The sequence below is a fragment of the Cheilinus undulatus genome, linkage group 6, assembly GCF_018320785.1.
Source record: "Cheilinus undulatus linkage group 6, ASM1832078v1, whole genome shotgun sequence".
In the NCBI taxonomy this organism is placed as follows: Eukaryota; Metazoa; Chordata; class Actinopteri; order Labriformes; family Labridae; genus Cheilinus; species Cheilinus undulatus.
In genome coordinates, this window is record NC_054870.1 from 12,567,857 (window position 1) to 12,712,035 (window position 144,179).

At 39.0% G+C, this 144,179-nt stretch overlaps 2 protein-coding genes across 4 annotated transcripts; one reads left to right on the top strand and one right to left on the bottom strand.

Annotated features, from left to right (window-relative positions):
- Positions 1–21,567: 21,567 nt before the first annotated feature.
- On the top strand, positions 21,568–105,562 carry LOC121511320 (regulator of microtubule dynamics protein 2). 3 transcript variants are annotated; one of them, XM_041789955.1, is made up of 11 exons: positions 21,568–21,704; positions 29,565–30,019; positions 54,084–54,267; positions 55,655–55,757; positions 57,358–57,418; positions 89,703–89,778; positions 90,354–90,431; positions 95,475–95,573; positions 100,695–100,748; positions 100,844–100,924; positions 101,961–105,562. In XM_041789955.1, exons 2-11 carry the CDS (start codon positions 29,574–29,576, stop codon positions 102,012–102,014), a joined length of 1,236 nt encoding a protein of 411 aa, XP_041645889.1. In that variant the 5' UTR covers positions 21,568–21,704; positions 29,565–29,573; the 3' UTR covers positions 102,015–105,562. The 3 variants fall into 3 exon arrangements, with proteins under 3 accessions (XP_041645889.1, XP_041645887.1, XP_041645888.1); XM_041789953.1 differs by lacking the exon at positions 21,568–21,704 and adding an exon at positions 26,726–26,770; XM_041789954.1 differs by lacking the exon at positions 21,568–21,704 and adding an exon at positions 26,729–26,775.
- Positions 105,563–126,239: 20,677 nt separating this feature from the next.
- LOC121510615 (cytochrome P450 1B1) lies at positions 126,240–138,113 on the bottom strand. Its single transcript, XM_041788745.1, has 2 exons — positions 136,834–138,113; positions 126,240–130,213 (listed from the first exon to the last, which is right to left on the bottom strand). Exons 1-2 carry the CDS (start codon positions 137,826–137,828, stop codon positions 129,634–129,636), a joined length of 1,575 nt encoding a protein of 524 aa, XP_041644679.1. The 5' UTR covers positions 137,829–138,113; the 3' UTR covers positions 126,240–129,633.
- Between the last annotated feature and the right edge of the window lie 6,066 nt (positions 138,114–144,179).

Consider the following 144,179-nt stretch of genomic DNA (forward strand, 5'->3'; position numbering starts at 1 on the left):
TGTCAGCGTACTTGGGACAGTTGGTCCTCTCACGCCAAAACTGCACATGATAAGGCTTTGGTTCTTGGTTCCACAGTAGCGGGACAAGATTTCCTCCGTTTTTATATATTTTTCATGTGTGTGGTGTTAGATTTGTGGCCGTAGTCACTAGTTGTTCGCAAAAGTCTCAGTTGATGTGTTGGCTCTCTCAGCCTCTGGGGTGATGACATCACCCACTCTAGCAGGGTGATTTTTCATGATTTTCACTCAACACACAGACTTGCCTATTGAAAACCGTAAACCCCATCATCATAACAAAGACATTCCTGAAGACAGGACAAAAATACCTGCGTTTTAAAGTTTGAATGATCTCTGTATGTGAAAGTATGGCGAAGCAGTAGGGGTGGTAAAAAGCCCTATTTTTGTGGTTTCATCATCCCTCTCTCCATTCATTTCAAATGGGACTTTTTTCGCAGTTTTTTGGAATAACTTTGTGAAAAATTGGCGAATCTCTTAGAAAAGTCGTAGCACACCAATCGGGAACAAACCACACGTTTTGATGTATAATTTGCAGGGGTTTTCTCAAAGCCCTAGGAGGAGTAGCACGGCGAAATTTTGTCCGCAAGATGAAGAAAAAGAAGAAACGCACTGAAGAACAATAGTGGCTCGTGTCGTTGCCCCGAGCCCCTAATAAATATAAAGAATTTTGGCGTCGAATAACAATAGTTATGAATGCCTTCAGCATTCACAGCAAATATGGGCCAAACTTCCGGTGCTAAGGCGGAACTACATAATTACATGTATTTTAATACAGCAGCTATCGATAGATGCTAACTACGAACGACAGTTGTTTGATATGAATTCACCGCGAATTTGTAAATTTTGATATATTTTTGTAATCACATGTTCACATTGTTTGTTTTGTAAGCTGTAAGTAAGTAAATAAGGAGGATACTACATTATTCCTGGGGGGTCTACTGCTATAAATGTGGTTGGAACTTTCAATACAGTGGCAATAATAGAAAAACAAGATTCTTCTAAGGGCTCACTAAAGTGATTTAGTGCCATCAGTGGTTGTTCTGAAGTAAGTGAATATTTGCTGCAATAAACACTGCTTAAATTTTGTTAACTCAATAAAGTTAAATGAGCTGAATGTTTAAATCATATTTTCTGTAATGCTCAGTACCTGGTGCTTCGGTCATGGTACTAATTACGTGACAAAGGTAAATATATGTGTCTTTAACAACAGTGTTTTAAACATGCTGTTCACTGTTGAAATGCATTTGGGTTGTTCAATATTAATTCATCATTAATTTAAAACTTGAGATTTACCAGACTGAAGAGCTGACAACTTCAGTCATGGATAATTTTATTTAATATAATTCCTACTTTTAAGAGGGATTAGTTGGTGAAATAAGGATTTCAGCAACCCCACAAACTAGAAGTGTTATCTAAAGGTGGTGTCCAAACTCATTTAACAGAACGTGATCGTCTATTACTTTACTGATACGAAGCTAATAAAGTTAGCTAAATATGCTTGTCTAGGCTATCCAAGGTAAAATCGTCACTTTGTACTCTTTAGTAGAGGGCAGAGAAATAATAATATTCCGTTTGAGGTGAAGCAGTCGAAAGTTACATATTTCAATGTCCAAATTGCTCTAAAAATCACGTTTCACATCTTGTATTCAATGCAAAGTCCCATTTAGATAGAAGGGACCGGAAGTTGCGCCCATCTTTCATGCAAAGAATCATGGGGACTAGGAATAAGAATGATACTTTAAGTAGTTTTGAAACCAATACTTTCACACTTTTACTTGAGTAAAAAGCTTGAGTTGATATTTCAACTTTTACAGCAGTCTTTTTTAACCCTAGTACCTATACTTCTACCTGAGTAATGAATGTGAATAGTTTTGACCCCTCTGACCTTTCCCCCCTGTTCTACGGCCATGAGCACTATCAAAGATATTAGTGACAGAACAAGCACTGATGTGAGTGCATGTAAGTCTGGCTGTTACAGAAAATATCATTTATTTCTTTCAGCTTATAATAACATCAAGCTGGGTGCCTGACTTTAAAAAAAGGGCAGAAATGACAAAACTGAGAATTTATTTCTGTAAAAATAAGCGCAGTCGTCTGAGTCACTGTTGTAAATCAATGGAAGAAACATGTTTTTGCTTTTAGCATTACTGTACCGGAAGTTCATCCACATTCATACCAACAGTCGACCCCAGCAATAAGGTGAACATTTTAATTTCTTGTTTTAACTTCATGCTATGTCTTTTAATGGTCTTTATATTTTAAATGCCTTGTTTTTACTCTCTAAAAAAACTTTGAATCGCTGTATGAATAAATTAGGCTCTATAATCCTGATGCTATAACCAACAACAAACATACATACAGGCACAAAACATTATATTATCCAGAATGGAGCTGAAATGACCGCTGAACAACAAAGTAGCAGTAACTCTGTTTAAAATGCCTTTAACCTGTAACAACAAAAACCAGAGACCGTAACAAATGGACCACATTTACCTCAGAAACACCTGGATTCACCAGTCACCTCAGGCGCCATGCTAGCGGGATAGCTCCCGCTAGCTAGCCGTGGTAGCTAACGTTAGCTAGAGAGCTACATAGCAAACAACAGGATAAGCTCATTTCAGCTCAGTGTTTTACTTACAGCATCAATAAACCACCACCAGACAGTCTTCTTCACCCTCTTCCTCCTCCTGGAATCCACCATGTCGGGGTAACAAAGTCCTTTAGCATGTTAGCATTTAGCATCTTCGGCTATTATTAGCAGCCCATAAACTCCCGTTCTCTCTCGTTTTGTCACCATTATAAAGTTAAACGCTGCTAGTTAGCTTTGATAAACTAAGATAAATCAATAAGGTGTGTTTTACTCCATTGACTCGTCTCTTGTATGTAAGAAAAAAGTTCTCTTGGCAGCTTGTAGTCGTTTCTATACTCTCCTGATGTGAAATGTTTAATGTCAGAGCTTTGACTGTAGAGGAGGATTTTCACCATGTGGGACAAACACTTCAAGATTTTAACTCAAACCTGGTTTTAATGTTGTCAACAGTATTTAACTTGTTATGTTAGAAATAAAAATCTAGACACAGTGAAGCCTGTTCGATGACTGAAAGCATTCAGAACAGTTTCAGGTGGAGGAGTTAAACACGTGGAGGAACAATACAGAACAAGAGAAGGACCAGAGATATTAAAATAGAATTCAAACAGGTATTATCAGTACTAAAGATTTCTTTATGCTTTATTTTTTAGCATAATTCTCATTATTCATCATGGACATCAGTGCTGGCATCATGAGGATGGAGGCTCGCTCAGCTGCAGGAGGTGTTGGCTGGTGTCTGCAGCTTCATCTCTCTCTGGTTCTCCTCTCCTACTCCTGCAGGACGCCTGCTCGTCTCTGATGAAGAAATCAGTCTTCATTTGGTGAAATCTCCAAAGTTTTCGGATTTTTTTCTATAGGGATGTTTCTACTGATTGTAATGTTGTTTTAAGTTGTTTTAACTGAACCACATAGGTTTGTTCTTTTAAGTGCCTTTATCTATTTAAAGGCTTTGAAAGTGAGGAAACCTATTATGAAGTCACCAACAGAACCTGCTGCATCAAAATCCTGCTAACATTTGATTCAGTTATGTTGAAATGTTGAAAAGAACACATTTTAATTCAAATCCTTACTAGTAGGACGTCTAAATGTTTTCTGATCATACTCTCCTGATGTAAAGTGTTTAATGTCAGAGCTTTGACTTGTAGTCGATGGTTTTTACCATATGGAACAAACACTTGAACTCATCTTAAAGATTTTAATTCAAACCTGGATTTAATGCTGCTAACAGCATCTGATTGGTCATATTCTCTAATCTATTTCCCTTATTCCTCTTTTTTCTCCTTTATGTGAGGAATAAAAATCTAGACACAGTGAAGCCTGTTTGGTGACTGTGAGCATCCAGAACAGCTTCAGGCAGACGAGTTAAACATGTGGAGGAACAATACAGGTGCTGGATGTGTGTCTGCACGTTCAGCTCTCTCTGGTCCTCCTCCTGCAGGGCGTCTGCCCCTCTCTGATGAAGACCTCGATCTTTCTCGTGGTTAAATCTCCAACATTTTTCAGGATTTTTCTTCCAGGGATGTTTTCACTGTTGTTTGTGATCTGGAGTTCTCTCTCCAGCTTATGAATGGCCGCTTTCTTGTTATAGTCACCATAAAAATCACAGCTAGTTCACATGTGGACCTGCTGGCGGTCCTCAATATTTTCTGTGATCTGCTGCTGATCAGTTCTTTAAACCCCAGTTCTTAGTGAAATAACAGAGTATCAGCCCACTTTAAACTGGAGCAGATTTTAGTGGAAGTGATCACTGAGACTTTCAGAGAGCCAGATTACAGACAGTAGCATTTTAGCACCTTTCTGGTGTTTTACACTCCCACTTCAGGTGACATGACTATGTCCTGATTTCTTGCACATGTGCTCCAGATCTGCAGGACTCCGACCTCCATGCTAGAGGGAATGAAGCTGCTGTGGTGAGAGTTTTTGAGACCGAGTCTGTGGAGTTTGAGGAGCTGTGGAGACGCAAGTTTTTTTCAGTTAAGGAGCCCGAGGATGTTGGTTACGAGGACTTTAGTTTCAGGTTTGGTAGGTTTCACAGGTGGGACTTTGTGTGTGTTTAAACAGCAGCAGTGCATCCCCAACACCTGTAGGAGCCGGATAGAAGGACTGTAGCTTCTTAAGTTGTATAGTCAGAGCGATGAACAATTGCCCAGCTGAACAGGTGAGCTTAAAGTGCAAACAGGAAGACGATGAAGGTTTGGTTAGGGGGTAAAGAGGAAGTGAGCTAAAGCAGGGAGCTTTAAGGAGGCTGTAACATGTTTGAATGAACTATCAGGGAACTCTTCATCGAAGAGGAGGCACACCAAGACATTGTAAGAGGAGGACTAATATTTGCTTGGTTGCAAACAGAGTTGAATGAAGAGATTGTTGTTTAACAGGAGGCCAAGATGGAGAATCTTATCTGAAGCTGTTGAGGTGAGGAGAGGAGATCGATGGAGTCTTACTGAGCTGATCAGTAGAGCTTCAATGCAAACAGGAGGATGATGAAGGTTTGGTTAGAGGATAAAGAAGAGGTGACCTGAAGCAGTGAGCTCTAAGGAGGTTATATCATTTTTGAATGAACTATCAGAACTATCAAAGAGGAGGCACACCAAGACATGTTTCAAGAGGAGGAATGGCACTTTTGGTTGTAAACATTCCTGGATGGTTTTCAAACAGTAGGTCAGGATGGAGAATCTGGGCATGAGCTGTTCCGGTGAGAAGAGGAGAGCAATGAAGTCTTACTGAGCTGATCAGGAGAGCTTTGCATTCAAACAGGAGAAAGATGATAGTTTGGTTAGAGGATAAAGAGGAGGTGACCTGAAACAGGGAGCTCCAAGGAGGTTGTAACATGTTTTCATGAACTATCAGGTGACTAATGAAGGAGATGCAGGGCTTTTTTCCCAGGTTTTCACCCAAGATGAGGCACACCAAGACATTTTAAGAGGAGGAATGACACTTGTTTGGTTGCAAAAGTTTGTCTTAACTCAACCTGAGTTTGCTTTAGTCAGAGAGAGAGAGACTAGCAGGTCCAATCACCAGCTTCTGCAGCCACCCAGTTTTGACCAGAACAGTTTGACCGTTCTTCTTCTGCTTCATCACGACCGTTACCAAACCTACTCATGGTTTTATCGTCTTTTTAACTTCTGACCCAAACTTTCACCCATAAGTTGGAGGACTTCTCTTAAATGCTATTTCTCGGAGTGGGTGAAGAAACTCAGAATTTAAGTGTTTTGTTTATTTATTCATTAATTTATTTGTTTGTTTGTTTATTTATGTATTTATTTTGTTTGTTTGTTTGTTTATTTATTTATTTATTTGTTTGTTCATTTATCTATTTATTTATCTATTCATTAATTTATTTATTTATTTATCTATTCATTCATTCATTTGTTTATTCATTTATTCATTCATTTATTTATTTATCCATTCATTCATTCATTTATTTATTTGTTTATTTATTTATTCATTTATTTATTTATTGAATGATTGATTCATTCATTTGTTTATTGATTGATTGATTGATTTGTTTGTTTATTTATTCATTTATTTTTCATTTATTTACTTATTTGTTCATTTATTTATTTATTTATTTATTTATTTATTTAATCGTTCATTTATTCATTCATTCATTCATTAATTTATTTATCTATTCATTCATTTATTTATTTGTTTATTTATTTATTTGTTTGTTCATTAATGTATTTATTTACTCATGCATTCGTTCATTTATTTATTTATTCAATTATTTATCTTTTTTAATTTATCTATTCATTAATTCATTTATTTATTTGTTGTTTATTTATTTATTTATTTATTTATTTATTGAATGATTGATTCATTCATTTGTTTATTGATTGATTGATTGATTTGTTTGTTTATTTATTCATTTATTTATTCATTTATTTACTTATTTGTTCATTTATTTATTTATTTAATCGTTCATTTATTAATTAATTAATTAATTAATTAATTAATTTATTCATTCATTTATTTATTTGTTTATTTATTTATTTGTTTGTTCATTAATGTATTTATTTGCTCATGCATTCGTTCATTTATTTATTTATTCAATTATTTATCTTTTTTAATTTATCTATTCATTAATTCATTTATTTATTTGTTGTTTATTTATTTATTTATTTATTTATTTGTTAATTCATTCATTCATTCATTCATTCATTCATTATTTATGTATTTGTTTATTTATTGATACATTCATTTATTTATTTATCAAATGATTGATTGATTGATTTGTTTGTTTATTTATTCATTTATTTATTCATTTATTTGTTTATGTGCTTGTTCATTTATTTATCCATTCATTCATTTATATGTTTATTTATGTATTCATTCATTTGTTTATTTATTTTTTTATTGATTGATTTGTTTGTTTATTTATTCATTTATTTATTCATTTATTTACTTATGTGTTTGTTCATTTATTTATTTATTTATCCATTCATTCGTTCATTTATTTATATGTTTATTTATTCACACATTTGTTTATTTATTTATTTATTTATTTATTGATTGTTTGTTTATTTATTCATTTATTTATTCATTTATTTACTTATGTGTTTGTTCATTTATTTATTAATTTATTTATTCATTCTTTCATTTATTCATTTATTCATTCATTTATTTATCAAGTTATCTATTTATTTATTTATTTATTCATTCATTTATATATTCATCCATTGATTTATTTATTAGTTTTTTTGTTTATTTATTTCTTTATCTATTTATTTATTTATTTATTCATTTATTTATTTAATGAATCATTGATTGATTCATTTATTTATTTTTGTATCCATTCATTCATTCATTTATTTATTTGTTCATTTATTTATTCATTCATTTATTTATTTATTGAATGATTGATTCATTCATTTGTCTATTGATTGATTGATTGATTGATTGATTTGTTTGTTTATTTATTCATTTGTTTACATATGTGTTTGTACATTTATTCATTTATTTATTCATTCGTTCATTTATTTATTTACTAATTCATTTATTCATTCATTTATCTATTTAATTATCTATTTATTCATTTATTTATTTGTTTGTTTGTTTATTTTTCATTCATTCATTTATTTATTTATTTATTCATTAATTGAATCATTGATTGATTGATTGATTTGTTAATTAATTGATCCATTCATTCATTCATTTATTTATTTGTTTATTTATTCATTCATTTGTTTATTTATTGAATGATTGATTGCTTCATTTGTTTATTGATTGATTGATTGATTGATTGGTTTGTTTATTTATTCATTTATGTATTCATTTATTTACTTATGTATACATTCATTTATTTATTTGTTTATTTATTTATTTATTTATTTTTTCATTTTTTCATTTATTAATTAATTCATTTCTTTATTTATCTATTCATTCATTCATTTATTTATTTATTTATTTATTTATTCATTCATTAAATTATTTATAATCATCCATTGATTTATTTATTAGTTTAATTTATTAATTCATTTATTTATCTTTTCTTTCATTTATTTATTCATTCAATTATTTATTTATTTATCCATTCATTCATTCATTTATTTATTTATTTATCCATTTATTTATTTATTTATTGAATCATAGATTGATTCATTTATTTATTTGTTAATTAATTTATTGATTGATTGGTTGATTTGTTCGTTTATTTATTTATTTATTCATTCATTTATGTATTTATTTATTTAATCATTTATTTATTTTTTGAATGATTGATTGATTCATTCATTTATTTGTTCATTTATTGATTGATAGATTGATTGATTTGTTTGTTTATTTATTTATTCATTCATTTATTGATTGATTTTTTTCATTCATTTACTTATTTATATATTTATTTGTTTATTTATTTATTTATTGGTTGATTGATTCATTTATTTATTCATTCATTTATTTATCTATCTAGTTATTTGTGTATCTGTTTATTTTTTGAGTCCTTTTTGTTTTATTTTTTCAGTTTTTTTATTGTTTTCTTTTTCTTTTTTGTTTTTTCCCCCAATTTTTTTTCTTTTCTCTTTTTCTCTCTCTCTCTTTTATTCTAACTGCGGTTTTCTTTCACAGGCCCCTAATCCCACCGGCCCGACATCACACTCACCATCTCCTCCTCCTCTTGTATGCTCCCTGGACCTATACTGGTTTTCTTCGAACCTATGCGCCTTTTCTCCTGTTTCTCCTTCTCTTTTTGCTCTCTTTTCAATCGTTCTTTCTCCTCCCTCTCCTGTCGTTTCAGTCGTTCCTTTTCCTCCCTCTCCTGTCGTTTCAGTCGTTCCTTCTCCTCCCTCTCCTGTTGTTTCAGTCGTTCCTTTTCCTCCCTCTCCTGTCGTTTCAGTCGTTCCTTTTCCTCCCTCTCCTGTCGTTTTAGTCGTTCCTTTTCCTCCCTCTCCTGTCGTTTCAGTCGTTCCTTTTCCTCCCTCTCCTGTCATTTCAGTTGTTCCTTCTCCTTCTTCTTTTGCCTTTTCTCTCTCTTTTTCTGATCTCTTGCCAACACTTCTTCTAAAAACTTTCTGTCTCTCCTTTCTGACCCTTTCTCTCCTCTCTCTTTCCTCTCGTTCCTTCTCCTCCCTCTCTTTTCGTTCTTTTTCCTCCCTCGCCCATCTTTCTTTCTTCTTTTGCCTTCTTTCCTCACTGCTTTCTCTTTCCCTCAGATATTGTTCTGAACGCTTTCTTCGCTCTTCCTTCTCTTCCTCCTCTTTCTCCCTCTGTTTCCAAATGTCTCCTCTCATTTCGGCCATAATTTTCTCCTCCTCCTCCCGTTCCTTCTTCCACCTCTTCTCTCTCTCCACTCGTTCCTTCTCCCATTTCTCCTCCTCCTTCTTTTGTCGTTCTTTTAACTTTCTGTTGTAGATTTCCCTCTCCTTTTGAATCCTTTTCATCTTTTTCTTGTTCAGCTTAGCCTGTCTTTCGTCCTCCTCTTGCTGTCTTTTGATTCTTTCGTTCCACCTTTTCTCCTCTTCCTCCTTTTCCTTCCTTATTTTTTCTGTCAGTTTGGCTCGTTCCTTTTCTCTTTTCTCCATTTCCTACCTCTCTTCCTTCTCTCTTTTCACTCTCTCCTTCTCTGCCTTCTTTTGTCATTCTTCTTGCCCCAATTCTATTTCTTTCTTTGCTATCTCCTGCAGTTTCTCTCTTTCCTTCTCTCTTTTCTCCATTTGTTCTCTCTCCTTTTTCTCCCTTTTTAACCTTCTTTCTTCCTCTTTCTCCCTCATCTTCCTTTCTTTCTTCTCCCGTTTCAATTGTTCTTTCTCCTTCCTCTCTCTCTTCCAACTTTGTAATCTTTCCCTGAGAGGTTTAAGTCCAAGTGTGATTCTGATTCTGCTTCCATTGCAGAAGAGACCCACAGCCCCTCCTGCCTGGTCCTCTTCTTCTTCTAATTCTGGTTTCCCTCCTGCCTGTTCCTCCCAGGCCATGCTGGTTGTACTAGGGCAGGAGAGAGCAAAGGGACTGTCACCCCCTTTTTTCCATTGCGTGGAAATGTCCACATCTTGAGCACAGCAACTTGATTATCATTTCAACATGCATGTTAACAAGTCAGAGCTTTCAGACGGCGTGCGATGGCTGTTCCTAAACACTCCCACTTTCTGGAAATATCACTCACAGCTGCAAAATATCCAGCAGGGACGAAATTTCCCAAAAGGTGGGATCCATCGCTTGAAGCCACTGAGCTCTTCAGAACAACCCATTTAGTATCACAAATATTTGCAAATAAAGACTGCATGGCTAGGTGCTTGATTTCATACACCTGTGGCAACAGGTCTGATAGAAACACTTGAATTCAATAATGAACAGGTGTGGCTGAATACTTTTTTCCATATAGTATATATATGTTTATATATATGTCCATATAGGTAGAATATGTTTGTAGTGTATTAAGAAAGACAGGTTAGACTCTCAGAACAGAAATGCTGAGAACAATAAATTAACCCAACTCAGTAATAAAAGCCTGCACCATTACTGTGCAGTTCCTTCCTGTTTAAAGGAAGGTTTTCCTTTCAACTCTAACAAGCCTTAATACTGCTAGTGTGTAGCTGATGGTGATTATCATCAGGACTTTATAGTATTACATCAAAGAGTACGGTCTGGACCTGCCCTCTTTGTTGAGTATTTTGGTAATCAGTTGGCACTATGTGAACAAAGATTGACTGATTGATTGACAATAGAACTTCTTATATTTACATATTATTAAGAAAACTAAAGTCAAGTGGTTTATTCCATCCAGACATCCCTCACCCAAGCAACATTTCCCAGTTCTTCCTGGGGGATTTCAAAGGTATTCCCAGGCCAGATGAGATATATGATCCCTCCAGCAAGTCCACTCCAGGGTCTCCTTCCAGTTGGACGTGCCTGGATAACCTCTACAGGAAGGCGACCAGGAGGAATCCTGATCAGATGGCCAAACCACTTCAACTGGCTTTCGAGGCGATGGAGTGGTGGCTCTACAGCAAGATGCCTCCAGATGTCTGAGCTCCCTACCCCATAAGACTAAGCCAAGCCACCCTGCTGAGCAGTCTCATTTCAAGCACTGGAACCGTGATCTCAATCTTTCTGTGATTACCAAGAGCTCATGACCAAGATTATTATAATTAACTAAAACAAACGAAATAACTAAAACTAAAATTCAAAAATTATTTTAGTTAACTGAAACTAAATAAAAACTAAGCCTTGCCAAAAAAACGAGAACTAACTGAAACTGCTCAGTATGCTTATAAAACTAACTAAAATTAAATAAAAATGTGACAAAATATCCTTAGTTTTAGACTTTGACAACCATACTGACTGGCACCTACACACAAACCTGGGGAGTGTAAATTGGCCTGATTTGATTGGTTTAGACTTTGCATGGTGGTAGTTTTACTTCCGGAGTTGTATTCAAACTTAATATTTAAATAAATAAGATGATAAGTGAAGAGTAGCCTGTTTGAAAATGCCTTAAAAAATGCAAAATAAAAAACTGAACTAAAATAACAAACCAGCTGTAAAAACTAATCAAAACTGACAAAAGTGAAAATGAAATAGAAATAAAAACTAATAAAAAAAATCCAAAACTATTATAACCTTGCTCATGACTGTAGGTGAGTGTTGCAGATTGACCGGTAGATATAGGGTTTTGCCTTCTGGCTCAGCTCCCTCTTCACCACTATGGTACCAGTACAACATGTGCAATACTGCTGATGCTGCACCAATCCGCCTGTCGATCTCATGGTCTATTTTACCCTCACTTTAGAGCAAGAGCCCCAGATGCTTGACCTCCTTACTTAAACTCCATCGTTTTCCAGCAGAGAACCGTGGTCTGGATTTGGAGGTACTGATCCTCTTCACATTCAGACACAAGATTGAGTGGCTGAGTGTGAAGATGGGTTAAAATGTACCATACAGTTTTTTAACCAACCAATTTTCTGTACACACAGCAATTCATGGGAACCTTTTCAAATATGCGCATTATTTTAACTTGCAAAGAAACAAGTTTGCAGAGAATACAATGCAGGCAAATCCATTTATTTACAGTGAAAGTATTAGAGTAACAGTTTAATTCTGATATTGAAATATTCAGCAGCAGTGTAGAAGGAACCAGACTCTTTAATTTGAGCTTGTTCTAAACTCATTCACCCTCATTAAACCCAGCTGGTTTTCATGGCCAATTGAAAGCTCAAGCGTCTCCCATGAAAAACAAATTTAGATGGCTGCTAAAAGCAGCTAGTGTACTAAATCCCCCTTAAGTGCCAACAGCATGGCACAGGGAAGCTGGGGGCTCCTGGGAGATTTTACTGCAGCCTTTAACTGGTTGCGGGCGGGAATATGCAAGATGGTGTTAGGATGATTTCTGAAGATACTATGATGTGATATGGTGTGATTAAGTGATAAAGATGTAATACTGATTATCTACTATCGGTATAGTAGGCTACAGTGTGATATTAACCATTATGATGCATGCACAGAATCACAAACCAGACAAGAGCGCCAATGAAACGTGCAGCTAAGGCTCCCTGAGGCCTCCGGCAAAACAACTTGAGAGGCTCCTCCAGGAAAAAGGAGGGATAAAACCAACAAAGGAAGCTCCGTGTTAGTCAAGAACTGTAATTGTTGTACATTTCTAAGGATGTTCATTTTCTTTAGCCCTAGAAGATGACACTGTTTTAATTCAGTCGTTGATGTTTGTTATATGTGATAGTGTGTTTCAACTGTTTCCTCCATCTTTTATGTAATGAGTAAAATGGCGTATATCTATCCTTGGAGGAATCCTGATGCTCTGACTGATAGAGTCTGCAGAGAGGAGGATAAACAGGAAGAGAGTCATCAGAAATCATTAGAGCAGTCAGTCTGATGTCACAGAAAGTTCTCTGATCTAATCTCATTCCCAGCATGCATCAGTTATCATGGCTATGTTTACTCTTTGAGCTGATTGATGGATTGGATTTTTATCTCCATGTCATGTCAGCTGCCAAGACAGAACAAGATAACAAGAAACATTAAAACAAAGATGTGAAGCAAAGAAAAAGCATGTATAACATTTAATGTTAAATAGTTAAACCTTTTTATCAAAGCTCTGCAAACAGAATTGGCTAGTTATTATTACCCAAACAGCTGATCCATCAGTTTGTCAAAACGTTTTAGGATTTGTAAAATTTTCACCAAAAGGGTTAGTTTCTCATAATAAAGTCATCTGTGAGGAATCCTGAACTTTTTAAATTCCTTCTATATCCTAATATAAAGATGATTTAATAGAAACCACTAAAGACATGTTGGTATCACTGGCCAACACTGGGAGCTATTACTTTTTACATGCATGCCTTACTAAAAGGGTTATATACAGGGCTGGTTTGACTCATTTTGAAGTCTGAGGCAAGGAGCAATGTGAGGCTCTTCTCCATTTTTCTCAAAGAAAACTAAACTAAAGGGAAAAAATATTTTTAAATGTTTCTTTTCAAGTTAACTTAGTACAGAACTAAATAACTTCTAACTTTGCCAGACTCCATCTCTGTCATCAGGTAAATCCATCTTGTAAAGCTCAGTCAATGACGTTTGTGCACGTCACTGTTGAACACTGTTCGGACCAATCAGCATCGTTTAAGGAGGATGAGACGGTAGCTATGGGCGGGGTTTAGTTATACTAGCTGATTGCAATGGCTGCTAGTAGATTACTTTGGATGTACTTCTACAACAAAAGTATTGCATCAATTTTACCAGAACTGGACCACATTTCTGTATGATATTAAGACTAAAAACAACACCATAAGCATTTCATGATGTTAAACATGTTTTCACTCTCTGATTATTATGTGGTTGGGTTTACCAGAGTATACAATGGTGTTCGTTCAGATGTAGATGAAGGAAATTGTCAGTTTAATTGGAACTGGACCACATTTCTTCTGAAACCAAGAGCAAAGAGCTACATCGAAAGCTTGTTTTACAATCGATTTTTTAACAGTCTGACATCTGGCGTGTCAGGTTAAATAACTTCTGGACATACCAGAATGTAAACAAGCAGCTCATAAAAAAGGATTGTTGGAACAGGCAAAAGTGTGCATCAAATGTGAGGTATAGACCATATTATTTCAATACTTTATGCATGTAGAAAGCAGACTATCTAAATCAGTAGTTCCCAACCAGTTTTCCTTGGAGCCCCCCCTACTCATTTCAAGGACAAGCTAAGCTAAGCTTGTCAGCTACTGTCGGTGCAGAGGCATAAAAATGGATAAGAGCCTTATATTGCTCTTTGCCTGGGGCCTAAGTTAAAAGCAGCTCTAATATTCTTATCCATGTAAAATTGTATATTTTCTAAGCTTTCTACAGAGAACCTCAAAACTTTGAAAAAAAAAAAAAAAAAAGAATTACCAAAATAAGCCTGTCTGAGACCAGTGAGAACCTTAGATCAAGAACTGAGGATGATCTGAGATGGCACAGGGCATCTTAAAATGGAGTTCTCTTTTATTTTATGTTCCAGTTAAGCATCATGGAGCAGATTTACCTGTTTGTCATAGTGGCCTAAGATAATAGATGACACAAAAAAACGCTGTGTTCTGAATTTAATCATTAAATAACATCTGAGACTGTAATGTGACTTACAGAATGGGAAACATTTGCGCTGCTGTAACAGTTTTACCAAGATGAATACTCTGACTGAAGTTTCTGACACATAGTGACACAGAAACCGTTCTAACCATGCCTAGAACAGATAATCTAAACCATCTGTAGCACTGTTATCTCTTCATAAAGTAACAAACATGTTAGTCTAAGTGGGAATCAGCAGCACCTCATAAAGTCATCTAACCTTGCAAAGCAGATGGATTTGCCAGAGTCTGTCTCTGTCATCAGGAAATCCATCTTGAAAAGCTCCAATCCTGAACGTTTGTGTCAAAATGAACATTGTAGGAACCAATCAGTGTCATTTGAGGAGAACAAGGCGGTAGCTATGGGCGGATTGTAGTTGTAGAAGCTCTTTGTAATGGCTGCATCCAGTATATTGATTAGTTTAGATGTAGCAACAACATAGCGGTAGTTTCATCAGAGCAGGACTGCTTTTCTGTATGATAAAGAGTAAAATCAACACTGAAAGCTTTTCATGATAGAAAAGATATTTTCACTCTTCTGCAGACCTGCTGAGTTTGTGAAAGTAGCGGGGGAGAGGGTTAGTTGTGTGAGTGGTTGGTTGTACACAGTGGCTACTAGTGGAGAGATCAGCTTGGACGTAGCCACAGCAGAAGTTTTGTTAGAACTGGGCGACATTCTTTTATTACAAGAGAAAAGAGCCACACACGTTTCATGACAGAAAAGATGTTTTCACTCTTCTCCTGGTCTGCTCTGGCATGGGTTTACGATTGTTATGGGAGGGGCTACTGGTGTATCCAATGGCTGCTGCTGCGGTAGCCATTAGCTTGGATGTAACTGCAGTTTAATTGGAAATAGACCACATTTTCTTTTAAAACAAGAACTAAGAGTCACACTGAAAGCTTGTTTCGGCAGAGAGGATGTTTTTGCACATCTCCCAACTGCCATTAACAATCTATAGTAGCTGTGGCCTGTCAGCTTAGGAAAAGCAAACAACCATACTTTGTCTCATCGCTCTGATTGGCCAATCATGAATGTGACAGACAGAATGTTCCTCCAATCGTCTTCTTAGAGTGTTTTGAAAAGTCCTCCCAAATGCTTTCTGGGGAACTTCCCCAGATGAATGTGAAATACATCCATGTAGTAGATAGAAACAGTCTACCTGGCATGTCAGATTAAAAGTCATCAGTGAACATTGTTGAAAAGTTATTTTTTTAGACTCTACAGTTATCTTATTGTCTTTAACACACTATTAAACATGCCAAATTGTCTCAGTTTAAACAATGAGGGAAAATGTTATGAATTGATTTGAGTTTACAGTATCTCTCAGGCATGTCGTTCCAACATCTAGTGAAAATTCCTGAGAAAGAAACTCAGATTTCCTGTCAAATAATGCCTAGTTTGTCGGCTACAAATACCAAGTTTTCCTCACAATCAAAATTGAGTTTTCCAGAGATCAAGTTTACTGACAAACAATGTCAAGTTTTACCAAGAACACTATATGGAAAAAAGTATTTTGCCACCTCACCACTATATTACACCAACAGGGACTGGGACAGTGTATTCAAATTCATGTACTTTAATATGGAGTTGATCTCCCTTTGGTGGCTATAACAGCCTCCACTCTTCTTGGAAGGCTGTCTACGAGATTGTGGGGTTTTCTGTGGGAATTTTTGCCCATTCAGTCTGGAGAGCATTTATCAGATATCCCTGATGTTGGATAAGAAGATCTGGCTTGCAATCTCGGTTCCAGTTCTTCCCAAAGGTGCTCACTGGGGTTGAGGTGAGGACTCATCCACATCAAACTCATCAAACCATGTCTGCATAGTCCTTGCTTTGTGTACTGGGCCACTATCATGTTGGAATAGAAAAGGGCCTTCCCCAAACTTGTCCAAAATGTATTAGTATGCTGAAGCATTGAGATTTCCCTTAACTGGAAATAAGGGGCCGAGCCCAAACCCTGAAAAACAGCCCCACACTATTATCCCTCCTCCACCAAACTGCAGTTGGCATGGTCTTCCACTTGGTGGCTGAGTTGCTGTTGTTCCTAAACGCTTCCACTTTCTAATTTCACTTATAGTTGGCTGTGGAATATTCATCAAGAATCAAATTTCACAAATTTCACAAACAGTTGCTTCCTATTACAGTACCGTGCTTGAAGTCACTGAACTCTTTAGAATGACTCATTTTGTATCTCAAATGTTTGCAAACAGAGACTGCATGGCTAGTTGCTTGATTTTATGCACCTGTGGCAACGGGTTTGTGTGAAACACCTGGAATCAGTAATTAACAGGTGTGGTCAAATACTTTTGCCCATGCAGCGTATTGTACCAATCCTTCCTTATAAAGAATACCCTGTGATTGGAACCAATAGTATCAAGTTTCCCAACAAATAATATCAGATTTGACTATAAATGCCATATTTTCCACCAAATAACATCAAGTTTTCCCATCAGAAACATCAAGACTTCCCAACAAACGATGGCATATTTCTTGGCAGTTAATTCAAAGTTTACACAGGAAAAAAAAAAAATCATCTTTCCTAACAAATTAAATGGATTTTCCTAACATATACCAAGCAATACATATGAAGTTTTTCCCACGGTTACTGAGTGTTAACATAAAGTATCAGGTTTTCTTTAATCACACTAACAATGTTTGACACTCAGTGCAGGAGTGTTAGAAACATCTGCTTAAAAAGGGGCAAATGGGTTTTGTTCCCTCAAGTATCATCTTTATTCGGCACCACATTCCCATTACTTAAACTTGAAATACTCATTTCATTTCAAAGTAGTTCAATTTAAAACCTGAGAATCTGGATTAGTTATTGTTTGAACCAGAAGTGTGTGTTTGAGGTAGGCCCTTTTTTACCATTCACTTGTTTGTCAGGTCTTTGTTTTCATAGAGACAGTGTTAAATGTTATCAGTGTAAAGATCACTGTTAGCAGTGGAAACTCAATGTTCCTTCAGCTGAGCCTGGATCAGTGATGAATTAATGATGGTAACTCAACATCCCTGTGATACAGGAGCTCCTCAGGAGCAGACAGAGGAGCAATGTGAGTGAAGATGGATGCAGTGACAGAATCTTCCACTAGAGGGCTGTTTATCTAATCCTTAAGGATCATTGTTTTTCTGTTAAAACCCAGTGTAGTTTAGAAAAATGTCACATTAAATGAGCTTCAGGAATTTCCTGGGCTTGTTTTAAATGTTTCTGTTTTTTGCAGTTAAGTTCAGATTATCTACTTTTTTTATTTAAACTAAATGTTCAGGAATAATCTGATTTGATTTCAGTTACCAAACAAAAAAACTGGGTTGGATTAATGCTTCAAAATTCTGAAAGTCTGATTTAAAAAAGCTGGATTAACCTGATCTGAGGGCCTAAAGGGCTGATTAAAGGGGGAGTTAGGGGGACTAAATTAAAGAATAGGCCAAATAGGTCAACCATTATGATGAGGTTTTAATGCCTCTGCACCAGTGATAGCCATCTTGAATATCAGTGTGTTTTAAAGATGTCCATCTGTACTGTCAAAGGTGAAGTCACCCTCATGGTGAACACAATTTATCAAGAATACTTTGAGGGATTTTCTTCGAACTCTGCACTAATGTCCACTCTGACTCAGGTTTGACTCTTGATAGGTCTGAGGCTGAAATTTTTAGGCCACATGCTTAGGAATGCTTTGAAGGATTTTTCTCAAACTTTGAAATATTACTACATCTCAAGGATGGACTAGATGGATTTTGGAAGTCAGAGGTCAAGGCCACTGGGCCTGCTGCTCAGTCCTTGCTTGTGAATTTGATATCTGAAAAATTCTTTATGGGATTTTCTTCCAACTTTGCACAACTATCCACTCTGTGGATGCCTGACTGAAAGATGACGTGATGAGAATTTGAAGGTCAAAGGTCAGAGACTAAACTCACTGGGCTTTGTGTTCATCCCTTTCTTCTAAGATGTATACAAGTCATACTACCACAGAAACCATCCCAGCCCTTCTTCTTTACCCACTGCTGTACTTTCTCTGTCCGGAAATTACATCTATGGAGGCATTTAGCTTCAAGACAGTAATTCTTGTCTATTTCGTTATTTTACACTCTATTTATGTCTAATAGTGACCAGTTAGACAAAGTCCATCAAGACAAATTAGAATATTAAATCTTTTAGTTCTTTAACGTTGTGTTTTAGAGGTAACAGGTTTCTTTGTGTTGTGTCGAGTTCATGGAGGCTGAATGTCAGAGGTGTTCAGATTATGACATCTTTTAAGACTTGGAGATATGCAAACTATTTGACAGTCATTGAGCAAAGGGCCAAGACGTTTATAGTTCCCTAGATAGCAGAAAATGAACACATTTATATTTTTGGATTGGGTGTTAAGAACTGCATGCTTTAGTGCCAGTTGATAAGTTAAAGTCTGTCTCTGTCATGGGCTAAATGTTTCAAACATCTCCAGCATTTTACTTTTTTTTTTTAAAGATTTATTTTTGGCCTTTTTTGCCTTTATTAGATAGGACAGTGGATAGAGTCGGAAATGGGGAGAGACGTGCAGGAAATAGTGCCACGGGCCGGATTCGAACCTGGATCGCCTGTGTATAAGGCGTGTGCCTTAACCACTCGACTACCGGCGCACCCAGCATTTTACTTTTAAAAGGGTAGAGTTTATTTGTCTATTGTTATTAGTAGCTACAGACAAGTTGTTATCCTGGTCCGTCTCGAGTAAACTCTGGAGTTTTGGTTGTGTCATAAACGTTTAAGTTCCTGACATTAGACCACCACTGTTACAGACATGTAGTCAGTCAGAGCAGAGGCAGAGATAGCACATATCTCCCTGTGGGCTGAAACTTTAGCAGGCAGGATATCAGAAGCAGAAGGAGTAAATCCCCCCGGCAAATTGCACCCCGTGAACCGCTTTGACGTCGCAGCAACCCGCTTGGAGGCGGGGCTGGCTCGCTTTGGCCCTGCTCTAGAGCAGAACCATTCTTGGTGCGGCTCAGTGCGGCCTGGTGATGGAAAGGTAAATCAGCACGGCTTGATTTGGATCGGCGCTGCCAAAAGTCGTAGTGGAAAAGCCCCACTTGACCAGCTCAGTTTCAGAGTATCAGCTCTGGTCAGGTCAGACCTCAGCTCTCAATGGAACCGCTTTCTGCAGCAGTTTCACTTCAGTGCATCTAATAAACATCCTCTATTGTTGTTTAAATCCACAGAGGAATTAGCACTGTAGTCTGTTCCAGGCCATGTAAGCAAACCATTCTCAGGTCTTAATCACTGTTTACAAATAAATCACTCAGTTTTATCCACAGTGCCAGAAAATCAGCTTTAATTTCTTAAGGAAATACACAAATCAGAGTTTCATGTGGGAGCATTTTATAAGGCAGAGGACCGATCCGACATTCTCACTGTTAGAGGTTTGCTTTACAAGCACTTTTACTTTTCACTTTAAGGAAAAAAATTGTCAAAATAAGCAAAATTATCTGCCATGGGAAGAAATACTTCAGCTGCTAAAGAAAAATACAGTATCTTAATTCACTTACAACCAAACTTTAGAATAATATATTTTTCTGTTTAATTACGGATGTTGTAGAAATGTTTTCTCAGTTTTTTATGAAGATATGATTCAATTTTATTTAAACACTCTGAAACCTGCCATTTTCATTTAAACCTGTTATAACTGATATATCTTTTAAGGTTGGATAAAGACATTATAGTCATCCGTTTTTGTTTGCTGCTTACATTTCCTTTGAATAAAAAGTGTAAAACTTTCTGACAAGTGCCGATCGGTTTGTTTTATGCCAAACTCCTGCCATTTGAGATTTTTATTGTAAAATCAGTCCAAAAAGCCTCGACCGATGCAATAATTTCAGGTTGGTATCCTGCCACAATTTCCAATCAACAACATAGGCTGTACCATAAATATTTATTCAACTCAAGAAACTGTTTTTTTCAGCTACCGGGATAAGAAATTAAATACTGAAAGAACAAATCTGTCATATTTAAAGGTTGTTCATTGTAGGTCAGTGAGTTTGACTTTGCCTTTTCTCTCAGCAGCATTACAGCTGGATGATATTGTTCCTTCTTTCCACATCTTTGTGGCTGAATGACTCTTTAAACTCTGTTTAAACACACTCAGTTTTCCCCCACACAGGTAGAAAACACTCGATCACTGACAGGGAACAGCTCTGTGGTCTGTAGCAGGGTCCTGATAGTAACGCCTTATTTCACTCTGATTCTTCTCTCATGTAATGTTTGACAGCTGTAATGGTCTTATTTATGTGCATAAGGCTGCTGTTGTTTCTCCTCCTGTGGTATCAGAGTTAAAGTTGATGTGAGGTGGCTGCATTAAACCACCGTGTTGACAATATCAGCTTATCTGCCGGCTTTGACCCGACGGGAGCAAGGCCACGGCTGGATGCGTCTCCCTTATCTCCAAATCTGTGTCTGCAGGGCCAACCCAGGACTGCTGGCCAAGCTTTTTTTTCCTTTTTACACCACCATGCCCGTGGGTTTCAGGTGGGCTTTTTGTTCCCTGTGCAGGCAGAATGCAGGCTGTGGGCTGAGGAACAATACTCCGTGCAGAGAGCAGGGAAGAAACTGCACGTAGCAATCTTCACACGAGGGAACTCCCTGAAACCTGTTTCCACGCAAGCACGGCTCTCTACCTCTCTAAAGAGTGAGAGAAAAAACATTATGTGTGCTCACGCAGCTCCGCCAAGTTAAATAAACACGATCAACCCAGAAATCAGAACGCATTTATGCAACAAACTAACTCGGGGTCAGTGGGGTTGGAACAGCTCTAAATCATTGATCATGTCTGGATCTGCAGATGAACTGAGGGGCAAGAGACAAAAAATACCAAGCACAGAAATATTACTGAAACAAATAAAGATCAAATGTGTGGTGTTGCATCTTCATTTCTAAAATAAATGACCAGTTAACCACTCCTCTGCAGCCAATGCTAAATACTTTTAGCGAGGCTCCAGGTCCAAGGTTAATGTGATAATAAATGTGTTGAATGTTCTGCCTTCACTCTCTGCAGGGACACACTGTGAGGAGAGAGCCACAGAGGTAGGTCTCTATTTGAGCTGTTCTTTCTTCAATAATCAGTAATTATTGTTACTCTGCACAGACTGACAAAGCATGACGCAACAGCAGAACAGCCTGCCATTGGTTGTCATGGCCTATCACAATGCATTTTGGGATACAAATTGGTGGATATCAGAAACGACTGAAAAATGGATTGAAAAATAGATAAGAAAAAAAAAAAGTTTCAATAATAGAATTACTGGCTTGGATTTAAAGATCCTGGAAAGTCATCCAAGCTCCATGCTTGCTAGAAAAGTCTCTGTAAGGGCTACAACAGCATGGATAGCATCATTAGAACAGCGAAACAGCAGGCTGCAAGAGTGGAAAAAAGTAAGTGGCTACTGTTCATGAATCAAAAGTTACTTCACTTTTTGTACCATGCGTCTCTTCTTGTCATAAATGACAACGCTGGTCTCAAAGGGTTAACCTTACTGTCATGATTAAAGGAGAAAATTGAGTTGAAATCTTGATAGAAAAAAAAAAAAGACCAGAACTGAGTTGTTATCACAGGATGACTGAGTAACATCAAATATATGGCTTTATGTCTGCAAGGAACTTTCATTCTTTCCAGGTACAAATACGCAATCCCCTGAATGATCTCTATTTTGGGTCCCAACCCACTGGTTGAGAACCACTGACCACAAACAGGCTCTTATTGCTGCACACTGGTGAAGTTCCTTTATTGAAAACGCACATTGCTCTGTGGCTGTTCGGCTGAACTTTTCTACCTAATTACGTCTGATGATAAGGTTGAGATTTCACCCACATCTACTGATAGACTGAATTACTATCATAATTATTATAACTATATGAAATATTTTTATCAGGGCTTTTGTATATTTGTAATTGAACACACATTTGTATACACTGTACCACACTGAAAAAAATCTTTTGTTAATCCTAGTTAATTTTATTAATTTTAGCAGTTGCACACAGAATGTTTATCTAGATCTAGATATAATTTTTTTGTTGACTGAACTTAATGTTTTTAAGTAATCTCAGATGAATAATGCAGGTAAGTTTAGCTTAATAATTTTGTCTAGCAGGTGCTAAAATTTTTTAAGAAAAGTCAACTACACCTAGGTTAAACAGATTGAATGAATGGAGTTGAATCAACTCAATTTTATTAATTTTAGCAGTTGCACTAAAGACATTTTCCTAGATTCCACATATGTTTTTAAAGTTGACCAAACTTATCATTTTGAAGTAATTACAAATTAGAGGTATGTTTGCTCAAATTAAGTACACAGTAAAACAAGATGAGTGTATTGAAGGTAACTGCTTACCTTAAAACATCAAACATAACTCACTGTTAAAGTTGTCTCTGTGTTATCATTTCACCTAAGGCAGATTAACTTGTGCAGTCATTAGCAGTAATGTCTGTTAATCAACCATTGATCCAGTAGGTAACGTTTCACCAACGTTAATGTACCATCCACCATACATTGGCCTCTGTAGGTGGGACCTCTTTAAGTGAGACCGCAACTTCACTCATGGTGCTTCTTACGTATTTATTTTATTTTACCTTTATTTTACCAGAAGAAAACCTCATTAATATTAAAAATCTCATTTTCAAGGGTGTCCTGGCCAAGACAGCAGCAGCAGCGAACTGAGTGCATAAAGGTTTAGTGCCAAAAGGCATTCTGGGAAGACTGCAGATTTGTCATGCACATGCTCAGACAGGGCAGTATGTGGTCCTCATTTGAACACAATGGGCTCTATGCATGAACTGCTTCCGCATTTGGCATTAGACCGCTCCCACACTTCCAGTGGGGAGAAGAGAAAGGCGTATGATGGCAAATTCATTGCGGTTTACTCGCTGTTTGCATGAGTTACCTGAGCTGGCTGTCAATGAAGAGTTAAATTTAGCTGAAGATGTACATTGCAGCACGCAGCAACGATGTCCAGAAGTGCTTTTAACCTGTGATTGAAACATCATTTTAGTATGTTTGGATGCCAAGCGATGATGGTAGAGTAAACACAAACAACAATTGAAACCAAAAAAAAAAAAAAAAACAACGAAACGGACAAATTAAGGCAGTATAGGAGGGTTTAGAGTCCGTTTTGGCTAAGCACGTATCGTTGGGCGGAAGTTGTGAAGCGGCCTTATTTTCCACCGGATATACGCCACCCCCTGCCGTGCATAGAGTCTTTTTTTTATGTTCCTGTTACACAATTAAAATCAACTAGCCTGAACACATTTTTAAAATTAAAATCCCTTTAGTTTAACACAACTTTTTTAACGTTATTTTAACACATTTCAAACCAACTTATTTGAACACAGTTTTATTATGTTACTTTTGCACAATTAAAATCAACTAATTTGAAATGGAGACAGCACATTTTGAAATTAGTCAAAAAATATAAGAAGGATTGAATTACACATTTAAATCAGTGAAACAAACTTAATAATTATACTTTGCAAATACTAAGGGTCAAAACCTGTGTTTTCAGTGCAGAAGACAGGGCACGTGTTTATGGGTTTCTGTATGCTCTTGTTTAACACATATTTGACAACAAACTAACTAAAAAAGGCATCTACATCCCCAATCTCATAATTAAAGGTCACCATTATTAAGGCTGTCAGCATCGCACTGCCTATCAGTTTTAACTCTGTCAACTAAACTATGATTAAAACATTAGTCCAGTCATCCACGAAAAACACTAAGAATAACTAAAACTAGCTCTCTAGTGATGAAAACTAGAGAGCTTAGTTTTTAAAAATGAGACTAAAATGAGACAAAATGTTAGTGCTCTGTTTGATGTTCAAAATCTATATTTTTCCACTGTGCACATAAGGCAGCAGTTCCCAACTTATATTCCTTTGAGCCCCTCGACTTGTATCTCAGAAGATTTGAGCCCCCGTCCAGGACAGACACAGATGAGGTGATACAAAAAACAAAGATGAATTTTTATCGCTGTAATTTAAAAAGATAGACCTAAAAACAAGTGCTCTTACCCGAAGACCTTTGCACTAACTATTCATTAGTGTTTTATCTTTTTTTTTCTTTTTAAACTTAGTATGTGCAAATCTTATGTAATCAGCCTCAGAGCAGACATAGCCTCACATCCCCCTAAGGGGGTCCAGGTAGGGAACCATGATGTGTCAGAATTTTCACAAGACAAGTGTTTTAAATGAATTTAAGTAGTGCATTGGTATGTGTTTTATTTTTGAATCTATTTTTAGAATTTTGGCTGATTAAATGACATTAGTGGAGGATAAACATGGCGACTAAATTTAAAGACTAAATTAAAGAATTTTTTTTTTTTTTTTTTTTTTTTTACTTCAACTGGACTAAAAGGATTTTGGGTTTTCGTTGACTAACACTAGACTAAAACTTTCAAGAGTTAAAATTACTCAAATGTGACTAAACTACAAGGCATTTTAATCTAAAGACAAAGACTAAGACTAAATTTCAAATGCCAAAATAAACAGAGTCCTGCTGAATTTGAAGAAAAAAAAGAAGCACTGCTGGGTGTCTTTGGTTTCACGCACAGGTGCTCTCTGTAAACTTTGGGCTTGATTTGCTCAGTTCATCTGGGGAAGGGATGGTTGCACGAGTGAAAAAATGAGTTCATTCAAATAATTTATTGTAAAATAAAACAAAAAACAACAGCAACAACAACAAAAAATTTGCAGCTGTCCTTTAAAAAGCAATCAGAGGTGCATTGTAGGTTTTATATGTAATTAAAATGCATTTATTTTACACAGCAAAACACTAATCAGGTGAAAGGAAGTGATCCATGCATCGTGTACCTCGGATTGCTTTTTGATGGACCGTTGCAGTTTTATATTTTTTGACTCTGCATTTTTGGATGAAACCTTTTTTTTTTTTTTTTAACTCAAGCGACCATCCTGTCACCTGATGAACAGCCAAAATAAACACTGTTGCCCATTGTTATTCCCCTTTTTTTTTTTTTTTTTTTAACCACAATCAATTGTATGCTTTATTGTCCTTCTAAGTACACTCGGGTTAAATCACTGCAGTGTCTCTGTGCAGCTGGAGTGAAGTTAAATCCACTGCTTTTTAATGTCTCCTTTCACATTTAAAAAACAAACACAACAGCTCATTAGTCAAGTAAAAGTCATCTAGACCTAAGGAAAAGCAGGTTTGTATCCAAAAAGAAAGACAATAACTCTAAAGTCCCTGTAAAGTGAAATTCAAAACGTGTGTGTTGACACACAAGATATGTTGAAATCAGGTTGCTGTAAATGTGAAAACACTGAGAACCACATGTGACTGTTTTTTTTTTTTTAGACCGTTGGAAAGTTTTTCACCTCTTTTTCACCTCAGTTTTATTCAACATCACCGGTCTTGATGGGAAGTTACCCCGACCCCCCAAAAAAGACTGACATAAAATCACGGAGCAGATCATCCCAGTCTGTTGTTAGCTGATGGCACTGCCTTCACTGAAATTTAACTGCCAGCTTCAAGTGTTTTTGTTCATTGTGAGGTCATTTGAAATTTGGCCCGGTGATTCAAAACTCAGTATTGTCACACAATAAATCTAAATTTTTAATCACTTTACAGAGACTTTAATGTATGATGGTACAAAAATTCAAACGAAACTAAACAGTTTTACATGCTAAAGAGTGCAAATCTAAAAATGTGACAAAAGGGGGGTTGTGATTTACTACAGCAATTTTAAGATCAACAGCAATAAAGAATTTCATCGTTTTAAGATCTTATTATTAGTAACTATAAGTTTTTATATTGTAAAAACTGAAACTTCTTAGATTAATGTAGCCTCAAGGACATTCTAGTTTGACTGGTATTAAAATGCAGAAATGGAGTTGGATTTTACTTTCTGCTCACAGATATCACCTTAGACAAAAGCATGAATGCGTTTTAAGTCCTATGGTATAAGATTTATTTCAATGTTTTACCATTAAACTAATTTTAGAAGAATATTTTAGTCGTTGTGAAGTGACGGAAGACATACCCGGAACGTTTGATCACCACACCAGTGTCTGCACGGAGTATTATTACGGTTACACGGGCAAACTGTCAAAGCCACAGACCTGCTTCAGCCTCCTCTCCTGTGCAGTAAGGTGTCTTTTTAATGTCATTTTAGCCGTTATTTACACATAACATGACTAGTATACCGCCTTTAATGCCTCTGTATCTCTGACCGTTAAACTCCGCCATATTAGCAGTCTGTCTTTAGTGTTAGCAAACAAACGCTTCGACTTTTAGCTCGCATCTGGACTTTGTTTTTGTCAGCCAGTCAACATAATGACCCTGATGGTGAACATGTGAAGTGAAAACAGAGAAGTATACTTGAGACGTGTTGTTTGTCTGTGTGTAGAGGCTTAATTTGACTCTGTGGGGCTAACAGGCTCATGGAGTGAGTGGTTAGCGTTGCTGTGTTGATCCAATTATCCCAGCTCGGCTTGTTTGTCCTGTCATAGATGACATTAGCCCACACACTAAACCCTCAGCAGCTGATAAGAGACAGCCTCTACTCACCACGACGTGTTTATGCTTTTCTGATTCACTGGAGTGTTTACTGGAGCAACAGGCAGGGCCAGGTCTGGAGGACGAGGCTAGATGCTAATGAGTGTTTCATTCACATCCTAATAAAGCCGTGCCTCCTGCTGTTCAGTATGTTTTATTTTTAAATGGAGAGTCATATATAGGGCCAAAAGAGGGAGCTAACTTAGATTACTTTATTTGGAGTTAGATTGAGTTGCTTTTTGTGTTCTTGAATTATTTTTAGGGATGCACAAAACTCCAGTTCTTCTCCAATATACAATATTTACACATTTTGTTGTTGCTGATACTGATATCAGTAAGAACTGGATTAAAAATGGACTCTCTTCTCATTTTTTAACATGATATAGATTCATATAATCCACATATTGATCTTTACATAGGCCTGCCGTATGTTCCTGCTGCTCCTCGCGTGACAAGTCTTGGACTCTGTTGCTCATGCAGCTCACCCCTGAAAGCCTTAACAATCTGATACCAGGTTTGAATCTGAGGTTATCAAGATGAGATGGATATCTCTTCCTCACATGTAAAACCTCGGCCTGTGCAGCGCGAGCAGCCAAACTCTACAGGAAATGTTTATCGTAATTCAAATTGAATCAGATCGATCCCCAGTCCTAATATCAATACCCATGTTTGAATGTCGTTCAGAGACTAAGACTTCAGTCCTTAAAACACACAATGTTAAATCTGAGAATGAACAAATGAACAAATTTCAGCCCTTAAAACACATTCTAATGTGTAAGGGATGATCATTAATATAGAAAAAGACTCCAGCTGAAGTAGGTCTGTTGGTCCAGCCTAAATCTCCACTTGTTTATTTGTTCATAGGTTCAATATTTACAGCTGATATAAGGCAGATTTTTACAGACAAAATATAGTTCCTAATTATCAGCAGATGTTTTTGTATCTGCTGATTCTTTTTAAACTAATATCTGCTGATACCAATATCATGCAGATTATAGCGAGCATCCCTACTTTGTAGTAGTTTTCAAAATCAGTAATTTTACTTTTACTTTAGTACATTACAGAGGAAATACTGTACGTCACTACATTTTTAGTAAGTACAATAATCAATACAATAGTCCTGTACTCTTTCCACCTTTGGCTTAATGCTGGTTTTATGTATCTTTTATGGAAAAATCTGCTGCACATTTATGATAATGTTTTTTAAATGTGACATTTCAACCTTCAAAGGGAGCTGGGTATCCCAACATGGATAAATGAATAATGCCCTACAATAACAGAACTCACATGTCTCAGTGGCTTGTTTCATATTTGGATTGTCACGATACTAGAGTTTTAACTTTGGTACAATTATTACAACAAAAATTGAACAACATTGAAAGGTACTTTTATACTAAGACAGCTAAATTGTTGGTTTATTTCTTGTATTTAATTACCAACATTTCAAGAAAAATCCTAAAACTGTCAAAATTGCATAAAAACACATTATTTTCAGAGATTTATGTGTGTTTTGAATGGTTAAGTAACTCTCCTCTGGCTGCAGCTTTTGGTAAAAATTTGACAGAGGATCCATGTGCTCTAGTAGGTTTGGTACTTTTTGACACTATTGATCATTAAGCCAATGTTGAGTGTTAAAAATCTGTGTTTTCTTTTAGAGGTGCACTGTGTAAGATTTAGTAGCAGTGCTGCACAGTTAATCTAAGTGCAACTGCAATCCTGATGTCAGGCTGTACAATTACACAACCACATAAAAGGCTGCAATTATTTTGTATTAAGTAGTACTTGAAAGGTTTCCAAAGTGCCTGCAAAAAAGCCTTTGGGTTTATATCATTGCTGCATGATTTAGTAATAATGTGTGAATGAGATCATACTGGACAATACTGTGGTTGGGATTATAAGACATAAATGATATCATGAGTCTGCTTGCTTGGTTATCAGGGAAATTACAGAGGATAGTGATGATGAAGTTTTGAAGGATGTTTTTATTAAACAAAAAAAAAAAAAAAACTGACATTTTTACAGTACTACTTACAAAATAACTTTATATTTTCTAAAGAATAAAAGTGTTTTCTTTTTTTTGGAACTGAAGGTACTTCAACAAAGTGCAGTAGTGGCACTGTTGTAAACTTAAAGGCCCTTTTGCAGGCATTATTGTAAACCTTTTAAGTGCTTCATAAAACAAAATTAATTGCAGCCTTTTATGAGATTATGTTGGCACAGTCTCTCAATTAGAGTAATTGTTATGCAAGAATCCATACACTGACTTTTGATAACACAAACACTTGTTAATATAGCCAGATATTTTCCATGTTTATGTATTTATACATCAGAAGAAGTTTTCTGAAAGAGCTGCTTATAACGTATGTGGATGTGTTCTCTGCAGGTCTGCAGGATGGCCCAGGCAGACAGCAAGGTGCTGGTTCTGGGAGCTCTGGCTGGAGTGGCTGGCATCGGTCTTGCTGTGGTGTGCTACAGAGGTTTAAGATCAAAACGAAGAAGCTCCTGGCCAGGCTTCTACCTCAACAGCAATAATGAACAGGGGACCGGCCTCATGCTCGTGGATGGTCCAGGGATGCCCCGCGGTCAAGTCGAGGTGCTGGAGCGCCTCGAGGCCCTGATACAGTGTGTGTCTGAGCTGAAGGAGGAGATGAAGTCTTTGAAGAACGCTCTGCCAACTCTACAGGACCACTTAAGGGAAGAGCTGAGGGGGCGAGATGAAGTGAGGCGAGCCAGCCCCCACCACAGGACCACACCAACACGAAGGAAAAGGGCTGCAGGCAGCATCACAGGGCCCAGAGCAGGGGGGCGGAGCTCCGAGGAGGCAGAGAGCGAAGGAGGGTGAGTACTATATGGGACTGGGGTCATGTATGGGACGTGAATTTGTCTTGAAGTTCTCTCCATGATGTGTATGTGTGAAGGGATGGAAGCCTTGTGTTTGGCATTTTGTCTGTCCCCATCTTGTTTTTTTGGGACTCTTAAGTGACCCTGTTGTTATAAGAGGATGAAGCAGGAGAGGAGTGGAATGTAACAAATAACAACAACCTGCTAAAAATAGCTCTACCTTGATTAGGGAGTTGAATCCTTGTTTATGTCCTAGTGTCTTTGACATGCAATAAGAGCATAGCTGTAGTAACCAACATGTAGCATCCCCTTAATATCAGGTATTTAACTCTAAATGGAACAATAATTCACAAAATGAGCATCATGCTGAATTAAAGGTACTCGTAAGTAATGATTAAGACCATAAACTTAACTGGTAAAATATTAACGGAGTAATCAATCTGGTGAGAGGAAGGGTAGTCTCCTGGACTTTAATGCAGCTGGATTTCCTTTTGCAGTCAGTGCAGTTGCCCCCTTCTGGCCAATGGAAAGAATGCAAAACAGCTCAGCTGTCTCACTGTGGAAGCCAGGAAAAGCATCAATTTATCCATGCAGCCCATGATCTGTGCAGACTAAACTCCCATTTAACATAAGGAAAAAACATCATGATGTGTCTTGGTTATATGTTTGGCTTTCACTTTCTTCCAAAAGATATTCTTAGAGTAGAGCATACTGTATGATACATTAGTTCAAAATCACCCATAAATGTTGAAGTTTAGCAAAATCAAGTCAAATCAGTAGCTATAGCTTCACTTAATCTTCATATCCATAAAACTATTGCCCAAGTTTTTAAGGTGCTCAATCTAGATACCAGGAGTGCAGGAAAATTAGCCTCATTTTGATGATTAAGCAGCCCACTCTGAACAAACTATCAAAATCTATCACCTGCTTTATTTTAAAGACCTGCACCCCTACAGCTTGGTCAACAGTGCTGTAGATTTATCACCATCCTTTTTTGATAAATGATTGGTCATCTTAAGCACACACATTTTATCGGTATTACACATTTTATCGGTGTACTGAAGAGACATAAATCAGATGAACAACGCTTTGATTATTAAGTGAAACGTGACATATATGCTACTTTTGTTTTAAGTTTTCCTCTGTTTATTTACCTTATTACAACCACAGGAAAATTGTTATTGTATAATAAAGCTACATTAAGCTGCACACCTTTTATTGTGTGTTTTAATGTCAAATCTCAATTTGTAGCTTCTTTCTGCAGACTGGAATAGATCCTGAAATAACCACTCCCTTATAATAGATAGAGAATGTATTGTGAGTCGTGAATAGGTTTGAATCAAAATGCCTGATCGTACATCATCTGTCATGCAGTGTACAGGGGGCACGACAACCAGCCACGGCCCAAACAGCTGGTTTTGACTGGCTGGCTGAATCATGGGCATGTTTGATATTTTGCTCACACAACGGCACACACTCCCACAGTAAGAGCATAGTCATGAGCAGAATCCCCAGCTTTGGGGCATTTTTTTCTCTTGTTAGGTGTCAGGCAGCATCATGTATCACCATGACAACAGAAGGAATGCCTATTTTTAGCAGTTTCTTGCAAGATTTTACCTATATTTTAAAAAATGTCATAAACTTTTTTGGATCCTGCCACATCAATACATATTTTGTATTTAACATATTAAGAGGGGGTTAAGAATAGAGAAAATGAGAGAAAAGAGGTCAGAGGTTGAGAGGACAGAAACAAGTGCCTTTTTAATGTAAGAAACAAGCAGGAAACAGGCCTACCAGCTGATGTGGAATATTTGTTATTACTTTGCTGCGAGTTGTGTTCACTGATGATGCTGTTTATGTGTGAGAGACATGGCAAGAGCGGTTTTGTCACTGGTAATAGCTATTTTGAAGCATAAAAACAAGACAATACATGTGACTTCAACATGTGGGCTTTTCAAAGGGATCTTAATTGACTTTATTTTTAGTCCATCCCAACTCACTTACACTCTCTTGAGTGTTCAGGTTGTGCTGGACCGTCAGACTGTTCAGTGTGAGTGCATCATACATGGGCGATGGTCCTGTGTTGTAAACTAGTTATCTTTAAATTGTGTGTGCCCAGGTTATTAGGGGTAACTTTCATAATATTGTCATAAAATGTCACCAAGCATGATTGGATTTCGACATCTTAATTGTACCATAGCATCTGGATTCATCAACCACTCATTTATTTATTTATTTATTTATTTATTTTTTGACCCCTTGAGCCCCTTGGTAGCATTCAGGTTTATAAATCACCACTCTGTGATAGACTGAATAAAAACAATGTTTAAACCAGACTCACACTGTGTGCCTAGCTAACTGATAACCCAGAGCTTTATCTTAGATGGCAGACTTGGACCTTTGACCATAGCCAGTATTTTAAAGTTGTTGCGTCCTCTGCAATTATTTATAAATCACACAACTTGTGCTAAAGTACAGGAGTCTCAACAAGACTTATGTTTGTGTGGACAAAAATATCACTTTCACTCAAGATCCCACGGCCCATACAGAGATACCATGTTAAAATTATAGTCTGAGTATCTCTTTTAGATTAGAAGCAAACACAGTACTTTTGTGCTCTACAGAAAGGATAATCACTCACTGAAGAAGTCCCTAAACCCAGTTAAATCCTTACTTTTTGCCTCCAGAAGTCAACTGTGCAAACTGATGGGCAGCAAGAAGTCAACACTTTACCAGGGTTATCAAGTGGGATCCTTGCTTCATCTGTGTTTTGTCCAGTCAGTATCCCACAGCCAGATAGATTTATATAGATAAATGATCTGTATTATCATCTCCAATCCTCTGACTTTTATCATTTGGTGATTCTATAATGCTCAGTAACCAATGAAATTAGGCATTTAGACATGATAAAGATACTCTGCTGAAGTTCAAACCGAACATCACATGAGAAAGACAGATGTTTTCAGTGACTTTCCTATTTCTACAGCAAAGTTCAGAGTCAAAAGTCCTATACTGATGTCATGCATCTTTTGTTATTTTTATAAGGACATGTTCTGAAGGTTCTCTTTTCAGTGACAGGATCAATTTGTTACTGATGCAACACTAAAACCAAGAAATCAGTGGTAGAAAAAATGCTGAAATTCATAGATTAATCATAAATTAAATTAAGAGGATATGGAGAATTATTTTTGTTTCATATAGTTCTATCATTGAATTTTGGTCAAATATTCAAATATGGATGCAGTGTTTAGGGTTGGCCCATCGCATATTCACTGATCTTATGTTAACAGTATGTGCTGCTTTTATGAATCCATCCCTGCTGCTTGTGCTCTTGAGGTGGTGTCATCAGTACACCTTTTGTCCAGCAGACTCCACTGTTTACAACGCTTTAGCTGCTGCTCAGGAGCTGACACAGACACAGCTGAGCAGAGGGTTTTAAAGCAGGTTTAAAAAAATAAATAAATCTCAAATAGCTGCCTCTGCTGTGAAGTTGATCACATTCAGGTGGCAGACTTTAACCTTATCAAGCTCTTTTCTTTAAAAAAATCTATCATAAAAGACTCTGCAGTAGACACATTTTCAGCCTAACAGGTGGCAAACTGTGAATTGATGTCAGGTTAATCGCCACTTTATCATCTTATCTGCTGATCAGAATGTGGATCAGATATTTTGTGGCCCCCCCCCCCACCAGGTAGACTTGCCTGCTCCTTTTCTGTGCTTAATTATACTGATGACAGTATGTACATGAGCCTCAGGCGCTGCACAGAACAGCAGACTAATCAAGCAGCACATGCCCAGTCATCCACCTCCAACCTCAGCCAAATGCCTTGAACGTGTGCCAGCCCCAGATAACATAAACAACAGATGTGTGTCTTCTCAATAGACTATCATTCTGAATTTCACCTCATAAAATAAACATTCAAATTTTAAAATGATGATTAAGTAAAGACTTCAGTTCAGCCAGGCAAGCACATCTTTCCAGTGACTGAATGCATGATTGGGAAACTGTACCAGAGATGGTAGAGATGTTCGCACGGCCTTTCTGGTTGTCTCTAACCTGCCGTGACCTCTTATCGGTTCTGTAGGAAGTGAACTTTGTGAAGTGCCAAGGAGACAAGCTTCTGTCAAATCATAACCACACACTTTTAGGTGTTTAGAGAGATCAGAGGTGTACGGCTCCTCCCTGCTTCTGTTACTGTCCTCACAATGATTAATCAACTGCCTCCGAGCCATTTCCACAACTACAACAAGCAAAAGTAGGCCAACTGAACACTCAGTGCACCCTGGGTAATAAATGTTAACTGTCTGTGTCCTCTAAGAATCACATTCCTTACAGAGGTTGGGTCCTGTTTTTCCCCTGCATTGTTTATGTTTATACAGCAACAGTTATATAACGTTTAACATAATTTATGTAAGTCAGATATATGTGAAAACGTAGAGCTGCGTTGAAGAGACATTAATCAGATGAACAACGCTTTGAGTAGCACTGGAAAATGAAGATGAACTGTTGACAAGGCATAAACCAGTCTGATTTACTTACTCCCAACAGGCATTTGTGCTTTTTTAAATGCATTTTCTTATACTTGCGCTGTTAATCTGAGTCTTTGTTGTTATTTCTGCTTTTTTCTCTTAATGCAAAAGAAAAAAACTTTTTTCCATTCAGCTGTACTAGCCATCTCTTTCACCTTACCTCGCAAAGCTGATGGACCATCATTTTTTTATTTAGGCCAAATTATAGGACATACAGCTAAAGAGTATTGAAAATAGATGTAACACATTTACAGTGCCAATAAAAAAGTTTACATCCCCTTGGATGAATCAGTCATGATCTACAGTCGCTAGAAAAAGTATGTGAACCCTTTGAGATTTGTTGGATTCCTGCATAAATTGGTCATCAAATGTGTTCTGATCTTCATCTAATTCATAACAATAGACAAACACAGTCTGCTTAAACTAATACTGTGCAAAAATGATATGTTTTCATGTTTTTATTGGACAAAACATGTAAACATTCACAGTGCAGGGTGGAAAAGTCTGTGAACCCCTAGGCTAATAACTGGTTGACCCTCCTTTGGCAGCAATAACCTCAACCAAACATTTCCTGTAGTTGCAGATCAGACCTGCACAACAGTCAGGAGGAATTTTGGACCATTCCTCTTTACAAAACTGTTTCAGTTCAGTAATATTATTCAGATGTCTGGTGTGCATCGCTCTCTTGAGGTCATGCCACAGCATCTCAATCAGGTTGAGGTCAGGACTCTGACTGGGCCACTCCAGAAGGCATATTTTCTTCTGTTGAAGCCATTCTGTTGTTGATGTACTTCTGTGCTTTGGGTCATTGTCCTGTTGCATCACCCATCCTCTGTTGAGCTTCAGTTGGCGGACAGATGGTCTTAAGTTTTCCTGCAAAATGTCTTGATAAAATTGGGAATTCATTTTTCCATCAATGACAGCAATCCGTCCAGGCCCTGAGGCAGCAAAGCAGCCCCAAACCATGATGGCCCCTCCACCATATTTCACATCTGGGATGAGGTTTTGATGTTGGTGTGCTGTGCCTTTTTTTCTCCACACATAGCGTTGTGTGTTCCTTCCAAACAACTCAATTTTGGTTTCATCTATGGACAGAATATTTTGCCAGTAGTGCTGTGGAACATCCAGGTGCTCTTTTGTAAACTTCAAACGTGCAGCAATGGTTTTTTTGGACAGCAGTGGCTTCCTCTGTGGTGTCCTCCCATGAACTCCATTCTTGTTTAATGTTTTACTTATTGTAGATTTGTCAACACAAATGTTAGCATGTGCCAGAGACTTCTGTAAGTCTTTAGCTGACACTCTAGGATTCTTCTTCACCTCACTGAGCATTCTGCGCTGTGCTCTTGCAGTCATCTTTACAGGATGACCACGCCTAGGGAGAGTAGCAACAGTGCTGAACTTTCTCCATTTGTAGACAGTCTGTCTTACCGTGGGCACATGAACATCAAGGCTTTTAGAGATACTTTTGGAACCCTTTCCAGCTTCATGCAAGTCAACAATTCTTGATCGTAGGTCTTCTGAGAGCTCTTTTGTGCCAGGCATGGTTCACATCAGGCAATGCTTCTTGAGAACAGCAAATTCAACACTGGTGTGTGTTTTTTATAGGGCAGGGCAGCTTTAACCAACACATCCAATCTCATCACATTGATTGGACTCCAGGTTGGCTGACTCCTGGCTCCAATTAGCTCTTGGAGAAGTCATTAGCCTAGGGGTTCACATACTTTTTCCACCCTGCACTGTGAATGTTCAAATGGTTTGTTCAATAAAAACATGAAAAAATATCATTTTTTGCATGGTATTAGTTTAAGCAGATTGTATTTGTCTATTGTTGTGACTTTGATGAAGATCAGAACACATTTGATGACCAATTTATGCAGAAATCCAAGAAATCTCAAAGGGTTCACATACTTTTTCTAGCAACTGTATATAATTTCTCTTTTTTAAAATTACAATAAAACTTCTTGAAAGTGAAAACAGAGTTCTACAAAGTAACGTCAATTAAACAAAAAAAAATGTGAGGTAAAATTAGTGCCTGCATAAATATTCACTCCCTTCAAGTCAATATTTATTAGATGCACCTTTAGCTGCAATAACAACACTGAGCCTGTGTGGACAGGTCTCAGTTAGGCTTGCACATCTGAACACTGCATTTTTACTCCATTCTTCTTTGCAAATCTGCTCAAGCTCTGTCAGCTTGCACAGGAAAATTTGCAAGAAAAGCCCCTTTTTAGTTCAGCAACAAATTCTCTATTGAATTGAGATCTGGGCTTCCAGAACATTCACCTTGTTGTCTTTAAACCATTTCTGTGTAGCTTTCGCTGTGTGCTTCAGGTCATTGTCTTACTGGAAAATAAATCTTCTCCCAAGCTTAAGTTTTCTAGCAGACTGAATAAGACTGTCCTCTGGGGCTGGCTGCTGAGAAACATTCCCACAGCATGATGCTGCCCCCACCCTGCTCCACAGTGGGGATGGTGTATTTGGGGTGATGTGCAGTGTTTGATATCCACCAAAAATAGCATCTTGTCTGATGGCCAAAAAGCATAATTTTTGTCTCATCAGACCAAAAAAAAAAATTTCCACTTCACCATGCAGTCTCCCACATGCTTTGTAGAACTCTAGAGGAGATTTAATCAGAGTTTTCTTCAACAGTGGCTTTCTATTTGTCACTTTCTCATGAAACTTTGACCGGTGAAGAACCTGGGTAATAGTTGTTGTAAGACCATCTCAGCTGCTGAAGCTTGTCATAGGTGTCTTGGTGGCCTCTCTCACTAGTCTCCTTCTTGCACTGTCATTCAGTTTGTGAGGACGGTCTCATATAGGCAGATTTAAAACGTCTGTAAATCTTTCCATTTCTTGATGATGGATTTAACTTAACTCCAGGGAATGTTCAGTGCCTTGGATTTTTTTTGAATCCATTGCCTGACTTTTTCTTTTCAGTGACCGAGTGAGACTGAGTTGCTTGGAGTGTTCTTTTGTCTTTATGATGTAATGGTAGCCAGGAATACTGATTAACCAGAAACTGGACCTTCCAGACGCCTGTGTCTTTATCCTACAGTCAATGAGACACATTCACTGGACTCAGGTGACCCCACTGACCATGATGGATTTTATCAAATCAGTAACTGTAAAATAAATTGTTGCAGCCAAGGTTATTGAGAGAAGAGAGGTATGCAGGCATGTGCGTGTTTGGCTGATTTGAACTGGATTTCTATCATTAGAGAACCTCTTTTCATGCTTTAATATGGTGGGTAATTTACCCCTGGATTCTTTAACTTAACAAATTACAGGTATGATCAATTCATAAGGGATTAAAAATTCAGACATCCTCTTTGTTAACCACGAATAACAGAGTTCCACAGGTAATGCTAATCCTGTGTGGGAAGGGCTTCATAGACAAAATTTTGTGTTTGTTTTCAAGGCTTTAGTAAAAACCATCTGCTGCATGTGCTGCAGACCATGCACATGGTAAATTGTAGTGTTGGAGCATCCTCTGCTGGACAGATCATAACGTGACACCATTTTAAACTCCCGTCAAGCATTGTTTTCTGCATCATATGTTCTGTAAAAGTACATTCTTATCAGTGAACATAAGAAAACTCATACCAGGACACCAAGCATCTGTTTATAAATCTGTTATGCTGGTAAACAGATACATCAGTCAGGCTGGTTAACCCCTTCCTGTGTTACCTTTGCCCTCCCCATCATATGAAGGAACAGATGGAAGTTTAGGACTGCCCTCTAGCAGGTACAGTTCACAGGTTTTGAGTGGCAGTTGTCGGCTGCATCAAATGCTTTTAATTACAGCCTGGGTTATTATGCTTTAAAAGAAATCACATCACGCACACACCTCCCATAATTAAAGAGCCTTTCCTGCCGCTCTGTTATTTGTATGAGCAGAGGGTGTGGGGGTTAGTGGGAATGGTGTAGTGAAGAAATTTCAGCCCCTCAGGGAATGTGCAGCGTTCCCCCCAGAGGAGCTGGTTACACCCCTAATCCTCACATCCATTTAAAGGGCTCTTCATGTCTGCTCGGCTGGTTTGGAACTGTTTGGAGAACAACATCTCCACATAAGAGCCTCGTAAGAGCCGTGATATTCAGAGTTGGGTAACAGTTGCTGCATGTTTGTTGAAATCTAAAGCCTTAAGAATGCATTTAAGATTAGCAAGATTAGTGCAGTTATGGCTCGGTGCAGAGTGGAAGTGTGCAGACATTTTGGTTCAAAGATTTTTTTATATCATATTTTGCTTTAACATCCCATCACTTCTTGGTCATTATTTGGAGTACTTCATAGTTACCAGGACTTATGCTTTGGTAGGGCAGAGGTATCAAACTAGGGCACAACAAGAGGCAAACAGGAACTGCAATATATCTCCTAGCATGGAGCTGGGCAACAAACAAATCATGAAATGTGACTTTTGAAGCTAAATGATTTTCATAAAGCAATATTGTTAACATTCAGTGACTGCAGTTGATAATTTAAAGATCCAAAGTTATCACCCTTTTAAATCGCTCCTCTATGTCCTGTATGTTTGCAGAAACAGTCCAAGTGTGACCTGTGTTGGCACTGTGACTAGTCAAACTGCTATAAATTCTGCAGAATTCTCCACAGGTACCACAAGAAAAATGGCATAATTTCAGATGAAGCCAAGCTTGTGTCATTAAAATTTGGCCATTTTTAAACCCAGCGACTAGGAGGTTGAAAGTTCCAGCTGTTTATTTCTCCCCCTCGTCATGTGTCACACAGGCTTCCTGAGAGCTACCTCTGTGCAGGTAAGGAGACCCATCAATCACCCCGTCTGTGTGCCAAGCTGTCAGAGGCCTCATTTCAAAGTGTCTTGTAGGAACTTGTAATTCCTTGAACAGTTCCCGTTGACTTTATTCACATCACGTTGCTGTAGCTTAAGGACATTACCACTTCTTCTTTTCCTTTTCCAAAAAAATAGCATTTATGATATTGGATAGTTGTTGATTTAAGCAGATTTAAGAAGGAGTTTTGTTTAGTGGCGGGCATGTCTGATCAACACACAGAAATGTTTAGAAAAGAGAAAAGGGAGCTCATTGTCTATGTAGCGATTAAAAGCTTTAGTATAACTTCCCTGTGACGTCATGGGACGTGTTGCTCCGCCGGCAGCTTTCCATATCCGAGACATTCACAGCTATATCCTCACATTCAATGGAAGACAAACAAACATGTTTGCTGAATGGCGTACAGTCTATACTGTATTCACAGAGCAGACATGATACACTGTCTGATATGTCCTCCGTCACCCTATCAGGTTTACTTTTGACCACCCACAATGGGTTTTCCATGTTTCTGCAAGTTGGCATTAATGAAATGTTGATTTTATTAGGGATGAGTGTTTGGATCATTGCCAATGATACAAAAATAACCATCAAAAATCATTTAAATTCACTTATAAATAAGTACTACTGGAAAGTGGGTCACTCATTCAGAAAGACATCATCTATCTAGAGCCAACTAATAGGAGATTTTTGAGACTTATTAAGGAAACACATTCATCCATTGTTGATGGGAGTGACTGGATGAGCTGTTATGATGCCTATAGCCAGTAATATTAGGAAAACAAAAAACCCAACCCAGTGAGTGAAAAAGTCATACATAGAGACCCACACGTTTTTTTGTGGGCGCAAGGATGCTTTTTCTGTAGTGAAGTTTCCCATTTTAATTTGGGGGTCTATGGAACCAATATATGGTTCTGTCCCATCTCGAAGTTGTACCCCTTCCCCTAATTTTTAGGTGCCTCCTTGGTCCTTAAAATAGACTTCTGAGGAGTAATGTTGTAAACTTCCCCTACAAGATTGGCTGACTTTTCAAGTTCCTGATACATCATCATTGGTCATTAGGGGTGTAAAAGCTTTGATATTCGTCCTGAAGTGTCGTGGTTCTGGGGTCACAGTTCTCTGCCTATAGTCACACAACAAATATGCCTGAATGGGGAAAAAAGGAAGTAACACATGGCAGTATTTACATGCCAATCTACATGTTAGCAACAATCATAACTGTTTGCTAACTGCCATAAAAAAACTAACGAAGAAGAGGAAGGAGCACAGTGAAGCATGATGGGGCAGCATCATGCTTTGGGTTGTTTTTTTTCCATTGGAACTGGAGTTTAAGTTAAAGTGGAGAGACTATGACAAGTTTCAACCAGGGGTGTCCCAATCCTGATCGTATGTATCGGATTGGAGCCAATATAAGCATTTTTAATTGACTGGAGATCGGCAATTTGATCTGATCAGCCCAGCCGATCATTTATGTCAGCTGTTGTAAACAGAGCACAATTTATGGCAGGCCATAAACGCACCAGTTACACAACAAAGCAGTGGTAGCAACATTAGCATTCCTGTGTTTAAAACAGTCCAGTGGCCACTTGCAGCACTTGTAACATGACCATTTCATGAGATGGTAGCAGCAGAGCTGCGTTCAACACTACGGATTTGATCTCTCATCTCCAAACTAAACATTCAGTGGAATATGATGACTTCACTAGCAACAGGCAGCTTCACCAAAGCAATGAACTCTGAACTTTAAGAGGAAAGACAAGTGCACTCGAGATAGCGATGAGGCTAAAAAGATAACAGAAAAGTGGCAGAATTCATTGCTTTGGACAACCAGCCCATCTCCGTGGTGGAGAATTTTTTTTTTTTTTTAGCCTTATTGAGCTTTTTGACCAGCACTATGCCCTGCTGTTTTGACATTACACTACTGACACCGCCTTACCAGAGTTGTACAACAAAGTACGTGACAGCATACTAGAGAATTTAAAAAGCAGCTTCACTGCTGTTAGCTTCACCACAGACATTTGGAGCTCTGATGTTTGCCCCATGCCACTGCTGAGCCTCACTGCACAGTCCGCCACCTTCAAGTTAAAGTGTACAGTATTACATGCACACCAGTTTCATGTGTCTCACACAGCAGAGCATGTAAAGCAGACTTCTGTATAGAAAAATCAATCATGGACAAAACACCTGCAATGGGTACCTGTACGTCATTAGCACAGAAAACATTAAGCCTGTTCTTTGCTGTTTGCATGGACTGCTTCAGCTGTACACACCAACACCTACTAAAACATAATTGGTCAGTACAGTTCAGGCTGAACACTTCTCATACTAAAAATCCAGACAACTGAGTACGGACTGGACACTTTCATGCTGAATCACTTGGTAGATCATACAGGGATCAACTGTTTTTGGAGTGGACCTCCAGTGGACCTCTAAGGATCAGTTTCTTCACTTCTGTGATGGTGTCATTGTTTTCAGTCCCTGACAATGTGACTTGGTTCACATGTGTTTCGATTCTAGTTTGCCTTTTGGCAACATCATGAATCAAACGTCACATGTAAAAAAACCCGGCTTAAAACTTGTTTCTTCCTTGAGCTATTTAAAGAGCAAAGTGTTACAACATCCTGACAGAAGTGCTATTTATGGTCGAACGTAGGAGATGAATTGTTGCATTCATTTATGACTTTTAGTGTCCTGATGTGTCTGTGACATTTGATTGACAGGTTATTTCCCCCCTGCTCGTGTTATTTACCACAACAAAGGAGGGCATAGTTGGAAACTCAGTGATGTTGTCAGCAGCTGATCAGTGAGAGAGTGGGAGTGAGTCTGGGCCCAGGCTACAGCGGGCGGGGGGGGGGGCCTCTGTGCAGTCAGTCAGCCATTGTTGTAGAGCAGGCTTTCAATGGTCCTGTCGCCACAGCTACACTCGCTGAATGAGCCCGGCTGCATGTTCCAGAGCCTGCTGATGTTGGGATGGTAACTCTGGTTTGTTTTGAATGTGTAACCGAGGAGACTGCCATCGCTAAGCTCTTTTGAGAGATCTCCTCATGGCCCCGTGGGGTCTGGGCACTGAATGGTTGGTCCCCTTTTGTGAGCACACAGTAAGTTCAAAATAAAACACTCCAGATTTACATAGTACACACATAGGAGTGTTACGAGGTCAGATACACTGTGGCTGCTGTCTGAGTACTGAGATGAAAACCAAAACGTAGCAGCTGGATGTTACAGAAAACAAACAGATAGAGAAGGAAGTTTTAGAGACAGAAAAGGGCAAAAATCTTCCATCAGCAAGTCAGGGTTAATATTCTAAATTTTTGTGCTATATTTTTTATTTTAAAAAGTTCATATTTGGTGGCGCATGAGTTTTGCATTAGTAAGGCTGTGCAAGGATGCAAGAAAAACACACTTTTCTCCCTGAGAAATGTTTTCTTTATTGAAAAATCTTTAGAACATTATTCATTGACAACTAATTTTTGTGCAGCTCAGTCATTGTAAAGCAGTGCTGTATGTATTGCAGACAATGCTAAAACATATGTTTTAACTATGCATCAATATGAAACATCACTTAGAGGTTTTGTAAAACAAGTGTCCGTATGTTTATGTATCATGAAGTATGCATGCAAACATTATATTCAGATGCTGCATCTCTAATAGGTGTCCTTCTGCCAGAAACATCAGTAAAGCTGTGGTTTTAGAGTTATTATCAGTTAAGTTTTCTTACGGCAGCATGGCATTAGCCATCGCAGGGACAACTAGCTACGTTACAGTAGGTGGCACAAATGTCTAGAAATGTGAGCCTTAATTGATGAAAAATGATCATAATAAGTTTAACTGAGTAGTCATTCTGGTGCAGACTGTATAGGAATCTAACTTAAACTGTAAAGCCATCAAACACATCCCTATGCAAGAAATGTTATTTATTAACACCTCAAAGTATCAACTTATTAAAAAACTTCAGAATTCTTCAAATTTTTCCAACATCTCTACTTTTTTTACATTTTTTGTAGGATTTTTTTGGATTGTCTGTTAAAAAATAAATAAGGATAATGGAATTGTATCAGTTAAAGTTATTTGATAAAGGTGCCCCAATCCAACTTTTTGAGCTCTGATACCAATCCAGTACTTGGGCTTTGATTTGATGTACCAGTGCTAAATGGACCTAACCTTTAAACCTTACTGTAACGATGAAACTGGGATTGATCTTTGAGTAACAAAGCATCAGCTCTATCTGTGTTTGCGAAACAACTTTGTACTACTACTTGTCTTTGCATCACTCACCCTTTGCTGCTGTGTAAAAAAGCCAAAAGCTGTGCACTCCGTTTGTTGCCTTCAGCTTTTTTACGGTGGCTGGGAAGTCTCACATTAATGCATTCCAAAATGCTAAACAGAAAAGTGTTTTGACTTGACTGAAAAGATGGTTGCAAATAGACTACAAAACACACAGAAACAGATGCAGAATGAATGTAAATTTAAAACATCTTGGGTGACAGTTGTGGTTGAACACCAAGAAAGAGTTAAGAGAGTAAGTGCAACATTAGCTAAAGTTTATTGTAAGTATCATAAGTATCACTTTGTTGCCTTCACACACGCTCGTCCGTCTGTGAAAGCGTCCATCTGACTACTAACGCTGTGAAGCTATTTGTGTTCATGTTTTTTGTTAATACAAAGAGTGTTGAACATGCATTCATACTGTGCCTGTTTGTGTTTGTGTTGTAGCTATTGCATTCGTCTTTCCTGTTGATCCAAAGCATTTAGAATATGCATCAGTGTGAAACTTCCTGGTTACTTGCTAGCATCATCTCTTAAAATGTCATACACTTACGGTAAGTAAATTGATACAGCTTTTCCTTGATGCCAACTGAAAGTGAGTAGCTGGTTTATGATATGTGGAAGTTTTTAGCCTGGAGCACTGCATTGTGCTGTGATGTCACAGCTCCAGGTGTCTGAGGTGAAGCTCATAGCTTTTACATCCATTAACTAATGTTCTCATACAGTATGTTCTTGTAGAGGTGAGGGCAAAAGGCCTTCAGAAAGAATTTACATGCAGACACACTGCACTTTTGTCCCAGGTATTTTGTAGTTTCAGACCATCAATGGAAGTTTAGCCTTAGTTGCAAAGCAGCCAAGAAAGTTAACTGCTATGTATCATTTCATTTTGTTTTGTTTCGTCTGCCATCTTTGTCTTTTAAACTCCATGTTAAACCGCCCATTAAAACATGAGCACTGTTGTGCTTGTAAGCGTAAACATTGTTGGTGTAACAAGTGTGAAATATGTACATCCAAACGGCTAAGCCTTTTTTATGTGCTGCTTCTTCTTCCAGAGAACTGAAGCCAGGGACACAGCACATGCATGTTTTCCATAAATTTTAGTTGTGTCCATTTTAGTTGTCAGCTATGATTGTTTGTGAAAAGTGCCAGATTTTAGGTTAAACATCCGCTGGTTCAGCCACTTCTGTCCGTTTTACAAAGTTTATCTGAATGTCACCTTTAACCTCTGAGTTGATACATTAAGAATCAATTTAGAAAGTCATATGTCATCTCTCTTTCTGTTTGGTTCTTCTTCATTTTGTAGTTTTCTTCTTGTCTTTGCCGGTGCATCATTACGGTGGCTGAGAGGTCTCACACGAATGCAAATTCAAAACGCTTTGCAAAACGAAAAAACACGATGACATTTGAGAAAAACACATAAAAAAAAGTTTACAAAACAAATACAAAAACTTGTTGCAGCTCATGGATACAAACACTCAGCGCTGCGCATGGATACATAAACTCGGCACAGCGCAGAGGCAAACAGATTGCACAACAGCACAAAAATACAACAACTTGGTGCAGCAGATGCAAATAAAAAGTCACAACACAACGGAAGTGGGGCCGTTATTAGGGATGGACCTGATAGCTTGCTAACGGCTCCGTTAGCAATAAAGTTACGTACCACAACTCAAACTTACTGAAGACACGCTTGGATTGAGTAATTAAAGTAAGTAAACACTGATCGTTTGTCAGCTCCACTTCTTGCACATTTTATTTTGTAATCCATAAGTTTTAGAAGTAATTTTAACTGGCAAACAGCGCGGACAGCTACGTTTGGGGTCCGATGTGCATGACGTAAGCTGCCAGACGAATGAATGGACCCGATCAATTTGATTTAGATAGTTGTTTACATACATATTAAACTGTACAGGAGGTTACAGTTATTAAAATTCACAAAAAAAAAACACTACAAATTAACTACTGTGAGTACAGAAATTATTTTGAGTAGCGGTGTGGTACGTAACTTTATTGCTAACGGAGCCGTTAGCAGCAGGCTATCAGGTCTGTCCCTAATAACGGCCCCACTTCCGTTGTGTTGTGACTTTTTATTTGCAGCTGCTGCACCAAGTTGTTGTATTTTTGAGCTGTTGTGGAATCTGTTTGCCTCCGCACTGTGCCGAGTTTATGTATCTATGCACACACTCAGTGTTTGTATTCATGCGCTGCAGCAAGTTTTTGTATTTGTGTTGTAAACTTCTGTTTTTGTGTTTTTCGCAAATGTCCGTGTTTTTTCTCTTTGCAAAGCGTTTTGAATTTGCATTCGTGTGAGACTTCTCGGCCACCGTACATCATGGACAAAAAGAACAACAAACAAAACAAAACAAAAAAAGCCCAAATATTTGTCTTCCTCTTCAAGTCAAGCTTGTCTACAGAACAATATCATATCACCTGTGAGTTGTTGGAGGGCTTGCTGGTATATTCTAGTCAATGTTGACACACTGATGACAATATTTAGACGTGTTCTTTCAGAGCTTTGCGCTGCTTGTAACTTTACAAAGATAATAATGGCTCCCACACACCGTCATGTACACTATACAAACAGGCACGCTAATACAAATTGATCCTTAGCGTCTTTTCTTCTTTCAACTCAGGTGATTGATGAGCCGTGGAATGGCGTGACAGGAATGCGCTGATCACTCAGTCCTCCAGCTCACTGAGTAAATAACTGCAGGGACTGCTCAATGAATAAAAGGACAAACGGATGAATGAATGGGGAAATGAATGAATGACACAAGTCCAGTGATGTGACTGTCTGGTTACAGTTAAAAAGCCGAGTCTTGTGCAGCGCTTTATAATGACGTGAATACAGAGCACAGCAGTCAAAGTAAACATAACAGCACACCTATTCAAGTCCTCACATATGAGGGGTAAAGAGGCTTTGCAGACTATCTCAAAATGACAGTATCTAAGCTGAAAGATGCTTATTTCTTATTGATTCAATGAGAAAGTCATGGTTGATGGTTTGTAGACTACCATCCTGACCCTTGAGTTTCTCTTTTTTGTTTTGCACGCTCTTGTAGTGTGACATAATCAACAACACGTCCAAGACGGCCCATGACTCTTGCATCGTTGCCTAGTTTGACACCCTGACCTAACGTAAATGACTTATATCCTAATGCCTACCAATAGGAGAGTATTTGCTCCCTGTCTTTGCATCATTATTTACCAGAGTGAGGTCAAAGGAACTGCCTGCAGAGCTCAGAGACAGGATTGTTGGAAGGCTACAAAACATTTCTGCTACACTGAAGGTTCCCAAGAGCACAGTGGCCTCCACAATTCTGAAATGGAAGAAGTTTGGCACAACCAGGACTCCTCCGAGAGCTGGCCGTCTGGCCAAACTGAGCGATTGGGGGAGAAGGGCCTTGGTGATACAGGTGATCAAGAGTCTGATGGTCACTCCTACTGAGCTCCAGAGATCCTGTGTATAGATGGGACAAAGTTCCAGAAGGACAAGCATCACTGAAGCTCTTCATCAATCTGGGCTTAGTGGCATAGTGACTATAAGACAGTAGCCTCTTTTCAGTGCAAAGTACATGAAAGCCCACTTGAAGTTTGCAGAAAACTCCACATAAAGGTCAAGCTCTTGGACATGTCCTGGATGTGCCAGACTTCCTCCATTTGAGAGCTATTGTCTATGGGGTAGTAATTTTAGATCAGTGAGCGAAAGATTTAAACAGTAGCATCAGGCTGCAATTTAACATCATTGAAAAAAAGAGAGAGGGGTCTGAAAACTTTCTGAATTCACTGTTTAGTGTTTCATAACCACTTGAAAAAGAAGAATTATTGTACTTGTGATTTGTTAGACTGAGCCCCCAAATTCAAGAATATTTCTTACAGCTGGAAATCAGAAGTGTCCCCACCATACTATATTACCACAATATTTAGGCCCTGGTTCAATATTATTGTGATTTTAAACATTTGGAGAAATTGAGTATTGTGATACCATATATTGTGATCGATAACATGTTTTCAACTGTTTGGCTGATTTGGCATTAGCCTTGCCTACATCAGCTATCCCTATCTCTAGGTGGTGTAATTTTATTTTCATGCAGTACTCCCTGCAGACCCCATGTGTCATATCCATCTTGCTCGCACCCTGCTTACATTCCTAATAGGGATGCACCGAAATGAAAATTCTCGGCCGAAACCGAAAACCAAAAATGAGGAAACCAAGGCTGAAAACCGAAAACTGAAAGAAATTATTATGCCAATTATTAGTACCATTGCATTTATGGCTATGACTGTGTACTGACCTCACTAAAATCAGTTGCAATTGCAAAAATTAATATTAATGCTTCAAAGAATAAACCAATTACAAAATTATGTAAATATTTATTAAGCACTTCATTCCAACAATACACAATATAAAATAAAATAAAATACAAAATAAAATGTTTAACTTGACCACAATCATGTCTACATTAAATCAGTGGTTCTCAATCTTTTTTTCAGTTATGTACCCCTGTGAAGTATTTTTTCAGCCAGGTACCCCCTAAACAGCCCAAAGCTTTTTGGCCAAAAAGAAAGACATTAAAGGGTGCTGTGACAGCTGTCTGATTTATCAAACTTTGTAACTGATAAACACTTTCAAATTACAAATATTAGATTTCTTTTTCATACATTTTAAATGTTAAAAATGCATGACTAAAGTCATGGCACATCTTCTCATCTCTAAATGTGGGAATTCAAATTAATGTAGCTGTTGAAAGCAGTGACTGGAAAGGCTTTAAACCCAGAGGTGTGCAAAACTCTGCTCGGCTGCAGTGGTCTCTCTGGAACAATTTGGAAATAAAAACATAGAGCCAGAAAGAACTAAAAACCTGTGAATAATAAACAAATTATAAAAAAGACTTCTCTCTTCTCAAACTGAAATCATGAACTTAGTTATAGATCAGCATTTCTTCACAAAAAATAAATCATAAACCTTTTTATGAATGGAGAGGTTGTGAATACAGTGATTGACAGAAATGTTCCAGTGTGGGTCAAACCATTCTGCCATGGGGGAGACTCTGGGTTTTAGGGTGATTAAATTTAAGAGCCTACAAAATATTAACTCTAGTTTATAAACTTAAGGTCCTTACACCCTATACTCAGTTTTTTCATGCAAATTATTTACACAAAATATTTACATTTTAAACCTGTAGGGAGTCAAAGCAAGCTTCCTCACCTGCAACATCATTTCACAGCGCGACATTGCTGCATATTTAAGTAGCGCATTTTCGCTCATGTGGACACGTCGGGCTGTCTCCCTCTCTACCAGGCTAAAAAAAAAGAGGCAAAAGCGCAAGCACTGATACAGACAGATATGAGGAGATATCAAACATCAGGTGGTGTTGGAGAGGAGGACGTTTCTGTTCCTCTGTCTACCTTAAAAATCGGCACCACCACCACCATGTGCGCTCGTTGGAGTGAAACTCACACAGCTGGAGCTGTTCCTAAACTAACGGGACTTTAGTGAAATATTTACCAGCACAGTCTCCTCTGACCTCAGACATACGACTTATAAAAGCTCCAGATTAACCAGCTAAATGACTCCTCTGACCAGTCTGGAACACAAACAGGTGAGCCAGTCTGTGCGCTGTGGAGAGAGTTAACTCCTCTCACAGAAACCCTCAGCTGTGCCCTTATTACTCTTATTGATCATATTTGACATAGAATGAATGAAAAGTCAGTCCCTCCTCTTACAAACTTGGCTGGCACAGTAAATGAAACAGTGAAACTAGACGGCACTGACAGCCTGGCTTTGCGTAAAAGTGCCGCGTTACGCACGGAGTGAAGGACAGAGAGGGACAAACCTCCTTTTATCTTCCGCTTCAAAAAATATCACTGTTTATCAGAGGGCAGAGAAAACACACCGCAGACGTTCGCAGCCCGGATGGGATTTTAGAATATACTCGCAAAAATGTGTCGCTCCTGACGTGCACAGAAAGGTGCTATTTTTCTTAAATAGTCTGCATGTATTTTAAAATCTCGCATACCCCCTGGAGTGCCTTTACGCGTACGTACCCCTATTTGAGAACCACTGATCCAAGCACGTGCTGGCCGTGGTTTTTGCTTGCGTCATCACAACGTCATGTTTCGGCCTTGTTGTTTTGGTGATAAAAGTCTTTCGGCCAAAAACTGAAAATGCACTTTTGGGCCATTTTCACCACATTCGGTGCATCCCTAATTCCTAATGTCTTTTCCCTGGTGCTGCCATATTTTATGTACCAACTTTCTCCTGCTCCATGACCGCCAGCTCTGTGGACCTCACTGGACAAAGGGTGCCACAACATTATCAAGTGGATAGAAGAAACCACTGATTTTATTACCTCCACCAAGTGTGATTGGCAGGGTTTGTTAGTTAGTTTGTTAGCAATATAGCTTAAAAAGTTGTGGACGGATTGTGAAGAAATGTTTGGCATAAGGAAGAACTGATTAGATTTTGGGAGTGATCCAGATCACCATCTGGATCCAGGAATTTTTAAAATAATTCTGTACTATTGGGAGATGGGGCTAATGGCGGACGTCTGCGCTCTCTGAGTGCTTTTCTAGTTTTTCCTGTTCTTCCAATACTTGGCGGACGTGAATCGATACAATACTGCCACGCAAAATATCGCAATAATATCTATCTAAAAACGGACCCAGTAACAGACCTGATTCAGGTGCAGATTCTCTTTATTGTTCCACAATGGGAAATGAGTTTTTCGGCAGGATCACACACACACACACAAAAAAAAAACATTAGCAGTGAAATAATACCCAATTATAAAGCCTGAAATTCAGACAAAATTCAAAACAACTAGGGTTTTCAAAAGATTAAAATTCTTAATTGTGATTAATCTCAGAATTTCTGTAGTTAATCATGATCAATCACACCCTTTGATCGAATTTTAAAATTCCACTATTTCACATTTTAAACCCTTTTTGGTGTCATTTTCTGTTTTTTTGACTGTCTTTAACTGAAGGTGATTGACTTCCTGTTCAGGTACAGACCTGTTTTTACATTAAAGATTTTAACAAGAACTTAAACACAAAAAAGGAACTTGATATGGATTGAAAATAAAATAAGAGAAAATTATAAAGGTTCAGGTGACTTTTGACTTGTCCACTGAGCTGTCTGCAATTTTTTTGAAAAATTAGACATTAAACTATTTCACATCACTGTGGCTGCAGGGAGATTAGAAAAGATTAGTGCACTGATTGTTGACCTTGATTAATGGTGATTAACTTGATTAATCTAGACAGCCCTAAAAATTACACATTATTTAAAAATCACACAAATCAGCAATGAAAAATCGACCCAGAGCTCATACCCAAATGGAAAAAAAATACAACCAAGTAATGCAACGTGTGCAAATGAGCACATCTGGCTATTTTTTTGGCCGTTTTTTGCCTCTGTAAATTCTCAGAGGGTGACTGGACTAGTTGTTTGTTGACTGACCAGTGGATGCCACTAAATTCTACATGCTGCTCTTTTAAACCCCTTTTAGCCACTTTATGGGTATAAAAAGGAATTTCAGAATGAGTGATTTTAGTCCATCTGTAAAGCCTTTTCTTGGTCACTTTGACAACACAATACTGATTAATGTTAAGATTTCTCTCTCGGTTGCCCATGTGGAATACTTATTATATTCACTTTATTTTTAAAGTTGCTCTGCCCTGCCCTTCACTGCAACATCTGAGGGAATCATGCAGCAAGTTTGCCGCTAAATGTTGTGCTGCTTGCTTTCTATGCTGATTTGTGCAAGACAGGTAGCCTACAGCAGCTTTTGCAGCTGTTGATAAATTACACAATCGAGAATCTGAGAAAACAATATGCTGAGCTAAGCAATATTACTCTTTTGATCTGAGAGTAAATGCATGTCAAGGACTGTGCAGATTATCACTGATTGATTCCTTCTACATGCACTCTGTTGTGTAATCCTTTGTTTATTCAAAAATATAGATAAGATGTGTTTTCTTTAAGAATAGGATGCATTTGGTGTTAAAAGATAATGTAGCATTGCTATCTGTAAGTTGGCCAGCATTCTTTTACTAGCACAGCTTCATTTGTGTTGTTGACATTATCAGCCTCGGCGCGTTGTTCGTGACGGTTCCTTTGTTGACTGAAGAAAATCTGCAGCTGAAAAATGCCCTCAGTTCTCCTGTAAGCACAGCACTCTGCGCTGAAGGTGTGTGGTGGGGTGGAGTCAGGAAGCAGCCTCCGGCACGAGGCACCTGTTGGGTCCCAAGTGTTTCTGTCTGTGGCCCGCTCTGACACATCCCTCCAGAACCATGGCTCGCAGCCCAAAATATTCCCTTAACCACCAATGACGCACATGCGGCAGCTGCCAACACTTAATAGAGGCTTTTCATATTTTCACTCTTGTCTGTGTCTTTCATTTTTTACCTTTACCATTAATATAGCTGGTTTTTTTTTTGTTTTTTTTTTTTGTTTTTACTAGAGTTTGCTCAAGGTGTTTGTACATACTTACAGGAGTTGAAAGGCTCCATAAAACATCTAATGCGAGAGTTGCGTGCCTCGCCCTGACAAACAAGTCTCCCTGTGTTGGAGCAAAAAGCCTTCAGGTATCCGCGTTAAGGCGTCAAGACTTTCTAACAGCCAGTCTTTAAAAACAATTAAGTGACCCACTTATGTAAACAGATTTTGTGTGTAAACAGGCAGAGAAAATTGATTCTTTAAAATCAGAACCTGGCAGGAAAGTGGTGGTAAAAATGCTCATTAAGACTTCAGTATTTGATTGATTGTAGAGATACTTCAAAGCTGAAGAGTTTTCACTCCACCTCACACAGAGGGGATGGTTCAGCGTGAGTTACTAGGACACAGTCTATCATCTTGTTCCTCTGGGAAACTGCCAACCGTTTCTGATGATGTGATGGAGACAGTTAAGTTTTATTGCACTCTAGTGATGTACCAATTCAACCTCTTTAGCTCTGATACTGTTCCGATCCGATGGCAGTGTTAAATTAATGACCTATAATCCTCAATGTGACAGTGAGGCTGGAGATATCTCGCCGTTTAACCTTGTGTTTGTGTAAGCGTTAAACTGTGTCATGGGTGCAGTTGTCTACATACTCTATTGTGTGATGTGTGTTAAAAAAGGATACTTCTAGAGGGCACACCAGAGAGCTTAGACCGTTTACAACAACCTGATGAGCAGGATGTAAATTATACTCTTCCTTGCACAGATATGAAGGTCCCAGGGTTATGGGACTGGGTTCATTGGTGGCTATGAGCCAAACGCCCCCAGAGAAATTGTTTCTCATTAATTACCTGGACTGTGGCACCCCACCCTTGTCTAATTTGACCCACTAATGTTGCATTTTTACAAGGTAATGAAGAGATTTTTACTCTATTCATAATGTTAAGATTAATGCAGTGTTTCCATTGCCTCAGCAGAGCCTCAGTCATTCCCCCTGACCCCCCACCTCTTAGTCCTCCTGCCAGTCACACACTTGGGCGTACCTTGGCGTACCTTCACATGTAGTTAACAGCAGGTATATCTCTGTGCTAAGGCAGCATCAGGTTTTTACAACTTTGACAAACACCTTTAAGTAAATTAAGGTTAGTAAGCTAGAATTATCATCACAATCTGCACCACAATCTCTGTACTTCTTCCAACAGCATCACTCACCCTCTGCTGTCACAGTGAACCCTCCTTCAGCTGGCCAGCTCTTTCATGTTGCTGCATTTTCCCACAAAATGTTATGCACTTTAGTGAACTGATAAAGCATTTCCTGGTTGGCAGTTGAAATCAAGTCCCTGGTGCGTTGTGATATGTGGAAGTTTTTGGCCTGCAGCACTTCATTGTGTAATGATGTAGTAGCCCCAGTTTTCCAGGTAAAGCTTAGCTTTTACATCCTTTAACTCTGCTACTACATGCTCGTATGCTGTTTTGAAGTTCAGGCAGAGGACCTTCAGAGAATTATTTACATTATGACGCACCACACTGTGGTTCTAATGGCTTTTTCATTTTCAATCTTTCACTTGAAGTTTACCCTGTCTTTCTAGTGGAGTTGACAGAGTTAAGTACTTTGATTTATTTTGTCTGCCTTGTCTGTTTGTGGTTAAGCATCACATCTTAAAACATTACCTATGCATGGATTGGGGTGTTTGGTATAACAGGGGTGAAAATCATCCATACTTCTTAATCTTTCTTTTAAGCCTTCCCCATGCAACTCACAGGCCACACAGGAAACCCCAAGGACAGTGAAGTTGCACATGCATGTGATGGCTGTCAACACAAAATAGCACAGAACTGAGCTGTGTATCTACAGTAGTTTCATGGGTCAACCAATTATCGTGACACCCATTTAAGCTATTTGAGTCTGGATTGGACCAATATCTGATACCAGCCTCAGATCTTTGCATTAAACTGGTGCAATAAACTGTATGTTTGTTGACTAAATTGTTGTTCTCTTTGTTTGCCACTTTCAGGTATATAACAGCACTGACAGACTCTGAGGAAGAGGATGAAGAGCTAAGCGATGGACAGCAGAGTGATAAAGAACAACCTGCAGACCAGCTCTCTGTCCTCCTCGAGAGGATCGACAATTTGCGCAAAGGCACTGACTCTGAAAAAAGGGAAAGTCTCGACCTTCTGCTGCAGCAGAGAGAGGAGGTGTGTGAAACTGGCTGTTAGCTCTCTGCATGCATTCAGTTCAGAGGTAGCAACTATGTCCATGTTATCCCCAACACTGCATTTTGTAAGATTACAATTTGACCTTTTAATTCTTTAGTTCATTCTGCCTATTATATAATGCTTATGTTGTTATTAATATGTGACCAAAGCTGGTAAAAAGTCCTGCAAGTAAACCGAGGTCATTTTTGAGTTTTTTACACATTATGAAAACGTAGATTCCAAGCTTTCAAATGGTGTATCATAAACCTTAATCTGAGGATATTTCACAAAGATATGCTCATTTGAATGTTAACTTCTAGTTCCTGTTTGTTCAGAGAAAACCAGGCTCAAAGTTTCAGGACTTCTCCTACCTTCAGGCAGGCTGGGTGATGGGCGTGAACAATAGAGCCACATTTACATAAAGTCCATCCAGACCAAGCTTCTGAATCGGACTGGTGACGCTCATCAAAATATTCCCCTAGGAAATCCGTCTTCATCAAACTTTCACTGTCGAGTGATCCTGAATTTTTCCCAAGTCTGTTGATAATTCTTGCTGCTTCTTCATAGTCTCTTCTACTTTTCTTCGCTGCAGGGTGCATCTTGAGGATTGTTGTTAAAGGTGATAACTAGAAACAGCTGTAGTTACGTGCCGACGGGGGATGGAAACTGGGGACAATGGCAGGCTGAGTGGCCAATTATCACCTAACAGTTTCGCTTTCCCCTCCCCTCAATCTGAAAACTGAAACTACGAAAAGAGGGCATTTTAAAACACAAAATTAACGCTTTTGAATATCACATTTGTGGTACTTTTTTCATCGAATGAGTAGTTTAAATGTTGGACTTGCATAAAATGAGAAAAAACGAAAAATGATCATTTTGAAGAAAACGACTTTGTATCCATTTTTCTCAACCACCGGAATGCCGACTTCCAGGAACTTTATCTGGCTTTGGTCACATATGACTTTTGCACAGGTGCCACAGTATTAAGATACAAGAAGCAAGAGTAAAAACATTAAAATAAAATAAAGTAAAAACAAGTTTGCAGTCCTAGTCACTGAGAGCCAGTCTGAGACAAAGGGGAAAAAGATGCATAACTTTATGGTAGATTTTGTTTTTGTTTGTACAAGGTTTGAATTTCAGATGTATTACAGTTTTGCCAAAGATTTTAGGATTATAAAAAGACAAGTACTCAGGACTTTATTTACCATAAGCTTCAGTTTGTTTCCCAGTAAAATGAGTGTACAGTCCTCATATAAAGACATAATTTGTTTAATATTATTCTTTCTTGAGGTCATTTTTTGTTTTATAATTTCCACATCCTGTTTAGTTTAAGATCAAAAAGCAATCCAAGCAAAATCTCAGCTAACACTTTTGTGTCCTTTTACAGTTTGGACAGAGCTCTTCGTTTCTTTGGCGGTTAACACGAGCTTACTGTGATGTTCATGACATCAGCTACACTCTGGAGGAGAAGAAGAGTCACGCAGAAACAGGTAATCGACTAAATCGTGTTTTTTTAAAAAACGGCCAGGCATCCAAATCTGATCACAAATTTCATACTATTTAAATGTCGGTTTCACAAGAAACAAATCCAACAAATCCATGCAGCTCCCTTTTCTAAATAATCCTTGTTTGGACACTGAGATCTTGGCCCACAAATGTAAACTTTAAGTGTTGTATAATCATCTAGCTTAAAACAGAAGCACTCAGAAGGTATCATTGCTAATCTGTCCACTACAATATAATAAGATGATTGACTATCAATAAGAGATACTGACATCTCTAGTCAGATAACAGCTGCGAGTGCTGGATTGCAAGCATAGTATTACTAGAGGTAGTAGATGTATTTTACTGGACCGTCCCTCAATAAATCAAGATTTACTGCTTAATATATATATAAATATATCTTATATATATATATATATATTAAGCGATTGACTTTTAAAGTGAAGGTAATGCATGATGGAATCAGCACTGCAAACATTGTGTTTCACATCTGAGCTTCATAGCAAACGGGCATAAAGTTTCTGTTTCATTTTCAATTAAGGGGATCAAAATGAAAGGGACACCTCGGCCTATAAAGTCATTGGTGCATTATGTTTTAAGAATGTTTGGATAGGGATAAGAAGTTGTTGCAACAGAAGCTTGATCATGGCAAAAATAACAGCTGCAATGCACTCATGTTGAAGCGGGCCCTCTGTATTTATCCCAAACTTGCATTAAAATATCTGCTTTCATGCTGCTCTCTTTGTCCAAGAGGTCACCAGTTCCACAATCCCTTACTATTTTTGTGAGGTATTTCAGTGTGTACAAGTGCCAGCATCTTTTTACATCACAGCATTTATCTGACCAGGCCAAACACTGAAATCTAACAGTCTGACTCAGATTGGGCTAATGTGGTTGAGAAACACCTCACTTTGTCTCGCACACAAAGTTTCATGATTATCTCAGTGAATAGAGTTTCTATTGCTCTCTTAGAACAGTGGGTCAGACACTCAAGGAGAACAGCTTACTGTCTTAAAAGCAACTTTCTGGTTATAAAACGGGACTCTTTATTCAGACACTGAAATGTCTCATGTTCCTCTCACAGACTTTGGACAGTAGACCATAATGTTTTTTTTTTCCCTCCTAAACAGAGGCTGTTTTGTGACTCCACAGAAGTGGCCTGACCTGTTTCTATGTAATCCTTCCTCATCAGTGTGCCTCTGATCAGAGCTGGCCAGGTGCTCTCTGCAGAGACACCTGTGCCAGAGACATGGATATTTCCAGCAGAAGGGCATCATATTTAACATTCATTTAGATATTAATAGAGCAGATGGAATGGGGCGCTCTGCACTGAGTGATGAAGGATTTAATACTGAGCCCTCTTCTTAGATTGCATTTCATTCCACTTCTGTTTTCATTGCTTTTATCCAGCGCTCGCTTTCTTGTATATCCTGTTGTGTTTTCTCAGTCAACACACCCCCTGATTGTCATAATCCTCTCTCTCTTCTTCTGTCCTGTGAACAAGAATGTCTACAGCCAGTGTTGTGTGTGTAATAAGTGTTTCAGAGGAGCATCGTCATCTGAATTTTTTCTTTTTCACTCCTTCAGGGAAGAAAATTGGTGAGGAGGCGGTGGGCCTGAACCCTACATGTGCTGACAGTCATCAGTGGTAGGTTTGACTTGTTTCCCTCATTTCTGAGCTCATCTTTTAAACATCAATAAAGCCTACAGTTCACAAGCCAATTAGTGGGAGTTTTAATGCTCATTAGTACCCTGGTATTGAGCATTAGCCTGGTATTATTCTTGACATGGAACTTGAGAACCCTGATAATTCACACCCCTGAATACATATTTATAGTACCTAGGTTTGTGATTGTCTCTGGCAGTTGTGTTTTTATCTCTCACTATCTTAGTCACTATGCACCACATTGAAATAGAATGATCAGAAACTTTGATCTGGTGTTTATAAACTCTATTTTAAGATACAATGCTTCAGACTGGATTTTAGTATGAGGGGCTGTTGTTATGCCTCCATGATGGTGATAGCTTGAGTCCAGAGGCATTATGTTTCCAGGTCTGTCCATCCTGAGCAAAGACTTTCTACACAACTTTCAAAAATTGTATGGACATGCACCTTGATTTATCTCATGAACACCCCATCTAAGCAAACTTGAAGGGATTTTACTTAAAATTTATGCAAATGTTCACTGTAACTCAAGGATTACATGATAATATTTGGAGATCAACCAGAGGTTGAGGTCCCCAGGCCTCATGTTTATACCTTGTTTGCTCTAACTCAAGGATGAATCAGTAAAAGCTGTCCAATTTCAAGAATGTTTGTGGTACTTTCTGCCTTTATTGGGTTGAGACTTCTGCAAAGAGACAGGAAATATGGGGATGGAGTTGGGGAAGACAAGCACCAACCAGCGCCAACAACGAGAACTGATCCCAGGACCAGTGTGTTGAGAACTAGCCTCTGACTGTGAGCACCTGCTCTACCAACTGAGCTAAACTGATGCTTGTAAAGGTTAGATCTTGGATGTCAAAAATCTAGATAATTGGGCCTCATGTTCATCCCTTGCTTGTGAAAATAACTCAAGGGCATTTTGAGAAAATTTCTCCAAATGAGCGAGCTCCCCTTTTATAAACAGTGAACATGCATTTTCAGCACAGGACCTCTGAAAACTTTTTCAACTTACCTAACAAATCTGTTTGATGCTGAATTTTGAAAGCCAATCAGTATATAATCCTGGACTTCCCGAAATAATTTGTGAATGATTTATTCAACCTCTCTTTAATGCAGTCATATTAAGATATATCTTTTTTCTCTCAAAGACAGACCTGAATTAGCTTACATCTTTAATTTTTAAACAAATGTGTTATGGTGTTGTTATTTGAGCAAACTAAAGACATGTCAACTGATACTAAATAATAAGAAAATTTTACCATTTCCAGGTTCATACCACTGAAGTTATTCAGTCAAACCTCTGTGTAACTTACTATTTATAGTTTAACTCAGATTCACCAGAAGTAGATCAAATGACACTGCACTAGCAATGTAATGAATCAAGAAATGACACTATGTTTGCAGACTAATCTAGAGGGGTGTATTTCTGTTTTGATCAGTTATGATTGCTTTTTAAGGTACAAATATGGGCAAATGCACTTTGAAGAATTGGCTCACAGGGTTGCACTGGATTTACCGATAAATTGGCTCCTCATCCTCAGAGGTGCAGGTCGTTGTCAAAGGACAGCTGTTGCATTGCCAGATTGGGGATTAAGAACCAAATGCTGAGTCTATTTGGCATACTCTTGATAGCATATCCAGTTTTCTTAAACCAGGTCCATTTTTCAACACTGACAGCAGATGCTTGCTCTCAGTTTTTGTTTGGCTCCTGGTTAAAATCTAAGAGAAAGGATTGAAAACCTTAAAACTGCCTTCAGTTGTCTGTGGCAGCTCACCTCCAAGCCTCTCTTGAGGTCATCTGTCAGCTCTAAAGCCGAAGGGAAACACTAATCCCTTACATACACTTCAGTTCAATAAGCTTTATCAACATTTCCTCTTATCTTTATCTTTAAAAAGAGGAATAGAGCTTTAAAATTGCATAATAGACCATTGTAGTGCATGTTCACAGCTGAAATATGAGCCTGTGGGTTTCCTCACGCTTCTCTCCTTACAATATTACAAACCTGTACATCGTGATTCAAACTGTAGCTGATAAAAGAAAACAAATATTTTATTGTTGTTTATATTTGTTTTCTCCATGATGCAGTTTGATGGCAGGTAAATGGCTACATTTTAGCACCTGGTTAAACCCTGATCTAGTTAAACTTCTTCGGTTATGAAAGCATGAACACAGGTACTTTCCCCAGATGGGGGGGTTGTTTTTTTGAGTGATGTGTTGGCCAGGAGCAGCTGTTCCTCACTGTATGAGTGGATGTTTGACTCAGGCAACTCTTCATGGGAAAATACTGAATGTAACTTCAAGGAATACAGAGGAACATTTCAGAGGAACATTTCAGTGAACCAAAAAAGAAAGATTACCTGTAGTTCCCACTAATGACCAAACCAAAGAACTGTGCATCATCTGTCCAGTAAAAAGTTTAGAGCGGTGCTTTCCAGCTGAGCATTGCTGCATGCAAACGTGCATGTTTGTGTGATAATAGTAGCTCACCCTCCAAACATATCCTTCCTGCAGACCCCCTCAGCCACTCGATAGCATCACAGCAGGGAGAGGAATGTAAACATGGCCCGGGTTCACTTTGCTCTGATGGATTGACGGTGACACAGGAATCACTCCGCTGATAAATGGTTGTCTTTAATTGCAGTTTCTCTTCCTGTATGTTGGTGGTTGTTTCACAGTGAGCTGTACATATTTACTACTGTACATAGACGTTGCTTGAGGTTATGCTTTCTCTGCATATGGTGCCAAGGTATTTAGATTTGTGTTGCACGCAAATGATAAAGCATTGATGGGGCTATTAATGGTTACTGATACCTTTAGAGAGGGAAGATGTTGATTTGTTTTATGGTGCCCAGGACTGCCTGCTGAAAAGACTGGGACCATGAAAATCCAACAAGTAAGTCCTCTGTATAAATCTGTCTACTCATATTAATTCATAAGCCTAATCTTTCAAAAGTCTTGAGATCTTTTTCGCTCCGAAATCAACAAAGGCATGCCTGGCTATTTAGGAATAGACAGACATGAATGCATCAACAAGTGTTTTTGCATTAAGATTAACAAAGTTATCACTGGCTGTAATGGACCTCCTTTTTCAGGTGGGCCCCAGAAAGCTTTCCCCTTCCCCCCCTTATGAGTGGCCCTGATGCTGACCATAACAGTGAGTTTCTTCTTTAAATCTGAAATGAAAACTTAGTTTATCTGTATACATTGTACGCTAATGTGGCGCCAGTGTGCTCATGCAATGTCATTTTCAGAGCTTCTCTTTTAATCAGATATTCCTTGAATAACAAGTAACAAGACTGAACACTACCAACACTTTCACATGTTATTAAAATTAGGGGTGCACCGATTGATCGACCAAGATCGGTATCGGCGCCGATTTCCTTAATTTTAGGAGATCGGCGCTTGGCCAATCCTTGTAAATAAGATCAGTGGATGAGATCGGTTTCATATGCCTCTACCTACTGAAATGTGAAAAATGAAAGACTACAGGGACTGATATAATTTAGTAGTTTGGACAGCAATGCTTTAAACTTTTCATTTATATTTGAGAGAACTACCTCATGTGCAGTTAAAACAACAAGTTTGTATTGTTTCACGGGTATTGTTCAATGTTATTCAATAAAATAAGATTGGAACATTGAAGGTGTTTGTCAGTTAAAAAAAATCGTATCGGCAAAAATCGGAATCGGCAGGTCAGGCTTTTTAAAGATCAGTGATCGGTGATCAAAATGGTAGTAGTATAAAAATCTATCTACTGGAGTAAATGTGAAGGTTCTAAATTAATCTGAACATTATTTTCAGAATATGTGTTCTGCAAAAACAGTACTCAAATTAAAAAACAGGGTGTTTCACACATGCACATGAAAATTTCTAGAATGTCTGAAGCTCTTCCTGATTTATGTGTTCACACTTGTCTCTAACAGCAGGATGTTTTCCCTGACAGACAAGGTAGGGATCAAGGAGGGGCATTACAAATAGGCTAGCAGGAGAAATTCTGAGTAAAATGAGTAAAAAAAATGTTTGCATTCACACATTCCTTGAAAAGTTCAGGAAATTTGTACATGTGTAAAAAATATGAACCATTTTTTTGTTCACACATGCAGCTAAAGCAGGTGACTGGAGGGGTAGAGGGCCGTCTCAGGAGGCTGGACATGTCATAAAAAGAACAATGTGGAATTGGAAGAGGAGGCAACAGAGGCTGCTTTATGGACTGGTCATTATCAACAATCACAAAATAATGATAACAGACTTTTCTATTTACTAGCTAACAGATTAAGCATCAGATTGCACTTCTCTTCTTTTAAGAATTTTTTGGCAGGGCTTTATTAAAGGGGAGGACAGGGATGAAAGGAATGACATGCAGGAAAGGAACCACATCCTAGACTTAAACAGGGTTCGACATTAAAGGTTGCCCGAATGCCCGGGGCAACTTCAAAAAGCCGATGGGTAAGCAAAGCTTGTAAGGACTTGCCCGATCGGGCAAGCACGACTCTGAGCTTCTCTGTTCATTAATTTTATTATTTTCTCCTCTCGTTTCTGTTACTACAGAGCCCCTGAGTGGGCAGATGCAGTGTATCGCTGCCTCCATTGGCTGAGCGTGTCTGCTGACGTGCAGACAGCTGCACAAACTTTAACTAAAAACCTTTATGAAGGTAAACACTGTCATCAGTAACGATTCATGGTCGGTCACATCAATAAATCTGTTACCCACATAAAGAAGACAGGCTTTAACTTCCAAATTAAAACGTTTATTTTTTTAAATCCTATTTCATTACTGCGGACGTGCTCGACGGAGGAGCGTGTGTAAGAGAAGAGAGCAGAGGAAGTCTGCAGGTGGTGCGTCTCTTCAGTTTGCTCTTTCATTGAGGTGTGCTGTCGTGTTTAATCTGAAGCTTTCCATTTCCTCGTTTTAACTTTTTCTCCAGCCACATCCTGCTGATGCTCTCTCACACCCATATCTTTTGACAATTATGCCAATGCACATCATCAATGAGCATAACTCACATGGATCACACGTGGAGATAACATCGTATCTAGTTATTTATTTGATCTTTAATGCACTATTGATCATAAATATTGTCAAAAGAGCAGAAATATAAAACCAAAGCTCCAAAATGAGGCAGGGTGAAACGATGTGAATGGAGAGCTGCAGGCGTGAGGCAGGGCTGGTTTTAGTCATTTGGAGGCCCAGGGCAAAGACCAATATGAGGCCCCTCCCCCTTTTACTAAAGGATTAATAATGAGTCGAAAAAAATTAGAAAGCATCTCTTTTATGTTAATAAAGCGACAGAGCTCCAGTAAATGCCCCAGTGTGAGATATAAATACCCAAATAGCCAACCATAATTCATCATTTTCTTTGAAAACAATCTCAGAGCTCAAACTCAACACATTCTGATATCTTAAAAAATCTTCAGGCCAGGTGGAACTTTCGTAATGCTGGTGTTGGTCCAAAGACTGGTATCTCCAAAATGACCACTTTTCAGGGAATGAAAGATTTATAAAAATGATACAAATATGATTTATAAAAACAAATTAAAATCATGAAAAATTGAGATACAAGGTTTTAGCCTGATGTCAGTGATAAATAAAATAAGTATACGCTCATTATCATTGACAGACTGGTTCTTCTGACTCTGCACAGACATTTTATCCCATTTAACCTCATAATTATCCACCAGTCCACTGTTTTACTTCATTTCAACTACAGATTAACTGATCTATTATCTACCTTACATTACCAGTTTGTATTGTGGCTCTCGCTGAAGTATTTTTTAGACAATGTGGCTCTTTGGTAGAATAAGGTTGAGTACCACTGGTCTAACTGTTACAGTTACAGGGTGGAACTGTGAAATAGCACTTTACAGGGCACTATGTAGTTTTGGGGGAGACATTTTTAATCAAACAAGAAAAATCTTAATTGGTTGATTTTCACATGTCAGCAAAATTTCTTCACTTTCATGATGAATAAACGAAATAAAATCAGAAGAAAAGCATCATGTTATACTTGGTGCATCTGTAGCAGACCCCGCCACCTGAGCAAAATGTATGCACTTGACAGCCAGAAAAAGTACCTCATGGACAGGGCAAGTAGGAATTTAGATGGGGCAAGTAGATTTGGAAGCATCTGCCCTGAAGGGCAAGTAGGCAAAAACCTGAATGTCAGCCCCTGCTTAAACTTGGCCACCCACAAACAAGACAAAGCCCTATACATGGGGTTATGCACTAGGACAGAAGTCACACATTAGAATTATCCGGTCCAGTTGGACAACATATTCCTCCTTAAATGAAGGTCAGAATATAATTTTATCTAACCAGCAATATAATTCAGTCTAGCTCATGAAAACACTAAAATCAACTATATGTATTATGAACTGTAGGTAATATTACAGTTTTAATAAAACATGACTAATAATATATCAAAGCAAACATTTTTTGTAGCAAGCCAAAGCAGCTTTAGGGGTTGTTTAAATGTAATATTGGCAACCTGACAGGTCTTGAAAAAGGCCTAATTTAAATAAAAAGATTTGATTTAAAACAAAAAAGAGATAAAGATCAAGTGTTGGTTTCCCCCTTTCTTGTTTCATAAATAATTTAATTTTAAATATATTTTTAAATAAAAAAAAAAAACTCAACACATTAAAATCGAACAGCTTTAACACATGCTTATCACTGTCTCTCCCTCTTCCCATCCCGTGAATCTGATCTGAAATCAGGTCTACATCAGTCAACCCTGGAGTCATGAAGGGATTTTTAGGACAACTTAAAAACCAAAACACAGAGTGATCATGTCACTGATCATATCAAGCTCTAATGTTATTGATTTTCTGTCATCAGTGTGATTGGTGAAAGACATGTTTTGACTTCTAGTCATGTTTGACATTACCTCATTTAGCCTAATAATCGTGAGCTTATTTAAACATACAAGATTGGTTTTAATCTGCCCATGGGAAAAACAAACATGAAACAGTCCATCAATTTTCAATGAAAGAGTCTCTTTTTTTGTTGACATCTTTTCTTATTTCAAAGCACAGCGTCTCTACTCTTCCCTTACGCTGTCTGTAAGCCTTCTACGTGTCTCTGCAGCCGCTGACTGCTCAAAGACAAGCAGTCTTTTCTCTTCACTTGCATCTGAGGCATCCAATTGGTTCAGTAGTGTCACATGTCGCTCCCATTAAGACAAGAGAACCTGCACGGGTCAAGATAGCTCACCATAAATTAAAAAAACAGCTGCACAGGTTGTTATAGGACAGGGCAAGTAGGAATTTAGATGGGGCAAGTAGATTTGAAAGCATCTGCCCTGAAGGGCAAGTAGGACCCTGCTTAAACTTGGCCACCCACAAACAAGACAAAGCCCTATACATGGGGTTATGCACTAGGACAGAAGTCACACATTAAAATTATCCGGTCCAGTTGGACAACATGTTCCTCCTTAAATGAAGGTCAGGAATATAATTTTATCTAACCAGCAATATAATTCAGTCTAAGACAAGAGAACCTGCACGGGTCAAGATAGCTCACCATAAATTAAAAAAACAGCTGCACAGGTTATTATAGGAGCACCTCTGAGATTAAGATAGGACTGTTTATCACACTATTTTACTGAGCTTACACTCAAGTGTGCTAATTAACTCTTATTCACCTGATTTCAACAAAGACTTCAAGACTGGCCTCAAACTACCAGGCCACCTGCACCCCAGCAGTACTTTTAACTTAAGAAACAATCTTTTCTCCCAAATCTGTGACACTGCAGTTGTGCCACCTTGTGCATTTATGCTTTCTTCTTCTCTTGTTAGTTAACAGCAGTTAGCAAACAGCTTTGAGATGCATTACAGTCATAACCTGGCCAAAGTACAATAACCAAGAGACTGTAAAAAAAAATGGAAAAATATTAGTTTACGGATAAGATGATAGTCATATGAACACTTGAGCAGAACTTATGATTATTTTGATTATTTGGTTCATATCAACCAGTTATACAACTCAGGCTCTTGATTCACCTCAAGCTTAAAACAAATGTATTATTTAATGTAAAGTATTTCTGTGGCTGTGGTTCTGCTCGTTGACTGTCTAATTTCCGACCAAAATTATTTTTAAAAAGGCCTTAAAAGGCCTGTGGACGCGGCGATCCAACCCCAGTGGACACTTTTAAAGTAGTTATGATTCTCTTTCTAAGTTGTCTTTAAGTTAAGGGGGCTTTAACCCCCTGAGGTCATTCTGAGACAAAGGAGAGAGCCTCTTCTTTAAGTGTGTACCTCCCTAGTTGCTCTGTGACTCAGGAAAAAATCCCCTTTGCTTTTAATTAGTTGTGCAGAGTGGGCCTGATGGCATGAGTCCCGTTTGTATTTGTGCAGGCCCCAAGTGGTGCATTCCTCATCTGAAACACCGCTCATGTCAAAACTTGACTTCTGATCACACATGGAATCCATGGCTGGGGCAAAGAGATGAAGATTGCACCAGGAGTAGCTCTGAGATTAGCTTGCTACTGCTGGGCTTAGGAAGCTGCTCAGTCTGCAGCTGCAAAAAAACACCACAAAGCTTCTTTTATTTATTGTTAAGGCTTGTATCGGTTCCACTGACTTGAGTGTTCACTTGAAAACTTTCCCTTAAAGTTTCCCCAGTGTACGCATTTGTGCCATTCATTGCATCCCCTGTGAAACTGAGATGTTGTGGTCTCTGGCATAAGAGGTTTTCTCTTGGAAAACAGACCTGACCTACCCGCTGCAGCCAGCAGCTCTGCTTGCCGTGTTCCTTAAGATGTAATTAGAATTAGCTCAAGCACATACCGCAGCACTCCAGACATCAAGTGGAATAGAAGGCCGTGTTTGTTTAGTTAATTAAGAGCAACAGCTTTAAAAAAGCTTAATGCCTAATCCAATATCCACTGATGGAATTTGTAAGATTCTTAAGTGAGCAGAAACGCTGTCTAAACCCAGCAGACAGGCTAAAGTAGGTAAAGCCACACTTTGAGCAGGGAGGAGGCAGGGACTGGGGTCTGTGCCAGGCCGTGTTGCAAGGAAGTTTATGTCTGAGGTAACTGTTTACTTAGTGCGCCGATGCCGTGAGAAAACTTGTCACCTGCTTTCCTGAATGCAGCTCAGCTTGTCACAGTTTGACAGATGTTTTTTGGTTGCGTTGCCATTCATTTCCTGCTCTGCCACTGAAACTGCACATAATGGATGGCTTTGCAAACCTTCCATCTACTCTCATTTAACTCTTTCAAAGCATCCAGCCAATGCTCAGTATAGTGGAAGGATTTCTAATTTTCCTTTTTGTGACAGCTTCACTACATCTTTTAAAAATAAATGCTCTAATAAAATTGATGCACTCACAAGTTTCTTTGCAACACATAAGCTAACTGAACCCTGGAATTCTAACTGAGGTACACCTACCCTGAAACTTCAAAAATTGCCTTTAGGATGTCGTGGGCAGACACTCCTTCACCACCGCACGTGCCCTAACAGCACGAAACAGTCAGACATTACACTGCATTGCATGGCATCCCATGCTCCCTGTTAAAAAATGAGATTCTCTGCCCAGTGAATTTCATGTTTGCATTGTAAGTAGTGTGACATTCAGTGCTTTTATTTAAAATGCAAGCAAACAGTAGTGTGGCGCTTTGTATTGACAAACATTTGACAGCTGTAAGCCAAATACTTACTTCTGTGTTGACACAAGTCAGAGTAAGATTTCAAGCATAAACATGGATATTATTAATACACTTTGTAAAATAAGCTAACAAGCCCTAACCTTGCAAAGAAAATGGATTCTTTCCGATGCCTTGTCATCTACCTCTCTTGACCACCTCAATGTGAACGGTAGAGGAAAATAGGGGCAGTGGGGCTAGGAAAAACGTGCCATGTGCTAGTGCAGCGTGCTGCATCCCTCACATTCCATCAGTAATCAAGCTGATTTTGTTGCTGACACTATCTCACATCCAGAGGTCACGTTAACCAAATATTCTCCGTCATTGACAGATTTTTTTGGAGGGATGACAGAGAATTTTGAAGGCCGTCATTTTGACGGGCTGGAATGATGAGGATGAGCCTGCATTTCAGTGCACACACACAGACAGATGCATAGACCCTTTCCATTTTGCACACATGGACTATCAAGGAGGTTATTTAATCTATTAAAAATCTTGTAGCCAGTGTGCTCTCTCACTGACCTCGACATCGTAAATTAATGAAAGCGCATCGGTCTCTGTGCTGACAGTGCTCTGAGAGGCTGCTGCAGGTGTCTCAGTACACAGGTCGGCATGCAGACTCATGTATGCACACTGATGCTGAAATTGTTGTTTTATTTCCTGTTTTTTCAGAACAGGTTTGATTTTATGCGAAATTTCATATGTGTCCAAGGTGACTGATGATGATTTAAAACAGTTCCCGCTGCTTCCACCTCGCTTGCTCACCACTGAAACCTCACTTTAAACACCAAATTTGCTCATTTATCATGTGGATATCAACCATGGAAATATGACAAAGAGATGGGTGAATGATAATTCGGATCAGCGTCTGTTACTTTATTCTCTCTTGTTCGCTCGCCATCGCCCAACCCTCTCTCTCTCTCTCTAAAAACCTCACTTTATCCACCGTAGTTTGCCCGTGTATTATGTGGATATCAGTCATGGAAATAAAACAGATAAAGCCATATGTTTGTAGCCTACTCACAGGTCATAACAGAGACAGAATTAAAAAGTTGTTCTCCATCTCTCCAACTTGTCTCAGCGCTATGACGCATGAGTGTGTGCTGTATGAAGGATGGATCCAACGGGATTTTAAAGGAGTGACAGAGCCACAGGCTCGCAGTATGAAACTATTTGCCACATTCTACAAATTTTCACAGGCAAGGCAAATACAAATGCAATGAACTCAGTGTGCAAGACCCAAATGCGTGACATTTTTTCGGATTATGACTCCTGTGGAGCAGACAAATGCGCACAGCTCCACAGTGCAGCCTTTTAACAACTTGTTATCAGCTATGGTCGTCAAACTACAACATATTGACATTAAAAATATCCAAAAAACTGTGCGTGATATCTTAAATGGTGCAGTTCATAGTTGCTTGCTTAAAGACAGGGATTGTTGCTCCACCATCGCTGCATAAAAATGACAAGGAGTAAACGCTGTGCTACTGTCTTCATCTTTCTCTCAGTGCTATTAAAATGCAGAACCTCAAAGATTGTTTTGAATATAAGTTTAGAAAGGGTGCTTCATTAATTAAACACTACAAACAAGTCATATTGAATTATATTATATTACAGATATCAAAGAGAAAATAATAATGAAGGATTGTAAAATGGCATGACGGAATTTTTACGACCCTTTCCGTCAAAATGACGGACAACAAAAAAGTCCAGCACAACCTCTGCTCACATTACACGTAGTTACGACATGTGTCAGCTAGGACACACACTAGGGATGCACAATATTTTTAGAAGAATCAGAGGTGGAACATGCACATTAGTAGATACAGTCGCTAGAAAAAGTATGTGAACCCTTTGAGATTTCTTAGATTTCTGCATAAATTGGTCATCAAATGTGTTCCGATCTTCATCTAATTCACAACAATAGACAAACACAGTCTGCTTAAACTAATACCACACAAAAAAATGATATGTTTTCATGTTTTTATTGATCAAACCATTTAAACATTCACAGTGCAGGATGGAAAAAGTATGTGAACCCCTAGGCTAATGACTTCTCCAAGAGCTAATTGGAGCCAGGAGTCAGCCAACCTGGAGTCCAATCAATGTGATGAGATTGGATGTGTTGGTTAAAGCTGCCCTGCCCTATAAAAAACATACACCAGTGTTGAATTTGCTGTTCTCAAGAAGCATTGCCTGATGTGAACCATGCCTGGCACAAAAGAGCTCTCAGAGGAATTGTTGACTTGCATGAAGCTGGAAAGGGTTCCAAAAGTGTCTCTAAAAGCCTTGATGTTCATGTGTCCACAGTAAGACAGACTGTCTACAAATGGAGAAAGTTCAGCACTGTTGCTACTCTCCCTAGGCGTGGTTGTCCTGTAAAGATGACTGCAAGAACACAGCACAAAATGCTCAGTGAGGTGAAGAAGAATCCTAGAGTGTCAGCTAAAGACTTACAGAAATCTCTGGCACATGCTAACATTTGTGTTCACAAATCTACAATAAGTAAAACATTAAACAAGAATGGAGTTCATGGGAGGACACCATGGAGGAAGCCAAAAAAACATTGCTGCACGTTTGAAGTTTGCAAAAGAGCACCTGGATGTCCCACAGCACTACTGGCAAAATATTCTGTCCATAGATGAAACCAAAATTGAGTTGTTTGGAAGGAACACACAACGCTATGTCTGGAGAAAAAAAGGCACAGCACACCAACATCAAAACCTCATCCTAATTGTGAAATATGGTGGAGGGGCCATCATGGTTTGGGGCTGCTTTGCTGCCTCAGGGCCTGGACGGGTTGCTGTCATTGATGGAAAAATGAATTCCCAATTCTATCAAGACATTTTGCAGGAAAACTTAAGACCATCTGTCCGCCAACTGAAGCTCAACAGAGGATGGGTGATGCAACAGGACAATGACCCAAAGCAAAGAAGTAAATCAACAACAGAATGGCTTCAACAGAAGAAAATACACCTTCTGGAGTGGCCCAGTCAGAGTCCTGACCTCAACTCGATTGCGATGCTGTGGCATGAACTCAAGAGAGCGATTCACACCAGACATCTGAATAATATTACTGAACTGAAACAGTTTTGTAAAGAGGAATGGTCGAAAATTCCTCCTGACCATTGTGCAGGTCTGATCTGCAACTACAGGAAACGTTTGGTTGAAGTTATTGCTGCCAAAGGAGGGTCAACCAGTTATTAGCCTAGGGGTTCACATACTTTTTCCACCCTGCACTGTGAATGTTTACATGTTTTGTTCAATAAAAACATGAAAACATATCATTTTTTGTGCAGTATTAGTTTAAGCAGACTTTGTTTGTCTATTGTTGTGAATTAGATGAAGATCAGAACACATCTGATGACCAATTTATGCAGAAATCTAAGAAATCTCAAAGGGTTCACATACTTTTTCTAGCGACTGTATGGTACAGGATCCAAAAAGGAAGTAGATGACAGGAGAAAAGATCCACACAAAAGAGCTCCCATATCAGGCTTTTATTAGCAGTCAAGTGACGTTTCAAGCCAGCATGCTCATCTTCAGATTTGTAAATGCACCTGAGAGTAGCCATCTTAATTTCTGAATATAACCATGCGACCTTACACAGCTGAAATCCATCAGCATCTAATCAGGCATCCGAGAAAAATAAAAAAAATTAAATTGCAGTAACCAGGTGTCAACCTGTAGAGGGCAGCTGCTATGCCTTTTCTAACACAACATGTAAATAGGACTGGAATGTCAAGATTTTGGCCCTTACTGACAACAATGCCAGTAAATACACATGCAAGTCTTCACCTGGAAAAACATTGTGGTCTTCAGGTGTAGTTACTATTTAAGTGGCAGTAAAGCGAGCAGCAAAAATCAACTGAAATCAGCACACCCACATTTTTTAAATATCATTCGGCACATGAACAGTATTAGCAGATCATCATTACTCTGCAAATTGTAAGCCACAGAGCAGGTTTCAATCTGTCAGTCGTCTCGACTCTGCAGCTTGATGAGAGAATGAAAACTAGGCGACACAGTTCTCATCCGTTCATGCATGACAGGAAGTGTTGTTAGATGCACTGTAATTAGCCTGATTACTGTTTTAATGTGTATTTTACCCAGCTACCCCGACTTGAGCATTTGCACCCATTCTGTGTTTAAATGACCAACAAAAGGCTGACTGAGTCACTCTTAAGTCTTTTTGGTATCACAAAGCTGGCTGAAGTCCTAACAGGAAGTTTTAATTTGATATTCCCTAAGTCCTTCATTCTGAAATAAGTGTTTGAAATCTGATGACACATTAACTTTGAACCAGTGTTGCACATCTCAGACTGTTCATTTTTATTACCTGTTTTCATGTTGTGAGTAAATAATTCCTACAAGCTGAGTTTTTAAAAGACATCACATGTTGTTAATTTTTGGAACTTTGTGAACTAATTTTTCGTGGTATACCACAGAAACCTAATTTAGTTTCACTCAGATGTGTTTGAGTGACAGCTCAGCAGGTAGGGTGAGGTTGACTTGTTTCAGAAACTTGCTCTGTTTTATCTGAAGCTTGCAGTGCAAGTCAAAGATGAAAGTAAACTCTGTGAAAAGTAGACTCATCTGGATCCTTCATTTTAATACAGAGCCATGATGTCTTACTGAAGCTAACACAGTGTGGTAGCATCATTTTCAGGGTACTTTTCTTTATTGGTGTTTTTTTTTAACAGATACTTGCCAGTAATTGATAACCCCAAATTGCCCTTGTATATACCAGATTACAGTATAGCTAAATCCCAAGTGTAACCATTGCAAAGTCATGAAAAGCTTTAAGTGTGGGACTTTGCTCATTGTTTAATAAAAAAAAGTCCAATTCTGATAACTACAGCTGAATTATAGATACATCTGAGCTAATTTCCACAATAATCGACAGCCATTGCTATCAGCTTTCAGTACAACTAAACTGCGGTATCTACCACCCCATTCTCTTCAAATTATGCTGATTGGTCAGGTCCATTCTCAGACCTGACACCATCGTTTCAGCTTGAAGCTTTGCAAGATGGATCTGTTCTGCAAAGCTGTGCAGCGAACAGCTGATGTGTGGCACACAAAGACAGGGTAATGGATAAAAAGGTTAGCAGTGGTTGAATGAAATGAACAGATATCACAGATGCAATCAACATTATTCAACCTCATTTGCAAAGCAGGTTGATTGTGAAAAGTTTCAGACTTTCATCTGTTTGCAATCAACAAATCAAACAAAAGGATGGAAATAGCTCAACACAAGGAATGCTTCAAGTGGTTTCCCTAAATTCAACTGAAAATGCAACATATAACAACGAATCTCTCACAACAGCTCAAATATGCAAAACTGGTGTTGTTTCAAGCACACCTGGTGCAACTAGTCAAGGGCTTCATTAGTTGCACCAGGTTTGCTTGAGCTGGAACACATTAAATACCTGGACTGCAAGGAGTTTATATGACATGCTTTACTGCATGTTAGAAGTGTGGCAAACTCAAAAGAATGGTCCCAAATATTAAGAGAGGAGATCATTGCCCTTCACAAACAAGGAAAAGCATAGCTCACAAGTTCATGTTACAGGAACAGTGGTTACACTACCTGTGAAGGGAAGATATCAATGGCTGCAACCAGATATCTGAGAAGGCAGATTTTGAAAAACCCTCGAGTGACTGCAAAAGACCTCCAGCAAAACTTGCTGACATCAGGAACTGAGGTTTCAGTGAGTACAGTAAGGTATGCTATGAACGTCAATGGTTTCAATACCAGAATTCCAAGACGTACATCACTACTGACCCAAAAGCACAAGAAAAGTCAGCTCCAGTATGCTCCAAATCATATGGATAAGTCACGGAGGTTTGGGAATTTTGTTCTGCTGAGCAATGAAACAAAACTGGAACTTTTTGGTACGATGGATCAGCTGTATGTCTGGAGGAAGAAGAATGAAGCGTAAGCTGAAAAGAACACTGTGCCCACAGTTAAGCATGGTGGTGGCTCAGTGATGCTCTGGGGCTGCCTTGCATCTTCAGTCACTGAAAAACCCACAGCATGTGGAAAGTAACATGGATTCACTGAAGTATCAGGAAATCCTAGGTGGAAACGTCATCCTGTCTATGAGGAAACTGAAGCTTGGACCTTCCAACAGAACAATGATCCCAAGCATACCTCAAATTCCACTAAGGCTTGGTTGCTGAAGAAGTCCTGGGAGATTCTACAGTAGTCATCACCGTCACCTGACTTGAACCCCATGTAAAATCTCTGATGAGATTTGAAGAAGGCAACTGCAGCATGCAGGCCCAAGAATATCAATGAACTGGAAGCTATTGCAACTAAAGAATGGGCTAAGATTTCTCAGGAATGCTGCCAGAAGCTGGTGTCTGGATATGCATCTCGTTTATAGCACATCATAGAAGCAAAAGGGTGATCTAGTAAAGTAGAAGTATTAAAGATGCTTGCCATGAAGGGGTTGAATCACTTTGAGACTGCAGAAGTCATTTTAAGTTGCATTTTCATTTGAATTCGGGAAACCACTTGAAGCATCAGTTGTGTTGAGCTATTTCAATTGCTTTTGTTCGATTTGTTGATTACAAAAAGGAGAAAGTCAGTAGATTTTCACAATCAAGCTGATTTTCTATGGGGTTGAATAATTTTGATTGCAACTGTTTGTGCAAGAGCTGTGCACACTCAAACTTCTCCTTCAGTACATAAGTTGTGGGACAGTGCGGGTCTGCAGGACGATCTTCAGACATGCAGTTGAGGACAAAAGCAGGCATGAGGGGTAAGAGCAGTTTAAGCCTGACCAGAAGGACATCTGTAGAACAAATTTGTACACTGACAGGAAGAACAGTCTGCTTAAACAGACCTCTTGTTCTGAATGAAATTTCACTATACAAATGAGCTATTTAGGATGAAAATCCCATCATGTTTACCTGATGTATTTTCATTCTGATTAGGAATTAAATCTGTGTTGATGCAAACATAGCTGCTGTTCCTCCAGGACGGTAAATAACATTTTACAGTCTGATAGCAGTTAAAACACTTTGTCATTCTATCTACTAAAGACAGTTTGTGGGAAACCCTGGCCTAGTACCCTAGCTAGACTGCATGCAAGCAAAGGCACCATGACCCTCATTCTGTGGGTTTGTGTTCATCTGCACAGCACCGAGTCAAAGCTCACAGTGAAAGATCTCAGACTGTTATCATAGAAGCGGGGATTACACTAAACAACCAAAAGCTTCTCTCCTATTACAAACCGTTGATGTGCAGCTCCAGACATTTTGAAGCTCCCACAGTCCGAAACATGCAGCATCCTCTCTGAGCCTGAACACTGTGCTCTGTGTGAAGAGCTGAAGTGATGAATGAAGGTGATCTCTGTGTAACAGTCATCACTTCACAAGAGATTACGCATACTTTCCCACTCTGTCATGCACCACATCTCTGTTCTTTTCCCAGGAGAGTGGATGAGGGCTCTTTTGAAGTTGGATGTTTTTGGGGGCACTTGAGTCAAAGAGCAGCGTTGTGATGGATGCTATCATCTTCTCTACAACTATGTAAGCTCTGAACTTTTGACAGTTCTTTGTGCATTTCAGAGAACTCACCTCTCTCTTCTCAGCACTCTGGGTTCAAACACTCGGAAGGCATTTCCACAAATGCAATCCTGACAATTTATAAAACTTGAGTCTGGCAGCCCCTAAAATTGGAAAAAGGCAGGATATGGCCTTAAAACAATAACACTGATTGGAGCTATCGTTACAAGTTTTTTTCATGTATATCAGTCAGAGCTGGGCAATATGATCTACAATGTATATAAGGGTATTTTTTTGCTCTTTGCTATAATAGTATTATAAAGCAGAATTACAAAATTAAAAGGGATTTGCATTTAAATGTATTTTCAGGTCCTAAGACCCCCAAAATAAGCCTGTTTAGCCACACTACACTCATGTCTGTGCACATGATCACAGAAAGATACTCGTGTAACTCTGTGTATTTGGTTCTCATTACTTTATCTGACTGAATTTGTAGTTTAAGTTTCCCCGTTGAGTTGTGTTAAGGTGCTCCAAAAACACAACAATTTTCCTGATATGGCTGTTCACAATTAAAGCAGAGAGAGTGAATTAGACTTCTGCTACAACAGAGGTACTCTATGTGATGCTAGTGGTCTTTTTCTCTGAGAAGAAGAAAAACAACCAATTATGGACTCTTCACAATGTATTAAGAGGAGGCTCTCCTTCAAATAGAACTTGAGGTATGAATGTGATAACGTGAAGAAAATTAGCACTGTTAACACGTACAGCTCCACTGTAAACTCATATAAATCCCCAGGAAGAATAAAAGTGCGGACTGGTGTGTCACTGTGGTAACTGATCGTACAAAGATAAGGAGCAAATGCTCTCATATTGTAATTTGTTCACAATGCAAAAAAAATCTCAGTCTTGGATGTTTTTTTTTTCTATTATATCACAGTGCATGAGCATTTGCCCTTCCCGACGCTAATATTCAGGCCCGACGTTTGATTATGACTGATAAGTTGCATCGTTTTCAGTCTTAATTGTTTTAACAGCTGTAAGGAGATATAAAAAATGATACCCACAATACCACACACATTCTTTCCTCTGCACATTTTCTGTATGTTCTGGGGGCCGGATGGGAAGATATGGGGGGCCTGATGTGGCCCCTGGGCCGCTAGTTGGTTTTCAATGATCAATGTTTTAACTTTTTATCAATCTGATTGGGTTATTAATCAACCAATCAATGTATCGATGTACATCAATAGATACAGTACCATGTACATAGGGTGTGACCTAACACGAGTTACTGTACTTTTACTTGAGTAAAAGTACTCTTGTACTTTTTCCATCTTCTGCTGATTAATTATGGCATCCCTTAATAACAACACAAGTCCACTTTAAATTTTAAGTAAATTAGAATATTGTGAAGTATTTTGATAAATGTACTATTGTGACACAGGTATTGTGATAAATATGGTGTCTTGAAGTCCATGCCAATACTCAGCCCTATTCACATGCATGGAGATTGCAGGATATAGGTGTCATCACTCTCTTCCTCTTGTGGTGAATTATCCTGAATATTTCCTGTTTCATTCACACATTAACTTTCCTCTTCTACACTCTGGAATCCTACCAGAGGGATCTGGCAGGAAATATTCTAGGTAATATCTGAGTGAAAAATTTGACAGCTTGGATTCATATATGCAGCTCACCCAAAAGTTTCAGGGGTTTTGTGTGTGTTTGACAGCACTATATTATAGCCATTAACTACCATGGAGCTCTTTTAGTTTTAAAGGGAGCTGATGTGTGAGCTAAGTTTGCTTCTGTATGTGTAAATGAACGTACAGTGTGCATGCGTTGGGTTACATGTTGTGCTTTCGTGACAGAGAGTGTGAAGCCTATTTGTGTAATCTCAGCAGGCTGACGGCTGTGAGATGTGATTGCATTCTTGTATCGCAGGCTTTGTTTATAGGTGCGTTTCCAATGATCCCACCGTGTGAATTCACCCTGGTGTAAATCCCCGACTATAGGGCCTCTCTGATGGTACAAAGGCCCGCGGATTAAGCAGGGAGCCTGTGGCAGTGCCAGTCAGAGGAGGGGGGAGGATGATGGGGTCACTTTGACCTTTACAAAGACAACTTTAATTTTAAACACGTGCCTCTGTTTGCTGCCGTCATCGTTAGTGTCACCATGGAAACATGGCGCTCTGTTCCTCTGGTTCATCACTGTGGGAACACTTGCTGCAAATCCCACCTCCTCTGCGGAGAAAAACGCCATCAGCTCGATCGGTCTCACAGGTTGTCCTTGAATCCCTCAAGTTCCTCCTCTTGTTCCTGTACAAGTTTTAGCCTGGACCCCTTCCTGGCCCTCTCTTTTCAATGAGCTCTCTATGTTTGGATTTGAAGGCTGAAATCAATCTGCTGTTTCCGCCAAGCAGCTGACACTTAGGCCCTTTTGTTTTTGCCCAGTAGAGTGGGGGATTTCACTGAGCCGAGGTAACAAACGTGGACTAACCTTGCGCAATTAAGTGTTCCATCCACCTCTCATCTTCCCCGTCATGTTTTGCTGACGCCCACCTTCCTCCTCGTCTTGATATTTCCTTTTACCTGCCTTAGACAGTGAAGGAGAGATAGAATTTCAACTGAGAAGAAAGGAGAGGATAAACAAGAGCGGGTTGGCCCTCGAGGCTTGACACACCTCTCTACACCTTCACATCCTCACTTCTCATACGCTCGCCCACTTACCTGTCTCCACCTTTTCGACTAAAGGTCTACTGCTGTTTCACACAATAACAAAAGATCAGTTACATAACATTAAAACAAAAATCCTATCTTTCATTTGTCTATGTTTATTTTAGGAAATTAGTCCTGTAGGAGACATTGGCAGAAAAAGAGATTTTAATCATGTATCAAACCTCCCACAGTCAATCTCCAGTCCAGGTGCAGTCAACACATTCAATCATGAACACCTCTGCTACATGTCGAATATTTCTGGAGCTAACCAATCAAAGAAAGACAAAAGTATTTGTTGCGTTAGTCTGAATCTTGAGCAATCTTTCCCACAGCACTCACCTGGGCAATGCTGGATTTGGCTCATGTTTACCGTTTCCCTCTGGTATGCTGCTCCAGTTGCTCTCTTCATCTAACCACTCGTAAGATTTATTACATTTAATCACATCAGCATTTTACAGCATGCTGTAGACAGACAGGAATGATTAACTGGTTAGCAGAGCTCTATACGGAAAGGCTGCTGTTGGCTGGGGTCATTTTTCTAAAATCTATGTAAAATTGAGAGAATTACGGAGATTTTAATGGAACAAACAAAGCTCCTTGTTTAAGTAAAAAAAAAAATCTGCATTATGTATTAATGGCTACAGTTAGCACAACATCGTTGCCCACTGAGCTGAAGCTGATGATGAATCAATTGACTTATTGAACCTTGTGTGGTTGTTGCAACAACCAAACACTTTACAATCCACCAAGCACCGCAGTAACAAACGCACAGACTTCTTCAAGGAGTATGAAATACAACAGGTTAACATATAAGCTAGCTGGCACTAGTAGGGTAATGATGAACTACTGAATTATGTTACATGATATAAAATTATTTGGTGTCTCATTTGTGTGCATTACAAATCACAGCTTACAGTAGAGCTGCTACTTAAATGTCATCATGATGGCTCTGTATCAGGGCTGTCCAGATGATAGTCAACAGCAAATTCTGGAAATAAAATGAAATATGGCCCACAGTAGACCATGAAGCTTGTCCTCAACTTCTTTTTTTTTTAATTCTCTAAACAAATATCTTGACAAGGAGAATAGGTCAGTTTTTCATGACTAAGCTGAGATAGTAGGGTAATTGGAAATCACATTGAGAATTGAAATTATGATACTTAGTTTCATAATGCAGTAATGCACTGTAAAGTGACCAGTAATGCTCCTTTGCTTCACTAGCGTATCAATTTCAAGCACCAACACCTCCTGTAGTTATTGACAACTTCATGAAGTTTCTCATTTTGAGTCTGCGAGTGTCAGCGTCTCCCCCCCTCCTGCATGGAGCATCATTTTCACCTTGACCAGAGGCAGATCCAGAGGTAGCCGGGGCCAACCAGGCCCCCTTGAAACCTGATTAGCTGGCCCATAATCCTTGACAATGGTTAGCATTTTCTTTATCAGCCTTCAATTACTAAGCACATCTTAAAACATGGTACATCAGATTAGTTCTAGTCTGAACACATTAATGGTGAGATATATCAAAGTAGCCCAGTCAGCCTTATATTTTTCTGAATGCAGCCCTCATTAAAACAAAGTTTGGACAGCCCTGCTCTGTATTGTGATATTTGGATTGAACAATCAGTGTAAAAAAGGCACAAACCCTCTGTAAACATTAGAATGAATCAGGCCCAGAGTGAACATAATGCCCTGGATGAATACACACATAAATGTGATTTGGTTACATGAGCAGATTTCAGAATCAGTTTTGATTAAAATAATACATGGACATTCAGTAGGTTAATCCTACAATAAATTATATTTTATGTAAAAACTGATAACAGATCAAATGTTTTATATATGTACATTTGACCCAAATAATCAAACCTTATCACTGAGCAATTTACCTGGATGAACATTAAATTAGATATTGAAGATATTTCTGAAAGGTAGACTCTGTGAGTTTCATGGTTTTGCATACACTCTATTTAACCAAGTTTACATAAAAATATTTGACAAAAAAATTAGACATGAAATAACCATAACCTAATCGTAAACATCATTCCCCCTTAACTATGGACCCACCCTTGGCAGCAACAAACTGAAATCAAGTGTCTGTGATAACTGGTGATGAGTCTTTTGCATCACTGTGGAGGAACTTTGGCCCACTCCTCTTTGCAGAATCTCAGCATCTCAATTGGATTTAAGTCCGGACCCTGACTTGACCACTCCAAAACCTTCGTTTTGTTAGTTTTTTCGAGCCGTTGAGAGGTGGACTTGCGGGTCGTCCTGCAGCATAACCTCAAGAGCACTTGAGCTTGAGGGCAAAAAACTGATGGTCAGACGTTCACCTTCAGGATTTTCTGGTAGACAGCAAAATTGATTGTTCCATCAATCACAGCAAGTGGTCCAGGTCCTGAAGCAGCAAGACAGACCCAGACCATCACACTGACACCACCATGTTTGGCTGTTGGCTTGATGTTCTTTTTATCAAATGCTGTGTTATTTTTATTCCAGATGTAACGGGACGCACACCTTCTAAAAAGTTCAACTTTTGTCTCGTCAGTCCACAGAATATTTCTCCAAAAGTGTTGAGGATCATCAAGAAGTTTCTTGGCTAATATGAGATTAGACCTTTGTGTTCTTTTTGGTCAGCAGTGGTTTTGGCCTTGGAACTCTCCCATGATGCCATTTTTGCCCAGTGTCTTTCTTATGGTTGAGTCATGAACTCTGACCTTAACTGAGGCCAGTGAGGCCTGCAGGTCTTTGGATGCGGTTCTGGGTTCTATTGTAATCTCCTGGATGAGTCATTGTTGCACTCTTGGAGTGATTTTGGTTGGCTGACCACTCCTGGGAAGGTTCACCACTGTTCCCAGTTTTCTCCATTTGATATCTGATAGATTTCCATCACTTTGTTTCTCATGTGTCCTTGAATTTCTTTGGATTGTGGCATGATGTGTGTCTTTTTGAGATCTTGTAGCCCACTTCATTTTGTCTGACAGCTTCTGTTTAGGAGATTTCTTGATTCAACAAATCTGGCGGTAATCAGGCCTGGGTGTGGCCAGTGAAATTGAACTCAGCCTTCCAAGAACTGTGGTTAATCACAGTTAACTCGTACCCAAAGTTGAGCCGGCTCACTGGGCTTCTCTGAGAAGTCAGAAATTAAACAAGCATAACATTCAACCACTAAAACTCATTTTTCTGTACAGGAATGCAAGTAAATAACTATAATTTGACATATTGATCAAGAAATATTAATGTGCTTTACCATTTTTCAGTTTTTTTGTAAATCAGTAAATTTGAAAATTCATGGATAACAATAATAATTCTATTTTAGCATTAAAAATATCATTTTTGTTAAAGAGCTTCTACATATTGGTGTATTAACCATTGCAGAAACATGAAAATGATTTTGGTTGTTACCAATGCTGTTAATTTAGGGCAGCTGTGGCAGAAACCTTACTTTGGGTGGTGGTCTAATAAATTTGTGTTGAGTAAAAGGTGTTACACCTGTTTATTAAGTCAGCATCTGTGCAGATTCACTGTTAGAGGGTTTAACTACCCACTCTCACCACACTGAAGTTTTGGACTTCAGTCAATAGCCCTGATTTATCAAACCTGGGTACACTAGAAAGATGGTTATTCACAAAGTTCCACACACAGATTGGCATTTATCAATCTGGACGCAGGTGTACAATACTCTCAAACCTCACTCCAGGCCTGAGCTTGTGTACGTACGTTTTCAGCGCAGTGTGGACTCGCTCTGGAGTTTGAATCCAGCTGTGTTAGATCAGATGACTTTTAAAACGTATTTAACATTAAACCAAAGCTTTAACAATCCATGTGAGCAATATTAAATGATGCTGATCAGCGTGAGCTTCAGTTGATTTCCATGTTTTTGTGACATTTGATGAATAAGCATTTCTTCATCGATTTATTTTGAAAATAAAATGGACAGGTGGCCTTCAGTAAAGTCCTCTTGTACACTGCAATGTCACTTAAAAAATATCTGGGATGTTCAAGCAGAAAAAAATGCAGTTATTTGAGGTAGAAAAAAAGAGGAAAGCCGAGGGGAAACTAATTAAACATTAATCTTCTTAAGCAGGAAATATTTCTAGACAGCTGTGACTGAGGTAAGGGTTTTAACAGGAAGAGAAGTGATGTACTCTAACAATTAACTGTATAAACCTGGAATGTGTGCTCAAGAGCTGAACACAAAAATAACTCTACATTCGAACATAATCATCAGCATGTCTGGAGATATAAAAAATCAATCTAATCACTTTTGTGCATGGAATTCAGAAAGATGAACGTCTGGAGGCTAGAAGAGACAGGATCTCATCCAGAGCTCTGAAATGTAGGAATTACAACTGATAGGTTTGGAAAGAAATACCCTTCTCATTATAAATAGACATTTTAACAATTCTTATTTTTTAATAGGCTACCTGACATCTCAGAGTTTCTTATACCTCTTTTAAGTCTCATGAACAGTCAGAAGAGAGCAGTTTATCTGTGCCGTAAACCAGCATATGAAACTCATAAGCCTACATTAGTAATAATACCTGAAACTGAGGTGTCACAGCCACTCTCACATCAGTCTGGAGCAGTTTTAGCACGTCTTCCTGTTTGTGTACTTCTTCTTTTAAACGCCAAAACTAGGGATGGGAATTGATAAGGTTTTATTAGCTGTCTTTCCATTACCCTTAGAAATGCGTAAAGTTTAAATAGTGCAATAAAAAACAGGGTATGGAAACACCTGAATTTTGAAAAACCTCTCAAATATTGCAAAAAAGTTTTTACACTCTCATGAGGAGGTTTTTCAGATGTTTCAATATAGAAGTATATCGCAAAAGTGTAATGGAAACACTCTTTCCGCATTTACAAGTCACAGGACGTGATGTACAGCGTCACATGACCAGTCACTCCGAGACAACATGGCGTGGTACGTGTGGATAGAAGGATACGAGACTTTTCTTAACATCATATACCCTTACATGGACTTACACATATAGACTTACACATATGGACTTTGCCTCAGAACTATCATCCGTTGCCTTCGTCTTTTGTTCAAAATTGTCAAGGCAGCCACCGTAGATGTAACCAAAACTGTACCAACACGCAACAGGTTTTGAGCGTCCAGCTTCCCTGCAGCGGATTCAGGCGAGGTGAGACTTTACGAGAATTGCAAGGCTCATTCCCAAAACTCCCTTAAATGGGAACACATTTAAAGCACAATTGTACTTAGTTGAAATTTAAGAAATATCGCTTTTATTTTGCAAAAAACTGCAATGGAAACCTAGCTGTTGATATCAGTGCCATTATTGATTCTTCCTACCAATTCAGTTCTTTATTGATTTTTTCATAGATTCCTTTATGTGAATTTTCCTTTTAGAAAACATAGATTATATAGGTGTTTTACTGTTAATTTTGATTAGACAAGTCCCTTTCTCTCTGAACAAGATGTATGCCAGCTTCAGTGAGAGTTAGTAACAAGCACACTTCAGTTACTAGCAATAATAAACTGTTTTGATAACTAAAAATGTTAGACATTAAGTGTTTGGGAGGAGAACATGCTGAAATATGCAAAAATTCTCCTTTTTTCTTGGAAAAAGCAAACTGCTCTCTGGATCTTCGATTTCTGAACTTAAATTAAAATACTATTGCTTATTGTCTTTAAAAGGTAAACACTTAAAATAGACATAAATCTAGTCTCTGGATCCTAGATTTCTGTAAATTAAAAAAATGAAAAACATTTTGTACAAAATTAACAGTTCTTGTGCAAAATGATGCATGCCCTGCATGAAGACACTGTTGGACAGATGCTGCATGTTGTGCTGTTTTTGAGAAATAGAGCCACACTTTCCATCGCTTTAGCCTGTTATTGTGACTGTCAGCCATGTTGTCTTCTCTGTTTTCAAGGCACGTGGAGGGGATGTCAGTGGATTGGACCAACTGGAACGGGTTCTCGATTCCCATCCCCAGCCAAAACACACTTTTATATCCGCATCTTAAGAGCTGACCACTTTTTCTAAAAGCCAAATATAAAGAAAATTGATCAGATTGTAACTTAAAGAATTATGATATCATATAAAAGTTCTAAATCTCAGATGTATTAAATATTCTAATATCTGCTGGAGTTAGGTTGTCCTCAACACTGTTAACCATTGTGGTGATTTATTTGTCTCTGATTCACTCTAATGCCACTTATTAGGCTGAAAAACAACAAATATATAATGTTTTTGCTACTTCTCTGACCAGGAGACCGAATCCATAATAAAGGGAGCAGCATTTATGCCTCATGACAAATCTCCATGTCTCTAGGGGTGAGGTTGGCTGAACCGTGAAAATCTAGGGGCGTGTTATTGACGATTGTTTTCAGCCGCTGTATTTATCAACACCTGCTCAATCGTGGATGTTATTGGCCAGATATGCACGTATCATAAATCATACACAGACCCTGTTATGGGATGATTTCTACACCCAAATCTGTGCTGGTTTCTACAAAAACAAATGAGGGCCATTGAGACTAACCCTCCCTGAGAGTACAGAAACTGAATGGAAGTGTGCAGGATGAGCAGTTTAGCAAAGACCCTCAGAGACCAACAGGTGACGTCACTGACATTGCAGCCATGTTTGATACATTCTGTGGTTTTAACCTTTTTCTGCTCTGAGTTTCTTTCTTTATTTAAATCCTGTCATGCAACCAGCTTGCTCTGCAGCTTGATGATCTAATAACTTCACATGTTTTACTTCAAATCTGCATTAAAATGTAGTGGAGAAGCTCAAACCACCACTATCGTTGCTGGGTTTCCTCCCAGTAGAGTTTCAGTCTCTGCTGATGGGTTGCTCAAATCCTTTACATCCAGCCGTGTGTTTTCATTGGAAGCCAGGCAGCACCACACCAACAGATAGCATCTCAGCTTCTGTGATGTTGTGGAGCTCCTCTCTCATCGGGCGCCAACCAGCGGCAGTGTGGCCGCACCCTTAAGAAAACAAACACATCTTTTTGGTTACACTAACACACAATTCTTCTGCCTTTGTTTGGATTGCAGAGAATATTCAGGGCACTTAGAAATGATGCGGTTAGCGCTTGTCTATCACTGATAATTTATACACCGCCCACGCTAAGTAGACGTGATGATGGCTGGTACAATGATAAATGTTTGCATGATAATTCACCAAATTACAGCCTCTTGAATCATGTCTTTATGCCTTGGTGTTTGGAATATTTTCAACACGATTCAAATTTCCCAGTTTATTTGGAGGAAAGACTTTTTAACCTTTATCTTTTAGTAATTACAGGCTAATCATGGTAATTTGTTCTCTTCCATGGCTTTTCTCCTCTACTCTTTTGTTTTTATCTCCATGTTGTAATCTGTCAACATGCTGCGCCTGATCTAACTCCAGAGAACAGTAGCCCACCGCCCACTCACGCCCTGTTATAAACTCCATTCACACATACCAGACACCTCAGCACACTCCAACACAGATTCCATCTACCATCAACACCACCATGTCAGACAGCGCTGTCAGATGACCTTTGTCCCACTGGCTCTTCGTATAAAAAGGTGTTTATGTCGCTCTGTGGTGTTTGACAAGAGTACCAGCAGGATTAAAGCTGCCTTGCGGTGAAAAGTCTTTGATCAGCTCTTTCCTCTCCTCTTCAAACCCACAGCGTCACGCTGACTTACAGATCCCAGCGCTCAAACTGCTCTTTGTTTCCCCTCCACCTGCCCACTGGTCTGAGTCGGTGTTTTAATTAGAGTGAAGGGGGAAGGTGCAGCAGCTTATCTCTGCTGATGTTGTCTAATGAGGAGTCTCAATAAAGAACAATGAGTGTTGGTATTTTTCAGGACTCCTTTAGTTTCTCATTGTTAGTGACCCAGAGGAAAGGTGGTGTGTCTCTCCTTCCCTCCTACCCACCTACACGAAGCTTCACCTTAGGAGAGTTTTACCAGTTGTACAATGTCATAGAAACTTATATTATTTACAGTATTACAAATCAAATCAGAGGTGCAAAAAAAGTGAACAGTTGGGTCGATACAATACTGATGTTTAAAATAACAATTTACCCAATAATGATTTTTCATTCCTTCACGACCCTCGCTGTACCAACTCTATCCTGTTTGACCATGACAACACATCAGCATTTCTCCAACAGGTGACTTCTACTACCTAATAAATAAACCTTTCTTTGACTCAGCAGTTTGTTGTACAGGCCTGTTTCCACAGGTGTACAAATACAATCAAGCACCCAGCCATGCATTCTCCATTTGCAAACTTCTCTGATACAAAATGGGTCATTCTGAAGAGCTCCATGACTTTAAGTGTGGTACTTTGATGGATGCCACCTTTGCAGTCAGATGGTTTGTGAAATTTCCTCCCTGCTGGATATTCCACAGTCAGCCTTAAGTGATATTATTAGAAAGTTGAAGTGTTTACGAACAACTACAACGTAGCCTGAAGCAGGAGACCATGTAAAATCACAGAGCAGGGTCAATGACTGCTAAGGTGCATTGTGGGTAAAAATCACCAACACTGCTGTTTCCACAGCTGAAGAGTTCAGGACTTCCACTGACATTAATGCAAGCACAAAAACTCAGCGTCAGGAGCTTCATGTCCGAGCAACTGCATGCAAGCCTCACATCCCCAAGTCCGATGCCAAGCATTGGATGGAGTGTTGTAAGACACACTGACACTGGACTGTGGAGCAGTGGAAGTGTGTTCTGTGGAGTGGCAAATCACACATCTCTGTTTGGCAGTCAGATGGGTGAGTCTGGGTTTAGTGGATGCTGGGAGAACGTTACCTGCCTGACTGCATTGTGCCAACTGTGAAGTTTGGTTAAGGAGGGTTAATGGTATAGGGCTGTTCTTCAGGGTTTGGGCAAGGCCTTTTTTCATCATTGAAGGCCAATCTTAATGCTTCAGCATACCAAGACATTTTGGACAATGCTATGTTTCTAGCTTTGTGGCAACAGTTTGGGGAGGGCCATTTATCTTTTCCAACATGACTGTGCCCCAGGACTATAAAGATGTGGTTTGATGAGTTTGGTGTGGGAGAACTTGACAGAGCACTGACCTCAGCCCCACTGAGCACCTTTGGGATGAACAGGAACAAAAATTGCAAGACAGGCTTTCTCATCCAATATCAGTAACTGACCTCATAAATACTCTACAGAATGAATGGGCACAAATTCCCACAGAAACACTCCACAATGTTGTAGAAAGCTTTCCAAGAAGAGTGGAGCTGTTATAGCTGCAAAGGAGGGGGCAAGTCCATATTAAAGTACATGAATTTGAATATAATATCATGACTGTCTCTTGGGTGTAATGGTCAGGCAGCCAAACACTTTTGTCTATAAAGTGTACATATTTACCATATTAATAATAACGATGCAAACATTCCTTTGACACCATAGCATCATGCACTTCTTGCAGATCTGCACATCCATCATTTGAAACTCCCATTCCCCACATGTCAAAGGTGCTGTATTGAATTGAGATCTGGTGACTGCAGAGGCCATTTCTGCACTGTGGTGATAACCATGATAATGATTTGAGCTTTCTGACATGGCACAATGTGTTGCTGAGAGTGTCAATCAGAAGAGGGGTGAACTGTGGTCATAAAAGGATAGACGTGGTCAGCAGTAATGCTCGGGTTGGCTGTGGGGTTTAAACAATGCTCAGCTGGTACTAAGGGGTCTAAACTGTGCCAACAAAATATCTCACAAACCATTACACCACTAGCAGCAGCCTGAACTTTTGATACAAGACAGGATGGGCCCATGCTGTCATGTTGTTTACACCATGTTGTTGTTGAACATACCATCCAAATGTTGCCACAGAAATCAAGACTCAGACCAGACAATGCTATTCTAATCTTCTGTTGTTCAATTTGGGTGAGTGTGTGTGAACTGTGGCCTCAGTTTCCTGCTCTTAGCTGACATGAGTCAGAAGTTTTTAGACACATTCTTTGTTAAGTAAGGTTGTCAAAGAATGACAACCTTTCTCCTCTCTTATAGCCAAATAAGTTTTACAATTTAGCAACAGAACTTGAAATACGATCAACATGGAAACTTCAGCTTCACTCTCCTCGTAGATTTGGGTAGCCAACCTTTCAGTGTCAAATAAGGTACGCTATCTTTTGTTTTGATCTATGCATGACTATAATTTAAAAGGAAAAGGGATCTATCATAAACATCACCTTTCCCCAGAAATAGTCTTTATGCTGAAAAATGATTAGAGAGCTCAGTCTAATAATTTTAGATATATCCTCTATAGAAAATGATTAGAAATCAATAATAATGTTAACATTTTAGCATTTATAGATTTTTTTTTTCCTTTTTTTCCCTTATCGGCCTCTGACAGTCCCTGGACTCCACTTTAAGAGCTGCTTCAATTAACCTTAAAATAAACTGTAAGAAAAAACCCAGCTTATAAGCTTAATAAACAAACAATAGACAATAGTTTATTTTGAAAATTTAATGAAAATTGAGGCGCAGGTGGCCTAGTGGTTTAAGGCACATCCCATGTACGTGGAGGGCCCTGGTTCAAATGCGGCCTAAGGCCCTTCACCGCATGTCTCTCCCCCGCTCTTGTCCCTGTTTCCAACTCTATCCACCGTCCTCATCTATCAAATAAAGGCACAAAAATGCCCAAAAATAAATCTTAAAAAAAAAAAAAAAAAAATTAATGAAAATGATATTTGGAAAGTCTTTGGCGATGAGGGTCCGTCCTGATGACTCCATATACTTGAAGAGGTAGTGAGGCAAACGGCAGGAATAGGATACCCCCCTATGGAGTCTAGACACTGGTGGTGGTGTTGATGAGGGATGCAGGATCAAATGAGGGATAGACTTCTGAGAAGCTGGACTGGGAGACCACTGAGGTGGCTTGGAGGAGGAGACTGAGGAATGCAGGATGAGGTGATCAGGAGACCAGTGAGGATCCAGACTAGAGGCTGATAACTGAATGGAGGTGGCTGGGGTGGAGGAGGGCTGCAGCATCTATACTGAAACAACTGGCTGACTGTGAAAGAGAGAATGACAGATTTAAAATATAGCAGGTGCATGATGGTTGGTCAGACAAGGTTGTGGTAAAATCTGATTAGCTGAGAGCTTAAGAGATTAAACGCCCATAATCAGCTGATCATCTCAGCGGGAAGAGAAAAAAAACAGAGGAAGGGAGAGATATGAAGGTGTGGTGACTAATGAATGAGTGAAAACAGTCTTCCTGCTTGAACTTTGGCTGAGTACATTTAAAGAATACTTTAAATCCAAAAGAGAGGCACGACTTACCAAGTTCACTTTTCATGGATTTTTCTTTTTGTTCTGAACAGTGTCAAGGAGACTTTAGTCCTTTCATAGGCCTACACTAGAGAAAGGTCCTTGTATTTTAAATCTTCTGGTGTTGCTGATGACATAAAAATTACACCAATATTGCTAACCTTTGCTCATGTTGCCTTCTTGTGCATCACTGCTGTGTTCAGTCATCTCACCTCCATGGACTGAAAACGACACAGTGCAGAATGCCAAGTCTTCACTGGCTTAAGCTACGTCTCCAGTGCTTCATATTCCTTGTTGTAGCTTTAAAGCTGTTTCTTTTTTGTGAGTTTATCCATATTTTTAATCCACATTTGAGTGCGAAACAAAGAAAACCATCCAACATGAAACTTATCTCAGTGATCGCTGATGTGTGTGAGACAACTGTGAATGATTGACAGGTGGCACTTGACTATTGTGATTAATGCATGACAGGTTACATGCTGTGCATGTGATCTGACCAGGATCAGTGTAGAGTTGTCTAGTGATTACAGCCAACGCCAAAATACGGGGCATGGGGCATCCTTCTTGGGACTACAAGTTCTGCTTAGCATAAGGGACATCCCAGCTAATATGGGATGATTGGCAACTGTTTTTTATGTCCTGTCCTCATCCTTTTAGGTTGAAACAAGTGACAAGCCTGTCTGGGCAATGTAAGGAGGAGAAAATACAGATAGTTGTGTTCAACTGTAGGGGGTAGAAGTAAAAAGTGGAAGTATTTGTGCTTCTTTACTTCCCACCTCTGCAGACTATGGAACTGAGACTCCTCAGATGAATGGCACTGTTCTGGGGAAAAGAGAAATAAACGCCAAATGGAAAAGGAAATCTTGCCTAGAAGATTGCTGGCTGCACTAGAACAAAAGAAAGGTTCCTCTCTGTTCCCTGAGGTATAACCCTGAGATCAGGTGATCGAGACAAGGATTGGCGCTGGGTTCAGAAATTGCTTTCTTAATTTTAACAACAAGACAGAGTGAGGAAAGAGGTGAAGTTGTCCAGCCAGGTCAAGGATTCAGATTTCTGGATCAGCTGTAAGCCTGTATGTTTTACTTGTAGCAGAAAGCTAATGAACATGATATTGTGTGTCCACAGGTATGCCATCATGTGTGGGATCATGGCAGAATATGACACAGTGCAGAACAAGATAAAGAACGGATACATCTTTAAGGTGAGTTGTTGTGTAACACTATGAATACTCTGTTTGTTATGTCTGGCTCTCTACACAGTTCTAAAACCTATGGCTCCTTGCATTGTGTGTATCCTGTGTATACATTTTTCATACATACAGTATGCAGGCTATAGCTTTTCCCATGAACTCAGGGTAAAGGGGACAAGCCCCACATATCACTTAAGCCGCTAAGCCACTCCTACAGCCCTTCAGTTGCGTAAGCTAGAGTGTGGAACAACGGCACGTAGCGTTTTATCTTCTGTCAGCGGCTCCCCCCCAAACGCTGTGTACCTGCAAAGCTCCTGACAGGTGAAGGAGGCAGAGATAGAGTGCGGGAGTGGGAAGTTATGAAAGAAAAATCCCTGAATCAGAGCGAGGGGGAGAATGGAAAAGAACGAGGGAGGGTGTGAGTGTGTGGTCGCTCGGTGAGATTGCGTGTGTGAGATGTGTTTGTGAAATAGTTGTGGGTTGGTGAAGCAGGACAGATCAGGTCAGAACAGAAGGCAGGGGAAACAGCAGCCGTGTCATGAATCAACTGTGAAAACCTTCTCCCTGTCTGTCTGTCTGCCTCTCAGGATCATCTGGATAAAGCCATCGAGCTGAAGCCGCAAGACCCGCTGTCCTACTACCTGCTGGGCCGCTGGTGCTACGCCGTACGTCATATCTCTACAATCTCTCCCTGCATAGACAAACAGTAAATTTATGGAGGCTGACATTTCTCACCCACCCACAGTTTCCTCTCATTCATTCCTACTGTTTAGCTTTCCCTAAGGTTTGTTTTTCCCCCTGCGATATTCACAGAAGGCACTACGGGAGGTTAACACCAGCCATTGTTAGCTGTAAATCAGATTGGAACAGGGAGATATTTTCATCCTGTTTCTGTCAGGCTCATGTTCCTGCAGTGCTCGTCTGGACTGATCAGAACCAGTGTTTTGAAATAAAACTGCAGCCTTTTAGAGACTTGTCTTGAGTTGTTTCAGGACCTTTTCAAACAATAACTCTGTGGCTCTTGTCATCCTGAGTGCCTGAAGAGCTAAGTTCAGAATAGAGGTGGCCATTTAAAGCAAAGTTAAATAAAATCAAATAGCTGTACTTCCACACAGACACTATTTTGATCTTCATAGCCAAATAATCACAGGGCCTCTTTCACCCTCATTAGCCTTCAAAAAAGTAAATGGCGATACTAAATCATAATGCAGCTCAGAGAGAAGGAGAAGAGTTGTAGGGAGTAGTCATGACAATGAAATGAAGAGATTTAAAACAGGCTGCTTGATTCTGACAGATCTGCATCATGAAGAAGAGGTATTCACTACACCATTTTGTTATAAACCACAGATGGACTACAGCACATATTAGTTTGTTAGCTTGATGTTAACACATAATACAAACTGCTGTTAGCAGGCTAACAGATGAAGCATTTGATCACACAACTTTAACTTAAAAAAATAATTTTGACATACAGTGCATTTACATGCAATGAGGAGCAAATGAGGAGAAAAGCTGTTAAAATTGGCATTTGTGATTCATGTTGCAAGCGATCAAGGAGTCCTTTGTGAGTACCTCAAACAAGGAAGGCCTCTATTAACAACTTATTCTCTCAGTAACCCTCATTTATCAAACTTGTGTAGAAACCAGCACCGATTTTGGTAAAGAAATCCTCTTAGGAGAAAGCCACGTCTGATTTATGAAATGTGCGTAGCTGGCCAATAACAGCGTGTGAATACAGAGCCTGAAAACAACCGTCATTTAAATAACACGCCCTGGCCTCCCCCCTTAGAGTTTCATGACATGGAGATACATAATACTGCAATGACACCATGACTCCATTTGTTATGGTTTCAGTCTCCAGGTTACAGAAGTAAAGGAAAAATGAAATATTTGTTTATTCTTTCAATCTTAAAATGTGGCATAAAGTGAATCAGAATCACCTCTGCAGTGTTGAAATCACCTCAGCTGAACTCCAGCTGATGTCACAATACTTAGCCTACATCCGTGATGTATTACTTGGATATGATAATATCACAACACTTTCTGTTCAGATCATAATTTAATCAGTATTCTTGACATTAAGCTTTTAAAACAATGTGGACACTTCTCAAGAGATCAACAAAAAAGTGTTTTAGCTCTTAAAGGAGGCAGCATGTTAGCAGGAGGAGGACATCCTCAAACTTCCTAGAGAGAGAGAGTGGCTGTTATACCTCAGGTGTTATTATTATTAGAGGCTATTCATGAATGTGGAATGGCAGAAAGGGATATACCTGTTTACTGTGGATATAAACTACTTTCTTCTGACTGTTCATGAGACTAAAAAAGAGATCTAAGAAAGCTTGAAATGTCCCAGAGCCTGTAAAACCAATGAATTTTTGTTATGATTCATGTATGTTATCTGAATATATTTCATTCCAAACATATCTGTAATAATTCTTATATTTTATAGCTCTGGATGAGCTCTTGTCTCTTCCAGCCTACAGCTGTTCATTCATGTGCAACATGAAGCACAGTGGATTAGATTGATTTTTTAAATCTCCAGACCTGGTGATTGATTATGATCAATAAAAATCAATTTTTTATGTTCTTTGATTTTCAGCTCTTAAGCACACTCTCAGGGTTTATACTGTTTGATTATTTGGAGTAAATTACTCCTTTTCCCGCTGAACCCTTAACTTAGTCACAGAGGTCTAAAATATTTCCTTTTTAAGAAGCTGAATGTTTAATTTGTTTCCAGTTTTTTTCTGAATAAATGTGGTTTTTCAATTTCCTATGATATTGTGATACTACAGTGTACAGCAAAACTTTGATAATTACTGAATTCAGCCTATTTTATTTTTAAAGTAAATTAATAAGGAAATGTCTGCTCAGATTGATAATGCCGATATGTGCATGGAAATGACTGTACACCCAAGTTCCTGCTCAACTACGAATGTTCAATAAATGAGGGCCAATAATAAATGAAATTCAAAAAAAAAGTTGGTTTACTATTAGTAAAAACACCATAGTACAGTTTTTGTTGAACACTCTTAAATTCAAAACAAGAAGTAAAAAGTAGAGATGTAAGAGCTGAGCAGCGCCGGCCTTTACCTGCCATATTTTGTAATTGTTTAAACGTTTAGTTTTTAGCATTTCTTCTTTTTTGTTATGTAATGGTAGCTTGCAAACAGCTTTTAGATCCACTTCAGCCACCCTCTGGCAAAAAAGGGCATTACAACTGGGCATCGCTAAAAATACTGACTATTTATACAGTGCATTTATATGTGTGTGTTTGTACATATATTCCATTTTTTATAGGATAATGACTTTTTGAGCATTTAAAAACCATGTCCTGTCGGTGGTTCAGACCAAAGATTTGTTAAGCAAGCATTGCTGGAGATAGTTGCAGCTGTTTAAACTGAGTTGCAGCAACTTTTTTGACTTAGATTGAGTTTGTAAATTTGCCAACAGCCAGTTTTAGAACATACAGCAAGTCATGTGTTTCAACAGCCAATCAGCATGTCTAAGCCCAGACACAGTCACAGTGGCAGAGTTATATACAGAATGTTGAAATATATTAATCACTTACTCTTATGAAGGTGGTTTTACTTTGAAACACTTTGCTTTTTTGTGTTGCTTTGGGAAGTTAGAACTGCCATTGTAACAAGTAACCCACTGATGCCATCCTCGCTCATATAGGTACAAGTTCTATGCAGCAAGACGCAGAAGTGGAAACTGAAGCACAAGAGTCATAGCTATGAAAACATACGTTGTCTCTCTCAGTAGCAGCAGTTTAAACTGACAGGCTTTAAGTATGTTGTGGAGAGCCAGTTTAAAGATTCAGCAGGTCTTGCTGTGAATCTTAAGTCTGAACTGAGCTTAAGAAAAGCTATTTCAGATACTAAGATTAAGTTTTATAACACTCTTACATTAGAGGCAGAATAGAAGTGAAGGTCTGTGTACATTTAGTGCAGCAGTAACACCTGATATTTCCAAGGATTGAGTTTTATGGGCTGTCTGTGGTGCGTTCATGTCTAACAATGATCTACTGTTTATATTCAGCCAGCGGTTCTGTTTCTGTGATGACGCCAAAGCAATGCTACACCTGCAATTAGACGCTGCTTTGATGAATGGTGCGAGGCAGGAACATTACATGTTTGACCCAGGCTCTCCTGGCCAAAGTCATCTCCTCTGGAAAGTATCAGTGTACAGGCTACCTGTGGTCATGGAAATACAGCAAAGTCACACTCAGGGAACACGTGTCTTTCAGTTCTGGAACAGAAGATGAAAAATTGTGTTCTTTTACGGCAACCAAAACCCATAAAGTATATTATTTTTACATTTAATGAGCTGAGTAAAGCAGTTTGCATCCATACACATATCATAGCAACAGTATAAGCAGGTTTTATGTGAATTTTGATCTGTTAAACAAAGTACGGCTGCCTCCAAATACCTGCCTAGCAGTTAGATGAAATAGGAGGAATCTCAGACAATCTCAGATAATCTCTGATCTCAGATGACCAGAAATAAAACTACTTAAAATACATTAGGAACTTTCCACATCTGTCAACATGATGTTGTTGCTGACACATGATAAATGGTGAAGAACTTGAGCTTGTGTAGTGCTTCTTTAGTCTCCTGACTTGTCAGATCTTATACAGCACAGTTCACTGTTACCCATTTACATCCACAAGAAGAAGAAAATATGGTAATCAACAAAAACTGATCTACTAAATGCATGTCAGTCCAAACATGCATTTTTGCAGCACTGGAAATCATTCTATATCGAATTTTTTTTTAGGGCTCCAAGCTCATTTTCTCTCTCTTTCTACCACTGAAACCTCACACTGTGATTTGCCCATGTACTATGTGGATATCAACCATTGAACAGAGACAAAATGAATAGCAAAATATAACACACTGAACCCAGTGTGCAATTTTTTCATGGGGTTACAGACCGGAAAACAAGTCAGAAATTAACAGACTCAATGTGCAAAGACCTTTTCATGTCAGATTTTGTCCCAGCCTTGGCGCTCATTTGTTTGGCTCCCCTGATATAATTGAGTAATATGCATGTGCAAAGGCAAATGATTAATAAATTATGATCAAACAACATTAGGTGGATCTCACAAGTAATGTAATTCCTTTTGTTCCTGATTATAGCATTGTGACTTGAAGTTGCAGCTACCAGACAAGAAAATTTCATTATTTAGTGAGCAACCTGATTCAGGAAAATACTGATCACGGGGCTGTTATCTAATGTCAGTAAAAGATTCAGCAACCTATGGAAGAGTGTTTATTTATATAGTTTAGGCAGGTTTTTTGTAAAAGAGAGGAATGTCTAGTAGTTTTCTTGAGCTCTCCAGCTGTTTATGTTGTATTAATAAATGGAGATGAGTTTCAAAAGCACAAAACACACTGAGATCTAGTCTTTCTTTATCTGATCAATGTGGCCCATCGCAGCATGGTCTGGTCTGGCCACAGTGACCAGACTATTGTTTGTTTTCTAGGTCACTAGAAATGTATACTGTTATCTTAGAGAGCAGGCTTTGTTATCTCAAGACAATGAGAGAAATAGGTCAAGAGTTCAATAATGTTGTTCTCTCAAGATAAGAAGGATGGAGAAAATAAAATAATTGGCTTTCATAAGAAAGAGACTTCTGTTCAACTAGATGTGAACTAAAATGCAGAGTTGTCTTTTAATCTGAGGTGTTTTGATTATTCCTCAGGTGGCTCAGTTATCGTGGATTGAGAGGAAAGTCGCTGCTACATTATTTGGAGAGCCCCCAAGTGCTTCAATCGAAGACGCCCTGAAGAACTTTCTGAAGGTACTTTGATTCAGTCATTACTTACACCACTGTGTTTACATGTTCCTGTCCTAAGGTATGCTAAAATCAAAGCAGTTCATACAACGTGTCTTCAATGTTTGAATTCAAAGTGTTTTTGGTGATTTTACCACATTAAAAGATATCAAAGCCTGCTTTTAGGGAGGGGGAGGCCTGGGGAGTGTTACAAATCAAAAGTCGTCATGCAGATGTCAGAGAACGATTGAAGTGGCTGTGAAGAACAAGATGAAATTCTCCATTTTTTCTCACCTTCACACGCAGGAAAACAGTAAAGGGGAAATGTAATGGTTAGGGGCATTTGGTTTCAGAGAGTTACAGACTTTATGAAGAAATAAAATAAAATATCCTGGATTTATCCAGGAATTTGAACAGTTAGTTGTGTTTATCTCTTTCCACTGTTTTACATTTAAGAACAGTTTTGTGCAGATCTTGTTTTCTAGTCCAAAGCACTATGGTCCCCCTCATTTCTACATTGGTCAACTTTGGTTATTTGCAGTACAATAATCCAGGTTGAGAATAAAAGAGATGGAAATCATGTCTTAATGCAACCCCAGAACGTTTCTGCAGTAATCCAAGGATAGATCTAGCAAAGTTGTTTTTATTATCACTATTTCCATGCTTGTCACATAAGTTTTTACCTGAACTGTAATTAAGTGGTGTCTAGGTAAGAGGGTATACTCTGAATTTACCGCCCTTATTTTTAAGCAAAGTATAACCACCATGTGTTATAAGCAAAGACATTTTAGATCATCTTGCATATTTAATTTCACCTAAAACTGGCTTTTACTATTTGCACAAATTAACTCCTCTGCTTCAGGAATAAAGGAAAAATATGAGATCATCAGCTGAAGAAAGGCAGATTTTATCATCACCACTGGCCCAAAAGACTGAAGGCTGTACACATTTTGAGTGAACCATGTTTCACTGTGGTGTAGACGGTTATGTGTTACAAAGCAATGAACCAGTGGGCTCAGATTACTTTTCGTTGCCTTTGCCATTCTAGGAGAAGGAAATTTGAAATGGGTGCACTCTATAGAAGAGTTCCTCAACTGATGGGTCGGGACCCAAAAGTGGGTCACGGAGCAGTTTTCAGTGGGTCACGGATGTGCATCTGGAAAAAAATGGTGGCAAAAGCCTCTGAAGGACATGCAACCGTACCATTTATTTTACTCTGTTTTATTGTGATAATGGGCAAATTTAAATTTTTTATTGAAATTCCAACACTTTTATCTCCTTTTCTTGAAATAAAAGAGCTGATTTAACATGTTAATGAAGTAATTTCCCAAGATCCCTGGAAAATTGGCTGAAATGTACATGTTATCATGGGGAAAGGGGGTTGTCAAATGTGAGTTTTGCCCTGTCTCTTGTTCCTGTCATAAATTCTGTTTCATCCAAGATCTTCAGTGCAACATTTAAATTTTTTTAAATGTGCATTTTTGTAACCTGACACACCAGATGGATGTGTTTCACACATCCATCTGGAAAACTTCTCATACGCTGCATTTAAGAAAGTGCAGAGGCTTTGAAAAAAAAAACTCAGAGGTTGATTGGATGAACGTTTGATCTGTCACATCTTTATGGACCAATCAGAGCAATAAAACACGTGAAGTAGCTGCTTCCGAGAGGTAAATACATAGAGAACTGCATAATGTGAACCATGGCATGGTTCCATGACATGTGAGTACGCGACTTCTGTCGTTTTTGAAAAGAAATAAGCTCACTGCTGTTCTTTGTTCTTCTTTTAACAAAGAAATGTCGTCAAGTTCTGATAAAACTGACACTTTAGCAGCATCCACACTAATCTCTTCCACCACATCTGCACCGGCCTCTTGTTGCTGCTTGCTTATGACATGACTGAGAGTGCTGGCCCTCGCCACTGATTGGTCCTGTCACTTTCTGACTGGGCCCAAACTGTTAAGATGGGAGCTTTGCAAGATGGATTTGCCAGTGTGAAACACGGAAACGGGCATATCCATCTGCTTTACAAGGTTAGCATTGTTGAACCTTTTTGGAAATTTGGGTCATGATTTGTCATCAATGAAATTGGTGGGTCCTGAGGCAAGAGCAGTTGAGCTACTGCTCTATAGAGAATAAAAAATAAGTGGCTATGCTCTGTATACCTGGATATACTCCGCAGGCAATGCGCTGAAAAAATATGTGTCCAAAAGGCCTTTGTCGCTGGCTGCACAGGAAGCTCTTTAGTCATCGAGTTAAGGGCCAAAATTGTTGCTAAACATCAGCTGATGGGTTGTTAGATTGACACTAGAAATGCTTCTACTCGGTATGCGTGTTAGGTGAACTATCAAAGTTAACTAGAAAATAAAATCAAATATTCAGGGATTATTCTTGTTTTTATTGTCATTCTGTGAAGCTGATAGCTTGCTCTCTCCTGAGCTGCCCTGATTAATGAAACATGTTTATCTAGCACTCACTTGTAGCTTGTCCACAGATCATCATGTTCCCAGTTTTCAGAGAACAAACATTCAGTATTTAGAGAGGCTTAAACTGTACTTCCACTATCCAAATGTTTATATAGTACAGGAATGAATTTTGCTTCTGGCCAATATTCCTGAGCATGCCTTTTCCTCATATCTTGTGTATCTCATCTGTCAATGAGGTTTAAGCGATCCCTGTAAAAACATGTCACTGGTGACCTGGAGGAGGGCCTCCTGGTGGGCCGTGAAGCTATAACATTGATATCCTACCAGGTTAGGCAGGTCCAACACCTGACCAGGGGTAATCTCTCTGACCTTAAACCAGCAGTTATACAGGACCAGGGTTTCCCATGACTGGTTTTAGAGTCATCCTTGCCATAAACCAGCAATTATACAGGCAGCCTGTAACCAACAGGTTCCTGGTATCTTTGCCTGTTAAGATTGCTCTGGCACTCTTAGCCAGTAGTTATGGAAGTTCCCTGGCTTAAACGTCACATCTTACCAGTGTTTATACAAGTCCCCATCCTCTCACCAGTTTTAATCCCTCTGGTCTTTAAGCAGCGGTTATGTAGACCCTGAGCCTTAAATGCTAGTTTACTTGGGATCCCTGGGCTCTAACTAGTGGAAGTATTAAGGCTGTGCTCTAAATATTGATACACCAAGATACAATAACTGTTTTGGTGTCATCATATGGATTTTGCCACTCACATCAGTTTTATTTTTAAAAAAATGACCTCTCATCCTGTGATTTCATTGACCTCCATGCCTGTAGATGTCACTGTTTAGCTAGGAGTCTGGCTTCCAGAGCCTAAAGTTGCCATAGCCGTGAGAGAGCAGCAGTGTGTGAGTTGCACTAAGATGAAGTGGAGAAATGAAGCCATAGAAAAAGAAATAAGACGTTATTGAATAATTAAGTTGAAAAGAGATTCCTCAGGAGGGTGGTTGGGCTGAGCCATAGAGACTGGGTTACACCAGCCACACAATAGACGATTTTTAAATCTGAACAATTTTAAAACAGTGGGAGACCACATACATGAGGACAATTTCAAACTATTTTTCATACACACACCTGCCGATCTGCCAGCGATCTTGCGTGATCATGTGACTTCTGAAAAAAACAATCAGACACAGATGTCTGTCCATACTCTCTTGCTGTCCGTCCTCAACAGGCTGCCCTGGGATGCGTTATGGTTGCCGCAAAAATCATAAAAGGGGAAAAACACAGGATGAAATCCTGGCTGGAATGAAGCTACAGTTGTGTTTATGGTTGTGAGTGGGGGAAAGTATGTAAGATCCGGCTGATGACGCTACTCTATCTGCTCTCTCTCATTGGTTGTTGTGGGTACTCCGTCAGAGGCACTACGACCTAGAATTGTAAATATCAAAGGCATTTGATATTTACAGTTTAGATTCTGGGAGGCTCTGACATGATTTGGAGCAGTAAAATAAATGTGTTGACACCACACACATGCAGACTACTCAGAATAATAATCGTTTTCGACAAGGCTCTACTCTGGATACACCCCCACGATTGTAGGGGGAGGCAAAACTTACCTCAAATTGGGCCTAAAATCTTATAGTGTGTGTCCAGCCTTAGGAGCTCAGACATCTGGAGGGATCTGGATGTAGAGCCACTGCTCCTCTGCCTCTTAAGGAGCCAGTTGAGGTGTTTAGAGACATCTAATCAGAATTTATTCTGGTCTCCTCCCTGTGGAGGTCTTTTGAACTGATGAAACTTTTGATACTGCATTGATATGAGGGGTTTGCAGTTAAACTAGTTTTACAATATGGCTAAATACATTGGTTTATAGAGATAGAAAATTTTAGTAAAAGTAATGGCCAAAATGTTAGGACTTCTTATTGACTAAAACTGGGCTAAAATGTCTTTTAGTTTGCATTGACTGAATCTGGAACAAAACTTTAACGTGTAAAAAAAGACAAAAAATGTGACTTAAACCTTAAAGCACTTCTGACCAAAGGCAACGACTAAATCCCTGCACTGGTGTTAATGCTAAATGTAAACAGGGTCTGTGATGGGTCATTATACTAGCCCTACAATCTTGAACCAGTAGTTAAGAGTCTAATCAGTGGTTATGTCAGCTTAAACTAATCATTACACAGTCCCACAGGCTTCTATTAGTCTTAATGCAAGTTCATGACCGAGGGTTGTCACAATACATGATTTTTAAACTTGGATAAAATCCTAGTAAAAGTGAAACCAGTGCTACACCAAAATACAAGCTCATCATATCATAACAATGGCATCATATTAGTGCAGTCTTGACAGTTCTTTATTTTTTTTTCTGTGTGCAGCAGCTTCTGGATTGAACATAACCGAAGATCTTCATTTTTAATAGCTTTGGTACTTTTCCCTACTATCCAGCATTAAAATAACAGAGATTACATTGTAATTAAACACATGACACCAAAATGTTTAGATTATCGACAGTTTTGACAACAGTGACTTGACCTGTAATCGACGTTTTTCTGTATCTGACTTTTGTAGTTGTAGTTCTACATTTTTATTAAGGCACAGATCCAATTGTGGACCTTTGCAGTAAATCTAAATCTTTATATGTGCATCTGATTGTTGAATGTAAAGGTTTAGCCTTAAGAATTGTAATAAATGTCTTGTAAATGTGAATTATTTGTTTTGTCATATATTTAGGTTGAGGAGCTCAATCCAGGATATTCCAAGCTCAACTATGTATATCTCGCTAAGGTCAGTGCCTCAGGTTTTAGGACACCACTGTACACCGTTGTGTTGTAGATCCACTAAATTAACTGTTTGGGGTTTTTTTTTCCTTTTTTTAACAGTGCTACAGAGACATTGGGCAGAGAGAGAGGGCGAAGAAGATGTGTGAAGCTGCATGTTCAATGAAGGCTGAGTCCAAAGAGGTTAGACTTCCTCACTCACTGTGTTTACATGCATGGTAATGCAAAGCTACGGTTATAGTTTGATTAGGCAACTTAACTGGGCTACTTTCCTTGTCTCCGTGTTTTAGCACTGCAGGAAAATCAAATTATTGATGGAAGCATGTCAGCCTCTGCTGTGATAGCTGGCAGTATGTCCCCTTGCAGCGAGTTACGATGGGCTTGGTTTAGTTTCAGTTTTTTCACAAATTCAATTAAATGCAAATATAAGCAGTCATGATTTCATCAGAAAAAAAGTCATTTGTGAAATGGGACTCCCCAGATACTATCTAAAGCTTGCAAGTAGGGGCTCAGAAAGTATTTGACCCTCTTCACTTTTTGACTTTAGTTATACTGCAACCTGATGCTACAGTCAAAAAAAATCTTTATTGTCATTAATGTCCACTCAGTACCCCAAACAATATTCGCAAATTTGTTAAGAATGAAAAAGCTAAAATGTTCTTTTGACACAAGTATTCCTTTGCAAAAACAGTCGAAATTTAGCTCAGGTTCCTCTCATTTCTCTGGGTCTTTGCTGAGATGTTTCTACACCTTGATTGGAGTCCACCTGTGGTAAATTAGATTGATCGGATATGATTTGGAAATGCAAACACCTCTCTATAGAAGACCTCCCAGCTAATAATGCATATCAGAGCAAAAACCTGTCAGGAGGTTAAAGGAACTGCCTGCACAGCTCAGAGACAGGATTGTTGCAAGGCACAGATCTGGGGAAGAATACAAAAACATTCTGCTGCACTGAAAGTTTCCAAGAGCACATCGACCTCGATAATTCCACTTCAAGAAATTGGATTCGGTATGATTTTAGTCAAACTGACATGCTAATGTGCTTTTAAAGTTACGTAGCTGGACCAACACAATGATTTAACTTTTACTCGGCTCATGTAGTTGTACTGACTGTCCTGAACCAATACTGAACCTAAAACTTTCTTACACTTCATGAATAAATAATTTAAAACTTAACTGCATGCAAAATAATAAAATAATGTTTTTTGTTTCTCAGGATGAAGAGGCACAAAAGGAGCTAGACTTACTCTGCCCGGCGTTGGGAGTGTGACCACAGCAGAGGAGGATGTGTTTTTAAATGCTGCTGATAGTGTGTGTTTGTGTGTGTGTTTATAGTGTTTATTGAGAAGCCATCATGATAATTCACTCTGTGAGTGGAGGAAAGTGTGCTGTGGCATCATAACAGCTATGAGAGCTGGAGCTACCACAGCCAGAGCCGTCCTCTGTGGTTTTAAATCAGAGTTTTGTTCTTTTTATTCTGTTTTTTATTTTTAATGGTGGAAAACAAACCTTCTGTTTCTGGTTTTATTAAATCAGAGAGGTCTTTAGTTTCCTTCCTTTATCAAATCAAGTCATTTAAAAACTAGAATAATCATAGGTAATAGTTAATGTTTTTAACTGTAGCATATATATACAGTTCATATATTCCCAGTGGATCTGTGCAGCAGCGTGTAGCAGACGCCCTCTCAGACCACTGTGCTGACACAGAAGTGTCTCCAGGATACACAGCTTCCTTAAAAACAAAAACTTCTCACTCTTAAGGTGACCTGCAGGACTTTCTGTTCTTCCTCTTCCGTCCTGTTTTTTTTTTTGTGTGTGTCTCCAATGACACATTGAAGAGGCAATAACAAAATGTTGTCAGACAATGGTGCACCCAAACAAAGATCTATGAATGTTGTGCCCTCAGAGCGACCTCTTCCTTCTGCCTTCAGTCAGACCAGCTCTCTGACTACATTTAAATCCACATTTCAGAGAAATGATGGGATGAAAATGACATTTCTATCATATCTGATGAACTCTATTATCTGTCCATTAAAGACTATTTTTTATTATCATACAGCAACCATCCACTGAGTTTAAGCTCAGGATATTCAAATCTTATTATCTAAAGATTTAAGTTGTATCTATTTTTGTTGAACTTTTTAATCTGACAAAATCATTACCATTTCATCCAAGATAATGTATAGGGAAAATTCAAGGCAAACCTGGGCAGTTATTCAGTAAAGAACATTTGTAATTATCTTTTGGCTACCTTTAGACAGCAAACAGGTTCATGCTTGGGTATCAAATGGGTTTAATCTACCCTCTTCCAGATTTTTACTACCCATTGTCTTTTTAGTTGAGAGTCAATAAGTAAGGGACAAATTTGTGTCAGTATGTCAGATTTTGTGGTGCATGAAAATTCTTAATCAGAGTGATGGTTATAATGTTCAAAAGGAAACAAATGTCAGTGTTTTGTTGGATAGATTCTCCTTTATGTACATTAAAATCTCCAGCCAGTCCATCAGGTATCATTAATCAGTATAAATATATCTTCAGCCTTTCAAATAGCAGCAACCAATGATATAGGCATGTAGACATGGTTGAGATGATCAGTTAAAGCTCAAACCAAGCATGTTATAAGATGATTTAAGTGGCTTTGAATGAGCTATGGTTGTCGGTTCCAGACAGGCTGGCCTGAACAGCATTTCTCTGCAGGGATGCAGAATATTGGATTTTTGCCTCAGCCCTTAAAACACACTCGAATGTTTAGGGATGAACAAAGAAGCAAACTTAAGTCCTTAGAAATTACATTTAAGTTTAAGAAATGTGGATGAAAAAAGAAAAACAAATAGGCTGATGTTGGTCCTGCCTAAAATCCACAAATATATTCCTACATGCGGTGGATATTTACAGCTGATATGCTGTACTTTGCAGAATTTCTAGGCATGTTTGGGCCAAAAATTGAGGCTGCAGTAAAGTGTAGATGTGACGAGTATGCTGCCTCAGGGCACCAGCAGTGAAGGAGGATTGGCACAACCACCAGTCATGCTCTGGATGTCCTTCCATATTACCAGGGCCATGGGAAAATAATCGTTTGAAAAAAAAAAAAACTAAAGTCCAAACCTTAAGGGTGGACAGTAAGGAATGGATGTGGCAAGTAAGCTCGGCCTAGGGTACTGTCAGGACTGGTAGAAAGGTTTCCAAGAGCCCCTGGTCGTGCTGTGAATGTCCCAAGGGCCCAAATACCACTGGCGGTTTCCGGGCGTATTACCAGGGGTGAAAAGGCCTGGACAAAAGAGTTTTCATCAAGCTTGATCTTGGCTACCAAGCAACACGTGTCGAACGTGTCATGCTTGACTCTGCCCATTGGGCATGTGATGATTCCTGAGCACCTTGCATGCCTGAAACATATGCACATAATTGTATATCAGTTGAAAATATCATAAGAAAATGTCAGCTGTCAATGCAGACAATTAACTTTTTAAGCTAATATCTCCTTATACTGATATCTAAGTTAAATATCATGCATCCCTAGTTATCTGGGTCACACTGCTCTGTTGATGGTGGTCTGAGGAGAATGACCAGGCTAGGTGGAGCTGATAGAAAGACTACAATAAGTCCAATAACAAGGTGTTATCACAGAGGTATGCGGAAGAGCATCTCTGAACAGAGAGCAAATCAAACATTGAAACAGATGAGATGGCATCAGAATACCACGCCTGCAGCCGCTCCTGTCAGTAGAGTACAGAAAACTGAGGCTGCGATTCATGCAGGCTCATCAAAATTGGACAAAAGAAGACTGTGACAGTGTTGCCTGGTCTGTTTTGGCATTAACAACATGAAAGCCCACTAGACTGTCAACAGCCATGGCAAGCTCAAAGTCACTTAAATCACCTTTCCTATCCAATCCAATGCTCCTTCTGAATTCAGCACATCATTTTGACCATGTCTACATGTCAGAAGGATTTGGTTGCTGCCATGTGATTGGCTTATTCGGTATTTGTGTTATTGACTTGTTGAACAGGTGTACCTAATGAAGTGGTTGGGGAATTTATATCAAGCTCTGACTCTTAAATTCGATTTCTCTATTGTTATTTTTTTCATCTGTGGGATGGAAATCCTTTTTAAGGGGACATTTTATAATGGCATTTTACAGAATTGTACCATTAAAAGCCTCTGAGTTGAAAAATGAAAATACAAATAGGAGGCTGTATGTATACAACTAGAACATCCAGAACATCATGGTGCGGCTTCATTTGTACTCAAAGAACAAATAATATGAAGTGTAACAAATGACTTGTGTGCATGTGAGTGAAGGTGCAAAGAGAGTTAGGTTGATGGAGCTGCAATAAAATAAAAAGGAGTTTAGCAAAAGCTGTAATTAATTAAACATGTATGATGGCCTCATATCCTACATTCCAGGTTAGCAAAAGCCACTAAAATATGATTGGATAAGACTTACATGGTGTTCAAAGAATTGATTTCATGACTTTTATGCATTACTGACTTGTGAAACGTGCTTCCCTTGAATCTTTTCGATGCAAATTGAATGCAATGTAAGATTTTAGTTTATTTAATTCTTGAGATTTGTTTTTATTTTAGAGTTTAGTTAAGTTATATTAGAGCTGTGCAACAACTAAAAGAACTGTTCTTTATTGTCACTTTACCAATGTTTCGACCAGCATAACGAATGTATTTGGTTTGATTCACATGCCAAAGCAATTCCTTAAAGTTATATGACACCTGAAACACTACACAGAGATGATACTGTATGGTTTATGACAGGCAGCGTGCACTGAATGATTAATGGTACTGGAATCTATAATTAAATCTTTGCAACAGTTTGTCAATTGTCTTGTTTGTGTGCTCGTTACTTTTATTGCTGTTTATAAGAAATACCCTGAGCAATCACTTGTGTTATCTAGCCTCCTTTTAAAATGTTCAGTAATTATTCTAATAAAATGTATCACTCTTAATCAGCAGAAACTTTAACAAGCAGGCCCCTGCATGACGACCAGGGATGGTAATGTTTTTTTCACACCATACATTTTGTGCCAAAGCATTCGTGAATTTTGTTACTGAATCAGATTGAGGCCAACTCTCCTCCAGTCGAGTCATGTCTCCGCATTTCTTTCCATGATAGAGCCACTACCAGTGGGAGCGTCCCAAATAAGGACAGGTGTTTGTTTATACAGTCATGAAAACACATTTTATAATCCTTGTTCGCCCTGTTTAGACTGAACGTACAGCTGTTTTTTTTTTCTTTAACATGACGAGAACTTTTGATGTTTTACTTTTAAGCACAGGTATCTTTTAGTATGTTCCTGCATGATTACATCTAATCTTTGTATCTGTACATGCTGGCCTAAAAGACAGGACAGCATGTTTCATAAGAAGAGCCTTTCAGATTCAGTCTACTGAAAAGTTCAGACCGCTAGATGCTCTGACAGGACTGCAGTCCAACCTTTAGAGCTGTGGTTCTCAGCTGGTCTGGCCTCAGGACCCACCACAGTCTCTTGAGTTGAGAACATGGGCATTGCGCAGGTGGGGAAAAGGGTGCTGATTACCCGGCCCACAGTAGGGAGGGGCCCTTGCGAAGCCTGCAATGAAAAGTGAGTTTTTATTTATATATTCTTAGCAATTAGTGCCATTATTGAATCAAAAGCAACTAAATGAACTTGTCAACTGACTGAAATTTGTACAAATAGAGTGAAATGAAATACTGGGGGGCCCCTGCTCCTCCCTTAAAAATGTCCAAATGGTGTAGTCCAGCGCTGTGAAATAATGCATGTAAACTTAATTTAACCATAGTAAAAATAATGCTCATACATGGGGAAATTATAACCTGGCAGATGGATGTGTAAACCACTCATAGACAGCTTTTAGGAAAGGGCAGAGCCTTTGAAAAAAATCTCAGAGGGTGATTGGATAAACGTTCTGTCTGTCACATCTTTTCGGGCCAATCAAAGCACCAAAACACATGACATAGCGGTGTGCATGCGCAGCTACTGAGGAATTACGCAAACCATGGTGGCTATAGACATGTCAGTACACGACTTTTGTGTTTGAAAAGAAAAACAACTCACTGCTGTTCTCTGTTCTTTTAACGAAGAAATGTCGTCAAGTTCTGATAAAACTGGCGATTCAGCAGCATCCACACTAATCTCTTCTGCCATAATTGCACTGGCCTTTTGTTGCTGCTTGGTCCACCGTGCCTGAAAGTACTATCCCTTGTCACTGATTGGTCCTGTCACTTTCTGACCGCGCCCAAACGGTTCAGACGAGAGCTTTGGAAGATGGATTCACCAGTGAGAAACACAGAAATGGGCGTATCCATCTGCTTTGCAAGGTTAGGGAAATTATGGTTCAAAGGAGAGCTGAAGTGGGTAACTCCGGCACAACTTCAACTTCCGAGGTGCATGGAAGATAAAGAGAGTCTTGAAGAGAACATAAATCTCCAGCAACACTTGTAGTTTAGAGAACAACTTTATTAGACTGACACGTTTTGGCATGTAGCCTTCATCAGGGATATTATGGTTCAGAAATACATTTAAATGCATAGATACTTGTAAAAATGATGCAACATTTGCTGCATTTGCTGTTAAGGGGAGGGCCTGTATAATATTCTTTCTTGGGGCCCAAAATCCCTAGCTACACCTCTGGCTGAGAACCACTGCTTTAGAGCCATTAAAGCCTCCTATTTCGATGCTACTGACCAGTCCATACTGGATCAACATTTGAGTTGATAAAATGATTGTGCAATATCACGTGATCTAAACAAGAACTACAGCCTAGCATCTCCATAAGATATAAAGTTATTGGGCCGTCAAAGGAAGCAAAAAACCGAATACTTGTATGTGTTTAAATGCGTCACCTAACCCCCAAAACAGTTTATTTATTAAGAAAAATGTACAGCAGCTTCAAAAGACTATTCTTAGAAGAAGGCGGAGCTCCTAAGAAGCTTTAATATGATACGAGGTCGCAGTGAACTTTTTTCTCCAATCAGTTTATTCTCTAATCAAGGTAAAGGTTTGTGCAAAATTTGATATAAATCCTTTGATAAATTTTTAAAGTACTGTGCTCACAAGATTATAGTTCAAAGGACCTTGGCCTTTGACTTTTAAAGCTTCATTTGTTTATCTTTGCGAGGAGATTTGTGCAAAATTCATATAAATTCCTTTAGAGCATAATCAAGATATAGTGTTCACAAGCCAGGGATGAACATGATGCCTACTGACCTTGACCTATGACCTCTTAGTTCCAATCAATTTATTCTTGAGTCAGAGTGGACATTTTTGAAAAGTTTGGCGAAAATCCCTTAAAGCACTCCTGAGATGTTGTGTTCACAAGCCAGGGCTAAAAATGACTTCCAAGCAACCTTTGACCTACAGTTTCTTTTCGGTACATCCTTGAGTCAGAGTGGACATGTTTGCAAAGTTTGAAGGAGATCCCTCAACAGATATCATGTTCACAATCAAGGGATGAACATATGGCCCAAGGGCTTTGACCTTTGACCCGTAACCTCTAAATTCTAATCAGTTTTTCCTTTAGTCAGGGTGGACATTTGTGAAAGTTTATTATCCCTGGGAACCTTCTTGAGATTTTGCAGTCACAAGCAAGGGTGGAATATTAGACCACTCCCCTTTGACCTCCAAATTCTAATAGTTAATCTTTGAGTCAGAGTGGACATGTTTGCAACATTGCGCCCACCATCAGGGGTTGAACATTAGGTCTGATCACCTTAACCTACGACCTCTGAACTCCAATTAGTTTATCTTTGAGTCAGAATAGACATACAGTGCATTCATAAAGTATTCAGACCCCCTTGACTCTTTAGATTTTATGTTGCAGTCTGATGATACAGTTGGAAAAAAACTTTTTTACCTTATTAATCTACACTTGGTGCCCCATCATAACAAAGTGAAAACAGAATTTTTTTTAAATGTCTGTAAATCAATTTAAAGTAAATAACTGAATATCATATTGACATAAGTATACAGAACATTTGCAAAAAAACTTGAATTTAATTTGCAGTGTTATGCTAACTCCAAGTAGGCTTTCATGTGTTTTGCACTGAGAAGAGGCTCCTGTCTAGCCACTCTGCCATAAAGCCCAGATGAGTGGAGGGTCTGCAGTGATGGTTGTCCTTCTGCAACTTTGTTCCGTCTCCACACAGGATCTCTGGAGCTCAGTCAGAGTGACCATCGGGTTCTTGGTCACCTCTCTTAAAAGGCCCTTCTCCCCAAATTGTTCAGTTTGGCTTGGAAGAGTCCTGGTTGTGCCAAACTTCTTCCATTTGAGAGTTATGGAGGCCTCTGTGCTCTTGGGAACCTTCAGTGCAGCAGCTTTTTTGTAGCCTTCCTGTCTCCAAGCTCTGCTGGCAGTTCCTTTGACCTCCTGGCTTGGTTTTTGCTCTAATATGCATTGTCAGCTGTGAGTCCTCATTCAGAGAGGTCTGATATCAGTTTAATTTACAGCTGGCAGACTCCAGTGAAGGTGTAGAAACATCTCAGCAAAGAGCCAGAGGAATGGGAGGAACCTGAGCTAAATTTCAAGTGTTGTTGTGACTGGTCTGAATACCTACAGTACGTCAGTGTGATATTTCAGTTTTTTACTTTTGATCTATTTACCAAAAAAAAAAAAAAAGGTTTCTCACTTTGTCATTATAGGGATTTTAGTTTAGATTCATCTGATTTTTTTTTTCCTACTGTAACATCAGGCTGCTTTCTGGATGCAGATATTTTGTTCACTTGAATGAAACAGCTGTACGGAAAGCATGACAGATGGACAGACAACCAAGAAATATATCAACTCTATCCCTTTTTTTAAATGACACAGAGGCATACAGTTGGGCATCTATGTTCACCAAGGTTGCATCAGCATTAACTGATGTGTCTTTTCTTTGCTTATCTTTAGACTCCTCCTCCCCATAAAATCAAAGAATTAAAGATATGTATAGACTAACACATTTATTACTGGCTTGTTAGACTGTTGTCCAGCCATCTTCTTCATCTTTCTTCATCCAGGGCTGGGTCGCAGTCACAGCAGGCTGAGCAAGTTGGCCCAGACATGTCTCTCCACTGGGACATTTTCCAGGTCCTCTGGAGGGAATTCTATAGCATTTATAGACCCAAAGGGGCATATGATCCCTCCAGCGAGTCCTGGGTCAATCCCATCCAGAAAGACGTGCATGGAAAACCTAAGAGAGGCACCCAGGAGGCACTCTGATCAAATGCCCGATCTGCAAAGAGGCAGAAGATCTCAGGCTGAGCCCTTAAAAAACGCATTAACTCTAAAAATCTTAAGAAACACATTCCTTTTATTTCATTTTCATCCTTAGAAGAACTAAAGTCATGTAAATTTTAATTAACATCTTGTTAAGGCTTATATGATGAAGTTCCTTTTCATAGACGGGATAACATTATCCTTTTCATAGACTTATTTATGTTTATAAGCATCTTATAAGGTCATATAAGTGGTTTATTTACTAATAATTCCAGCTTATTACAAGGCCTTTCATTCTGTAAATGGATTACTTAAATCTGAGAGGGTAAACAACTGATTTTCTCTCCAGACTTGACCCAAACTTGGCCTCTTTTAGTTGGACTGCCTTGACCCCAGCTGGCCTGGACCTGGTCTCTACATATCTTCAGACTGAGTACAGATCTGGTTTCTATTGTTCCTTCATTCCTGAGCTGCTATCAGTCAGTGACCTCCTGTGAGACCGTCACATCTTCTGTACAATCAGCCAACATTCACTCAGATCTGTGTTTGTCCCTCCATTCAGAGCCCGAGCTCAGGTATGTCTCTGTTACACAAGCTGCATGTATGTGGACGTGTTTTATAATCAGCCAGTTTCAATAGAGACATTCATGCTAATCTGTTAATGCAGCTCTTACCTGCCTGAGCTTACACATGGAGAAGGAGTTTTACACTACTACATGTGATATTTCATCTGTCTTAGCAAGCACATGACACAAGGTTTATGCTTAAAGGTACAATGTGTAGAATTTTAACACTAAAATATATTGGGATAAATACATACATTCAATAATTTATTTAATGATTTAACAGTGTCAGAGGACAAAACAAAGATGTTTTAAATGCACATCACTGCAGAAGCCTTAAGACAACATGCACGCTTATGTTTTAATTTAGTTTCTCATAATAATGTGTGAGTTTTAATTGTATGCTAAAAATAAAACTTTATCATGAGAAAACTATTGTTTTTCAAGAATACAACCTAATTTTTCTCTTTAGCAAAACAGAGTAAAGAAAAATCATGTATGTTCTCTGTGCCCACTTATGGATACCATACTGTTTTCCCCTTTTTTTCCAGGCATACCATGAATAAATTGAAAATAGCTCAGTGGTCCACTTTAAGGTCCTCACCCACCATATGAGAACCTCTGAACTCGATGGTACATCTAAGCATCAGCAAAGGAAGCAGCTGCCTAAGGCCTCAAGATGTGGTCGTATTTAGCAAGATGTGCATCTCATCATGACGTACATTTCTACAATGACCTGCAGTGGTCAGTTAGCCACTGCAGAATTCAGGCACTGCCTGAAACAATACAATGGCATGCAATAAATAAAACACATGGAATGGAAGAGTGGATATTGCACCATAAGGGAGCATGTTTTATTTGCCTAGATAATAGAGACATGTTAGATTTTTAGATACAGTGTATTCCAACTATGCAGTTCTTCTAAGAGGTGATGATCAAGTACTGCTAGGTACAGGGCCGGCCCAAGCTTACTTGGGGCCCTGAGCAAAGTTTGACTGGGGGGCCCCCCAACCGCCGATCACTGTTACTGATGCAGTCAATGCTAGACAATCTGTACATATACAATTAATCTAAACCCCACTGGAGAAGAAATTAGGTAACAGAACTTGAGATTTTGTTTGTTTTATTTCAAATCACCATGTTCATTACTTTAGTTAAACCTGAAGTGATTTTTCTCAGTTGATTCTTTAAATGAGTTTAACTAGACTCATGTATTTGACCAGTGTGTATGAACTACCTACTTAGTCCACTGACGACGATCCCTCTACATAATGGTAGTGACTATTATATCCACACTCTGGGCCCACTGGCATGCATGCAGTAAACTGAGCTGTGAGCTGGACTGCTGTGGATCTGGAAAGGACTGTGGTTCTCTCTGGGAGATCAGGAAGTCCTCCACTCCTCTGTCTCTGCTGGGATGTTCTGGGTTTTACCTTTCTGCACACAGATGAAGAAAGTTTCTTGTCTCCCGTATTTTTTCTGGACTGTCTGTAAGGAGATGGCTGTGTTGGAGACATTAAGGTCCTGAAGTCTGTAGGAGTGGACACTTGTGAAGGAGATGGACTTCTTCCTCTTTTTCTTATCTGCCAGTCGGTCTTTTGGAGACCCGCCTCATCAGCATGCATCCAAAAATAAATAAATAAAATCAATGTTTTTAATGTGTTAATGGTATTAACCTACATCTATGTACAAAATACACAGGACTTGTAATTGAGTAGCTTTTGTGTGTACTTGTACTTTTTTTGAGTACTTTACAAAATCACTACTTTTACCTTTACTTAAGTATATTTTGAGAGTATTGTACCTCACTACATTTTAAAAAGTATTAAGTACTGAGTAAAAAAAAAAACACTAAAAGCCAAAATGAGGAGATTTTAGCTTTCAGGCAACAAGAAAATGACCAGAAGTTTCTTTAACAGGACATGACGGTCAGTAGTTCATCCTAAAACAGCTGCTGCATTTGACTTTAGGTTAAGTGTCACCTTATAAAAACAACCTGGTTATAGATTCATATTCTCTTGTAATTATTTCACATTAAGAAAAGATCAGATTTTACTGCGGAATCACCTCAGGTATCAAAAATAGCTACTCAGGACTTTGAGTTAATTTTAAATTACTTACTTTTACTTTTACTTGAGTAGATTTTTAGATTAGTACTTTTACTTCTACTAAGTATATTTTATCCAAAGTAACTTTACTTTACTTCAGTATAATAGTATAGATAGTATAGCACTCCACCACTGTCAGAAATAAACCTGCTGATGTCCTACATCCTCCCTTTTAAAAGACATCTTCCTCTTTCTAAAACGTCACATTTTAGAAAGATTTAGAGACATAAAACACAATACAGAAGGCTAGTAGTTCATTAATTTTACATGCTTTTAACCTCAACCATAAACCCTACTACAGTAACAGTCAGCTAGTTTTATATAATAAGCATTAACTTTACAGCTCTTTAATGATCAGTATTAACATGAAATCCCCTCCTATAGTCAGATATTATGCCTTAATGCAAGCTTAATTTTCTTTATGAAATGCAAAAATAATAGCGTACAGATCTAGAAAGTCACATCATTACTCCATAATTATGTTAATCATAATCTGGATAAATTCATTAAAAGAGGTCTTACCTGTGATCGTATTTATGTATCCCTGTGTGGTCTGCAGATGCTGTCTGTGTGCATGGGGGCATGACAACTAGCCTGCTAACTTTTATCAGTTTTATGTCCTTTCTTCTGGTCCGTACTAAAACAATAGACCAATACACATCTCAGCTTCCCGCTAAGAAGAGACAGAGCTGTGTGTGGAGTCAGAAAACCACCAGTTTAACAGGACTATAGTTAGTGTCTAGTGTGCCTGTAACACTTCTCTGGTGCAGAGACGCTGTTTGACCAAAGCAGTTGAGAGAGTTACGTCAACTCCATAGACGCCAATGGGCCAATAACTTTACAGCAATGGCGGATCATGGGAGCCCTCAATAGTTCCAAACAATGCGACCGAGGCAATAGGATTAACAAGTGAATTTACAGGTAGGAAGCTACAGTTGACATTTTAATGATGACCATTTTACAAACACATTTGAATCAAATTAATGATGTAATTTAAAGCATGCTTGCTCGTCAGTTTCAAACAAAATATTAGTTTTAATGTTACATTAGCAAAGACTCATGGCGAATGCCAACAGTTAACTATCTCACCTTTGCTATCGGTGAACTATGATTGAAATTACCCTCAATAACTTAGCTAGAAGAATATTGCAGGACTTTTAGTAGCCTACCGAAAGTCTCGTTTAATTAAGGATAATTAGCTAATGTAATGTTATTCTAACAATGGGTGCTAATATGTTAATACTAACGTTAGTGTTTGTTTTGTCTGAAGCGAAGTGTTAGCTTCTTAGTTTGATGGGTGCTCGTGGTTATTCAACTATTTTAACCACCAAATATGAACTCCACACTATGCCTCAGAAGAGGTAAATGGATGATGTTGATAATAACTGCCTTTTGAAGTTTGTTTTGGCTAAATCTCCACATTTTTACATGTAAGATAACCATTTTGTTACTAATAGTCATAGTTTTCTTCAATTCAAGTTTATTTAAATGTTAGGTATATGGTTGTGTAAGATAATGTGATACCTTGTTTAGCTATTATTTGGCATAAGATGTAGTAGTAGTAGCCTAACGTTACCTTAAATGTGTTGTTTTTTGCAGCCTCTCAGTGTTCATCTGGCAGCTAGAGGCTTCAGCCTGCACATAGGAGATAATGCCCCAGAGGACCTACACAATATTCAAAATACTGCCAAAGCTTGATTTCTGTTGATATTTTACTGACTAGACTTCTTCTGACCTTGCAAGATCCAAAGAAGACAGCCAGCCTTTACTTTGCTCTTGGAAGACTGGATGCAACAAGAGGCTTTACAGCAGCTATGAAGATATTCTCCCATCATATACATTGAGTGGAACACATTGCTTTGTGTTACGGCCGCCGCCGTCTGGGAATCTTTACCTCCCCATTTGAGTGTGTGTGTGCTCGTGTGTGTGAGTGTTCTTGTTTGCCTGGCACTCTGCAGCTCTCAGGTTGCCCCTGCTGCGTAGGCTTATTGCAGTGATTCCATCCACCTGTGTAGAAGAAGCCTGATTGGCCTGGAGGTTCTGCAGCCTAATCCACCAACCAGAAGAGAGTGCAGAGGACAAAACGAGCCAGCCACCAGAAGACAGCAGCAAGCTGTAACCAGCCATGCTCACGTGCCTCTCGCTAGTTGACATTATTGTTAAACTATTGTATCTCTGTAACTTTGTTGAGGCACTAGTCTTTTGTGGTTTTTGTATAGTCTAATTAGTTACCTTATACACACACTCTGTTTATCTGTTAGTTTGGGTGCTGTTTTGTGATTCTTTTGTTAATTAGGGTAGTTAGGTTTTTGGTTTCTTTTGTGTTGCTAAAGTTTAGTTTAATAACTCTAAGTTAGAGTCTCTTTTTGTTCTTGTTTTTCCATTTTGCACAGCACCTTTTTGTCCTTAGTTGCCTCACTTTGTTTATTATCGACCCAACTTTACTTTTGTTAATAAATAACTTTATTTAAACCTTGAACATCTGGGTTTTTTTATGTTACTTCCCTTTCCCCTAGCTAGCTGGTTGTAACACTTTGTTATTGATATTTCCAGATTTTAATGGTTTTTGTTTTTCCTTTTAAATCAGAGGGTGTCATGTAAAATTCCCACTGCGACGTACTGGGCGCCTACACAGGTGTTAAACACTGGTCTGCTTCTTGTTACATCTAACATCTTTTTGCATTAGGCCTGTATGGTTAATCTGGAAACAACAGGATTGAATAAAATGTTTTTAAGGAATCATGTCAGCCATTCATTCCAGCTTGTCATTATTCAAAAAAACACGAATAAAAAACCCAAAAACCTATCCAGATTAATCGTGCCATCCAGATAGAGTGAATTTGATTGTGGTTGGATAAGAAGTATAAACATAATACCATTCTGACACCCTATTGGTTTGTACGCGATCCATCACACCTGCGCACGACACAAATCACGTCACACTCCAGCAAGGAAATAGCAGACGTATGTAGCCTAGTACAAAGATGTCTGTGGCAGAGACTCAAGAGAGCTGGAGCGAAATGTCCCAACCAAGCACCAGTGAGGAGGTTGGTAGTACACATACTGTATATGGTTCTTGAATGTATTTGCATTGAACTAAAATGCGTTCATTTTCAATGGGCATAAATGCGGCTGAAACAGGTGCATCCCAAATTTATCAACATTAACATTTTAATATAACATTATAGTCATTATGGCCTTTAGAAAAATGTTTTCTGGGGAGGTGAGGTAATGCACTATAGGCCCCTGTGGCGCGGCCTAAGCTTTTGTCCTTAATGGCATTTTTCCCCCTTACTTTACTTTTTACTTTTATACTTTAAGTAGTTTTGAAACCAGTACTTTTATACTTTTATTTGAGTAAAAAGCTTGAGTTGATACTTCAACTTCTACAGAAGTCTTTTTAAACCCTAGTATCTATACTTCTACCTGAAGAATGAATGTGAATACTTTTGACACCTCTGCAGTAGATGGATACGATTCTTATGTTTTCCACCACAGCATTTTTCAACTTGGAGTATCTTGCAACAGCTATTGTGTATGGACAACAGATTGATCACTTAGATATTTTATACTTCACAAGACAGTTTCCTACATGCTTTAGTAAAGCTAAGTTACAACAGAGACATTGTCCTTGAAACATCTGAACATGTTTTCCTACTCAGGAGTATCACACAGGCTTCTTCTTTCTTCTTCTGAAATTTTAAAACAAAACAAGTCAATAATTTTTAAAATCAGAAATGTTGATATAATAAACAAGGCAATTTAGTAACGTTACAGTGTCAAGCAATGTTTGCTAGTCAAGAACGTAAGTAAAGCCAGCTAGTTTACTGTCCACATTCTTCCTTTTCAGAGGAAATTTCAGCCATTTTAAAAGCATTATCACAATAATAATGTTCCTACACATAGAATATGTGTCACTTTGGAATATATCTATATCTATATATGAATGTAAAAAATGGAAAATATTGGTAAGTAGTTACCAGAAATCGCGGCTAAGTAGTTCATTTAAATGGCTCACCAAGCTTTGTTTGGAACAATTTGGCTGCTACATGAACCACGTGAACCTCTAGCTTCCTGACCCCTCAACGATGCAACTCTCTCTCAAAGGCTCTGTGTTTGACTGTTGTGTGGTGCATTCAAGAACATTAGGCTTTAATGAACAGACTTGAGAAACAGCCTAAAACAGCGTTAAAGGTGCAGTGTGTAAAAGTTGGCAGCATTTCGCCAAACAGAAACGGTGTAAATGGGATATAATGTTTCTATATTTATGTGAAGTATGTTAAAATAAGTGTACAATCATCCCTTTAAAACTTTTGTTTTCTTTTTACAACATTAGAAAAAAGCTTTATAAATTTACAGTACCACTGGTCGCCCTCATGGAGGCTGACATAACGAACCGCCATGTTGTCTACAACAACGTTTTGGGGACAGAAAGAGCGAAACGTGATTTTTAAATACGAACCTGCCCGCCGGTCCTGAAAGCTACCTGGAAGGCAGGCGGAGAAGAAGACTGACCTACAATCTATAAAATTAATGGTTACAGAGATGAATGGATAAACCCTCACCTCGTCACTGCTCTAAATGATGTTCAGCTCATGATCCTTTTTGGTCTTCACAGGCTCTCGTCGCTTAGTGATGTGATGTTTTGGTAACAGATCGGCTCATTCTAAAATCTGAACGCTAGATGTTGCTAAAATTCCAATTTCTACACACTGCACCTTTAAATGAATCTCCCGATGTAAAACATCGACTTAAACCACTGAATCTGAGGTGGGGCACTGTTTTTACCTGACTTTTACTTTCCTCACCTCATTCCCCTTCACAGCCTGGCTGATCTCACTAGTTTGCTTCTGAACTGCTTGTGAACATTCACTTCCTCGCTCTTAGGGGCCCCCTGGTTGCGACGGGGCCCTTAGCAGCCGCTTATGTCCCTTATGCCTCAGGCCAACTCTGGCTGGGTATTTGGGTTAGGGTTGTATTTCAGATTTGGGTTTATCCTGTAGTTACATAAGGAAGTGTGAACTGTCACTTACAGTTGTTCTTCTTCATGTTTGTGCTTACATGTGATGACTCTGTTCAGTACTTTGTGCTGAGTGGCTACTTTGATACCAAGGAGGATGTACAATAAAATAAAAAGATCTTTCCTTAATGTGCGATAACACAAGACAAGATAAATCTTCAACCACACAGTTGATTTCAGTGTTGAGGTCATCACAATAGGATCTCCTGACTGGTTCGTGGTCTGCCGTGCTGCCGGCAAAGCCGAACAGACCGCCCCCACAAGGCTTTTAAGCAACACAGTAGTTAAACACTTACCAAACAGATACGTCCTGCGCTGCTGCTGGTTTGATTCCCCCTCTCTCTCCAAACTATCAGGGTCAGACTCTGGGTTTAACACATATCAAAATTCACCATAATTTACTCATTCGGACCGGTTCATTCAAAGTTTACAACTACTAGCCTAGTAATATAGCCACATCGGAGGGGGCGGACACAAAACATTGAGACCTGTCACCGGCCGGCCTCCGGAAAATCAGCCAATCGGAGGGAAGCAAGTCCATGGAGCGAGGGGGGGGGGGGAGTTAAAGAGACAGCAGCGAGAACGAAGCGTTTCAGACGGAGGTGAAAATAAGGGTTTTTCAGGACGCCAGTGTGAGAAACATGAGGAGTTTTTTGAGCTGTAAACCATGTAAAGCTACTACATGTGTATCAGAGAGATGGTGTGAAGCCTTGAAAAAAGGCATGATACCCCCACTTTAAAGTGTCCTTCCTTTCTGGGGTGTAGATGGCCAAACAGTTCAGTTGCTCCCCATGTATGCTGGTGGCTTGGTTCAAGTACGGCCCATGGTGCCATTATGACATGTCATTTCCCTTTCTCTCCTCCCTGTTTCTGGTTCTATCCACTGTCCTTCTCCCCAAATGAAGGCGGAAAAGCCCTGAATTGTATTTTTGATTTGTGAGCAGCTTACAGTGTGAACCAGAGAAGCTGCATTAAACAGCTTTTCCCCCTTATTACATGAAATTCATTCATGAAACAAAATGTTGGTTTATTGCTAAGAAAATACACCATAAGGAGTTGTTTCATGCAAAACGAGAAGAAAGCAATGGAGATTGGTGGAGCTCATTGGCACTTGTCATCTTTTGTAATTGTTTCGATTTAAAGCCCCCTGGTGCCAGACTGTCCTTACTGTGCATTTTATTGTGCAAGATAAGATGCTTTCCTGTAATCATCTTTTAAATCAGCCAGTACTCTCCTTTTCTTTGTGTTGCATTTTTGCAGAATAAGACAAGAATATTTGCTTCTTCCTGCAGCTTCCTGTAATTCAAGAAGCCAAACACACAAAAGCAATCACTCCCTGAAGGCTGATATCGTCTGCTTTTATAACTCCAGTTATTATCCCTCTGAGTCTAGCATAAAACACCAAAATGTCAGCTTTTTTCAATGTAGGTCATACGTGTTGCTTCCTTCTTTAATGAGGGGGTGCAAACTTCCCCTTCTGATTCCTAAAGATTTTACAGACCCACCCATGACTTCCCTGGCACTATTTAGTCTCCTGCTTTAATTTTGTAAGAAGCACAGAGCTAAAGGCAGAGCGCTATCAGTATTCATCTTGGTAGTTTTTATCTGAATTTGTCACGCACTCTCTGAGTAGGCAGGCTGGTTGGCTGCAGGGACAGGATGTTCTGGCAGGGTGAGATAAAACGCCGTGCAGGGGAAAGGGATCTCCCAAACACTTCCCTTTTGTTCCCACCTGACATGGCAACCTGCCAGGAGCTCACTACAGAGAGAGTATGAAGGCTCGTCATATGGCTGTCAAATCTTCAGAACACTTCAAACAAACTTACAAGTCCAGAACGCGGCAACGTTTTGAAAATCTGACCTTTTTCCTAGCTGAGGAATGTGAAAGAGTTGGTAAAACTTGAAATGTGTTCAGCGTTTCACCTTCAGCATGTTGAAGTAAAAGAATCAATGTCAAACAAAAGATCAATTAAAGTCTGTTTACTCTGTGCAATGCCATTCAAAAAGCTTTCAGGCAAGCAGGATCACAGCTGCTGGTACACTTAGTGTTCATTCATGGTTTATGGTGGAAGACATGAAAGGTTAGGGGGATATATTAAAGGAAACACACTGTTTAAGTGGTTTTGTAACGAAATGCCAAGTAAACGGGGTACACACACAAGGATTTTTTAAATATTAAGAGATTTTTTAATCTGTTAGAGACCTCACACATGAAGATAAAAAACCAGGCATCAAACAGTTTTGATCGTAGTGTGTGTGGCGTGCTCCGATAATCTCAACACAGCACAACAGACGCATCATGATTCTGTCCCACCACCGATCTAGAATCTCATCCTCCAAGCCAGAAATCTCGCGTGATCACACGTGATCTAACAAAAACAAAAAAGAAACAGCAACAACCGGAAAACACAACACGCAACTTTAAAGAGGACATACAAGAAGAGGGAATGATGGTGTTCTTGGGACTTTTTTTAATGGAAAAATCCTGAACTAAAAAAAAAAAAATTTAAAAAAAGAAGAAAAGACTGTGTAGAAAATCCTGGAGACAGTACGAGCACGGACTTTATAGTCTACTGGGCAATCTAGAGGTGAGTTGTTGTCAAATGAAGCTAATGGCTGCTGTTATTAGCCCAGTGACACAGAACAGAAGTCCACATTACTTTATGATGCTTCAGCAGGTCAGCCGTGCTTGTTTTTATTTACGCCTGCTTCCTTGTTCCTCAGTCAGCTCACTTCTTGATTGGCTACATTCTGTTCCACATCACAATTCATGGAGTCATGACTCGGGAGCTGTTGGCTTTCCCCACACACATGAAGATTTTTGATCGTAAATATTGAACAAGTTTAATATTTACGATCGTCGGCCCCGACTGTTTTCAGAGCCGATTATCAGCACAAATTCACTCTTAGCACACCTCAGACCACAGGAGGATCTCATGGGATAATCTTATAAGACACAAGATAATCGGGTGTTTGCCGTCCTTGGTCGGGAAGGGGACAAACGCCTGATTATCTTTATGTGTGTACCCCACTTTAAGGACCCACAAACAGACTCAGGACAACAGGAAAAAGTCTCAACCCATTTAATCAACAGGTTTGGTACACAGGAGGTCAATCAGGAATGGCAGAGGTACAAAAATACGGCAGGCAAAAACTCTGAATCGGAAGACTAGAACTGGGTCAAAAAACACAAGGATCTATCAGGAAAGAAGGCTTTAAAGTAATGCACACAGGAGGAAACAAGACCATCTCGCACAGAGGGGAGGGAGTGAATGAACTAAATACACGAGGAGACAGGAACCACAGACGGGGATCACCAGGTGCAGCTACTCAGACAACGCAGGTGAAACACATGATGATGATACGGAGGGGGAGAAACAGGTAGGGATGGGCGCGAAGGAGCCATCTGAAAAGGAGACACGAGGTAAGTATACAAAATTAAAAAGGACAAGACTGGAAACATGAGCAAAAAAAAAAAAAAAAACTTAACCAGGGGATGATAGGTTTTATACATCTACTATTCATCAAAATGGGAAACAAGCCAGGAAAGGCATTTGTTTGTGGTCTGTCTATGTCTGAAACATGAAATCTGACAGTTTTTTTTGTGGTGATGTCACAGTGAGAGTCATTCCAATAAAACCAAGCGGCAACCTCCGGTCCTGAAAAAATGAAGCCAATGCGGAAGTGCAAAAAATTGCTATACTGCGAGTGTCCTTTTGAGGCTGGCTGCAGGAACACTGGAAGTTCTGTCTGTACACATGTTAAACAGCCGGTTTTGACACACAGAATAAGCTGGTTTACAGCCTGGTTCAAAACACCAAACCTGTCTCATTAGCTAGTGTCTTATTGTGCTCCCACTGTACAGGGGGTGAATTTTTTAATACCACGATCGTTTATATTTAGGATGAAAGCTGATTGGCGCGTCTCATTTGATTGACAGATAGCTTGGCAGGCAGAGGCTCTGTTTCTGTCAACCAGAATGCTAGCTAGCAGGCTGACAGGAAGTCGCGCTTAGTGGGCAGGCCGTTAGGTTGATCCGAAGTTTGGTTGAGACCACAATTTTAATATGGAAGCCTCCACGGCTTGGCTTCAAAAGCCGTTTGAGCCCGCCTATTGTAAGCAGATGACTGACGTCACACGGGGTTTGTCCAATTCTTTCTTCAGTCTATGAATGAAACCAGCTCCCAGTCTGGTATCTCCACCAGCAGCTCCTGAGCTAAACTTTTGCAAAGGTCCACCTTTGTCTTTCTTTCAAGTGTAGGAGCTGCCAAAGTAATGTTGACTGGCATAGAAGCTACCCTGCTGTTGGCAGTAGAGGTTAACACATCTTTTTATTGCACTCCAGCCTTACTCCAGACTTAAGAACAAAACATCTGGACTTTATTTTTATTGTGAACTATCTGTCCATATTTAGGAAAAATCAGTCTGCATTATGCTCAACAACCTCAAGCAGAACAATGTTGTACTTGCCTCCCAACTTCTACCAAGAATCAATCCATTTTTATTTTTCCACCTTAGTCCTAGCCTCCATGATTCTTTGCGTGAAATATGGGCACAACAGTCCGTTCTATCTAAATGGGACTTGCATAGAAACGCGATGTTGAACGTGATTATTAGAGCAATTTTGATACCAAAATATGTAAACTTCAACTGCTTCAACTTCACCTCAAACTGGATAACATAATTTCCCCGCCCTCGACTAGCGAGTACAAAGTGACGACATTACCTCAGATAACCCAGACAAGCATATTTAGCTAACTTTATTAGCTTCATTTCAGCATAGAAAGAGACGATGACGTTTTGTTAAAGGAGTTTTGACACCACCTTCAGATAAATTTCTAGGTTGTGGGGTTGCTGAAGTTCTTATTTCACCAACTAATCTCTCTTTAAATGTGGGAATGATATTGATAAAACTATCCATGACTCAAGTTGCCAGCTCTTCAGTTTGGCAAATGTCAAGTTTTGTATTAGGAATTAATGATAAATTAATATTAAATAACATCCCCAATGCACTTAGACAGTGAACAGCATGTTTAAAACATTGTTGTGAGAGACATATTTAAGTAAAATACCTTGAACGAAGCAACAGGTACTGAGCATTACAGAAAATATTTAAAACTTTCAGCACATATTGATTTAACAAAATGAAGCAGTATTCATTGCAGAAAATATTTATCTATTTCAGAGCTACTGTTGACGCTAAATCACTTTAATAAGCCCTTGGAAGAATCGCGTTTTGCTTGTATTGTTACTGTACGGGAAGTTTGACCCACATTCATAGCTACAGTAGAACACCCCCCCGAGAATAATTTGGTATCCACCTTATTTACTTACTTACAGTTTACAATACAATGTGAATATGTGATTACAAAAATATATTAATATTTACACATTCAAGGTTAATTCCTATCAAAAAAACTGTTGTTCGTAGTTAGCCATCTATCGTTAGCTGCTGTAGTAGAAGACATGTATTTAATGTACTTCCGCTTTTGCACTGGAAGTTTTGCCCGCATTCAGATTTACAGTAGCAGCCTCAGGAATAAGGCGGATAGCGCCAATTCCTAACCAAACTTATCTCAAGACACTTGACAAAGAGGGAAGGTCTAGACCAGGGGTTCTTAACCTTTTTGACCTCAGGGCCCAACCTTTCAGTATGAAGGGACCCAGGGCCCATTCAAATTTTAACACTGAACTGGTAATCATACTCTTGATTTGATTTGTATTCAATAACTATATCTAATGTACCTACAGGTGATCAGATGGAAGAGGAAGAGGAAGAGGAAAAGAGACACGAGCACTGCTGTGCTCCTGTTAATGTATAAGTATTAAAGACAATAACAGAGAACCATGCCTGTCTCTTCAGCCTTACGCCTCATATCAGTGAATATGTGAAATTATACCTCATTATTGGATTTCCCAACAAAGAGATTCATTCTTTGCCACATAAACACACAGCATCTATGATCCACTGTTAATAATAACAAGTTTCCACTTTTTCTCGTCATTTCGACTTTAATCTCGAAATTGTGTTTCAACTTTATTCTCAAAATATCGACTTTATTCTCGTCATTTTGACTTTAATCTTGACTTGCCCAAAATCACTGTGGCCCCTTAAAATGGCCCTAATCTGCTTCCATACTTGCAGCTTAATTTTTTCGCTCAACAAACCTATTCATAACTTCTGCCCCAGACTCAGGGATGTCTTCTTCTGCTTATTTGAGCTTGTTAGTCAACTGACTGATGCATTACTGCTACCAAGTGGCGGGGAGGTGTATTACAACTGAGCGTCTCGCGGCCAATACTTACTCCTTGCGGCCCTCACGGCCCACAGGTGAAAAAAAGGATTTTTTTTGGGGCGGCCCACTAGCAGGTGCTCATGGCCCAACCATGGGCCGCAGCCCCATGGTTAAGAATCCCTGGTCTAGACTGTACTCTTTGACTGAAAGGAAAGGAAAGGAATTCAAAGAAGTCAGATAAAAACTAAAGGAGGCCAGTAAACTATAATAAATAAAACTGACTGAGGATTTAGAAACTGTATGAGAAAAATAAAGAATAAAGCTTTCAAACAAGGTGTAACTCACCCTTGGTTTAAGGTGAAATAAGAGATTGGATTTATAGATAGCTGCCACCCCACTGCCTCAGCCACTATGACTCTTACAATGTTATTTAGCAGATGCTTTTGTCCAAAGGGATGTACAGATATATACAGGTGTTCATGGAGTTACAACCTTGCCCAAGGGCCCACACTAGATACTGACCATTCCCTGACTGGGATATGAACCCCAACCTCCTTGTCATAATAAATCAATTTGATTTTCCAGTATTAGATTTTTTTACCAACATAATTAATGTAAATGCCAGAGGCCTGATATTTAGAACACAACATTTAATTGTCTTATCAACTGTCATATTATTAAATGTGTGAGGGAGAACACGCAGGGCACTCACTGAGTGTGATCAATCAGTGCAGTGCCAGGTGTGTGTGAGCTGATTGCTCTTGACTGTGGCCAGGTGTGACAAGCTTACATATACTAGTACCCCTGGGTTTCAGCTCTCAATGCTGACTAGAAGAATAAAAGCTTTCTAATTTTGCCCCCTGCCATCTTGTTTTGTGTTTTCCCCCCATTCCAAGTAATCGTTCGTGATTTTATTGGTTATCCTTGTTGGATAACTTCAAGATACCTGGGTCCACAATTGCATCCCACTTCCAACCTCCTGACAATATGTGGTTTTAGTTTTAATGAGGAAGATGTTTGGGACCAACTGTTTGTGGCAAATCCACTGATGAGGGAAGAGTGAGCTAACGTTGCACAGCTGGTGGACTGGCCAGGTTTCATGTCTTTCCTCTGGTAAATCTATCTCGCAAAGCTGAAAATTGTGTGCCCAGTCTTAGAAAAGATGTACAGATCAGTGTCATTTGAGGAAAATAAAGTGGTAGCTACAGGTGGGGATTAGTTGTACTGCAAGCTAGTAAACAGTGGTGACTGGCAGTTAGCTTGGATGAAACGGTTTTATCAGAACTGGACCTTATTTCATAAGATGATTTGCTCTTCACTCAAGTGGCGTCAGCATGAGTTTGAGGTACTTACAGACCAGGTTTTAAGCTGCCAACAACTGCTTAGAAGATGTAGCTATAGAGCAGTTTTATCAGAACATTTTGTTATTGAAGTACGAGAAAAGAAACACATTAAAAGTTTACATGGCAAAAAGATATTTGATGAGTTTAATTCACCGACTGGCTCTGCTGATAGTAAGCAATGATAGCTCAGTATGTGTAACAGTGACTGTTAGAAGATGGGTCTTTCTCGATGGAACACCTTGTCTGAGTGATACCTCCGTCCCTGTACTTACCCTTACTCATTGTACTCAGGTATCATGGAGGAATCGAGTAGTTGAAATTTCCTTCTGCAACCTTCTGTTTTTGAACTTGGCACTAGTGTTGTAGTACTCAACAACGGTCTCAGGCTGGCCCGACTTGAGATTTTCCATCAAGACTGGTTGAGACCAGTACTGATTTGCTATTCTTTGACATCATTAATGTGATAATAAGGGGAAGCACTGCTAAAACAACAAATAGCTAGCAATAGCTACAACTGCAAAAACTCAATCAGTCCTTTTTCTAGTCAGAAATACCTCTGAACACTAACTTTAGGCCCCATTCACCTGACAAATCTAGATAAGCATCTCATTTTCAGATATTTGAAATAAATCTGTACTTGTTAGTGACTTTTAAATATATACAAGGATTTATTTTTTACAAGAAGTTCGTTGAACAAACTTGTTAAGATTTGAGTTTTTTGGCTGTTGTGCTTCGAAAGAGTTGCAGACACCTTGTTTTCATCTGTCAAATTTATTAAAAAGAAAACTAAAGTTAGAAAGAGAATGTTTAACTTAAACTGTTCAACCTTGTCATGTTTTTGATTTGATACATTGATTTTTATGGTCCTAGTATTTTCTCGGACTTGGCTTGTCTCAGTCTTGACTCGGTCTCGATCCCCAAAAGTCTTGGTCTTGTCTTGGTGCACTCTGGTCTCAGGCAAGTCTTGGTCTTGGATAGTGTGGTCTTGAGTACAACACTGCCTGACGTGCCAGATAGACTGTTTATATATCTACTGCATGGATATATTTCACATTCAACTGGGAAAGCTCCCACAGAAAGCGTTTGGGAAGGGCAGGACTTCTGAAAAAATTCTCGGAAGGTAATTGGAGGAATATTCTATCATTTTCATGACAGCCAACCCGAGTGACGGGGCAAAATGAGGTTTCCTTTTGTCCCCCCTAAAGGGTAGCCTTGCCCAGAAGACCGGTCACAATCTGCGTTGGTTTAACCTGTAGTTATATTTTTGAGGACGTACACATCAGGCTACATCAGGACTAAGTGAATGTTGTTTGGTATGGTATTGATTCGACACAGAGGTATAAATTAGGCTTTAAACTGATGCAGTAATGTGTCTGCTTGGACACATCACTTCGTGCCATATTGACCTCTTATTTCACAGATTCACCTGAATCATTTTCTTTCAATGTGCTTTACCAGGAAGCCAACAAACAGTCAAATCCAAAACTTCACAGTCAGTGCATCAGTCTCTCATGCTGAGACAGATAATCAGACACAAACAACAGCATGAACATGAATGTAAATAAAATAAACATGGAGAAGAAATCACTGGGTTACTGGCATGGAGGTTAAAGTGAGCAGCATTTAAACAGAGAAATAAACAAGTGAGTAACACTGATCAAACACGTGGACAGCAGTTCACAGACAGGCAACATGTCCTTTCAAACAGCGTCTACAGGAGCTTTCAGATTATTGTTTAAAAGCACGCTAAATAAAGGAGTATTTGGCATTTTATTCCTGAGTAACTAAATATCACAAACTACACATTAGTAATAAACACCAGGGGCTGATGCACTCTGTTAGCTTATTGGCCGGTTCATGCAGAGTCACTGCAAACACATAATGACTCCACTTTAACAAATAACATCTCATGTGTTTGAATAGGATTCATATTAGGGAGGGTTATACACAAATACACAATACAATCTAAAAGTTTTGGCCAAATCAAAGGAGATACACATTTAATTTATCTGTCCAAAAGCATGACACTCCAATTCAATAGTATCACTATGGTGTCTACTGATTATCTGTTATAGCCATAACATCTACACTAAAGTCACCAGGGACTGTAGGAGCAGCTGTAATCATAGTGTTAAACATACGAAGGAGTGCAGCTGATCTGCAGGGATGTGCAGCCAGCTGCAGAGCTGCACCTTCAGTCTCAGAGATGCTGAGAGTCCAAAAGGTCCCAGCTGAACTGCTGGCTGTGTGAAACAGATTTCCCATTACTGTTGTGTCTTTATTTTGCATCAGAGAGAAGAGGAACAAGCTAAACTTCACACGCTGAAATAGACACCAAGAAAATCTTGAAAATGTCAATGAAAAACATTTTTGAACTGACGATTAAGATGCAAACGTCAAAAATTTTCCTTGAGATCCCTTTAGGTTTTTTTTTGTTGCAAATTTAGATCTTTCAAAGAAAGCCAAGTGTTGACACTGATATTGTGAGAGTGTCACTCCAATAAAGAGCAACCAGAGGAAGCAAGCCCTTGTCTGGTCTGAGGTTGTCAGAATTAGATCTGCACATTAAATCAATGCTTCATACTTACTAAAAGGTTTATGAAAAGAAACTTCTTCATGAACAAGTATCTCTTGCCCTGATTTTATCACTGAAAACAAAGAAGGGTCTAATTTTTGACAGCAATGCATTTGTGGAGTCCTGGGGGCTTCACTGTTTTTAAGTAGAGAGGGCTCCAATGAAAAGGTTGATCTCAGTTAACATATGCTTGTCTAATTTCACTAAATTCAGAGCAGACAAAGCCTTGTACCCCCCGTGATCTTTGCCAGGCAGCTGTGCTCTGATCAGAAGGTCAACATAAAGTCAAGGCTAATGGTGTGAGTGCTTTTCTCCATCTAGATCGTAGCATTTTTTAAATTTGAGAGGATGCTGAGTGGGCATGGTTCCAGCTCGTTCAGCAGAGATGCCCACCATCCTAGAGCAGATGTTACTGCCTCATTTTTCATGATTTTGGAGATTAATTTTATAAACTTAGAGATGTTCTATTTGACTGAAATTTGACCTTGGGATTCATAACACAGTGACCTGTCATATAACAAACCTAAATACAGATTTATTTTCACTTTACAGGGTCTTTAAAGCCTACACGCAGCTCAGGTGCAGAGAATTTAGAGATTTGAGATCTTGCCTATTTATACCGTGCGCAGTTACAGACCATACACTTCCACTATACACTGAATAATGTAACCTGTTACGGTTTAATGAGGTAAAACGTATGAAGAATGGCAGGGCTTTGACTGCATAGAGATGTAGCCAACACGCAGCAAACTCACATCTAGTGTGACCACTGCACTGACAGGAGCCAGAGCAGATTCGCAGCACAGGTGATCAGTCTGAAACGGGCTCATGGACACTCACCTGCAGAGAAACTTGAACTACTCACTGAAAGCAATATTTCCTACCTAGCTAGCTGTCAAAGCAAAAAAGAGGCGTCCCTGAGAACTTTATCTGTTTTCGGCTTTTGACTCAGGGGAAAGTCACTAGTAAACAGAGCCACATTTAAGACCATAACACTAGCAAATGAAATACGCTGTTCTACACTTCATGAATTGACTGGCAGGCATCTAATGATGGCATTTCAAACTTCATAAGCTTGACACACACAGGAAAGTGGCTCATACACTGCATGGCTCCACTGGAGAGGTATTTAGTAGACCTAGAACCTTCCCATCTTGGCTTGTGTATGTTTAAATCTTTTTAAACTTCGCTTGTACAAAATGTGCACTACACAGATTATCTCTGGGAATCTGGTATCTGGTAGCCATCTGTACTGGGGCGGGACAGATATTTGGATATACAAAAGGTCAATAATCCCCAAAGTGGGCAGCAAGGGTTCAAGGGTTGAGAAAATTTATTTTAAAAAGTGTGGGAACTGGGGAACACCGGTAGTCCAGTGGTTAAGGTGCGCATCATGTACAAGGGCAGCCCGGGTTCAAATCCAGCCTGAGGCCCTTTGCTACATGTTTCTCCCCCACTCTTGTCCCTGGTTTTCAGTCTATCCAATGCTTTCCTCTATCTAATAAAGGCCTCAAAACAAATCTTAAAAAAAATAAAAAAATAAAAAAATGTGGGAACTTGAGTTGTTTTTTTTTTTTAATTGCAGCATGCAGCATTTAGCTTTTACTCCTTCTCTCTTTAATACAAAACAAAGATATTAAAGCATCCTCACACCACATCTGCTACCTGCTGGTGCTATAATACTTAAAAGAAATTAGTGATCAGTGTTAGAGTGGAGCCTGAGGTTTCAGCTTATAAATATCAGTTTGAGCTCACAAACATGAGCTCTAAGTCTTTGTGTGTTTCAGCCTTCATTTATTTATTTTCCTCAGAGTTTTGTCTAATCAGTTTGTCTTGTTCATGAGACGTCCTTGGCCTGTCGGGCCACTGCGTCCAGCAGTTTCATGTCTTCCCTCATAGACACTGCGATGAAGATGGGGTGAGGTTTCAGAGTCAGACCGTACTCAAAGTCGAGTGTCAGTGGCCTGGATGGATCAGTGGTGATGTTGCACTGGTGGGCGATCAGAGCCGTGAAGAGGAACAGCTGCATCTTGGAGAGATCCTCGCCGATGCAGCGCCGCTTCCCCAGAGAGAAGATGACCACGCTGCTGGTTAGATCCTTGTTCAGTGCACCGCTCGGGTCCAGGAACCGCTGTGGGTCAAATGTCTCTGGGTTGGACCAGATGGCAGGGTCATGGTTGACAGACCACTGGTTGATGAAGACCACTGTGTTCTTTGGTATCGTGTAGCCCATGATGGAGGTATTGGTGGTGGTGGAGTGGGGGATGGTGAGCGGTACAAAGCTGGTGAAGCGCATCACCTCATAGATGAAGGCCATAACATATGGCAGCTGCGCCTGGTCCTCCACCGATGGCAGCCGGCTGCGGTCCACCACCCGGTCCACCTCCTGCTGTAGTCGCTCCTGCACCTCAGGGTACCTGTGATCACAGGTGAGAGCCACATGAAGATGTATCTCTGGTTTAAACGTCTTTTATTAAGATAATTAGAGCAACATCAGTTTGAGTTAATTTTGAACTCCCATCACTGAAGGAAGTTGGCATGAATTAGTCCTTTATATTTATTGTGGGCCTCATCACTGCTAAAATTCACTTAGTAGTTCAATATTTGTATTTATTACAGGTGTCCTGATGCGAGTACGAGGTAAAACTGGTGCTACCACCATTACTTAGACAGGATTCTGAAGCCAGTCATGTCACTTCATTGACTTTAATTTTCACCATAGTAATTACAAATATATACATATATATATAATATATATGAGTGATGAAAGTAAAAAGAGTAATGGGATGTCCCCCAATTACAGTCTAGGGCTTAGATTTCATATTCTAATGATTTCCCTATAGAGGCCTAGACTCAGGCAACAGAAAAACTTTGGACATAAAAATAGTTGCAACAACATCATGCCCAAAACTCAAACACAATGAAAGAAAACAAATCAGAATCCAAATCAGATGTGATGAACAGTAATGTCTGGCCTTCAAATGTTTATTCCACCAATGAGTTTCAGCTGTAAGACATGAAGGAAAAATGCTGGACTGCAGACAGGTCTTTATTTAAAAATCTGTGATACTGGCAAACCTTTTTTTAGGAAATCTTTTAATTTATGAAGATAACCTTGTTAAATTGTTTTTAAAAAGTAGAATGATCTGATAACATTTTTATGTTCAGCAAAACTGTTAGCTTGTGGACTTTTTGTTTTGCAAACCAAAAGTTAAAAAAATTAAGTGGGACTGTGACAGCTCAAACACTGTTAAAGTTACATTTGCATTTGTTGTTGTGAAATCGAGATTAGACACTAAATGGACAGTTTAAATATAAATACTGGCATGAACATGTTGATATACAGTCATTTAGAAAGTAATCAGACCCCTTTCACTTTTTTCTGTTTTTATTATGTTGCAGTCTGATGTTACAGTTTAAAAAGAAAAAACATTTATTCTCTAAATCTACACTCAGTACCCCATAATGACAAAATAAAAACAGAATCTTGGAAAGACTTTCAAATTTCTGAAAAAAAAAAAAAGACTGAAACATGGCATTGACATATGTAGCTCAGACCCTTTGCTCAGCTCAGGCTCCTCCCTATTCTCCAGATCCTTGCTGAACTTGACCAGTCCACCAGTGGTAAATTAAATTGATTGCACACAGTTTGGATAGTCACACACATCTCTATAGAGGGGCTCACAGCTGACAATGGATATCAGAGCAAAAACCAAACCATGAGGTCAAAGAACTGCCTGCAGGGCTCAGAGACAGGATTGTTGACAGAGACACATCTGGGGAAGGCTATGAAGAATTATGTTTCACCAAAAGTTCTCAAGAGTAACCTTGCAAAGCAGATGGATACACCCATGTCCTTGTTTCTCACTGGCGAATCCATCTTGCAAAGCTCCCATCTGAACCGTTTGGGCCCGGTTAGAAAGTGACAGGACCAATCAGAGACGAGGGGCAGTACTTTCAGGTGCAGCAGAGTCGTGATGTAAACAAGCAGCATCAAGAGCTGGTGTAGTTATGGAGGAAGAGATTAGCGTGGATGCTGCTAAAGCGCCGGTTTTATCAGAACTTGACGACATTTCTTTGTTAAAAGAAGAACAAAGAACAGCAGTGAGTTGTTTTCTTTTCAAAAATGACAAAAGTCGAGTACTGACATGTCTACAGTCGCCATGTTTCGCATTAATCCTCAGCAGCTGTGTGTGCACAGCTTGATAGTGGCTATGTCACGTGTTTTGTTGCTCTGATTGGCCCATAGAGATGTGACTGACAGAATGTTCATCCAATCACCCTCCGAGTTTTTTTCAAATCCTCTGCCTTTCGTCAAACGTTTTCCTATTGAAGCTTTCCCAGATGGATGTGTGAAACAAATCCGTCTGGTGTGTCAGGTTATCTCAAGAGCACACTGGCCTCCATGATTCTCAGGTGGAAGAAGTTTGGCACAACCAGGACTCTTCCAAGAGCTGATCACCCGGACAAGCTGAGCCATTGGGAGAGAAGGGCCTAAGTGGGAGAGGTGACCAAGAACCCGATGGTCACTGAGGTCCTGTGTGGAGATGGGACAGAGTTCCAGAAGGACAGCCATCACTGCAGCCCTCTGCTGATCTGGGCGTTATGGCAGAGTGGCTAGATGGAAGCTTCATCTCAGTGTAAAACACGTGAAAGCCTGCTTGACTTGTGCGCCTTTCCAAACCATGTCTAATCAGTTTCATTTACCACAGACTGAGTTTAGTCTACAGGAGTTTGCCTCTGATTTTTATCAGTGGAAACAAGAAATAACCCAACATTTGGGTCTAGGACATAAAAATACCAAATTAACTCCTGCATACTAACATGTTGGAAACATCTCTGTACTGAAACATTGCTTCTACTACTATTGTGCTCTGCCAACCATGAGCAGAATTTTCCCTTTGGTTTGTGGTATTTAAGCAATTCTGTTTCAAAATTTAACACTGGCCAATTTCTCTGGCACTTTACTGATTTACTGTTTTAATAGGACTGATTTCTTTGAGACAAAGAGAAAAATCCATAGAAAATACAGAGTTTGCAAACACAAACAAAAACAAAAATTATGAGAAAAAACTTCTGGGCTCGACTGCAAACACATGATAAAAAAATGTGATTTTGCAAACAAGGAGTTTGGATTTGTAAGCTAAATGTCAGATCTGATCACAAAGTTTTACTTCTGCAAACTAAAACTTTTGGTACACAAGATAGAATTTTTATTCCTAAAGTAAAGAGTTTTGATGTTTGAGACAATTTCTCCAAAATGTTGTTTACAGTTGAAAACTGTTCTGCTGATCGATTCAGTGTGATGTGAAGGACCACACACAGGAGTGAGCCCAAAGAAGAAAAACCTCAAACAAACTTTAAATGCCAGAAACAAAACTACAATAAACAAAAGTATCTTAATATTGCATTTTGCAAAAAAAAAAAAAAAAAAGAAAAAAAAAAAAAGAAGAAGAACTTTGATTTGCAAACAAATTCTTTAAATGTTTTATTTGTAACAAATTTGCCTATGAATCCAACATTTTAGAAGAATTTGGTCAAGACAGTCCATACAGTGTAGCATGCTGCTCACGGAGGCAACTCAGAGATGAGGAAAAAAAAACTTTAATCGTAAAAAACAAAGCTTTAACTTTAGATGAAAAAATTATGAGTTTTCAAGCAAAGTTTTAGTTTTTAGTGAAAAGTTTTGACATCAGAAACAAAAATAAAGAATCCACAAATAAAAGTCTTTTTTCTGACTTTTACTCATTTAATAATTTTTCTTTAAATGAGACTTTTGTGAGTTTTGCTCTTCCAGTGATGAGGTATGGCTATTAACTAATGCTTCTGAGGTGGTTCACAGTCATACTGAGTGTTTTATATAAAAGCTGGGATATTCACTCACAACTGCAGCAAGTTTCCCATAAATAACATCTTTAGTTCACAACTAGACAGACCTGTCTGCAGAATCAGCAGGGCCCCTGAGAAACCCAGTGACGGGCCCTCCCTGGTCATGATTTATTGATGATATCAGTGCATTTAGCTCATCAGTAGCATTAGTGCTAACTTCCTGGCTAACAGTTACTTAATTTATAGCTGAAGAGTGTATAGCTATTATGAAATAATTTAATCATACCTCTTTTTGACCATATTTAACCCCACCACTGTTCATATTTTTGTCTGTTTCTTCCACTTCTGACCCATTTTTGCTACCTTTTGCCAATTTTCGCCACTTTCTATCCCATTTTTACTACTTTATCCACTTTTTTTTACTCATTTCGGCCACTTTTAACCCTGTTTCACAATTTTTTTCACCTTTTTCTCCCCTTTTATACATTTATATATCCTTGTCTTACCTTTTCTCCCCATTTTGTATCTTTAACCCATTTCCCCACTTTATCCCAATTTTGCATATTTTAACCCCTTTTTGCCACTTTCTTTGCCATTATTTGCAGTAATTTCATTATTGTCCCCCTAAGGTGCTCTCAGTTTCTTCTACTTTAGTTCCTGGCATCCTTTTGTTTTTTGCACATCATGGCTTAGCTATAAAGTCTTACATGACTTTCCAAGGTTTCCAGCAGCGCATATATATATATATATATATATATAAAATTCATTTTTGTTGCTTTGATAAGAGTGGTTATCATTCCGGTTTAGAATAAACTATGGTATTGATTAACTTCACAATGGATCAGGATTTCCCTGACCTCCATGGGTCCCCCATGTGACTGAGACCCAGAAAGCTCTCCCCCCTTATGGGCAGCCTTGCTGCTAACTACTTATTGAAGTACATGTTTTTGTGCTAAGAAAAATGATTGGCATAAAAGTAGAGCAAAAATTCTCAGGTGAAACTGAACAAAAAAGCAACTGAATCTTTTGGTACATTGAGGTGTATGAGGAACACTGCATGTCACATGTTTAAATGGCACAAAAGAGTTAGTGAAGGCAGAGAGGATGTCTAAGATGATGAAGGTTCTGGGCGCCCATGCAATCAAAACCTTCTGAAAACATTCAACAGTGTTAACCCTTTATGAGCTACCATAGAGGGAAAAAACAAAAATGAAATTTAATCAAATTGTATTTAATTTGCAAATAGACAAAAAAAAAAAACTATATACAGTAGAGCAATCAAATTTTTAAATGTGCCAGATACTTTTAAGCATGCATATGTTTGCAGAAGACCATGTTGAAAGAATACCAGGTGCAACTTGTGACCTACAAGGAAACAATGCGATAGGTTTGTGCAGACAAATGTCATCAAGGTCATCACACACATAAAGTAGGCAGTGCTGTGAAAGGCAACGATGTGGATTATATTATGTTGTTTTTGATGTGTGTGCTTTTTACTAGACTTCTGCAAAAGAAGGAAGGATATTTCTGGAAGGAAACCATATTCTGGGACACAGTGAATGTGTGATATGTTGGTTTTACTCCCCCAGTTTTATATGAAAAAAGAATTTTTGCTCTATCTCATTTGGTTGCATTTCTACCTACGGTTAAAAATAGATATGCAATGGGAGCGCCGGTGATCCTGCAGGTTTTAAATGGCCACCAAATCACTGAAAATGATCGACGACTCAGTATAGGAACGAGAGCAGAAATGTCTCAACTGCTAAAGAAGAAGTTCAGCAAATTTTGCTTGAAAATTTGAATGTGATGAAAGTGCACGCCAAAGTTTCCGACCTCAGATCAGATCAGGGGCAAACTTGTGGAGACATTTTGGAACAAAATGAATGAAACCCACATTTTTAGAAGGAGTGATTACATGAGATGAAACCTGGATCTTTCAACATGATCCTGGGACAAAATGGCAGTCAATGCATCAGAAAACACCATCGTCACAAAGGAGGAAGAAACCACACCAAAGCAGGTCCAAATTCAAGGCCGTGTTGATTGTTTCCTTTGACATTAAGGCCAGCCCACACTGCTCTCAGTAAAGCAGTTTCTGGCCCAAAAACAAATCACAGGGCTCAATCACCCTCCCCATCCACCTGATCTAGCACCATGTGACTTTCTCCTTTTCCAGAGACCAAGTCTGTTCAAAGGAACAGAGTCTGTGTCCGAAGTTGAGAAAAGATTGACAGGAGATCAACCGCACTGCTTTGAGGACCTGAATGCAACGGTGTTTTGATGCAGGAGGAGATTGAAGCAGAAAGATGTTGACAAATGTTTGTGTTCAGTAAAACTGTACTGTGGCATTAGTCTTGTATTTACTAGCCATACCCAGGGGCGTAGCTAAGGTTTTGGGCCCCCAGAAAGCATATTACTCAGGCCCCCCCTTAACTGGATTGCCAAGCAACAAATGTTGAGTCATTTTTACAAGTATCTCTGCATTTTAGTGTATTTTTTGACCTTAATTTCCCTATTTATGAGCAATCATTTTAATATGGTTAAATTAGATTTACTATCATTGTTTTGCAGTGCTGGACATTTTTAAGGGAGGGGGAGGAACTCTATTTGATATAAATTTTAGTCTGTTGACTGATTCATATATTTCCTTTTATTCAGTGATGGTACTATTTACCAAGAAAAGTAAAATTAAAACACTCGTTTCATTGCAGGCTTCTCAAGCCCCCCCCCCCCGCGCTCCACCCATGGCCATACCAGGTATATTCTGGCTGAATAAAGACACCTAGCTCTGAGAGCACCTCAGCAGAGCTGGGAACATTGCACATGAAGGAAAGCATCTGAGCAGCTCTTTCTGCTGCCATGACACTGACAGGATGAAGCTACGGAGCAGAGAAGTCAGAATGGGACTCAATGTGCTCCCTGTGCAGCAAACTGCTGACTGGGCTCTTCACTTTCTCTGGTGTTCACTTTCAGCTCTTTGTTTCATTCTTCCAGTTTACCTGTCTGAGCCTCTACCCCTCTCCCCCAGCCCCTCCCTCCTCTGCTGTTACATAACTGAAATGCTACTGAACTTCCTCTGGTGTTGAGCTCTAACAACGGGATGAGGAGCAGCTGTGATTTATGTCTGCTGCTGCTTCCCTTTAACTGTCTGTGCATGCTGAGATAGAAATGGAGCAATAGAGGAGATAAGATCTGAGTATTTTCTTACTTGACCAGGAGGAGGATGATCCACTGAAGCGCAGTGGACAGGGTGTCTTGACTTGCTCCAAAGATGTCCCCCACTGTGGGGGGTACGTAGTCCTTCCCCGATGAGAGTCCTCTTTTGTCTCTGACTTGGTCCAGAGCCACAATAAAAGCGTCCGTCATGTCCCGGATGCTGCTAGACTCGATGGTTTTTCTGTGCTCCACCACTTTATCCCGGATGAAGGTACCGAACTCCCTGTTGAGCTTCTTGAAGTTTTCAAAAATGGTCTTGATGGGGTTTGGGAAGTACTGCAGCCAGGGCATCACGTCCACGATGCTCCCTGCCCCCACAGTCTTAGTGAACTGGTCGTTCCTGCCCACCACCTGCCGAAACTCCTCGTCCTCGTAGGAGTACCTCTTCCCAAAGCACACCGCGCTCATGATGTTGGCTGTGGACACCACCAGGTACGCCATGGGCTGGAAGAAGCGCTGCTCGTGCGTCTTCACCACAAACAGCTGCAGCAGCTCCCTGACCTCCCCCAGGACGTGGCGCTCAAAGGTCTTCTTAGTGTGCGGGTTCCCAGTGGAGAACATGCGGACTGTGGACTGCGCCACTTTGCGGTGCGTCTTCCACCAGTCCGAGCTGGTGCCAAACGCCAGGCTGTCCCCGTTAGAGACGTACTGGAAGGATGTGAAGTCTGGTCTACCGGAGAACTCGTGTCCCTGTTTGACCAGCGCCTGTTTGATAGAGTCCCCGTTCAGGACCACCACGGTCCTGCAGCCCAGTTTAATCTGGAACACGTTCCCATATTTCTTCGCCATGCGCGTAAAATACAAGTGCGGCGTTTTGCCGAGCTGCGCAGCGTTCCCGATGACCGGCCAGGCGAAGGGCCCGGGCGGGGGACGGCCTGAGCGCTGCCGGAGCCACCGCCACAGGTGGAGGGAGAAAAAGAGGGTCACGCAGGCCAGGAGCAGAGCGCGGAGAGTCCCTGCGTTTAACCCCTCCACTGACACAGCCATGATGGGGATCCTGCAGCAGGATGGGCCAGAGTTAAAGACAAAGGTTCAATGACTAATTAGAATTTAGATTAAATCAGGACTCATCATTTAATACCTGCTGACGTCCTTGGCACATGGACAAATAAACTCCTCTTCGATTTATCCACAAAAACTCCCAAATCCGACAATAAAAGCTACATTTTAATCAGAAAACTTTCAGCTATGTGCTTTCAAATCCTCCTCATTCAGTATGCAAACAGTCATTCACAAACTCTGCAGCCTGTTGGGTGCATAAATGTGTGTCAATGCGTGCGTAGAGCTCTGTCCGCAGCCTGCGCGCGCTCTGAAGCCTCTCAGCCTATGAATCCGGTCATGTCTCCTCCCTACGCAGCAGCAGCAGCAGCATCACTCCCGGCCCGTCACAGGCCGTCTGAGCTCTGAGCTCTGATACTGTGGGCAGGTTTGTAGCAAAGGGTGTCACCCCACCCACCATCACCCCCTCTCTCTCTCCCCCTCCTTTAGTGTACTCACTCACAGACAACAGGCGGATTGTTGGACGCGTAAACTCAGCGCCTGCAGCTGTGCAAAGTCAGAAAAGTAAACTGAAGAGATTCTCGGTTTTAATGGAGCAGAAAGTAGAACTGAAATGATGGCAGTGTGACAGGATTTCTCTCTGCAGTACGAAAAAATCAAAGCATTGTCAATGAACAGATTCAACCTGCAGGGCATTCGTCTGTGGTGACTGTTAATATTTGGATTAAAGAAATACATGAAAACTGGAGTGTTTATTCACTGAATTTGACTCATTCAGAGTACGCATGCGTAAATTGCGAATATTCTGATGTAATAATGGTGTTTTGGGTGTATTGTTCAGACTGAATGGAAACTGAGGGCGTAAAAACGAACCGTTTGGCCTCAGACTTTAAACTGCTGGACGTTTTAAACGTTTTCTTACTCTAATAAGAGAATTTCTTATTCTTTTAAGTCTTATTCTTCATCGTGTCCTTACACTGTCATTTTAGAAATATTTTTATTCCTGTTTTATTTTGCAGTTTTCAATTGTCGTAAAAACACGTCACACTGCAAAACAATGGATCATGATTTCAATTTTTGAAAATACAAAGATGCCTCAGTTATTTCTTCAAACCCTGGAGATTATGGTGCAGTTTTCCTGCGGGGGTTAAATGATAAAAATGACAATATAGTAATTAATGCAATTAATTTTAAGATTTATTATTTCAGTTTCCAGTCAGTGGTTTTAAAAATACGGGGCTCAGCCCAAACAGGCCAAGGGGCATCCTCTACAGATTAATTTATTTATTGAAATAATTCTTTATATCTTTGTTTGTTTATTTGATGATATATATATATATATACAGTGCTTAACAAATGTATTAGACCACCCTAACCCTAAGCAAAGTAAGGTTTATGCCACAGCTGCCCTAAATTAACAGCATTGGTAATTACCAAAATCATTTTTTATGTTTCTGCAATGGTTAATACACCAATATGTAGAAGCTCTTTAACCCAAATGATATTTTTAATGCTAAAATATAATTATTATTGTTATCCATGAATTTTCAAATTTACTGATTTACAAAAAACTGAAAAAATAGTAAAGCACATTAATATTTCTTGATTAATATGTCAAATTATAGTTATTTACTGTCATTCCTGAACAGAAAAATGAGTTTTAGTGGTTGAATGTTATGCTTGATTCATTTCTGACTTCTCAGAGAAGCCCAGTGAGCCGGCTCAAATTTGGGGAATTCAGTTTGAAATTCCTCATTCTTGTTCAAAATGGTAAAACGTGGAGAGCTGACTGAAAATGAAAGAGTCCGCATTAAAGCACTTCATGACACAGCTGTGGCATAAACCTTACTTTGGGTGATGGTCTAATAAATTTGTTAAGCACTATATATATATATATATATATATATATATATATATATATATATATATATATATATATATATATAATTTTATTATTATTATTATTATTTAAAAAAATAAAAATATTCAAAGGTAGAATTTAAATGCCAACAAATCTATACACACTTAAATAATAGTTGAAGTTTCATCTAAACATCCTTAAGAGTCAACATCATTTTTCTCAGTCTGTTCTCATTATTTTAACATCGTTACCCAACATGTTCATGATCCATAATTTTCACTTCAGCCTTCTTTAAAAGGCAGATTCTCCCAGATGAAAGTAGGAGGTATGGCATCATTTAAATGTAGAAGTCTTAAAAAAAGGTAAAATATAATTCCAGATATGGGCTTATTTATAAAAATACAGAAGAAAAAAAACCCCTATTTAATGGAGTGATCCTGCAGCGTGTATTAAACTCTTTGAAAGGAAGTCCTGTTTCTGCAGTTTGGCTACAAGAATAAAATTTCCCTGTTATTATCATCAGGGTCCATACATATCTATTTCTGTGTGTGTGTGTGTGTGTTTATATAAGGGCTGTCAAGATTAATTGCATTAATTATGATTAAATGCTACTCACAATCAGTGCAATTTTTTGATTGTGATTAATCGCATGATTTATTGTCTCTTTCAGCACTCTTTAAGCCGCTGCAGCCTCTCTCTGCAGCAGCTCCACAATAATGATATCATTTTTTTTACCGCCCCCTCCTTTTCTTTTCAATCCATCAAAAGTCCTTTTTTGTGTGATAAAGTTTATGCTAAAGCTCCAAAATATGTATAAAAGCATCTCTGTGTCAAAACAGGGAGTTAGTGTCCCTTAGATTAAGACAGTAGAAAAATCCTAAACTCCACTCCCACAGAGCTTATTCAATAATATAACTCTAACATAAACATTATTCATAACTGCTGCTTTGCCACATCAGATCCATGCAGGAGGTGTTTTTAATGATTTAGAGGCCCCAGGCCATCTGAAAGACAATATTTGGAAGCATTTATCCCCAATGAATAAATAAACTGAACTGCAGGACATTACCAAACGTGAGCATGCTGCGCTCGCTTACATTTGGTCTGAATGGCAATAGAACACAAAGTCTGCACATCTCAGAGGTTCAGCTTGTCTCTAAACAAGGTGTAGCTTAAAGAAATGAACAATGGCCCACTGGAGCACTGCAGTGGGATAGCAGTTCTACTGAAACTCCTGGTCCAGGATTTTAAATCTTGTTTTTTTTAATGCCATTTTACCTCACAGTAATCCCCGATATATCCATGAAGACCAACCCTAGTATGATTTGTTTGATATGAAAACATTTTGGGAACTTTTGATGTGTTTAAGTTCAGTAAGGGGTCCAGAGGTCTTTTACCATCAGGCAGCTGAAAGACAGTCAGTTACCTGGGTCCTTGTGCCTCAAATGTAAGGTATACATCTAAAATGACTGTCAGTGATTAAGATGTAAGTTTTAAATAAGAGGCTGAGTATGAAAAACAGCATAAAAGACAGTCTGATAGGCCTGGGTAGGACCCCTGGACCCAGCAGGTCTAAGACCCTCAAAGAGCCCCAAAATGTTGTCACATTAAGCTCCCTGATCTGGAAGACTTCTCTGGTGTGTTCTGCTCTAGGCCTGTTTAGATGCTGCTGTGTGCACTCTGATCACCATATTTGCATCTTAAATAGTGTTTGATTGATCTTTACGCAGCGTAATTTAACCAACTGAACATCTTTTTTTAAGCAGGTACATTATTATATTGCCGTGTCTTCAGTGGCACGTTTTCAGTCCTGTAGTGTTATCATTATTGTAGCTGTGGAGCCGCACGTGTTCAGCATGAAAACGATCCATGTTCATGCAGTTTGTGCTTTATGTCCGGTTACTGCGTCAGTCTGGAGTTCTTTAAGCGGAGCATTGAGGGTGCGTTTTCTGTTCGAGCCACCAGGAGGAGGCGGACCCCATTCTCTGACTCATTAATGCCCCCTCCTAAACAAACATGACAGGATTTAACCTTCCTCTCCCCTCTGCAGCCTTTGTGTCTCTGTTTTAAGGCTGAAAAACAGATGTAAAGCGAGGCAGTGTGGGCATGCGCAGTGAAGCTGATCGGTGCAGATGAATGATTACCTCACCGCGTTCACTGTGTGCTGTGTTCACGGACAGGTCTCATGATCAGGATGTGTTCGTTGGTTTCTCTTTCGGGTGTGCGCGTGAGTTTCTGTGACCGTGACACCGGCGTCTCTCCCCCTCCCCCTCCTCTCTACCCGGGCCTCTCCTCAGCCCGCTCTGGTCGGGATGTTCCGCGGGGATGGAGCTTCAGCACCGCGGACAGCGGCTCACAGAGCCCCGCTGCTGTCCTCTGACCCTCCGCTGCTCTGACTCCACTTTAGACACAAGCAGCTCTCCTCACAGAGGATGATGAGGGGTAAAATTATTCAGTAATTTTTTTCACGACTTCAGGAATTTTATTAATTTTTATTCTCAAACCTGGGTTTCAAATAATTGGCATAACCCGACGGAAATAAAAAGTTTTTGCGCGATTTTTCCTGATATATAAGAAAATGTATAAATAGATAAAAATAAAGGAAAGCTGGTCTACGGACTCATAGTGCTTAGAATGGCCTTTATAAGAATAAAGGGTCGATGCGGGAATATAAAGATGTCTTTGAAGGATAAATAAGTAAAGAAGAATATGTCACGCACGAGGTGAAATAGAAATGAAATTTTATTTTCAAGGGTTAAGAAAAAAAAAACGAGAAATAAAAGGATTAAAATGAATTGCTTTGTTGCAATTATAGGCTTCAAATGAAAGCCAGTAATATAAGAATAATGTGTATAAATGATCAAATATATTCTGTAGAATGTATCCTTAACGAATAATGTCATGCAAAGCAAATATGACCTGAAAATAACAGGCTACACAAAAACTACTATTTTCTCAACATTAATAGTAAATGATTGAATCAGAGATTAGTAGCAGACTATGGAGATGCACTCAAATATATCACAGATGGCCACAGAGAAACTAGGACCCTTGTTTACATTATTAAATCAGATTTAGGGGACATTTTAACACACAGTAACACAAATGTTTGTGAACAGAAAAGACTAATAGACTGCTTTTCTCCACCAGGCTGAGCATCCATGACAGTGAACATACATTAGCCTGCATGGATCCTGCTCATAATTTTACACAGAGGTTCAGATGTATACATTTGATGTGAGTAGAGTAATGCATTTTACACACCCTTTGAACCAGAATCTTCTTATTTTCACTTTTCTTCTTTTTCGCATTTTTTTTAATACAGGATTTCCAGATTTTGATTCATCATGCCAACTCTACAAAATAATTGAATAATATTCATCAAAGCAACAGTGGCATTGGAAACGACTTTACTGTGTGCAGAAGGGGTTAACTTGGCCTCAGAGTGATATTCTTGATGCAGTTTGGCCCTAAAGACAAATTGACTGAGGAAATGCTGGATTTAACCAAAACCTGCAGGACCCTCACAATTTGATCCTGATCCTTGGGTAAAAAGTGGACTGGTTCTGTTTTTTTTTTTAAATATTTTTTTGAATGAATATAATAATATTAATAATAATGATAATAACAATAATAACGTTAAACGTAACAATAATATATTTTTTGATAATAATGATGTTAACAACAATAATGTTGAAATAACAATAATAATAATGATAATAATAATAATATGTTGAAATTAATAATAATAATAATAAAATAATAATGTTGAAATTTATAATAATAACAACAACAATAATAATAATTATATTAATAATAATGATGGAAGTTATAATATTAATAATTATATCAATAATAAAATTAATAATATTAAGAATAATGTAGAAAGTAATATTAAAAATATGTAGAAAGTAAAAATAATAGAATAATAACAACAATAATAATAATATTAATGCAATAATAATGTTAAAAGTAATAATAATGATAATAATCATAATAATAAAAACAATATTAATATGAATAACAATAATAATTTTGAAAGTAATAACAATGATAATAATTATAATAATAACAACAATAATGATATGAATAACAATAATAATGTTGAAAGTAAAAATAATAATAAGGAAAACAAAAGTATTTTTTAAATCCTGTAAATGATCAATTATTTAATGACAACTCAAATTCATCCCTTTTTATCCTGATGTTTGACATTTTTGACCTTAAACTGTAGGTATAAATATGTTGTAATCACCATAGAAATAAATAAAATAATGAGGTAAGAAAGATAATAATTAACAAGTTGTAAAAATAGCCAAATACAGATGAAAATAGGGTAAAAAAAACAAAATAGTTGCCTCCCAAATTCAAAAAAGTTCAGCTAGTAAGGTCGAGAAAAAATAGGAATGTTTCACAATAATTACAAATATACAGATAAAAGCTGAAAAAGTGGGTAATAAAATGTGCATCCTAAAAAA

Bases quoted from the DNA above. Each gene is read 5' to 3' on its own strand.
- LOC121511320 (XM_041789955.1), top strand. From the start codon at position 29,574: ATGGCCCAGGCAGACAGCAAGGTGCTGGTTCTGGGAGCTCTGGCTGGA. The intron at 89,779-90,353 runs GTGAGTTGTTGT...TCTGCCTCTCAG, and splicing joins AGAACGGATACATCTTTAAG to GATCATCTGGATAAAGCCAT. The intron at 90,432-95,474 runs GTACGTCATATC...ATTATTCCTCAG, and splicing joins TGGGCCGCTGGTGCTACGCC to GTGGCTCAGTTATCGTGGAT.
- LOC121510615 (XM_041788745.1), bottom strand. From the start codon at position 137,828: ATGGCTGTGTCAGTGGAGGGGTTAAACGCAGGGACTCTCCGCGCTCTG. The intron at 130,214-136,833 runs GTAAGAAAATAC...CTGTGATCACAG, and splicing joins ATCATCCTCCTCCTGGTCAA to GTACCCTGAGGTGCAGGAGC.